Source organism: Anopheles gambiae, chromosome 3 (assembly GCF_943734735.2).
Source record: "Anopheles gambiae chromosome 3, idAnoGambNW_F1_1, whole genome shotgun sequence".
In the NCBI taxonomy this organism is placed as follows: Eukaryota; Metazoa; Arthropoda; class Insecta; order Diptera; family Culicidae; genus Anopheles; species Anopheles gambiae.
Genome location: NC_064602.1, coordinates 74,676,571 through 74,810,839, shown reverse-complemented (window position 1 = coordinate 74,810,839; position 134,269 = coordinate 74,676,571). Strand labels below are relative to the sequence as shown.

The 134,269-nt window shown below is 44.6% G+C and overlaps 2 protein-coding genes across 7 annotated transcripts; both read right to left on the bottom strand.

Moving 5' to 3' along the window:
• Window positions 1-37,134: 37,134 nt before the first annotated feature.
• LOC133393299 (uncharacterized) lies at window positions 37,135-82,564 on the bottom strand. The gene is made up of 4 exons (XM_061657661.1): window positions 82,192-82,564; window positions 78,731-79,780; window positions 39,019-39,899; window positions 37,135-37,307 (listed from the first exon to the last, which is right to left on the bottom strand). Exons 3-4 carry the CDS (start codon window positions 39,611-39,613, stop codon window positions 37,135-37,137), a joined length of 768 nt encoding a protein of 255 aa, XP_061513645.1. The 5' UTR covers window positions 39,614-39,899; window positions 78,731-79,780; window positions 82,192-82,564.
• A 10,475-nt stretch (window positions 82,565-93,039) lies between these two features.
• Window positions 93,040-131,227, bottom strand: LOC1270813 (uncharacterized). 6 transcript variants are annotated; one of them, XM_061657458.1, is made up of 8 exons: window positions 129,774-131,226; window positions 117,366-117,567; window positions 108,260-108,271; window positions 106,503-106,686; window positions 105,406-105,468; window positions 104,659-104,960; window positions 101,388-101,568; window positions 93,040-97,304 (listed from the first exon to the last, which is right to left on the bottom strand). In XM_061657458.1, the coding sequence occupies exons 1-8, from the start codon at window positions 130,208-130,210 to the stop codon at window positions 96,358-96,360; spliced, it is 2,328 nt and encodes a 775-aa protein (XP_061513442.1). In that variant the 5' UTR covers window positions 130,211-131,226; the 3' UTR covers window positions 93,040-96,357. The 6 variants fall into 6 exon arrangements, with proteins under 6 accessions (XP_061513442.1, XP_061513443.1, XP_061513444.1 ...); XM_061657459.1 differs by lacking the exon at window positions 108,260-108,271; XM_061657455.1 differs by lacking the exon at window positions 93,040-97,304 and having other exon boundaries at window positions 99,124-101,568.
• Window positions 131,228-134,269: the final 3,042 nt, after the last annotated feature.

Below are 134,269 nucleotides of genomic sequence, written 5' to 3'. Positions count from 1 at the left end.
ATGTGCTCTCCTTTCCGCTCCTGTCATCCGGGGGCATGCAACCCAGTTTAACCGCTCCTGCAAATGTCGTTCAATCTATAAATTGATGTTCGATGAGTGTGATAGAGCTCCGCTCCGTAGCGTTTTTGCCGTTGCGCTAGGGAAATTAGTTTAAGTGTAAAGTCGATAAGCTAAGCTGCTTTTCGAACACATTCACACACACACACACACACTTCACACTCTCCATGTGCAAGATGAATGTTTTTCGCCAACAAAAAAAAAACCCCCGCATTAGGACAGCCCGGGTGCTGAAGTGCTCATTTTAATCCTAGTGGAAACCAAAAATAAACTTTGCACCAACTCCACTCCATACTTCGGCTCCGGCAATACGATCATCATGGCACATTATACACATGGATCCTTTTACACCACATCACACATCCTTCAGCTTGTGCCACTTCAGAGGGGGAGGTTGTTTTTTTTTGTTGGCCACTACAACCCTCACGAAAGAGTTGAATAAAATATCAACAGTTTTTTTGGGAGGGTGTGAAACGGTGGTATGCCTTTGAGAGACTGTGTGTGTATGTGCGTTCAGCCAATAAAAGTTTCGCTCGTCGTCTTGCTTCCCAACAGGCACTCTCAAGCACCCAACAGGTGTTGGGGTGCGAAATGGGAGATCCCAAAAATCCCCCCTTTTCCGTGGGGAAGTTTCAGCAGCAGGAATGCCTTTTTCCGGCCCTCACACACACACACACATATATACTTATTGAAAGGCGTTTCATTCGGATATCCGATTTCCGAGTCCGCTCGACTCGGGAGAAAGGGAGCGTGCTATAAAAAAAACGTGTTGGCTCGAAATACACACCAGACCGCAGGTGGGTGACGGTACGGAGTTGCTAAAGAACAGGGAGCCTCTAAGCCAAGCCTCAGCCTCGCACTTTTTAGGGTGCGCAAAACAGCAAAACGCGAATGGCTACAAGCCGGACCTTTAGAAAAGCTGCTCAATGTTTGGAGGTTCGATTCTAAGCTTTCTTCCGTGTGAGCCCCTTTTTTATACATTTCACTTTTGTGCCTTTTCACTTCCCTTACTTTCTTTTTTTTTTTTTGGTCTAGTTAGAGTTTTGATTGAGAATTTAAAAATTCATGCAAAAGCCGGAACCCACAAACGAAAAAACCGTTACCGTCGGGTTATGCTACGCTTCATGGAACGGGGGTTTTCCAGCCCCAGTACCTTATAGCTTCAACCGAAGGAAAATAATAAAAACCTTCCAGTGTAGATGCGTGCGGTGTAACAGTTTGTTCAAATGGGAAAACGGAACGAAAATAATAGAAAGCAAGGGAGTGTGCGACAGAGAGAGACAGAGAGAATGAAAGAGAAAGTTTTGCTTCCAAACAGCCGAATTAATTTGTTGACCATGGAGAACGATGCAAATATTTACGATTGTATGGTAATTGGGGAGCATGAAAAAAAAACAAGCCAGCGCTGGGTTGGAATTTGGAGTTATAGAAGAACATAAGTACGAGAAGGAATAAAAATCAAAAATTATGTTCGGCCCAATCGATACCGTGGCAAGCTTTTCATTTGCTGAATGCTGAAAGCCTTTTTTTATAAAATTAAAACAATAATGTATGTTAAATGTAATTGTTAACATAGCTAAGTATTATTTGCACCATGAGCTACTACTATCTAACACGTGCGCCATCACGTGTGCAGTTCACAAGAACAATGAACCCCTTAGCAGCCATTATCGATACGGCACATTGTATTTTATTGCTATCGCACCATTACGCATGAATCGAATTATCCGCAATAGATAAGAAGAAATCGTTACGTATTTCTTGCGATCCCATTCTCGGTGCTACAATGAAGATTTCTTCCCTCCCCTCCGGGTGGGTCGATACATGTAGCACAGTAAAATGTGTACCAGACCCCTCAGGACATTCCAACACACTGATAAAACGTTCACCACCACCACCACGACCACCACTACCGCACAACAGAAAGTACAGACGATTATGCTAACCACCCGTGTTAACCTACATTTCCACTCCTCGTCTTTGTTAACGATGATTCGATTCTGTTTGATTCGTAAGACTCGTTTGCAATCGTCACCACAGTCCCGCTTTGACCTCGGTTTGACGGCAGCAGTCCAAACGGAAACTGCCTGGAACGGGCGTTAACTTACTTCAATAGCCTCGCGCTGGTTGGTAGCTATCTCCTGGTACGATTGAATTGCTACCACCTTTTTCCCCCCATTTACTCGATGAGCGCAAAGAAAAGCGCATTTGTGTTCCCAATGGCCTGGGGGCGGGGGGCAACATCAAGCGAATGCATGCGAATGTTGCTCCCCTTTTCCGGAAAGGAGAAGTTGGAATGATGCACCACCACCACCACCACGGATGCGCGGAGATAAGGCTAGCGGAGTTGCTCGGATTAGCCTAAAGCGTTATTCTTACGCTTCGAATGAAAGGTTGCGGAATCACACGCTGCACTACATCTGCGTACGACAGGAAAAAAGGAAACACACGATTGAGCTAATGTGAATCTTCATAACGCACAGTTCCTGAATGTTATCATAATCATCCTTGCCAGCTTGCTCTATTTCAAGGAGGAGCACACAGCAAGAATCAATACCAAAAATCAAACTCTCTTTTGCGCCGCACGAACGTACGGTAAACACGCGCAAACCCCGACCAGGCTTTTGCTCGCCTGGCGTACAAAAGCACAGCCCGAAGGCAAACACAAACTTTCCACACTGCGGCCACCTTTGTTGAGCATTCCGATCCGATTCGAATACCCGAACCGATACCCCGCTATCTTGGTATCATTTTGGGCCGTCCCTTCGATTTGCCCTCCGGGCGCCGGTAAGCGGTTGTGTGGAGTATTGACATGCCCAGGATGTCCCGGGTTGTTTCGGTTTTCCACTCTCCAAATATGTACCCCGTACCGCTCGAGTGTCTTCTGCTCGTGTTTTTGCCCCTCCGGCCCGTCGGTCTAGGTCGGTCGGTGTATTATCGTTGCCGGCGGAAATCAAACGAACTCATTTCCCGTAAAGCCGCAACACGCGCGAACATCGGTTCTTCGAACGATTTCGGATTGATTTGCTGATTGCTGTGTGTGTGTGTGTTGATGTTGTCCTTTTTTCGTTGAATTTTCTAATCGCAATGGGGAGTTCGTTGAGGCTTTAAAGAACGACTGACCTGCTTAGCTTTACTGTATTTGTATTTCCAGCATTTCAATTTCGCTTTATCCCAAATCGTCTTCTTGCATTCTTGAACAATCTTCCTGTTTCCTCCACAGTCAACCAAACGAATGATCAAAGCGGCAAATGATAACAGTCATAACGTACAACACACATCAAACAACAACAAAAATCAATTGCTCCATTTGCCAAAAATATCCTTCCCAAGCGCCAGTTTGCGCCCAACCCATTGCTGGCCCTTCGTCCCAGAAATTCCGGTTGCGTACGGATGGAGCGTTCCATCATTCCGAATGATATCATGCGCTCCTCGGTACGGGCACGGTGGTTACCGGCATTTTCCGGGCTTACGTATTCCTCGTTGGCCGTGCAGAGAACAAAAAACCAAAAAAAAAACAATGAACCACTCCTGAGGGACTCGTACGAACCGTTCCGACCCCGAAAAAAGCTGCATAAAAAGACGCAGTTCGTTCGGTGAATCTTCTCTCCCCATGCCCACAAACACGTGCCAAAGCCTGTGCTGTATCATTGGCATGTAAAGACCCCTGTAGTCTGGTGTATGTGTGTGTGTGTGTGTCTTTGAGCGTTAAAGCTAGCCGGGAGCAGCAGATCCCTTGCAGGTGCGTCGCAAACGAAGAGATGTAGAACATCGTATAACACAATGCCCGGAATGATACCGCTTCACGTTAGTAGACACACGTAAGTATCCAGTTTAAGCGTTTAATATGTAGATCCATTGAGAAGAATGTTTATGGCGTCCGGGAATAAGGAGTAGGGCACACACACACACACATACACACAAAAACCCTTCGTCTGGAGTAGTCTCTCGGGGGTCCAGGTTCAGGGCTTTTGCAAACCTACTCGAGCACGATTCCAGCCGTAAATCGACTGCAGAAGGAATCGTTCTTTGATCAACATTCAACATTCTCATATTGCTCTTAGTCGTGGTGGTTAGTTGGTGGGTGTAGTATGCTAATCAGCATATCTGCTCCCAAGCGATGCAAATGTCGTCTCGTTTGCCGTCCGTTTCGTTATCCCGAACCCTTTGGAATGCACTTTAGAGGATTATTTACTTTGGAGGGGAAATTGCATTGACGTCACCATCAAGTCGAATCATTTAATGTACGATCGAAGCGCGCAATGTACGATGCATGGCATGAAACTAATCCCCCATTTCCAAACTGTAATTAATACGAAATTAAACATTGCTCTTACGCCTGTAATTTTGCTCTCAGCACAGTTTCAACATCAACATCTTTTGAATTGCTTTAGAAACTTTTGAAATACAACTTCACCTTTGCACCTCGTGGGTGTTTTTTGTTGTGTACGGATAAACCCCGAACGCCTGGTGGGAATGGGCCGTACCCGTTCGTAATGCCGCCCACAATCGCAATCAATCACTCGAGCCAATTGCTTCGCTCCATATGTAAGCAATTTCATTCGCAGACCCGAGAGTTCCCTTTCGAGCAAGGAACGAACAGCACCGCACCGCACCGCACCGGCAGCAACGACAACGGAAGAAGACGTGAGGGTGCCCATAAAATAAAACTGCCACTACCGGGCGACAGTTCATTAATTATTCCCCGCGGCGAAAATTACTTTACCCTTTCGCTTTCGCTCTCTCTCCCACAGAACCCCATTGCACATTGTCATTGTCGCAGTGTCGCAAGACGAGCGTGAGTTGATGGTGGTTGGGTTGTGGTAATAGTTGTAGTTATTTTTGGACATTATGTTTCACAGATGCAGTTTTTGGTTTCGGACCTGGCTGGAGCTGAGGCGTTTGGTGAAACATTCTAGCCAGCTTCAATTGCAGTCTTTCCTCGTAAAGAAAATGGTTTAATAGAAACATTTTCCTTGATGTATTTAGGTACTTAAGTATGTTTCTTAAGCATGCTACGAATTAAATAATATTCATGCCCATTTCTCTGGTAAATACACCTGAAAAAATACTTGAATAATTAAAACCTAAAAGATTATTTAGTGAATGTATACTTTTTAATGTTTTATTATTATGATTGTAAAGAATTTATCAAAAAGTAGTTTATTCTGCATTTCATGTGACCAGGGGTTTTTCAAAACACTTTTCCCTGTAGTAGAACTCCACTCTAATGCGATGGCTGAAACATAATCCTATCACGACGTGTAAACTGTTAAAAATTTTCCAGTACATTTTTAAAAGACACAAAAGGTCTAATATCAATCAAGGAACTCTGCCATTATATTGTAATTAATAATAGTAAAAAATGATTATAATACAATAATATCATATAATAAGTTTATAATGCACAAAACATAACAACATATTCTTCATCCTTTTACCATAAAATTACTTATTTACTTATTACTTATAGCTTCATAAAATTTAATGTTCAAAGCTGATTTAATAGATTTCCAAACTGTTCTGATATGTTTCATACTTCAAATTCTTACACTAATCCTCCATTTCTACTTTTCCACTTCTACAGTAGTCCCCAAACTAAACTTCCCGAAAGTTGTTCAATCACATGTTAAAGTAAATCCTTCACTGCGATCAAGAAAACCAACGCTAGTGGCAAAAAGGAATGTAAGCAGTAAAAAAAAAACATCAGGAAACTCGTTATCGAGCCTCCATCTACACGCGCGTATGTGTGTCCCAGGGTGTGTAGCTTTTCTGCACATCGGCTAGGTGTCCCTCAGTACCTGCTGATGAGGATATTATTGGTCCTTCGAGAGAGTGTGAAAGACAGAGAGAGAGAGAAGGAGAGCGGGGTAATGCTGGCAGTCGTGTGTGAGCGCGCGCGAAGCGAAAGTAATAACATTATTTCTTATTACGTGAGTAATTTAATTAATTATTTAAACGCTGCCACCTAACCGGTAGTTGATTTTTATCACGCACCGCACCACATCTAAAACCCGGACACACCGAAAAGGTGCAAACAAGTGTGCGTGTGTGTTTGTTATCGAATGTTGGGATCGTAAGGAACATTTGGATAGGTTGGCTGAGGGTTTTGCTACCTTTGTCGTTGATCGTCTTTTGCGTACCATTCACAACTGTGCTCGTATGCGCATACAAATGCTCGCAGTTCCAGGCAGCCGTCCCTTGATTTGTATGTATATGTTTGTCTCCAGTACACCAATAAATACAGCACAATGTCTTTTTATAGCAATGTTACCTTTTTTTTTTGGTTTTGTTTGGATGGTTATTCTATTTTTTACCAAACATTCTCTACCGGTGAGTGTGTGTGTGTGTGCCGTCCCGTGTTTGAATAATTTCCTGTCATATAGTTACACCACACCGGGCTGTAAACACTTTGTGCAATAGATCATCGAGGCACGGTCCACGCTCCCCCAGGTAATCGTTTTGTTTACACAACTGTTTGCTTAGCGCAGAGCGCATAAATAATCATCTGCACCCTGCTCTAACGCACACACCCTGCGGGGGGGGGGGGACTTGCGGGAAGAGTCGAGGATTAGAGGCGAGAGAGAGAGAGAGTAGAGAGCTCTCACACGGAGCTTTTCACACCTGACCGGTACAGTTTTCTTCGTTATTTTATTTAGTCACACATACACACACACACACCGGGTTGGATAAACAACCCCCTTCCCCCCTGCCTTGTGTCCCCAACCTCTCTCGCTCAACGGTGCAGCATCCAAATGAGCTAGCTAATGATTTTATGACTAAACTCCGGCCCCGGCATCCTCCGGCATCTTTAAAGAGTGGGAGTTTTCAGTCCCCCTTTTTCTCTCTCACACACACACACACATCCTCCACAGCCACCTTTGCTGTGACCGCTACACCCGCTTTTGGGATGACCCTTTACACCCCATCACTCCTGTCACGGGGGTTTCGTCGTCATGTCCGTCGCTCGGTACTGAAGAAGCGACAGCCGTGCCTTGCCGTGGGAAAACGGTTTCAAAATACGGGAAGATAAATATTTGTCGACTTCGGCTTCGGTAAACAAACCCGGGCTCGTTTCACATCGTACCGTACGGTTGGAATTTCTTTCTCGTTCTTTTTTTTCCACTTCCACTTCCAATTTAGCATATACAGCGCTACTACCAGGGCGAGCTACCTTTTGCCGGTAAAGGATAACCGAGCTTTGCGTGCTCCGCACACCGCGCCGGGCTCCTGTCCTACATCCTGTTGCAAAGTTCGGTTTGGTCAACGCTTTTTGCTGCTTTTGCTGCACCGTTCAAACATTGCGACAGAGAAGCACGATACCACGAGCTACACGATATACAAGAGCTCGACAGACAACATCCTGATGGCAGACATCGTCAACCACTTCACGGTTGACAGGGTGTGTAAAATCGTTCACTCTTTAAGCATCAGGCCCCTGGGCCGCCGACGCTACCGGGCGTCTCCATCTGTGGGTGATGTGTTTTCCCATCCAACCAGCCACCAGACGAACCCTCATTACGGACACTGTTATACACAGAGCCATGCACAGCGCATTACACTCTACTGCTAAAGTTCCGGATGATCTATCGTGGTGCTTGTCTCTCGCTCGCCCTCGCTCGTCCCTTATCTCGATCGTTCCGCATGCGAAATATCGCTTTCAAAAGCTAGTCGCTAAAAATAGCATACCGAGAATTCGGTTTGCACCACAGCACCACCTTCTGAATCCCTCTCTCCCTTTACCAGTGTGTATATGCAAAGTGGATTCAAAGCCATTTGCACTGCATTTTTGCCACCACGGTCGCTGTGGTGGCGGAGAAGCTTCACCGATCTTCACCTGGTGCTGGCGATACACTCCATTTTGCAGTGACAGAGCGATATGGAAGAGAACTGCAATGCAATGAAATGGAACACTGGGGTAGCTTCATTGGGTAGTGGTGGTCGTGGTGAGTGTATGCAATTTGTCAATCGCATGCAGTAGCAGCAGCAAGGTCACCGGGAGCTTTCGTAGCGTGTTAAACATTCGCCCCACATGCGCCATGCAAGATAATGCGACAGGCAGTGGTTGGGAATTGGAAAACCCTCGATCACGGGTTTTTGGATGTTTCCGCAATTGAATGGAAGTAGTTTTATGCTGCAGTTTACCCCCATTTGCGTTTGCTACATTGATTGAACAGCAAGAGAAGGGGAGTAATGCTTAGAATCGTTTCAATCAAGCTGTCTTTAAAATCGCTGCACTGGGTGGGAAAGCAAATGCGTACACGCTGTCTAAAATCCAATCAAATGCATTGTTTCAGCGTGTTGATTCGGTATGGAAAACACGATGGAACTTTTCCTATTCAGTGGTAAAACATTCGAGTGAATGTTACATATTGCATTTTGTTGGTGCTATAAACACCGACCCCTTGTGAAGGGGACTCATGAAACATGAAATTACAACAATTTACACAGACCCCGTTCGCTGCTCGTATACATAAATGAACAACCAACTTTGGGAAACCATTCACCGCACTGCCCTGCTCCATGTGGGACTGCTGCGTTTCAATGTATTTCGTTTTGGATTTAATTATTTTTCAAGCTTTTCTAGCCGTTCGCCATGGCACGCGTGTACTAAGCACACTCGTGCAATGGAATAGAAACAATATTTAACCATACCCAAATACGGCTGCATGTACTTCTACATGGCTCGTTAGATGTGCTTTTTCTAAAGCGTCCGGTTCATTTTGCTGTTGTTTTATTTCACGATGAAGGACAGATGTTTCGGGCCAGCGCCAGGCGGACCAGGGCGGATTAAATGTAAATATTGAATCGGTCACGAAGCGCCGACTGCCATGTTTTCATCCATCACAGGTGCTTTGTTGGGGCCTGTTGCATTATTAAGTAGGTTTAGCCTGGTGATGGTGATGGTGAAGCGAACGGGATTCAGCAAACGGGTATGGCTGCTCCTATGTCCTAAATTACACGCCTTTAAAGACCGTGTTTTCCGTTCGTTCCCGGAAACAATTGCGGCAATGTTTTATTTCATTGCCGTTGTACATTAAACAAAGTGTCCTCGGTAGACTATTTAAAAGATTCTGGATATATTGTACCATCCCGGACGAGATCTATTCCGCAGCTCAACGATTCAGTTGCTCGAATGTGTTGTTCTTAATGTTTCACTAATCGTATCATTCCTAAACTTATTTAAGCAAGATGTAACTAATTTTCCTTGCCACCGAGACACATCTCTCAATTCAAGCCTTTCTGTCAGGGTCTCTTGCGTAACTCTCTCTCTCTCTCTCTCTCTCTCTCTCTTTCTCTCTCTACGTGTCACAAATGGTCGCCGTGGAACTCGCTGTACTACGACTGTGTAATTCAATCCACTGAATAAATCATATTCGCTATCGCGAATTAGAGTCGCCCAATGTCATTTGCTGGCTGGCAAAGTGTGTGTGTGTGCAAGTGTGTTTGCGCGACCCAGTTAGTGCGCTCTGGTGGCCTCCAATTTGGCCTTCAATATTACCATCGGTAATGAGCGAACAGTTTGTTTGCGCAAGGTCGTTCTCTAGGAGTTTGACAGGTGAGGTGAGGTGAGTGTTTCTGAGGGGTTTGCAGAAAGGCAAACACAAGCTTGTCAGTGCACAGTGTCATCTGTTGGCAAACTTTAAACGCTTCCTTGATAAAAACTCCTTACAAAGAGGGGTTCAAAATCAAAAAAGAAAAGAAGTATTACCACGCAGCTCTAAATTCCGCTGTCAATGTTACAGTTTTGAAACAGTTTCGGAAGAAATAAAAACACTCACCCTAATATTTGCTAATTCTAGCTCTTCTTGAGCATGGGCACACACAAACCCACACACTGTTTTGTTATGATAAACTCTGCGGGCCACTCCTTGCCCACGAAACATCGAAATAAGTCACAGCTGTGTGTCGAAAGCCGAACAAAATGCCAAACACCTTTCTCCATCTTCCCTTTTTTTGGGTTCCTCCTTCCCAACGAAAGAGAAATTCATCGAGCGGAAAACAAGACCCCAAACATATCCCGTTCCGTGTACATATATATATATGTGTGTGTGTGTGTGTAAGGGCGCCTTTGTTCGCTCAAAAGAATAGACGATTTCGCGTCCATTTTCCGTTGTACGTCTTGCGGGTCCATGTACTTTTTTCCCCCCATTTTTGCACATTACAACAGCTTTGTAACATTACTCACCCATAGCCATAGGCTTGTGAGGTGGAAAAATCATTTCCTTCGTGCAAGAAAAGTAAGAGAGAGAGAGAGAGAGAGAGAGAGAGAGAGAGAGAGAGAGAGAGAGAGAGAAAAAAAAAAACACAAGTTCCGGAGCTGACCGAGAGTGAAACTGATTCCATTGAAGCGAATGCCAAAGGCTGGCGGCTTCGTTACGGCTCGTAAATTATTTACACATTTTTGCTTCCCGTTCTTCTCGCTACCACCGCCTCCCCGGACGGACAGGGCTGCTACAGGGGTCCGACCAAAGCCAAGTGTTTTCCACGGTGTTTGTGTGCGAGTTTTTGTTTTCCACTTGGACGTCGTTGTTTATTCGGGCGTTAAAACAAAGCGATAGCGAGTGGCGCCTTTTCAAAAACCGAAGTATAACTCGCACGGCCTGTGGTCAGTGGGCAGCGTCACTTTCTAGCTTTCAAAAAAGATTCTCAAACAGGTTACAGCGATGAGTAACAGCGCACACAGTCCCCTTCCCCTTCTTAAACTCGCGCGGCAAGTAATATATTGCTCCCGTTTGATTTGTTAGGTGTTTAAATCGTGCGTAAATTTAGGCCGGAGGCCTTTTGCTGAGTGCCACAGGTGCCGCAGCTGTATGGTGAGTACAGTGTGCTGCCGCGTTTCTTTTCCAGGTGAAAGGTGAAAGGGTTGAGCGTGAGGGAGCAGTGGCGGCAGCAAAGCAGCAGTAGTAAATGTAACGCAAGGGTTAAAGATATTATTTAATACCCCATGTTTCATGTGCTGGCATGTGCTGCAAAACAAAGCAAAGCCGACCGCCGAAGCTGGCTGGAATGCTGGCCCCGGGTATTTATGAAAGGTTAATGATGAGCAGCAGCTTGGTGCGCAGTGGGAAAAGGATTTACTGAATGAGATTTCTAAGAATCGCTGCTTGGTTTGTAGTTCAAAGCGTAACATTTTCCTCAAAGCATCCAATGTCTATGTATTACACTCACTACTATTATTTTCTCATTATCATTTCGCACCGCATTCAATGACGGTTGGTACCGTGGGCAGAAAACGCTCACATTCATAATATCTCTCCCTACCACTCGCCTTTCAGTATAAACAACAACCGTGCCAAACTTCTAACGAACGCTGCTCGCCTTCACCTTTTCACAGTGCTGTATAAAATTACTGCATTAATTTTAATGGCAAAATGACTGTTGATGGATTTGGCTTCGAGTGCTGGCACGCAGCTTAATAGTGCCATAAAATCCTCGTGCCAAGAACAAAATCCTTCAAACAACGGCACCATTTCCAACATGGTTTCAGTGCTCGCCTTTTCTCTCTCTCTCTTTCTCTCTCTCTCTCTCTCTCTCTCACACACACGCACACACTTTCTTTATCTATCTATTTAACGTATAGGGGAACCACAAGACCACTTGCAGCGAAAGAAGGGAACTCGAACTTTCCGGACCTTATTCCTTCATCTCCGGAATTTACGATGAATGTTTTCATGGCTTTCGTTCTCTGCAACAGCCTCCGGATTTGGTTGGAAGCAGTGACACACACACACACAGGCACACACACACACACAGGCACACACACACACACAGGCACACACACACATACACACAATCAAGCAACAGGTGTATTAAGCTGAAGAGGAAGAAGAAGTAAAAGCAAGAGCACATCAAAATGGGACCAACATGGCCTCCTCTTCTCTGCTGCGCTGTGTGAGGGAATGTAAGCGAAGGCGAATCTTTCATCCGGATGTAATTACTTTACTCATCAAGCACTGCACTGGGGGACGTCCCCCCCGCCCCCCATACCCCCTGTGCTGGTGGGAACGGTCTCATTGATATTCTAATGGGACTTTCCCTTCTGCGGCGTACGCAAGCATGCGAGCCCGTCTGTCTGGCCCACGTTTGCCTGTTGTCATTCGCAACTTAAGCAGGGGATTATACGTTTGAGGGCTTTGTTAATACCAGCGGTGTGCTGCAAAAAAATGGAAAAAGGAAAAGGAACATGTGCTGACAATATTCTTCCCTTCTGGCTGGGGGCTGATTTTATTTTTTTGTTATGGTAAACCATCCCGTATGGTAAACAGATACATTTATGTTCGCTTTTAAAATAACAAATCCTGTGCAGAGCGAAGACAGTCACTGTTGCTTTGGGCGCTTGTTTTATTTTTCGCTATGTGTGTGTGTGTGTGTTTTGCAACAAATCTTGCCCCCTCCCTGCAAAGCCAAATAGATGTGCGACTTCTTGCTAATGTAATTATAAATCAAACAAACAACATGCCGTGGACCTAAACCGGTCACCCCATCATTAAATCACGCAGTCCCCACGGCACAGCGTAAACAGTGACTAATTCACGGGAAATAGCAAAAACCTCCCACCCAGTTGCTGCGGTTTCAACGGCGGGGATTGTTCAGTTTAGGTTTTATCTTTCCGTCTTTGCGGTTTGGGAATGGAATGTTTTATTTTTCTCAAGCTGCAAGCTTTATTATCCCGCCAGCGAACGAGCCGTAATTGAAAAACTGGCTGCCATAAAAACCCTTTCTAGGACGTTCGTGTCCGAAATCCCTACCAGAACGATGCAAAACATTAAAGGCGATAGTTAACACTAAATACAGACGCAAACAGCTCAACGGTTTTGCACTGGTTTTGCGCAAGCTATCATGCGTTAAAATGGTTTCCAATGAGCCTTGTCGTGTCGCAACAAATGTTTATAGCCGCGCGCAACACAGCATGCTCTGGTAAACAGCTGTAGTCGGCGGCGAGCTGGCGATTAGAGAAGACCTTAGGAAGCATCGTTTCGTTGACACCAATGGAGGACAACTGATACCTGCGGTGGCTAAAATTGAAGATTTTTGCTCTCCAAATGGGATTTAAAGAGAAAAACATTGTGACTGTACTGTTCAACAGTTCAACACCAAGCTTTTTAATGCTATTATTTCAAGTGAAACATAAAAAATAAACATAAAAATAGCATTCTTTTTTAGATCTATATTTAGTATCTACAACTTTATCCCATCTTCAGAAGCATCCACTCTTTGTAACAGCTACACAAACCTACTTTCGCTTTCTTTCTTTTTGGCCGGTTTTGTCTGCAACCTGTGGCCCGCTGTGCCCAACTCACTCTGCTGCAACAAATCTGATAGGAGATTATGGGATTACGCCTGCTTTATGGGGCAATCCAAAGGGCTTCAGCGCTTGGATACGCTGTGCCAAACACACCCCCTCCGTGCCAGTCTCTACCTCTCTATCTCTCTCCCTCACTCAAAAGTGGGCGCGAATGAGCGCGATACAAAACGCTACAAACAAGCGCCACCGCCACTGCTTGAGCTCAGAAGTTACTTGGTCCAGCAAACGAACAGCTTTGCGAAGCACGGGTCGGCCGGTCGGTCGCGGAAAGAATGCTTCGGTGCTGTGCGTTATCGAGAAGAAGAAATTAAAAACACGCCAATGACATTCCTGGACATCCCGTGGAACACGAGCAGCTACAGCTACTGCTTGAGGTAAAGCATCTTGCTGGCCCGATTGTTGTTTGGACAGAATTGTGAGGAATTTGTTTGTGAAACATTCCCCGGGTTTCCCTTGTTCCAGCCGCGGCCTGATCCACGTACCTGCTCGCCTGTCACGTTCAATGGGCGCGATTAGTTGGGTGATTAAATTTTGCGCTAACGAACCGTAAACCGATACACACCCTCACATCCGCCCCTGCGCGCTGCGCACGCTTTAAATCATGTTTCTCTAATTTATTTGCCGCGTAAACTAACACAGTAGCTAGTTAATGCTTCAGTTCATCCGCTGGACAGCTCCATTATCATATTAATGAAGTTTTCCCCCCACCCCAATCCCGCGGAACGGTTCAGCTTAAACGGCGAAATCGGTGGAGTTGCGTCGCGGTGAGCAACAAAACAAACGATTTCTTTAGTACAAGTTTGTGGTTTTGCTAATTTATATTCTGCGTTTTGGCGAGCTCGAGCTCGCGTGGACAAATTATGTCCCTACCTAAAGGCACGTGCCGTCCAATGGCGCGAGAGACGGCCCGTTAGGAGGGAAAAGCACAGGAGTGGGGGTCCAGTGAGTAAGTTGTTTCGAAATTAATTTTGTCGTTTGTCGCAAACAAAAAAAAGTTCAGCCGGAAGGGAAAGAAACGCGAATCTGCTTACAAACTGATTTATAAGTAGCACAACTCGATTCAGAAATGCTTCACAGCATTTGAAATTGTTTGTTGTTTTGTTAGGTTTTCAACTTCTCTTTCATTTTTCGTTACTTTTTGAAACAAAACAGTCATGTTCTTTATTAAAATGCATTTAATTTGTTGTATGATATACTTATCAATGCATTTCGACCCTCTTAAACTATTCATTTCACGATGTTGTACCATTTTCTGTATTTAAATATCAACTAAAAGCTCCAATTTCAAATAGATGATGGAATACATGAATTTAAACTGTTTTTTCAGCCACAAATTATCACCTCACCGATCATCGCGCCGAGCGGTATCGATATAATAAACATAATTAAATCTCATGGTAGATGAAAATTCAATTTAGATCACTTTCACAACGCCAACGCCAAGAAACAGGCCCACTAAAGACGTGAACCGACAAGCAGTATCTCTATCTCTCTCTCTCTCTCTCTCTCTCTCTCTATGTCGCTCCTAAAAACGTCTTGAAGCTGACAACAACCGTGTGAAGGGGTGTAATTTAAAATTTCAAAGGTGATAAGAACTGCTCCAATGATGAAGTGCACCACCGGCTGCCACTCTCTGTATAAGCTCACCTTAATTTCCACCTAATGCTGAAAAAAAATGGTCTCACTTGTAAACTGGTTCGACATTTTCACCCTCTGCTGCCTATACTGCCATAGTAAACCTGCCAAAGTGCGTTCCTGCTCCGCTGGGCCCCGATAGCAGCCGGGTTCAACCAAAACTTTCCTCAATAAATCAACCGGTAAACAATCAATAATAAACTTTTCCCTCTTTTCTTTTTTCGCTCTCTCATCATTCGTTTGCCCCCTTCGTTTTGCTGTTCATCATCGTCATCGGCAGTCAAGGCAGATGATGACACAGTGAAACACCTGCGCAAGGAGTGTTGATGAGAGCGCGACGAGGGAAAATGGGAATGACGAGAAAGAAGCGAAGACAAAAAAAACCTATCTCTATATATATTGCTTTGATGATTGCTGAAAGGCTCGTGCTCGTGACACCCCGTTTTGCCAGCGGGTACACTCACAATCAAACGCACCACCACCACTCACGCTCGGTGGTACGTAACCGGCGCTCCTCGTCGACACGATGAGGTTGATTGTTGTGGGAAAGCCCGTTCCACCCTTAAAACCTTCCCCGTGCCCGTCCCACAACAGCATAACCGTTCCAGCCAGCCGACCATTAGTTTCCCGGTGTACACAGTGGAGGGAGAGAGGGGGGGAGACAAACTGGACTGGATGATTAACGGGCATCGCGGGGAAGTGTTGGGTAGGGAGATCCGTGGGAAAATTGAACACATGTTGCGCTCGCTCGCCACACATCGCCACCATCACCACGCAACGCACACACAGTCGGTGTCCTCATCGACAACAACGGAAACGACGTTGATGATGACGGCTGAATAGAGGATAGTTTATAGAGGACGCACACTCTCTCTCACACACACACACGCACACATACACATCGATCGGTCTGACATGTTCCATCGGGAGCAAATAGCTGCTTGCTCCTGTGGCCTGCGGCTGAATGCGATCGCTTTGACAATGAACGTGACCCTCCGAGTAGTGGTAGAGAGAAGAACAAGATGACGGTAAAAAGTGACCTCAACTGTGTATCGCATGTATGCGTGTGTGTGTGTGATACTTGTCCTGGAGCTGACGCAAAAAAGCACGCTATCATCGCTGGCAATCCATTAGTTGGCTCAGCTGGTGAAAAACTTCGCTTACGATTTTACAAAACACATCGTGAGTGTATCTGTCTATCTGTCTCCCACCATCAAGGTGGTAGAACGTTGGAATGGGGAAAGGCCCAAGGAAATTAATACGAGTTTTATAGTTTGTGTACAGGTTGTGTGGTTTATTGTTCCTGCCACGGCATAATTGACGCCAACGCGTGGACGGGAGGGGCGGCCGTTGTACTCTCACGCCGCTTTGCTGGTGCGAGGAACGTGTTATAAATAACAAACCCGGAACGGAAACGCGATACAGACGCTGGATTGTAGGATTGTGAGATTGTGGATTTCTGTTTTGCTTTTAATGGTAAAAAGATTAATTGCTGCAATTTAAACAAATTATCTTTTTTTTTAAAGCGATAAAAGAATATCTTGCAAAATGCGTCATTGGAGCGTGATTTATCATTGATCATGTGCATCTATTTGTGAGCATTCCTCGAACACAGCGGCATTACTGGAGAGTAATCGTCGAAGTAACCACAGCAACCTCGTTTGCCGTCTATTGAACACTGAAAGCTCAATGCAAGCTCGTTGTAAACCTTTTGGGAAATGTTGTCCAAATGGTTCACCCATCCCCCATTCCCATTGTTTCTGGACGGCTAGTGTGCTTCCCTTGCCGCATTCAGCAAAACTAGCAAAGTATCGAAAACTGATGTTCCGCAGACAAGCTTGGAGTTTGTGAGGGGTGAAGGGTCCACTGTAACGGTGGGACGGGACCGAGTGATCTGAAAAGTAAGTCATAATAGGTTTATCGAACCAGCAGGACAAAGCTTTCTCATTGGTTTCATTCGGACACACATGGTTTTGGGGCGGGCCGGGCACATATGGGTTTGTATGTTTTCCCCTTGGGAGCGAATGTACTACAACATCAGTTCCGTGTTGGTTACAGCATCATGAACTCTGGATGGTTAGACTCATGTCTAGCATGGAATTTTGGAGTTTCAAAATCGATCTTGAAATTGAAAATAAATCATAAATAATTAATATTTCAATTTAAAACCTTTTTTTCGAAAATGCTTCCTTTTTAAACCCATATTTCTGTATAGCTGTTTCCACTGCTACCGCTCACAATACTCTTATAGCTTGCGACAGCAACGGCTGACCTTATAAACGGTCAACCTCTCTCTCACTCTCTCGGTGCTTTTTTGTGTCAGTCCTGCACTACCTTAATTAAAAGTGACATTATCGATTTTCAGACTTCTTTGCAGTGACCTCCCCCTGCTCTGTCGATTGGCCAGCGTGGTGCACACAACACGGCTTGAGGCTGTCCCTGTCTTGTGACATGTGCTTAAGAGCACGTACGAACGAAACTGTGTTGCAATTCGTTGCAGAAATAAATTAAAAATTCCAGTTTGTTTGTTTATGTTTATGTTTATGTTTATTTGTCTATCGATGGACAATAATGCCCTCTCGAACCATTTTTGCAATGTTTTACAATGAGTTCTTTACAATGGATTACAATAACATAGAACATAAAAATGTGCACTATGGAACCAAGTTTAACACAGAAACACGATCATTAAACTCAGTTGGCGAAATCCTCGGCTCAAAAGCGTCGCTGACTGCGTTGAAAGCACGGCACATGAGTAGGAACGGGTCAGAGGAGCCAAATTGCGTTCTACGGTCGTCGGTCGTTTGCATTCTGTCAAGCCAATGTGACCGTTTTTTTTTTTCAATTGCCATCGTAAACAGGCAGGTTTGTTTACATGCTGCCCGTAATTGAGTTGAATCACGGCAAGCATTTTAAAGCACATCTTTGTTTGCTAAAATCGGGCCCAACAAGCACCACATGTCACATATCACTGGCGCACAGCGATCGGAACGGCCGCCGTAAGCAATCAACTAACTAGGGGGAATGTTTTACATTACAGGCAAGAAAAAGTCATACTTACACACACTCTCACACACACATACACACAACACGCATGAAATTACCGTGTCTTCAAACGACCTCAAAGAAAATGGTACGACAAGCCAGCGACAGGGCAACCCGTGGCTAGACAGGCAGAAGGAATACGGAATTGATTTTCCATTAGTACGCTTGCAGCCCAGGACAGAGGACAAAGGTATGGGGGGGGGGGCGCAAGGAGGAGGAAGAAGCACGAACGGCAGTCTGCTGACAAATGAAACCGGTAACCATAAACGGGGTAACCGGTGTTTGACGTACTACACAACGCCAACCGTCCCGATGGAGGCGCACGGTCGCTCACCGTGCGCCCGGGATTTTCCGGTTAGCAAATCACAACCCTCACTCGGGCTACCGAGTAACGAGCGCGTGCGGAGGGTGTAGACCGTTCACACACACACACACACCCATCAACACTCTTGTCGACGTGGTAGCCAGTGCAAGGTAGGATAAAACCAAAAAAAGAAAGCCACAACACCAAATAAAAGCAAACCTGTGATGTGCCCCTTGCCCGGGGACATTTGCTCTCGCTCGGACAGACCGACCGACCGACCGACCGACTGACTGACTGACTGTCATCGAATGTCGGACGGACGACTCGGAACATAATGGTGCACGAGTGTCACAAGGCCACCAAGGTAGTACGGACCTGGACGGCCGCCACCTGCCCGTGAACGGGTCGATTGAAGTGAATTAGGCAAGACTTTGGACTTGCTGAACCCGACTATCGTCACTACGATCGATCACTCCTTGGGGGAGTGTGGTGAAAAAAGGGGTGGCGACAATGGCGGAACCAATTTGAAGCTTGTCGTCGGATGTCCGACAAACCCATTTGGCTGGGCGGGCTCACCCTTCCTGCCACGATGACGGTTGACTTCTAATTAAAAACCAACGAGCGCACAACAAAAAAAGACCCTCTACAAAGAATGTTGGACGATAAGAGGGAGGTTTTTGTTGTTATTGTTGTTGGAGGAGGGAATTGAGGGAACTTGAAAGAGTGCGATTGACGCAAACACGTGAAAGGCCCGTATGGGACAGGAGTTAGTTTAAAGAGGAACAGTTTCTGTGGAGACGATAAGAAAAGTAGGCTTTTGGTGATGATGTTTTTACGCGTTTTACGGTAGAACGGATTTTAGTCGAACAGTTGCATACTTTCGGGGGCTTGCTGTGTGTCTGTCGTAGCTCGGCGTACGGTCGAACGGCTCGGTAGTTATTATGCTGTGGTTATAAATATTTTGTTTTATATTTTTATGTACATTTAACGAACTACATACTTCAATAATTCAACAAAAAAAAAACATTGTCATAAAACACTTTTTCCATTTAACCGTATTATGTACCAAAACTGGCAAGTCACAAGAAGAAAAAAAACTATTTCCAAATAGACTGTTTTTTCCTACGAGCTGCTCCATCAACCGATGCATAATGGAGGCGAACAAATCTATCCCAAATCTCACTACACACACCCTCTCCAGACACTCCGGAGCTGGGTCCCCGGTCCATCTTATCACACTCAAAACACGTACACTCTGAAAAGCTTCACTGAATAATTGGGCCGTTACTCGGCAGCGCAACGCGTTAACGTTAACTTCCACGTGGTGCTTTCACGGGCCCCGTAGCGAGGAAATGTTTATGTTGCTAGGGGGCAACCAACTGCCTACTTTCCATGTTCCACCGTGGCACTGGTGCGCGAGGTAATGAAGTGAAAGCGTCTAGCCGCGTGTGTTGATCACAACGGTGTGATTTACTGTGTCGGCGCAGGGGATAGATAACATGCTTGTGTTTTGTTCACCACCACCAATACGCAGCACGTGGTGCGCTTGCAGTCGATCGTAAATAATGTTTAAACAAGGTCGCGGTCTCGATTAACATGCTTTGTACCTTGTTACTTCACACTACACGCAGTTATTATGTTTTGTCCGCTGTGATCTACCGAGCCGTTCGATGACCAACGAGGAACAAAAAATGGTGAATGAATCAATCCTGCCCAACAGCTTACCTTATACAATAAATATTACACTCCGGGTGCTACCTTTTTTTTTTTTTTTTTTTGATTGCTCGCTTGCTCTCTATTCAATTGCTACCAGCGCGTTGCGTTACACTGTAAAACTCCCATTTCTTTTCAATACACTCCAATACACTTGCACCAACTAAACCAACAATTTCCGTTTCAACCAACGTTGCAGTGGTCACAAACACGCACACACACACGCATACACTTTTCCTTCCACGGCTACATTATTCAATCGATGACCCTGCAGGGGAAAAAACAGAACCGTTGGTCGGTCGGTCGGTTGAGAATAACCTACAGTTTCGCCAGCGGCCACGGCGCGGTCCAAACTGCATCATATCACGCGCGGTTTTGCATGCGCGTATGTAAGCCATCCAGTAGCTCTTCATTTCGTCGATCGAACATGCTCCGGATGGAGTGGAAAGGAAAAACTATACAACCACACACACACAAGAGCGATCAAGTGTTTTGCCTTCAACCGTGGCGTTTGTGTTCGGTTTGTTTTGCTATTTTCTGTTTCTTTTTCTTCGTGCGGTGATTTTTCTCTGCCAACACTTTTCACTCTCCTTACACTCCAGCTAGCACTGAAACATTTCTGGGCAGGGAAGCTGAAACATTGTCTACAAATTTCCATTTCACTTCTCCCCGTGTGTAGGCGGACATTTGATCACACACTGACAAAGAATAACTTTTACACCGTTCATCGGGAGCTGGGAGTGGGGAGCAAAAAAAAACAGGCTGCACTTATGCATCCATGCCACCAAGCAAACACGTGCATGTTTCCGATTCGTCGAGCAAAATTCAATGCCAGCGAATGACGTACGCGATGGTGCGATCATTTCTCTGGAAAAACACACACACACACAGTTTTCTCGTCATCACCAGTTTTCATTTAATGTTTCCCATTTTCTCCAGTCGAAATGTAGCAAGTGCACGAGTGCAGTGTGCATTCCTCCCGGTTGCAACCAGAGGTTCCAGTCAATCAGCTTTTGTACGTTTGCTCTTGCACTTTGGCACATTGAGCACGAAAAAAAATGCTACGCCTCTCAACTAGGAAAGGTTAAAACAAGTTACCAGTGTTCTGGGAAAAAGCAAACAGTACCGTCAGCCATTGTGCAACAGAGGTTGCTCTTTTACATTTCCTCGGCTCATGATGTTTCGAGTTTCCTTTGTCGACGAGCAGAAATCGTGGAATTTTGATTTTTTTTAATTGAAAAACAAAGGAATTTGGAAAAAAGGAAGGTTTTCCACTAGCCCTAGAAGGACACACTAGCTAACTGATTTGCAGTAACAAAATGTCCTGTGCCGGCTTTACTACACATTACACGGACCTCTTTGTTGATTCCATGTGCTTTGGCTTTATTTACTCTTGTTACACTTGCCACATTTCCTGCGTCTCGTTTCGAGTTCCCCTTGCACTCGCCTCAACTTTTCGACCCGAGTTCACCGAATACGGAAAGCGGAAACGTAACGACCCACACACACACACACACACACACATACATTGAATAAGTATTGATTTCTTACTGTTTCCTCCACAGCCGCAGCGTTTCTTTTCGCCCCCTTTTGTTGTTGAAAGGAACAGGCTAACAAGGTGCGTCCCCTTTTGCGGCACAGGGGAAACGAGGAAGGACGAACACTGGGCAAGGGGGAGGGCGGTCGAGTTTCCCCATCACGTCCCGTCACGCACAATATTTCGTCAACAGGGCAGCACAAGCAGCAGGAAGCCCACCCGATTGAGGGATTGGGAATTGTTGCACACGGAAACCGCGCGGCTCGCCCACAGTCAGCGCCAATCACCGCACGTGTAACACTCTAAAGTAAGCTTTTGCTAAATCGGAAACTACTCGAGCCGCACTTGCTAGTGTGTGTGTGCGTAGTTATGCAAAACTACGCCTCGTTACGGTGTGGCATTTTTCCCGCCGCTTTTCTAGCGTTTTGCAATCACGTTTGGACATGATTTATTTTGGGGGTTTTTTATGTTCCGTACGTTGCGTTTTTGTTTACCCACACAGAAACCGCCGATCGATGGTGATTGGTGACGGTGGAGAATTTTTCGCTAGGACCACTAGGACCACCGCCTCACAAGCCGTAGATAAGTTGACGCGTGCAATGACACTAAAAAGGGGAACAGTGAAGGTGTTAAATTACACCCCTCCTCGACGCAAAAAGTAACCGAACAGCAGCTAAACTGCGACAGCCAAACAGTGACAGCTGCAAAGGGAGAGGATGTTTTTTGGAAGTAAGCGAAGAAGCACTTCACGTTCGACAACGGGCGACACCGCACCGCTTTGCTAAACTCACTCACATTAACAATCTTCGGTGCTTCGGCCTGGGTCAACGAATACACAAAACAAAAGGGACATGTTGCTTTGCTGTGCAACTAACTAACTTATGCTTTATGCCTCTCCCGTTTTGCACACTATTGCTATTGCTCACTTTACACAAAAGTTTTTGTTTGGTGGAACCGAACCACTATTGCACACTGCAGCCAGTCTGGGCAGCAGGGAACGGTGCAGCTCGAATGGTGTCAAACCCGGATCCCGGGATCCGCATCATCGGTGATCGGTGGTTGAATGTTTGCGACCAACTGTTGACGATTGCACGGTGCCCGAGCGGCCCGAACCCGAGCGGCCGATGCCAGGAGGTACTCCCGAGCTTGTGTGAGACACTCATTTTCCCCTGCGTACTGGTTCGGGCGGTCGGCTTTCACTCACGGCCCAATGAAAGAATAATCATTTAAGGTTAAGGGAAAGATGGAGAGAGAGAGAGAGAGGGAAAGAGTGAGTGAGAACGATCGTCACTCGGGGAAAACCGGGTGCAGTTTTAATGGATAAATAATGCAACACACATTAATGCGTTTGTACGTGTGCCCTGTTGCTTCCGGTTTGCTTCGGAGCGCTGTTTCCCAGAATGCTGGGTCGGATTTCAAGAAGTATTATTGCACACTTTCATGCACAATTAGGTTTTTACAGCTAGAAATTGACCTCATTTCTATCCATTCCTTTAACATTCCCTCGCTGGAGTAAGATCCTCGTGTTGCAATCTAAATTCAAAATTCAATCCATCAATCTGAATGCATTTGACTCCCATCACAAAATCATACACACACTCATGCACACCGTTTGACGTCATAAACGTGCACAAACGTTGGCCCATGCCTGACACCTGTAAGAACTCTCTCGCACATCGTTCACTGCGTTCACCCTTGCATCCCGCAACCGATGCATCAGTGGGGCAGAATGAAATGAGTGCCCACCGAACGGGATTGGAACTCACACCAGCTGCTGTGCCCGAGTGTGACTGTGAGTGGTGAGCGGTGCTTCGGGCGGATAGCGGAACACTTTGGATAAAGTGTGAGAAATGAGTGTGCGGGGGGACTTTTCCACCCCTGGTTTTCCCAGACAACCCACTGGCCCAACACTGCTGGTAGCCCCGGTAGACCAATCCATCAAACAAAACTCACTTTCTATACACTCCCATGACCCACTGATGGGGAGGGGTGTTGTTTAATATGTTTATAAATCGAAATTTAAGGATTTTAAGGATCATTTTAACATGAATATTTTCACTGAAAAGCTGGAAAATTGTTAACAATAATTGTTAAATAACACGGATCAGCCTTTCACATTATTGGAATATTTATAAAAACATACTTACGGTATTTTCAAACGAAATTAGTCAGAGTGCATCGGAATTATCCCAATTACCATTACTTACCTGGAAAACAAACAGATAAATGCAGTTAGTGAATCGATAACTATTCAAATATTAACATTAAAATTAAAACAGGAATTTTATTCTCTCAATGTTCAGTAATAATAAATAGCTTCGGAAATTGGTTTGAGCGCTTCATCATAAAAACCAAGCTCTCACTTTGTGGACAACATTATCAATTTCCGGCTAAGCCCGTAAACGTTTTACTCCCCCCCCCCCCCCTCACCAGCGATGCCTGTTAATAGATCCTTCCCCCTCGGCGCTAGAACAATTGTCACCCGAAACCCACCAGTGCTACCATTGATTGGCCAGCCATTGGTGGTAAAGGATCCTTGATACAGCGCGAGAAGCAATAAACTGGAGCCACTTCTACCTACTTCTCGAAATTTCTACGCTCGCCAAGTGTCCGCGGCATCTTATAAATTATAACATTTTATTGCACCTGCAGGACTATCTGCGGTTGCTTGCTGTTTCTGTTTCTGTTCCCTCTACTACCAAACAAAGCACAACCGGAACTGCGGTGCGTGTTACTGCGTTCTTGACATTGCGACAAAGTCCGAAGAACTTACTGCTCTAAAGGGGTTTTCCGATTAGTAAGCACAATCCTACTGAATTCCATTTAGTGTTGGATGGATTCAAACACAAAGCATTTATTGCAGCTTACTAAATGAGGGAAATCGTCTTAAAGTCATCATAAACTTAGCCGATCAATAAATTTCTGATTTGCTTCCCTTTTTTCTTTTGGTTGCTATTAAACTGCAGTTTTATCACCTGATTAGCTTAAGTTGAGCGTGCCACGGAGCAACGTGACGACGTTTGCAATTTAACGGAATTAACCGACGTGAACAGGAAAAAGCAAAACTTCGGAAAGATTGGCCCCCTTTGCCCTACTGCTCGAACTACCTTTGGCTATTCGCGACCATGCTAGCGTTTGTAGTAGTAGTAGTAGTAGTAGTTTATTTGAATTTGAAGCATTAAATGTAATTATGTTTTACAAAATTTCCTTGCGATAATGGGTTCGACTCTTTAGCTTTCCTCATTAATGTTTTCTGTGTAGCAATTGCTGGATTTTTCGATTTTGTTCTGATGTTGAGTAGTAGCGTGGGAAAAATTTACAAAAAAAACCCACAAATTTTGTTTTAGAAACTATCCTATCTAACTATGCTAACTAAACTAACTAACCTAGCTATGCAAACTACACTAACTAACTTTACATTAAATATTACAAATAAGACCATAACCTATAACTAAGCCTAAAATTTAGCTAAATTATATGCTAAGCTACCAATTGATTTAATATGGGAATTTCGCTCGATTCACAACTATCGTGATATTTTCTATAGATTCTTTCAATGTATTCTTTAATTGTAGCCATATTTGTAATCCTATGAAGCTCTCTTGTGTTAAACCATGGATGGACATTAATAATCATTTTAAGGATTTTGTTTTGCTTAATTTGTAACTTTTTATAATGAGACTGAGCAATTCCTTTCCAGGCTGGTGCAGCGTATGTCATTACTGGCTGAAAAAATGCTTTATAAATAAGTAATTTGTTTTTTAAATTCAATTTCGATTTCCGGTTTAAGAAGGGATACATAGTTTTAATCATTTTGTCTAATTTTATAAGGGTATTCTCAGTTTGTGTTTTGAATGTAACACGCTGTTCAAAGTGCATACCAAGGTATTTTATACCCCTTTTCCATGGTATGTTTTCTTGTCTCATCACTAGATCTCTTTGGGGAAGTCTTCTCATACACGTATTCCTTGTGAAAAAGATTGCTTCTGACTTGGTACTATTGGTTTTGAGCTTCCAGTTTATACAATATTTAGCATACGCCTCTAGTGCGATGTTTAAGCGTCTAATGATTGTTTTAGGATTTTTCGCTGAGGACGAGATAGCGAAATCATCAGCATAAAGGAAATTAGAACAATATCTTGTGTTTGGTATATCTGCTATGTAAATATTGAATAACAGAGGAGACAGCACGCTTCCTTGTGGTACACCAGCTACATTATGGTATGGTTTCGATTTGGATTTTCCAATGTGTACAGAGTTTTTCCGGTTATTCAAAAATGATCTTACTATGTTTGTTATGTAAGGAGGAAAATTAAACTTATTAAGTTTGAAAAGTAGTCCCTGGTGCCATATCGAATCAAAAGCCTTTTCATTGTCTAAAAGCACTAAACCAGTAGATTTTTTTAATTCCCTATTTTCAACAATGCTATTTTTTAATCGATGGATCTGATGTGTTGTACATCTAGCAGGCTGAAACCCAAATTGAGATTCAGGTATAATATTATTGTTATCGATATGTTTGCGAATTCTGATAGCAATCAGTTTTTCCAAAAGTTTTCCCAAACAACTTAGAAGACTGATTGGTCTGTAGCTTTCAGGATTCGTATGGTCTTTACCAGGTTTAGGAATAGCAATTATTTTAGCAATTTTCCATTCAGAAGGAAAATATCCTAGTTGTAGACATGCGTTAAAAATAAGAACTAGATAGACTATGGCTTTTCTCGGGAGATGCTTAATGGTTTTGTTGTTGACTCTATCACAACCAGTTGATTTTTTATTTATTAAGTTTTTAATTAATCTCGTAAGCTCGCTTGGTTTAATAAGTTCAAATGAATGTGGTTGTTTTCTCATATTGGAAGTCAAATATTTTTCATTTTTGTTAACTATCCTACTTTCAATGGGACTAACATTATGATGTGTTATATTATGCGCATTTTGAAAATGATTTTTAAGAGCTTCACATTTTTCTTTAGTCGTAAGTAAATAGTGGTTGTGATTTTTGAGTATAGGAATATTTCTTTGTTGGTTTTTTATAGTGCCTACGAGCTTCCAGAAGCGATTCGTGTTATTATGACGGGGATTTATACTTTCTAGGGTATTAGCCCATGCCTTATTCCGTTCCAGGGTTATTAAGTATTCAATTTTCCGTTTAAGAAAATAGTAATTGTTTTGGTATGAAGGATCTAATCTGTGTCTTTGCCATTTTTTTCTTAATTTGTTTCTAAGTTTTATCAAGGTTTTTATACGATCAGGTAGTATAATGTTAAATTTACCTGGAATCACTGTTGGTATGGCTCTGTCATGTGCTCTGGTTATGTTTGAAGTAAATTTTTTAATCATTTCATCGATTTGAGACACATTATGAATATTACATAAATGCGTTGAGGTTAAGTCAATAGATTGATTAACAAGGGATTTAAAATTGTTCCAATCTGCTTTGCTATAGTCAGGGATTTTATACTCAGGGATTATATTTGCTCTAGAATTGTAAATTGTAAAGGAAATCGGTAAATGATCAGAAGTTAGCGCTGTGATTGTTTTTAACTGAGAAAAAAGGTTAAGGTTATTAGTTAAAGCTAGGTCAAGTATTGATGGCTTTCTAGAGGGATCTCTAGGGACGTAAGTTGGTTTATTTGGGTAATAACTAGAAAATTGACCTCTTTGTGATTCCTCAAAAAGGATTTTTCCTGCTTGATTACGAGAAGCACAATTCCACATTTTGTGGCGAGCATTAAGATCACCACAGATGAAAAAATTATCTTTTCTTGACGTTAGTTTTATAATGTCATTTTTGAATGCCTGCATATTAATATTCGAGCCGGGATGATATGCAGTGATAAATGTTAAACTATTTTGCTCCGTGAAAATTTTAACTCCTATTGATTCAATTATTGAAAGGTTTAAGTGTTTTATCAACTGGTGTTTAATTTTTTTACTTACAAGAACCATCACTCCTCCTTTGGGGCCCGATAATCTATCTAGTCTATAGCTATTGTATCCTGGCATGTTAAACACGTGCACCGGTTTTAGGAACGTTTCCACCAACATCATGATGCTGATGTTGTTTTCATTTAAAAATTGGGACACCTCTGTTTTTTTATTGGCAATGCCGTTGGCATTCCAGTATGAAACTCGTACATTACCTTGGATATCCATCACGGAAAACAAAACTTGGCAACCACTTGGAAGATTGCTGTTATCTGGTCTTGTTTGCTTCTGCATTGCTCCAGCTTTATGAATACTTCCTGAACAATGGGAATTATTTGTTCTGCGCTAAACAGCTCCTCATGAGCCTTAAATCTTTCACCCTGACCTATACGCGTTGGTATCGAATTAGATGTGTGTTGTGTAGGTTTGTCTACTCGTGAATTTACTTTCCAACCCGGTATCGGTTTAGGTTGAGGAAGTGTAGGAAAGTCACCTAAGTTCGGTCGATAGCCTTTCGTAGTGTTTGTAATGCGTTTTGCTACGACGGGACGTTTTGGGCAGTCCATATATCCCGCTGTGTGGTTTCCTTCGCAATTGGCACATTTCAGTTTATGTTCTGGTACTTTACCATCACTCGACGATGTCCCCGCGGTAAGAGGACATACCGATGATGCGTGTTCATCGGCGCATTTATTACATCTTTCTACGCGGTTGCAGTTCATTGCTCCGTGACCGTATAGTTGACACCTTTTGCATTGCATGGGTCCGGCTTTTTTAGAATAATATCCCCACTTTACCACACAGTGGTCTAGAGCGGTGATAGTTCGTAGCAGTTGCATAGACACGCTACCCACACTAAAGTGGATTAGGTATACTGCGTGTTCGTCATAGCGTTTTTGTCTTAGTGCAAGCTTTTTTACACTTTTTGGAACTAGGTTTTCCTCTTTTAACAGGTTTTCTACTTCTTCATCTGGTAGTTCATGTAAACCATAAAGAACGATTTTGGTCGTTTTGTCCTCTTCCAGTTGGTATGTGTGAAAAGGGATATTTGTTTTTTTGAAGTGATTTACTACTGATCTAAAATCACTTGTATTGGTGACCTGAACGATCGTGCCGTTATACGTTGCTTTCGTGTTGTAACGTACTACTCCTGCTGCTATTACGGCTTTGTGTACAAAACCCACTGATGAACTTTTAACCACTATTGGTGGTAGTTTACCGGTATCACTGCTTGGTGTATTTGACGTATTAGTGTTGGTCACTGGCTGAGATCTCTTACTCTGCTGATTAGGAGGCTCTTCTTCGTTGTCGCTAAGCAGAGCGAAACTGTTTTCGGACAGATCCGAACGACTGCGCGTATCGGTTTTGTCTATGTGTAGTTGTCTTGGTGGTGCTTTGGGCTTTCTGCCCCTTCTACCTCTTCCTCCCATTGCGAGAGAAGAGTATGTGCGTACCTTCGTATACTTTGTGATTTTGTGTGTTTGTACGTATTAGTTTTGTTATTCGGAGCTATCTGGAAGTACGTCTGTGCTTGACCAGAGCCGATTTGCAACTGCCATGCTAGCGTTTGCCGTTGATTCATAAATATTCATACCACCAGCACCGTGCGCACCACACTAACAGGAGCTTGAGAAACGGGAGCTATCGGGCTAGTTTTCCGATCGACACGAACAACCGGATCAACATATTTTATGCACGATCGGCCACGTAACACTCATTCCTTCTGGGGTTGTGACTGCGGGGAGAAGAAACTGACTTCCCGGGAAAAACTGGGCAAAAAATTTAAACAAAAACACCGCACAGAAAACGACCGAAAACAAAATGGAAATCCATTACTCTCCTTCGCTCTTCTCGTGCGTCTGAGCGAACCGAGTGTCAAGGTACGTCGTTCTGCAGCACAGGACACGAGCCTTTGCCGCCAGCACAGCAAATCCACTTGACCACAAGCACCTCGACGCGATAATCTCATTAAGCTCGGTGGAAGCTTCCAACCTCAACCATCTCAAAGTTGTTACCTCGTGCTTAGTGCCACTACTCGTCCCAGGTGGAAGCCTGAGCCACTTGAAAAGCTCTCCGTCCTGTCTCTTTCTCTTTCTCTCTTGCCCTCTCTCTTTTTGCACCACTGGTTGATTGGTTGGTTTGTTTTCTAGTTGCTCAACAGCACTTACAAAGTTACGTTTCGTCTTAACACCTTCAAGCTGCTTGTTGCTTGATACCTTTGAATTAAAATCGAGTACCATGGAATGGAAAATTGAAGAAAAACGATCCGAGCCGCTAATCGATCCACCCGAACGCCCGATAATGGGGCAGTACTTAATGAGCTAATCCGTTCGATAGTGTGTTCCGTTTGTGAATGGGTTTCTCTAGAGTTTTTACAGTATTTAATTATGCCGGCTTACACCCCGTTTGCCTTACTGCTTTAATTGAGTGAAACAACAAGCGCTTAGCGATCAATCAAAAGTGTAAATATTTTCCGAACACTACCACTGACTGAAAGCAACCCAAAAAAAATCACCCTGTTTGTGTGCCTCTCTCCCCTTAATGCGGTCAGATTGTGGATTTGTGATCCGCTAAATTCATTCACGCAAAACACGACAGCACACGCAATCAAGCGTACTGCTCAGCACGGACTTTAAATGGATTTTTTACGAGCTGTAAATGTTATCATTACATGCGTTTAGGATGGTGCTTTTTGTGCCACAACCGTCAGGTAGTTTGCGTACGAACCCGGAAGAGTGGCATTAATTGAAATAATCCTGCCGTTATCGCAGCGCCCGCTCCAATCCGAATGATTGCAATACGTTGTACACGGATCGTTAAACGTTTACTACAAGCTTTTTGCGGTTTTTGGGCAAAAAACATTTAACGATTTCCTAAAACATGCATTAAAATGGGATTGCGAGGTTTGGGACATTGCTGTGCAGTGATAGAAGGCACTCAGGCTTTACTTAGAATTAGCTATGTTTTAGAGCATTTTTTGTGAATCAAATACTTCAGAAATAATAATGAACAACACATCTAACAGCAGTACCATTTAACGGTGAAAAATCACTTCAAAGTTCTAGTTCTATCGACAGGCCTGTATCCGAACGCTAAAACTAATCAATGTTCCAACAAAGCGCCCGTGGTTATACAAACCCGCATTACAAATTCAACCAAATAGCCAGCGTATTCAGTACCAAATGTACCATCAGCCAGGCTCGCAAAAAAAACACCCATTTCCATTTATCCAACGTAAGTACCGTAACTAGCTCTATCCTTTGAAGCACTTTTCTAACAATGGTGTGTGCGAGACCAAAGCAACAGGATTCAATCACGGCCCGTACGTCACGATTGGAAATGCACTGCAAAACTTTGACTCTAATTAGGCGTAAGTTCGGAAGTGCATCGACGCGGCGTGCATTGCTTTGATCAAACGAGGGAAGTGATGGACGTAATAAGCTATTTTTCGGCATAATTTAACATCATCAGCATGAAACTTTAGGCTTTAGGTGTACAGTGCCTAAATGTATGCAATGTGTTTGTTCAAATGGACTACTTATAACATCGGAGATCGAACTTGTTAATTAGTTTATTATTTGTTTACAGTTACAACTAAGTCATTCAATCAGTAAGTCAGTAAGTATTGATTACTTAAGACTTTTCATGTCAACAACGAATTTAAAAACCTAAAACACATTGCTATAAAACCTTATGTGCATACCTTTAGGCGCTCAACAAGAACAAACGACTTTACTTGTTCAATGCACCGTATTTTCCATTCGAAATTATGTTCTACGTCAAACGACAAAGAGTTCAATAAATCCAGGAAATAATTCGCTATAACAACATATTTTACCATGTTTAATAAAGAGCATTTTCACAGTAATTTCAATTTTTCCCCGCTTATTGAAATGGCTCATGTTGACCAATTCCATGCAATAGATTTGCTCACATTCTCTGCCAAATAACGACCCTGTTTTACAGGAATTGTCAGGCACATGTGTACACACCTCAAACCCGAAAAGCCACCACCGTTTGTTTAACCACGATCATCGACTACGTACACCGCAAACGAACACAAAAGCCGTACCATGACACAACCAAACGCTACAACAGAAACCCTTACTACAAGCCCCCAAAAACCCCACGCCCAGAAACAGCCCTCGTATCATAGACGCATCCCATATACCACTGCTCTACCGAACGTACCACGTCTGCTGTGCCCAATCTGTCGGTGGGAAAATTCGAAATCATCATAAAACAAGGCATTAAACCACTGCAACCAAATAGGCACGGGCCCACCGTAGGCCCATCTCGCCAACCGGGAAGCTACCACCGTGCGCCGTCCGGGCGAGGAGCTCATCATAATAAAATGATGATCGGTAGCACAATTCGAACCCGGGTCGGGATGGCTCGGGTGGTACAAAATACCGATAAAACCACCAGGCCAGAAGGGCCTGTGGCGTACGGAAGCTGCAACCACCGCCAGACGAATCCCTACGGCGAATGGCAACCGCAAAACCAGCAAACGCCAGGCGGCTCCCGGGGTTTCGGGGCCGGAAACTGAACCGGAAGGAATCATATCAACAAAAAGCATTACCAGCACAATGTGCTGACCTTCCGTGAGCTGCCCCTGAGCTGAATTGTGGGAACTGTTTATGGTGGGAGTGGAGGTTGGTGAACACCGTGATTGTCAACGTGATTAGCTTGTAGGGTTAAATTATGTATCGGCGAGGGAAGCGTGAGGGAAGCAGCCACGCAGACAAAGGTACGGTACGGCTTCCGGAAATGAAAGATTGTTTCAACAACTTTGACCATCGTGATGGTGATATGCAAGGCGGGGCTGCATTAATGATGGATCGGTTCGGCGGATATCGCTTAACAAGCGGGTCAATTTGTATCACTGTTTCATACATCTGATATGCAGGCCGATAGCGTTGCTGGAAGGGAAATATGACCCGGCTGCTGATGCGTTCCTTTCATGCCATTGTGTGCATTGTCACTCTCTAATTAGTATCGAATCGGGAAACGGTCGCGTCGAAAAATGAGCAGCTTTCAGTGGGAGAACGTATACGATGGACAGTAGATCGAGCCACAGCTCATTTGAGCTTTGAACGATGTTGTTAAGGACTATTGGGAATGAAATTGAAATGAAATTTTTCGGTAAGTGTAGTCATTTAATTTCAGGAAAATACTAGGCATGATGCTAATTTATTCAGTCCTTTACCAGTTCCTTTTCCCTTTTCCCTTTTCCCTTTTCCCTTTTCCCTTTTCCCTTTTCCCTTTTCTCTTTTCCCTTTTCCCTTTTCCCTTTTCCCTTTTCCCTTTTCCCTTTTCCCTTTTCCCTTTTCCCTTTTCCCTTTTCCCTTTTTCCTTTTCCCTTTTCCCTTTTCCCTTTTCCCTTTTCCCTTTTCCCTTTTCCCTTTTCCCTTTTCCCTTTTCCCTTTTCCCTTTTCCCTTTTCCCTTTTCCCTTTTCCCTTTTCCCTTTTCCCTTTTCCCTTTTCCCTTTTCCCTTTTCCCTTTTCCCTTTTCCCTTTTCCCTTTTCCCTTTTCCCTTTTCCCTTTTCCCTTTTCTGTTTTCACTTTTCTGTTTTCACTTATCTGTTGTATCTTTCCTATTTTCCTTTTTCATTTCTTTTTTGTTGATTTTTTTAAAAATCTTGTTATATTATTTTTATCTTTGTTCTTTTGTTTCTTTTTGTGTTTTTATTCCTTATTATATTTCTATCTTCGATCTTTATCGCTCTGTTTCTTTTCTTTTTAAACTATTGCTGGTTATGATACAACATATTGCTATCGTCGTGTACAACATTAAAAACTTTTTGCAAACCAAAATAAGCCGCTCTCCCGTATCTAATTGGACAGTGCACAACCGTGTGTGCTTCAGCTTATTTACGCATGTCCATTGATAGTGCCACTCTTCTGCCCTGCAAAGCAATTCTTTCGATTTTATGCTTCACCGTTTGTTCAATTGGCTGAAAACACTCGCCAACCGTACACAACTGACAACAAAGCGTGCACCGTAAATCGCGACTAACTGCCACCGATTGGAATTGAGATGCATATGCGCACGTCAGCGAATCGTCATCGTTTCAATCAATCACCACAATCCACTGCTACTCATGCCCGTAATCCGTCCAACGGGGTACGCATTTTCCATTGTAAGCATCCTTGCACGGTGCACTCAGTTCAAAATTACATTACCATCCGGAATGCACTTTAAACCTACGTGCTATCGTGGCCGAGGCCCGATGCTGGCTTCGGGTGTCATTTAATTTTATGTTGAAATTAATTCCACACCGTCCGTGTGCCGGCAAATGGTGCACGTCGGCCTACGTCGGATGTATCTTTTGCGCAACGGTAGTTCGAAGCGTATCCCACCGGTCGCAACGATGCTAAAATATTGACCATTCTTCAAATGACGTTCATTAAGCAACGATTAATTTAATTAATCCAATATTGCACCAGAACGCCAACGCACACACGTACTGGCTCTGGCTGGCTCGCTGGCTGCGTTGGAGAAGGTTAACCCACGGGGCTACCCGGTAAGCCCGGGCCAGTCCGGTTGGTTATGAATAATTTAAATTGCTTTTCACTCGCTGTGCAATGGTATCGAGAGGCATCGAGGTTGCTTTTTGTTTTGTTTTCGCACTCCGCCAAAAGAAAAGCTTTCGCTTCCCTCTCGCTTAACATCATTTTCAGCACACAAAGCCGGGGAGGGGAAATATGTTCCCCGTGACGAAAGGGAAGCATTATTGATCAAACATATAAATCTTGCATGGATAATGAAACAAGGGTAAAGGTGAAGCAATGTAAAAAGCAAACCATAACCATAATCCTGCTGACAATGGCTTAAAATGAGAAATGTGTGTTCACGCGTGCTGCACGGAAAATGGGGATTCATTTGTGGGGCAATGTAAACGTTGTGTTTAAACGCTGTTTGATGTTTGTTACAATGTAGTTGGCTTCTGACTAATGGCCAACTGAACCATTGTAAAAACCTTGAAGACAAACAGCAAGGAAAAATTGCACCAGAATAAAGCAATTAACTGAACCAGATGTTAATTCTAGCTGAAAGTTTACCAACATTCTCCATCCACAGAAATTGAAACAGTTTTTCTTTCTCTCTCTCTCTCTCTCTCTCTCTCTCTCTCTCTCTCTCTCTCTCTCTCTCTCTTTCTCTCTCTTTCTCTCTCATAAATTCTCACCCTAGCACAATGTTTATTCTAATACACAACCCGGTCGAAAAAAAAACTAGTCACCTGCGCGACAAACAAGCGTTGATGTCGTTTGCTGTTTTATGACCACCACACACACACATTACGAGACATCCCATTTCCCGCAGCATAAACCATTCCGCTCGCTAAGCACAAAGACCAGGTGATAAGAAACATGAAACATGAGTGGGAGTGTGGGGTGGCAATCATAAAAAAACGCAAAAAAACAAACGAGAAAGAAAAACCCCGGCGCCAAAAGTTTTTCCTGCCCGCATTTTGGTTGCCATTTCTAGAGCAGCTTTTCTGGAGGGGGTGTGGGTGATGGAGGAGGGGTTTAGGGAAAGGGACCGACGCGTTGGCGTGACAATTATTCATATCCATGTGACCCAATTACTGGGCCACCACCTTTTTCTCCTGCTGTTGTACGTTTCCTTTTTGATAGCTCCAGGACCGTCACGGCAAACACGAACGGGGTCCTGAAACCACCCTCATTTCCCGGCCTCTAAAACAGAGGGAGAGAGAGAGAAAAAAAACAACGCGCCCCGAGTGCCGGAAACCGAAACAGGATACATTTCCGTAGCCGGTGAAAAGCCGGACACGGAATCGTTTGTGTTTTGCTTTTCCGTGATGTGATGTTTTCTGCTTCCCTTCTTTCTTATTCTCTTTCTCTTTCATTTTATCTAGCAGGGGGGAAAAGGATCAAAGAAAACCATATTTCCATGGTTCTGGTGGTGTGATGGAGTAATGCATACAACCACAAGCACACGCACACGTACCCCAAACATAACTCTTATTGAGCAAATGTGGCGATCGAGTACACACCTGTCGTTTTTTTTTTCTTCTTTATTGCATTGTTTGTGGTGGACCGGGTGAACCGTTAATGATTTTCACCTATGCATTCTAATGCGTCATCGAGTCTGAGTGCCGTTGGGAGACGATCATGAATGAGGTCAGGTTTTTGGTTTGGGCAGTAATACGCCAGACAGACCACCGCCAACGTGTCAAGGGTGGTTGTGATTAATGGATTTTCCCTGTTTTATGTTCATTGAGTTTGATGCTTGAAAAGCACATGGCTGATGACAGCATGGTGTGGGGGGGGGGGGGGGGAAGGAAGTTTGTTTTGATTCCTTCTAAGCCACCGGAAAGACATCAGGAAACGTGTGTCATAAAATAATTGTTTATATAAAATCCATTAAATGTAGCAACAATTAAGAGGATATGATATAGGCAATGGTACACTGGAAAATTCAAGCCTTTTCCAAGCACTTCACACTTAAATTGTTGTCGTAAAGCAATAAATATGTCTATAGATTTTTTGGGGAATGATCTTCGAAATAACGCTCAATTTGTGCTGAAACACAACATGTCGTTTGCATTTCTACATGTCGTACGTTGCTTATACTGCAGCATCGACACGATACACTTCGCATCCCCAATTGCCAACCAGTTGCACTTGGCCTTCACCGTGTGCCAATATCGAGGTCATTGGCGTTTGCAAACGTTAGTCTTCCCAGCAAAGCTGGCCAGTAATTAAGCGCAACATGTGCATGTGTAGGTCTGCAATGAAACGCTTGCATTCGGTACTTCGGATTCAACTGGTTGCTCTGCGCTCAGGCACGCTCAGAATGCACCCGAGACCCGATAGTCTGGAACACACAGCAATTACTGCTCCACGATCATGCCGAGCGTACGGTTGGACGCTTTTCCATGAATTGATACGCATACGCATACAATTGACATTCAAATGCACCAGGGGGCATTGAAAGTTTCATCCGTTTTTCCACACAAACACACATCGACGAATCCAGTCAACCGAACCAAAAAGAACCGACTCGATGGAACTGGTTTGATAACTTTTCCTTCTGCTGTCGGTGGTTTATCCCCACACACATGCACACATTTCATACAACAAATGTAGTACGGCTCCATACACCCACCCTTGTGTGATTGTGTGTGTGTGTGTGAGGAGTTGGATTTTCTGTAAATATTTAAATCAATCGATAAAATGCACACCGAACACCGTTTCAGGGGGGCAAAGGACACTCGCTTGCTTGCTCGTTCTCTCCTACAATTACAATTCGTTTTCCCCTATGATCCAGCGGGAAGGGGGGGGGGGGGGGGAAGTGCAATTGAAAACGATACGGGTCCTGTGTAAACCGTTCGCTACCCATAAAGGGAACAAAGCATTAGGGTCCTTTTTTCGATCCGGAGGGTCGAACACATTCGATGCGCGCATGTATGTACATGTACAACATCATCATTCCGTGTGCATTTGTTTTTTGTTACGAAATGAAAATAAAACCTTCTGTCCTTCTGCATCCGTGGTGGTATTGGTCTGTTCGGTGGAATGGGAATGTGTGTGTGTGTGTGTCTTTTTTTTGTTAGTTTGTGAATGTTCGGGCATACTTACACAGAGATGTGATACACAATGCACTTGTAGCCGGCCGGACGCTCGAGGAAGTTGTACACCTGGCCCTGGAAGGTCGCTCGTCCGGCATGACGCCGCTGGGCTTTAACGTAGCTGCGGGTCGCTTCGCCCCACTCCTGCGGTCCACCCCGGTCCACCGATAGTTGCAGCCCTGCCAATCGAACGTTGATGACGTTGATGACGGTGGCGAGACAGGAAGCAACAGGTCCCACAGCGACGACACGATGGCACGAACAATGTAAAAGGTGAAAGAGAGAGAAAAGCGAGAACCACGACGTACGATTAGACAATCCGTACTGCCTTTTGGGACATTGCGTCGACTGTTGCGTTGCCGTTATTTATTAAGAGATATCCAGACTATAAGACTGGTAGGATCGGATGGTATTAAATATTTTACATTGCACTTAGGAGACGGGCGGAGGTTGTGTTGTTGGCTGGAAAGTTTACTGAGCGCTTCATGCTGGGCGAAGATTCATTAAGAAGATGTAACGTTCAGAAATTATTCGTTCAGAATGTACCATTACAACTACATGGTTGGAAGTGTGAGCCATTAACTGCTTCATTGTCTTTTTTTCTTTCAATTCCTAAAGACATCTCCAAACAAAATGAAACAAAATTGTATTGCACTCCCCGTTCCAGCAAAATTGGAACGGAATCTCGCCCAATTTTGTTTGCGTTTCATATTCCGAACTTGTTCGGCAAGCCGTTATCTATTTTTGCTCCATTCCATCTTTTTGTTATGCTAACTTCCAGCTCCAGCTCGGTCAGGGGTTTTGCCGGCTGGCTCGAGTTGGAATAGCCAAAATAAAAATGCCTTTTGATGGGTCGTTCATACACCAGCATCCCGAAGAGGGTGTCGGTGTTTGTTTACTTTCAATTTCAACTTGATAGCGTGACCGGAAAACTTTTGCACCTCTTCCTCCAGTTATTTGGATGCCAGCCTGTCCACAAAGGTTGGAAGAATTGAAAGATTTATTCAAATCGATTGATTTGGCTGCTGCTGCTGCTGCTGCTGCTTGACGTATTTGTACACAGAGAGTCAGACAATTTGAATTATTACTGGATTACTCTCCAAGAGATATTTAACGGAAATAAATAATCAAACATTTCAGCAAAATCAGTACCAAAGAGACTTTAAAATATTTTTAAAAATGATTTCTTTTCAACAACAAGCGAACTGTTTTTAAAAACATTTAATGTTTATAGCGCACCGTAGAGCTTCCCATAAAATTGTTAGTATTTTTATGGATCAGTTATGGGAAACCATTTCACGAGCTTCTTAAACCAAAGTACTTCATTATTTTAGCTTCCTCGTTAAAATGGCACTCCATTTAAAGCGTTCAACAAACTGTGTTATTTAAATCAAATAATCTTTGGCCCTCGTACCTCGCAAGAGCCCCTAAAAGAGAGTCCTCCTGGAAGGCAACGAACAAACTCAGCTCAAACGTACCGAATGCTATGCTTCGGTTCCTGCTTCCTGCGATTGCATCGATTGCATGCTACAGCTAGAATTCCTCTCCACTTTTAGGGACTTTCCAATTTTCGGCTAGTGATTTCCATTCATACACTCGATTGCATTCCACGCTAGACTTTACACCAGCCACTCGCCCTGGTGCAAGGGCCAAACGGTAGCAAACGAACAACACAATCTCTACCTAACGGTTCGTTATTTCGCTCGTTGGCGTTTGCAGGGAGCCGGAAAATTGCCCCACTTTAATACGGTTCGTAATCCCGGGTACTACTACACCTGTTCGTGTGTATGCTACACCGCCCCAAACCACCCGGAGTGAATGGAATTGAGCGGAAATCTCAACACACGCTGACGGGAACACTTCTTCCTCCTGCCCCGATCGCACACTTACCGATCGCATTCAAGGACGTCTGCTCACCCGACGCCACCATCGCGGCAGTTGCCGTCGACTTGCGCTTAAAGTTTTTCTGCCTCAGTGCCGCATGTCCACCGCCGCCCGCCATCTCCAGGATCGTTACCGTCGGCGAGCCCGTTAGCAGCTTACCGCCGACCGCACCGTACATCAGCTGCTCGTTGAAAGGGATGCCGAGCTCCTCCAACCGCTCGCTGCCCTCGCCGTAGCTGCCCACACCCGGACTGATGCCGCCGGCATTCACACCACCGCCCCCGTTGATTGCAGTGGCCGCCGCCACGACGTTACCACCCACCAGCATCCGTCCGCCCGGCGTAAGCGGCCCCGCAAGCGTTCCGCTGGCGTAGCTGCTGCCATAACTGCCGCAGAGCGCGCCACCGCTGCCACTGATCACCTGCACCGAGGCGGTCCGATCGTGCAGCAGATTTTCCGACTCGTCCAGCGCCATCAGCTCCGTGATTTCGCCGCCCTCGCTCATGAACGAGGCCGACTGCGAGTGGGAGGCGAGGTAGCTTAGCCGCGGCGACCGGTTGATGTTTTCTGCCAGCGTCGGGATGCGATGGTGCTTCGCCATCTTCGCCGCCCGGAGGGACTGTGCCTTTGATCTGCCCGGCTCCGAGGCGAGCCTGCGCCTCCGCCCCTCGGCCGTCGCTCCACCGTTAATGGTTGCCGCGGGGAAAGTCGGTGCACCCGACCTCAGACCGAGCCCGATGCAATGGCCGAACCGCAACGACGGACGAACGGGCCACGAACGGACATCGGTGGGACGAGGGTAGCGCCCAACTGTTCTGGTGCGATGTAGTAAAAGCGGCTATGCAGATTGCTTCGCACCGGATTCATTGCCGGACATGAAGGCAACGCTAAAAAAGAGAAGAAGAAAAAGCAAAAAAAAACTGTAATTGATTAAGTAGCATGTACAAAACGATAAGCACTATTGAAATGGCTTTATTCAACTTATCCCACGGTACGGAAGTAAATCCGCTCGCGTACATCCCGCACACTCTCGCAGGCAGCATGTGTCAGCCTTAATTACGCGGAAAATATCAATTATTTGTTCGTGCAGTGCGCCGAACATCGTCCGAAATCGGGACCTCACGTGCAAACAACTTCACAAATTCCGGAAATCGGATGATGAATTATTTAAACCTTCGCTTTGATGTTGATTAATAGCACATCTGATAACTTCCAATAACGCTAATGGGCGGTGAAAGCTTGCGCGTTTTTGATTGCTGCCACGTGTTGCTTATTGCCGGTGGGAAGGAGAAGCCGGTGAGGCTTTAATTCAAGTAGGTCAATTACATCCTCATGGTTGAGTTTTTTTATTGTTGCCATTTTGAGTCAGTAGTTTTTGTGTATAAATAATCATAAATGTTTTATATTATAATGATTATTTCATAAATAAAATTAGATTTGTATATGAAAGAGCAGTGGCACATCGGTTCCGTATTTGCCTGTGTGGTGGTTGAACACTGAAGCGTTTTATAGCATGCTGTTAGTGTCGCTACTGTACAATAGGTGGCGCTAGTAGCGGATGAAGCGTTTCGCCTACCAGAATCAATTTTGTGTGAGGAACTAAAGATGGATTCACGAGGAAATGTTGTTTTTTTGTTTTTTTGTACTGTGTTTGTTACGAAAACTGTCTGAGTAATGTGATTAAATACATGATACCAAAGTCACAAATTGTAAATCGCATGAGTATAGATATTTTTCTTCTTTCTGGACCGACAACCGTTGTCGGTCAAGGCCTGCCTGTACCACTAATGGGCTAGGCTTTCAGTGACTTATTTATTACCACAGCAGGGTAGTCAAGTCCTACGCACGGTCGGGGCTTGAACTTTTGACGGGCATGTTGTTAAGTTGTACGAGGCCTCAAGTATAGAAATTACTTTTGAATTGAAATGACTCCTGCAAAATTCCCCAAAATCCTGAAATGCATCGCCAAACGCAGTTTTATGGAAAATCATATGCAAAGAGAGAATCCTCTTTTCCATGGAATCACCATTGAATCTTACAAAATACCTCAAATAGAACATCGTGCTGCAGAAAAGCACATCGGAAAAACTCAACTGCACTAATGCCCTTCTACCCAATTCCTTCAATTATATGTTCACCAACCCAAAAACGGCGAAAACCCCACCGACTTCACCGAAACTGTAACTGGGAAACGGCAGACAGTTTCTGCACAAAAACCACAAATTATTCCAAAAATTTGCTCCATCGTTGGTTGCTTTTCTTAAGAAAGACGCTTCATAGTCGCCCCTTCATCAGGCGTAATGATGCAGAAGTTGCTTCAAGCTGGGTGCTCTAGGGGTCAAGGACGCAATCAGTCAACACTTAGCCCGGGGTCGGCCAAACCTTTCACGCAGGCTGAAACCTTTCCGGGATTGCGTCGGACCACTTGACCGTTCGTCGTCGTTTGTACCTTCGATTTGGTGCATTCGTTAGGCAGAATGAAAGAGCACAGTAACGTCAATCCAATTTTAACGTTTTCAGTCGTAATTGGAAGCAGACTACGAAAAGTCAATTAAATAGTCATTGTGAAAGGAAAATACACCTTTTTAAAACGAAAGTTTAAGGAACATTGTATGTCAACCGGTTTCAAGATCATTTGGTAAAAAAGTCATCAAATGTTTGCTCCATTTTTTCTTCTTCTTCCAAAGTAATCAATTCACTCTCACTGTGATACATCAGCTGCACAACTTTCGAGAAAGTATCAAATCACCCACAAGAAGGTGTAACGAAGCACATATACTGGTGAAAATGCATCAAACAGTCACCATAAGCAAGCAACGGGCTCGTGCAGCGATCAAGTGAATTAATGTGCTACACCACTACACCAAACGAAAATGTGCAACGACCGGAAGTTTCGTGAGGTTTTTCTCGCTCCTCAGCCCGCCCACTTCTGCTCAAGATCACCATCGAACACTGAAATGGGGCAGAAAATAAATCACTTCAGCTCAACCCGTCATAAGGTTCTGATTCTGCTTCTTTTTTTTGCTTACACGATGCCTTACAGCACCACTCACGGATGCAAATTGCTACACTGATGATGATGATATCTTCATCCACAAACACCTACAAGCTCAAAGGCATATGGTCGTGAAAGCGGGTACAAAAGAGGGAAGCGGAAAAAATAATTTTCACTAAACTTCACATCGGATGTTTGTGCTGTTGCGGCTGAAAAGTTTCATCCTTCCACTCTCTTCCGTGCAGTGAAAGCTCACCGTCACTCTATTGTTTGCTCTTGGGTTTCCGTATATTCCCACTCTAGTTTCCATAGAAATGGATGACAACATTTGCTGATGATCAAACCAATGCGCCGGTTGATGTGAATGATGATGATGATGATGACGGCGGGAGGATGCTGATGAGATTGTTATGGTTCCTGTTAGCTTTAGCCACAAATCGGATGTTTGCATGTATGCACTGTACAGTAAAATCGGGCGGAAAAGGTTCCAAACGCCTCCCACTAGCACTGCTGGCCGGGGAATGGAACTTTAGCTTGAATGAGAGGGAAAAAAACATATGCTACAAAATATTTCCGCACCACAAGCACGAACATTATTTTGCCGGTGTCAAACGAGGTGGATGTAATTTGCCTGATAGTTGTTTTTTGGTGATACCAAAAAAAACTATCATCGTCCTGTCATTTGTGGTTGCTGGGGAGAGAAATAGTTGCGCCATATGGTCTTACAAGCACAGTTAAAGTGCTCATTTAATCATTTTTATTTGAACAATCACCGGATGATATAAATATGTTATAACAATTATAGCAAATTAATTGAAAATTATAGCAATTGAATTAGCTAAGTTACATTTCAGAAACTACCTAAGTAGATTAATTATTTCACGCTGAATTTAAATAAAATTAACCTAATCTACTTCTACCTCTCGCCCACGGTATTGCAATACAAATAATAACAAAGAGCGTGCAACGCCACAAACAATACTTATTTTTTTCATCCCATAAAAACTCGTCCCACGCGCGTGTGTAGCTGACCCAAGATTGGATGGCTTTCTTTTCCTAATTTAATCCTGCCTTTCCTCACCCACGCACCATTTCCCACCTCGACTCTAATCGTTTAGTCGACACTGTTTGCTTTTCCTCTTCTCTTCTCCTTCTAACTCATCGTCCCAACTCCAGCCCGGGCTTAAACTGTTTTATGGTGCTGGTTTCAGGTTTACTAACGCCATTTTTTATCCCACCACTGTCCGACCGTAACCACCCACAGCCACAACCGTCATAAGTACGTGGAACAATTTTTCTTCATTCGCTAGCTTTCACACTTCCCCACGCCGACCGGCTGCCAGCTGATCTACCGGTATTGACAAAGCGAGAATGCCGACGAAGGCAGAGCAAAAAAAAACATAACAGTGTGCCCACTGCACGCCAACCAACATCCACCACAATAATGGTAAGCCTACGGGACGGTGCACCATCAACCGGTTTGACCATGGTAGCAGAATGGAAGAAAAGCCACCTCATACAACTAAAAGCCGTACAATTAATCATCCTCAAGAGTAGAGAAAGAGTGTGCGATACGTTGGCCAAACCCCGTTGGTTTGTCGTTTCGGTTTTCCATCTACCGACCGGGGACGATTACGCTGACTCGCTGTTCGCGTTGGGACCTACCGGCCATGATGCTGTTGCTACCCCACCGTGTACGGCCACGCACGCGTCTCTCAGTAGCGCCGTTCTGCGCGGTGTGAATCGCCCAACGCGCAACATGTGCACCGTTCGTGTTGCCTATTGGTATTGTTAGTTTAGCTTGAGCATTCTTCTACTCCCCGTTCTTTTTGCCTCTATCCTCTCTCCACCATGCCATTTTGCTTAATCATGGGCCGCATATTTATGGCCCAATGTTTATATCTATTGTTTTGCTTTGGCATCGTGGGGTAAGATACTGCAGAGTCTTTCTGACTGCATTGTTGCTGTTCTTTTACTCCCCATCGTCATCATTCTCTATCAGCGTCTTCAGCGTATATCAACAGCTGGTTTGGGTGAAGCTCACCTGTGGACAGAAGCAAATAGCGTACACAAAGACGCAAGGCTAATATTGTCACTAGAATTGTAAATTTCCTCTCCCGGTGGCTGTGGTACGGGTTGCCAATGCAGTATTGCGTAAAAAAAAGGTATATAATCCGCACGATCACATGTAGTGCTAAGGTGAAAAAGCAAAACGTCGCAAAAGCCTTATGCCAACAGAAAGTGATTCGAAAAAAAAAAACCTCAAGTCATGTTCCTTGCGGGGAAGGATATGTAGCATGGTGGGCTAACAATTGCTAATGCACCGGTGAGAAAGTGTTGCTTGGTAAGATTTTCAATGTCATTGCCAAAAACGAACCGACAGTTTTTGTCAGCATATGTACTAAACATTTTATAGCATATTATAGCATCTGGTAAATCATGGTGGAAACTTAGGTGGGTTCTTTTAAACTTTGATAAACTAAATTCGTATAAAATGCACCTTTAAATTCAACCATTACATTCATCTCCAATTACTTAATTAACTCTCTAATTAACATTAACTTGAACTAATAATGAATCCACTCCAATCTCGACAACCGTACCCAAGAGCTTTCCATTTAATTTCATTATCTATTTAGAGTGTGCATAAACAAAAACCCCAAACGTGAAATTAAGACACTGTAAAATGGAACGCACAAAAACGCACTAAATTAAGCTAACGCTGGCCAACGTCGACAGTGTTTGGCCGCACTTTGCCGTAGAATAATTTCTCTCCCGTTCACATCGCAACGTCGCAAAACCATTCCTTGCTGGGTTTTGTTTTACAGCATCCAAGCAAACAAGAACCCTCCCCAATCCCAAGACCAGACTCAGGCCCTGTCCCTGCCCGAGGCTAGCTTGCCGCAGCTCGAGCCAAATGGATTAGGAAAGCGAAGGCGCAACAATATTGCAAGAGCTGTGCTGCTTTCTTGAAGTTGTCGCTCGGGTGAAACGCATAAATCAACAGAACCGACGAAAAAGTGACCTCTGCTGGGCGTAATGAGATTAATAATCATGCCATATCTTTTGCCCCGTTTCTCTACCACCGTCCGGTTTTTTTTTGCTGGCTGGAAACTGTTTGACCTATTTTAAGCAATGGCTTAAGGCAGTTAGGCGACAGAGAAAAGTCACATTAAACACTTTGGACAAGTTTTCCCATAAAATTATGGCATAAATCCTTGGGTAAATATGCTTAGTATTTTTAGAAGGTTTAAAAGCTACAGAGTACTATGTTGTAAATAATAAAAAAAGTATTATTCATTGCAACATTTACAGCCAAACCATGAAGTATTCTTCAAATTCAACAGTACAATAAACTTGATAAAGAACCAATTCCGTCTGAAATAAGACCCACTTCGCCGGGGTTCTAATTTCATTCTCCGCACTCCTTGCAAGAGATCAACGCCTGCAATCTTGCACCCGCTGCAGATGCACCTGCTGTGCAGACAGGCTGCAACAAGATGGTTTTACTTTTATACTTCCGGCTACATCCCTTTTGCATATGCATCTTTTCACTGCCAACCCTTCATCCTTCACGAAAGCACTGCGCACCATTGGAACGATCGAGAAGAAAGGCGAAATTGATTTTCATCGACCTGCTGAGAACCACCCGTCGGTTGGCAGAAGTGTGCATAAATCGCCATTCACCGGCCTGAGAACTGTAAGCATGCAACCCGTTGCCCAGTGCCCCCAGTGCCCGTCCCAGAGCAGCGTTTGTTTGCTTCATTTTCACATCCCAGGCCATCGCTGCCAACGTCGTGCTCGTCGTTTGAGCGGTTGTTACGCGGCAGGAGACATTTGCTGCAAATTAATTAGAACATAATTGGATATCAGATCCATGCGCGGAAGAGACGAGCCCGCACGATCGAACCCGTGTGGTACCGCCCGACCGTGCTGGCATCTCGGTGCTGCCAACGGACACTGCCACCGCCGGCGGCGTAATGTTTGGTTTGGCTGGTATATCGGTTTCATCGAATAACCACAATGCGTCGATACGGGTACGGCTCACACCATACTGGGTATTTACGATAATAACATTGTTGCGATGAAAGCCGGGCGTTTAATCAATGTTTTGACTGAACTATTATTGACAGCTTTATCAGGGTCAATCAGAGAGGATGGAGGATATGAATGTTCATTGCTTTTTTGGATGGCTTTTTGTTCTGTGCTGGAAATGAAGAGAGTGTATTGGATTTGGTAATCAGCAAGAGGTACTTTAGCATTCATTCATTCGATACACAGATGAGTTACTGAACAACAAGTTCAAGGAATAGTTGACAGTGTGTTTATGTCTCAAGGTCTTGGTGATCCCAATTCCCTAATAATATTCTTTCATCCAAACTGAGCCAGAAACATTTTTGATATGATTCAAGCAAGAAATTAAATGATCTTTTCCATCTGCTTCCCATTATTTGCACTGTTGTATTTTGTTTGAGTGCCACTTTCAATCTTACAATAAAAAAACCCGCTGATATGGCAATGTTCCATTCATAAACAAGCTGCATTAAACATGATCCTGTTCTTCAAATTCCCCCCGAAGGGGCACTTCGTTACAAAATACTAATCCCCAAGCGAGAAACTCAAGAAGTCATCACTCAAGAAATTGCTCGCCCGGAAACACCAAAAACACACAAACACACACAAAAAACACAAAAAAATAACATTTCTTCACTTCTGCACACTAATGAGCGGAACAACACAACACATATCATTCGACTCGGGCAGCAGTCCCCCCATTCCCAGCGAAAACAAGGGAAAAACACAATGTTTGCATTTCATTTCCTGCTTTGGCAGTTTCACGTTTTCCACGCGCGTTTTCTGTGTATGTTTGTGACTGACAGCTCGGGTAACTTAATTTTCTTCCTGACTGCGATAACAAGGCCGCGACTGGCATAACATAACACATGTACACTACCTCAACCTCTCCGCAGCCGTAGATAAGCAACTTCATGCTGTCGCGTATCGGGCCAGTTCATCATACGTCGATATGGTCGGTGAGGGAGCAAAATCACACACACACACACACCACAACCACCGATTGGTTTTGTCAAACAGGAGTAAGAAAAAGAAAACCAAACTTCTTAATGGCAACAACAGCATCCAACCAACACACCCGTCATAGTTCCTTAAAAAAGCCACATTTCCTAATAAAGAACACAGCTTCACAGGAGCCGCTCGTTTCGATGCGCAACCATTTGCTTCATCTATAATTCCTTTCCGACTGCCGGCGCCTCGTCGGACGGCGGATGTGTGAAGCAAGATTTACTCACATCACACCCACCGATGGCACCCGAAGCAGGTGAGGCTACCGAGAAACCCAACAATCCCGGCACGCCCACGACACACCGACCCGTGCCCGTGACTGGTTTTTGGAAAGTAATTTGTGTCGTAATAAATATTTATAGCCTTACCTTCTTTACCTCCCTACGGGTCGGCTTGATCCAGCCTGCCGCTCTTCATGCCTGCTTCGTTGGCTTAACCTTTTTCCTCCTGCTTATGCCTGCGCTCCTTCGCACGCACACATACGCGCACACACACACTTTGGCAAGTTGAATTTTTAGTTTCATCGGGTAGCACCCAACAGGGTAACCATTTTCAGCAGCGCAGCAGAAAATTAGCTAGCAGAAATCCCCTTTACCCTCACTGTGACTGTTGGGCTGCTTTGTAGGGAATGCTGGGTGAATGGAGGCGCAAAGTTTAGACCAGGGTGACCCATTAACTAATGGTTTAAATCATAAATTATTCCGCTACCACCCAAGCACTGGGTGAGGTTCCGTATTTTTATGATGGGGTACCAAAAGTTTTGTTTATACATCGTCATCCCTTTTAGCCTTTCCAGGAGGTTTCGGATGATAATACCGGTTACACATTTACAGACTATCATAAGCTTGACAAAGCACAAATTTAAGTTAATCGGATCTAGTTTTTATTGGGCGGAATGGGAAAGGTCTCTCAAAGAAGTCATAATTCCAATCGAGCGATCGTTAATGGTCTAGCATATTTTACAATCTGTATCTTTTTAATAATATCGCTCAATGCCGGTAGAGGGCGTTACGATCGAATTACTAAAACAACGAAAATGAAGAGCTCCGTCTAAGAGATTTCTCAATTTATAAGAAAAATAATAAAAAATAAATAAAAATGAAGGAAAAAATCAGGATACAAAACCAAAACGTAACTGGTAGCATCAACCGTTGCCTCTGCCTGCATCCGACTGCCCAAAACAAACGCGTCAGAGTTATTTTGCACCGGGGAAAACTGATTGCTTTCTTGGGTACTGCACGCAATGCATGCCATTCCCCGCACAAACAACCACCCCACAGGGACCATTTACTTTCAGCCACGGGAGACAGATCAGTTTAATGTGCTAATGTTATTGCTCTGCGCGGGCTGGTTTGGCGGCACGACTGTCAGGGACTTATTGTCCCCCAGACAAAAGGGGAAAGGAAATTAATCAACGTTTAACCACGACGAAAGAATGGGTAAACATTTTGGCCGATGAAGCACTTGCCGCTGTTAGAATGCATTACAAAGAAGCGATGTCTCGCTATAAACAAAGTAAATGTTGAATATTCTATCGCGCAAAATTTAATCAACACTCACTCCAATGGGCCATTTTTGAACCAAACCCAACCTTGCTTCATTTTTTCACCATACAAAATGGCATCCGTTACCAAATATTCCACTCCCTCTACCAACATGCCAATGTCGTACGAAACGGTGGGAAAGGATTACCCAATGCGAGCTCTGGCAAATCCCCTTAAGGTGGATAGCACAACCTATTTCAATATTTGAACCATTTCGTGAATGTCTTCAGCCGTGGTTCAATGAAGCTTTCGAAGGCCCCGCTGGGTGTCTATCGCTGCCAGACAAAAATGCCAACATTTTGTACGTCTGTGTGTGTGTGTGTGCCTATGTCTCAAAGCTTTCGGAGAACAATTTCACACACCATTCCAAGAAAAGGGGATGATCATGCTGATCGCACCCTCGGTAAGCTTGGAGCGGGTTCGTACATAAGTGATGTCATCAAGACATCATGAGCGGCGGCCGCCCGAGTGTGGCCGATTTAATATTCATTAAATGATTAAACTTTCAAACTACTAATTTCCTCACACCGGTCGGGGTGTGTGTGTGTGTGTGGATAGTTTTGGTGAGCTCGGTCGCCGCAAGGCGGTTCCGTTTGGCTTCTAAACACCGCTCAATTCAATGACTTGTCAAGACAACTGGCAGATAGCAGGGGTGCCACAAAAAAACAAGTTCTAAACTTTGAAATTATCCTTTTCCCACTACACTTGGGTGACTCACTTTGGAGACTTATCCACGGGTCAATGGACGGTCTGCGACTAATACAAAGGGTTAACGACGCTTGATGAAGCGCACGTACAGAGGACCGGCGTGCGCTTTATTTGCCCCAAAACAATCATAATCCGTTCAAGCTATCGATGATGATGATGACGATGATGAGACACGGAGACGACGAGATCCATTAACGCGACCTAGCGCAAAACGAGACAAACCCGCACCGGAAGCGGATCGGTTGATTCACACGATGTAAGCCCGGTGGGAGGCCTAGAAAAGGGTACCGGGATCGTGTGGCGCTGGGCTTATAGATTCGTTCAAAAGTGTAAATGGTGCGTTCGAGAGGGCAGCAACGGGTTGCTTAATTAACGCCTTGACGTAGAGAACGGGCTGGTACCGGCGATGATACGACGGATTCGACAGCCGTGATGATGAATATCAATGAGTTTAATTTGGCAGCAAAAAGGATTTAGGTTGCCGCATTAGGCATCTTGGAGGAACTTCGGGAGAGTTAATTTGGCTTTTTTCGAGTGGGTTGAAGTGGGCTTCATCAGAGCTTAAAATAAATGGCTAAATAAAGTCGACAATGGAGACAATGGAGATAATAAACCCAAACTTTACCTCAAATATCCGTTCGTACTAAAAAACAAGCTTTAATTCATGTTTAATCGATTTCTAAAACTGCTTCAGTCATCCTGTAAATCCTGCAGTTTCTTTTACGCTTATACGATTGCAAAACTCAATCGATAGAAAACACTTCAACCCCCAAACTATGGCATTGAATAACAACTTCCCCCCCATATTGATACTAATGATTGATTCGTGCAGCGTGTAACATAATCTGTAACCTTACGCTTTCTGTTTGCTTTCTGTTGCTGTACCGTACCGCAAAAACAACACGCCGGCGGAGCAGTGCAAGCGAGCTAAATTCAATTTCACATCCCCTATTCTCCCAACCGTTCGTGCAAACTCACGAACCGCACGAGCCTGATCCGTGGATCGTTATCGAAACATACGCCACAAGAAGCAAAAGGCACGTCTTAGTATTGGCCAATAATGTTCGGTACTTGTTCGGTTGGCGAAGGGATTTGATGGGGCGAGCGTCGGAAAGCGAAAAGGTAAGCAGATCACCAACCAAAACACCCACCACCCCGTTGTCAGTGATATGGCGAATCCTTCGAGGGGATGTATTTCCGAGATTTGCGGTTTTTCCAGGGCACGTGCTCACCCAGCCTGCACCTGACACATAAAACAGCATCAATATGGTGGAATGGTTCCCGCCTCACTCTATGTTGTCTAGAGATTTTATCTGTCAATTTTATGAATCAATTACAGCACGGAACCATTACATTGCACTGTCCTGCCTGCGGCGAACGAATAAATCTCAGCCATACTTCAGTAAGCACACGGTACACAGTCAATTACATTCACATTTTTGAAGCGATTCCCACGAGCGAGTCTCTCTTAGAAACTGTTCGCAAATGATCCGTTTAAGAGGATTTGTAACAACTTTCCCTGTTAAGCCTGATCGAAATGTTCTTCAGCAAACTTTGTAGACTGTTGTGCGGCTGCTGCTGCTTTGATTTAGTTGGACGAAGCGGTTGTTATTGCACGAGCTCTGACTTATAATTTCAGACCTCCCCCCAGAGGTTTTGGTTCTGAGAATTTCCATTTTTTACTAATTTAAATTGATTGCTTCACTACTGCTCACTCAGACTGTGATAAATTATTCACTAATTAAATTACTTCCATTCCAACTGGCTTGCAAACTGGTTAGTTTCTTTCGCTCCGCTCATTAGCTTAGTCGATTATGTGAGTGCTTTTCCCCTTTCCAATTCCACCACACACACACACACATGCTTCCATATATTTGTACAATATTTCATCATCGATAATGGTGGTGAACCAACCACTTGCCACTTGCTTACGTGTCCGATACCGGCTTTCTACCGGTTCGGTTCTATGCTAGGACACGAAAAAGCGTCTCATTTTTCCAAACCGAACCCCGAACCACTCTCAGTTCGGTTCCGGTCGGTTGCACACCCAACGAAGCGCAATACCGTGTGCCATGCCCTTGACACAGGACAAAAGAACCCCCGAACCCTGCTCTCGCTACCCTACGATGACAACCCTTTCGTTCGGGGGATGGGAAAACAAATCAGAATACAAACCGTCATGCCAAAAGGTAAAAGGAAATCCGAAACGCCCGAAAAGAAAGGGTAGAGCAGAAACCGTATTCACCGTCGCTCGGTCGTGATGTGCTGCTGCTACTGCTGCTGCCGTGTCTACCACACTATTACAGGTGTAGCAAAACTACAGAACACAGTACTGTTTCACAGTGCTTTCAGCAATCATAATCAACAACAGCAACAGCAATGCGAGAAAGTGAACAAAATACGACAAAAAAAAACACTAAAAAGCCCACAGCTACAGAAATAACATATGGACATGGTGAGAATGTCCTACCACTTCATGAACCAGCCTTTGGCAGTATATGCACAATGGCTGCCGGAAAGAAGGGTGCCTTTTGCTGCACGGCAGACCCTACCCACCTACCACTGACGTACATTGTGCACCGAATTTAGGTGCATTTGTCTCCGGAGCCCGGTTGAATGGGGAACACACGGTTGCACAAGAATAAAGCCGCCAAGGCTTAGCGATACAGGGCAAGCTTGTTTACAATTAAAACACAGGAAGGGGAGAGTTTCCGCTGCGTTGTTTGCTGTTTTCCCATTTAGTAATAGGGACCGTTTATTTATTTTGTTTTTAGGTTGTGCTGCTATTTGTTAACATACAATAATTTATAATTGTATTTTTTATTCATTTTTTAGTTTACTTAAAAAGCATTGAAGTACACTTATTAAGAGCAAATTTAAAAGATACAAAGGCCAACCATTTCCAATACCGCTCACGGAGCACAAACCATGCTGAACGCTTACATAAAATGTCCCTCAACAACGCTTGCCGGCACAAAACAAAGCACTACCATCGGAAGCATTGCCATCGGAAATCGAACGTAACCGACAAACATTTTCAATTCCATGCACTTTTCTACGGAACAACTTTCGCTCTGCCGAGTGCAAGTGGGAATAAAAACACGTTTTTTACACAAACCACCAGGCGCCTCCATCAAGCGTCGGGGAGGGGAATATTGAAAAAAAGGTTTACATGGTGTGGGCAGAACAACTTAATTCCAACAATGAACTCGTTCGAATACTACTCGATGGGATTATAGTTAAGGCTTTTTTAAATGAATTCAGCTTCTGATGCATATCAACGATTTACGGGAATTTGAAAATCGGTCACAAATTTATTCCTCCGACAATTCCTTTTACAAACCACTGTGCGTGCCTTAACTGATTCGATCAACACGGGCTTGCCCCGGACCACACGGTGGTGTGGTGGTCACTTCGATAAGCACTAAAATCAATCGCAATTCATAGCTTATCGCAGCGACCGTAGTGGCCATCGGTAGCCTACCGGACGGTTTACCTTACCGGAAGCCGTCTAAAAGGCCACAAGCCGTTAGTAGACTAGCTTTGGTTGTTTTGTACTGTTTCCTTTTATTTCTCTCTCTCTCTCTCTCTCTCTCTCCATTTATTCCACACTTAATCGTGCATGAAAAACCCCCGCCGAGCCGTATACGGAGCACGTCTAAGCCTAGAACTGCTCCGACCTAAAAATAGGGAAATAGAGCGAAACAAGGAAACACAACCACAGAAAAAAAAACCGACACAACACCAGATAACCTTCGCCACTTGTTCGATAAGGTTTGTTTTCTGTCTCTCTTCCTCTCTCCTTATTGCTGTTGTTCAGTCGGTGGTGACAATATCGAAAGTGACTGTGTTTATATTAATGCTTGCAGGTTTGTGTTCTATTGTAGTTCCCCGATGACATTTCCAGGGAGTGTTTTCCCCCAATTTATCCCAACACATTCGTCACTGGGCGCTTCTACCATTCCACCGCGTGTGATTATATGAAAGTAGGTCAATGCAAGCCACAAATCGGTGCGTTTTAGCATTTCGTCGAAGGTTAATGCTAACCTTGGGTGGCCTTGGTGGGAGGGAGGGGGGGGGGTGAAGAACGCTGATGCGCGGTAATAGAAACGGTAAGCATACAACAAATAGCGAAGCCCATTTATTTACTCTTGCCACGTGTAGCGGCAGTCCATAAGGTGTGTGTGTGTCTTTTGCCGTTGAATTGGAGGCCTTTGCTGCCTTCGGGTTAGTTTCATTTTTATAAGTGCCATCACTACCTAGACATTTCTTAATGACTGTGTCTTTGCATTGTACATTACTGTGGAACTGTAATGCTCAACCGAAAGCAAATCGAAACAAGAACTGCATGAATTATGCATAGTTGTCGATTGAAAACTTGTGTTGTTAAGTTAATGACTAAAGTAAATATGTAATCAGAATGTTTTGTTTGCTTTTCTATAAAGTCAATAAAGTAAGTCAATAAAGTATCATGTATGCTTTTCCCCTACAAATGTAACCTTCAGATTATTTGCTTGTGCTATAGACAACGTTTTTAATGCACTAAACCGCTCCATGATAGTTCTCAGTCAAGCTCCACTCGAATTGGAGGGATTTTTTCTCGTATTTTAAAAACACTGTCACATTCAAACACATCCCAAAACCACTCCAATGTACACACATACAATGAACCCAAAAAAAAAACACATTTCTATCCTGATCCGCTTTTCAACTCGGCGTAGTAGCGAAACATAAGCCGTCTGGGGGGAAAATGGCGGTATCATCATCATCATCTCGTTAAAACTGTACGCACGATGGATTGCGTTATCCTCTTTTTGTCTAGTTTCCATCTCTGTGTATGTGTGTGCTTCCGCTTTTTTCCCCTACATTCAAACCACAGCATAATCGATTCCATCTCGCTTAGCTTAACCGAGTGAAAGCACCTCCCGAGTGACTGGGGGATTGTAAGCCAACCGGGCGGCGAACCCTTTTGGGATTTGAGGAATCTCTTTGTCTGTTTGCTACGTTGGCGGGAACACTGCTTCTTGCAGTGTTCCAGTTGCTGTCTCTTTGCGTAGCAGTAAAGCACAATCCACATGTCGTCACATGTCGGATATCATCATTATATTACTACCGTCGTGGTCATAAACTTTCCCTAAAGTTTGCCTCTGTCTGGGAATGTTGAGTAGGTGGGGGAACGGGTGAATTTTGGGAGTGAAAGGGAATGTTGATGCACAGTAAACATGAGCTGTGTGAGTGGTGTTTTATGATTAGCAGGGGATTGGCTAAGGTTGACTAGCGGAGAGAGATTTGGTTTTCCTGCCACAAACATCAGGAGAAATTAAGAATTGCTCGAATTTTAGTGAAATAATACTCGAAATTTTGCACGAACTTGTAAAAGGGATATTCATTTGTCGTTTATAGTAAGTGTATTCAATACTTAAGTATTGGATCTAGTACACTAAATACTTAATACTCATTTCCATATATTATACTGGAAATGGCAATTATTTTTTTTAAATTTCTCCCACAACTCTATCAAGTTTAATGCGTCCTCAATTTCAATTTGATTGTAACTCTTGACTTGATGCACAAATCAATATCGTTCAAGCGTACTGTTCTCCCCTGAACAAACCCACCCGCTTCATAAAGCGAATTAGTTTGCTCACCATTAGCACACACATACGTATTTGCTACCCAGGCTAGCTCAATTCGATTGAATCGAAATGGAGCTGTTTACACTACCGCCAAATTGCGCCCTAAACTATCCGCCATTTAGCTTGCCCCTTTCTCTTTCTCTCAAACACACACAAACACCGCTCAACACTCCCTTCCATCTCCCTCTCTTACTCTCTTACATCGATTAACAGTGTATGGTTAATTAGTGGCGCTATGGATTTCGTACACGAACGGACGTTCGGATACGATATTTCAATATCTTCCATCGCCATCGGTACCTGCTGCCAACTGGCTATTTCCGTTTCCGTTTCACTGGTTCCGACAGCGCCCCTGGTACAGAGGGGAGTGTGATGTGAGAAGTCAGCTGTTTCCCCTCCAACGTGGGGGCAACGTGGGTAAATTATGGAACAATAATTTATCTCTAATTAACTTCAGCAGCTCGAACGCCTTCCAACGGCCTGTTGATGCTGAAGCCAGCTCCATTTGTGAGCGCGTAGTTTGAGCTTTAAGGCGTAAGCAGGCGGCGAAAGCGCTTCGAGCCACAGCTGAAGTATATTTTCTTCTATTTACGGTCAAAGCAGTTACAACAAGGGCAGCCGCAATACGCCGCCTCTCCCAAAAAAAAGAGGTAACAAATACCAAACTTATTTAATTTAAAGTTTAGTATCGGTTTTACAAACGTACGTTCCCGTTTGCCCCCAATTCGTAACCCAAAGGCACGGGCGCTGTATCGGTCAAATTAGGGGGAGGAGGGTTAAAGCGTATTCTTTTTTGAATACCCCGGTACATACTTTCACCCAGTTTAAGTGCCCAGAGAAACGAGAGCTTCCGGAAAAGGATGAAAATAGCAACAGGAAAGCAAGAAAGCAAAATTAAAACAGCAGCTGCCCCCGAAGTGAATTTAACCATTTCAACCCGGTTCGGTTGAACATTTCAATGGACCTGCTGCTCCTGGAGGGGAGGCCACTTTTCGCAGCCACTCTGTGGATGTTCGTTGCCGATTTGCTCTGCATCCTTCTCAGAGTTTCGTGGAAGGTACACCGGAAGCTATGCGCTCGTGTGGCTATGCCTGTCAAACGGCAGCCGAAGCTTTAACGGCAACGAAATGAAATGAATTTAATTTGAAAACTCCTTTCCATTTTCCATCATGTAAAATGCCTGTATAGCATTTGTAAAATTATGCATACATTACAATAAATCTCTTCTGTTCTATGCTCTTCATATCCACTCAGCAATAGCTAACAGATAGATCGTCAATCCCATTCAAGCTTTCCCTTTTATCCCTCTCCAATGCGGCCAACCAACGGGTGAAAACATTTAAATAACTCCTGCTCTATCCTTCAAACCCTGCTCCAGCCGCAGCCGTTTGCAGCCCGCTCAATTGATGCGCTTTTTTCTCCTCTTCTCCACCGACAAAAGCACGGCAAAACAAAAGCCACTGCGTCAATGGTAGACGAGCAAACAGCACACTCCTTTTGCTAGCAGAGACCCTCATCAAACAAAAGCGCACATTCCCGGCGTGCCCGTTTCGACCGGGCGACATCCATTTCGCATTTCGCCACCGTATTCATTATGCAAATTTAATGAAACGAATTCTTTGGCGCGTTTTGTAGCAAAAAAAAAGTGCGTAGATGATGCGCAAAGGGCGCCAGAAAATAACAACAAAAAGGACAAACCGAACAGACACACTTGATGCACAGATATCTCTAATGCCGTTGGTTAATGTGTATAGTAAAAGCACAAAAAAGCTTCAAATCAACAGTGCATAAACCAGTGGAAATGTTCCGGCTCTTCTCGTGCCTTGTCTCTCGTTAACAAATTAGCGTTTTCTCGGTTAAACGCAAAGTCCTATTCACTTCTTCACACTATCTTTCGCTTTCCTTTTCCCTCCTGAACGTGCCATTACATCTCATTTAGCCCCATTCGCCATTCATCGCACTCGCACTTCGTTTCGTTCGTCCATTCATTCCTTACCCATTGATCCGTGCATGCGAGGTGAGGCCGATTTTGTTTTTTCCTCGGTATTATTTAATTAATTATGTCACCACGGGGGGTGGAAGATTTATTCTATCGAATCGTTTTTTTTTGCGCTGCTTTTTGCCTATTTGTTTTCCCATCATCATTCAAAGGAAAAGTGCGTTGGTAAGTAGCATCAGTGCCGTTGTCTTTCGGAAGCGAAAAGACACGCCGCTTCCTGGAACATCCAACGCGCCCGTTTTGCATGTTGTTTGCAGGTTCCTAACAAAGCTTCGTGTGTTGCCGCTTGGGCGATGAGCTTACTTTAGCGTCATTACTGATGAAACACAACACAAAGTAGCACAAAAAAGTTTCTATTGTGATTCTGTGGAATTGTTTTGCTTAGACATTTGTCGCAAAGAAAGGCACAACCGATGTTAACGGCGCGCTGTACAATGTTGAACGAAACTTTAAGCTGGAACATTTAAATAATGTTCCCTCCATCAAACTAATAGCTGTCTCGTTTCCCTCAAATGCTGCAATAAAAAATGCGTACAAAAAATCACACAATATCACGTCAATCTAAGGGCGAGGCTGGCTATCATCCCTCCCCCAGCTGCTAACCTCTGGCACTGAGTCGATAACGATATTATTATTTACATTGAGCTTATTTATTAGCGTCAATAAATTATGCTGCCTTGCCATCAGCCCCATTCCACCACCACCAGGAAGGCTCACACCAAGTTGTGCGTGGTGGCAACTCTTTCTCTCTCTCCTAAACTTGTTGTTCACGTTCCTTTTCCTGCTCTCGTTTAAATCCATCTCAGCTGTGATTCACTTCCGCTCTTTTCCCTCCTTCCTTTTCCCCACACCCTTTTTTCCACTTGTTGTCGAGAAGGGTGGACGACATCGACAGTAGTCGACACATTGCCACCAGCGAGGAGAGAGGGAATTAATTTTATCATTTCTTACTGTGTTGTTTTGAATGGAGTTGGAGGGAGTGAGCTGGGAGACTAGAAGAGAGAGAGGACAAGGAGTGAGTGGTTGAAAACTGTTATCTACTGTTTGGTAAGGCGGATCGAGTGGTGTTGTTTTCCAGTAGCTCGGTTAGTAGCGGTGATCGGTGGGACCCGCTTTGAAGGGCTTTGGATTTGATGGGAGCGCAACGAGCACGAAGTTTCGCTGTGACATTTTCATGCTGTCTAGGGCTCCTACTGCGCTTGCTACGACGATAACAGTGGAAAGAAATGATTAATGTGCAGGGAAGATGCGAAATGTAAAGGGGAGAAGACGAAAAAAACAAAGCAAGCTTTGCCTAACGCGGAAGGACACCAGGAGCAAAGTGCACATGGGCGAAGATTGTGCACGGCTCAGGTCAAGTTCAAACAGTGTGTAAGGTCGGGTTCCAGTGGCTAGCAAAACATCGCAGATTAAGAATAATTTATCGCCAAGACGCTGTTGCGCGGCTGTGCGCAGTTGGGAAGCTTGCTAATAAATTATTTTTAGCCAAGAAGCAGAGGGAGATAAATTGCAGAGAGTTTGGTGAAGAGTGTTTCTCTTCAAACCCGGAAGTTGAAGATTAAAATTTGTTAAGCTTCTAAGCCTTGTAAATACAAACATTTTTGAAAACACATTTTTGTAATCTTCCCCACAAGAAAACAGCTTCCGTATGGCTTCCGTTTCGTGGGATTAATTCCTCGCCTTGATCCTTACATCCCATGTTACACACACATACATGCACAGAAGGTTCCCGTTTCACATTGATTTTCATTTTCCTATCAGCATTTTTCCCGCTTCATTATTCCACTCCGGCTGCACCGACCATAAAGTCAAACCGTTACGATCACTGTATCGGTTCTTGCGCTAAGCTTGTGCTATCGTCTCACCCTCCCACCGGCGAAACACCACACGAAATCCCACGGAATTGACTTTTCCCTACCCCTTCACACCCTTTTCCCCGTGATCACTTTCACCGATATTTATGTTCATTCATCTCCGAGCACCCACCATCCGCCACGAAGCTCCCGATGACGATCCAATCATTTTATCGAGCATGTAATGGAATCTTTCGCCACTGGAGCGAAAACCGGTTCAATAAAACTGACACCGATCCCGAGGTGGACGGCAACAAAGACACACACACACACACATCATTGAATAGTGAAACCTTTAATCGAAAACTAAAACCCGTCTTTTGTGCTGAGCTGAACAGCTCGACCGGTGACCGGTTGGTGAGACACCTTTTCTGGGTTTATTTATTTTATGACCACCTCTGCTCAACAACACTCAACCACCGGGATGAAGTATACTGTTTCGAACCAAGAACTCATCACTCTTAGCTGCTTTGTTTCACTTCCCGGAGATCCCGTCCAGTGGTAAAACGCAAACTAGCCCACAGGTCACAAAGGCAGCACATTGGTTTGTCTGTGTGTGTGTGTGCAAATAATCTATTCCTCCCATGGGTGGCATCGTCCTCAACCCACGGTTTGAATTAGTTATCGTAAATTGTACTGCGGTCGGATAGCGTATTCAAACCCAAATTGAAGTTGTTCAACGTCTTTAACGTTTAGCGTACGGTTTGATCTTAGGAACGTTCTGTCCGCTCCGTGCGTCACGCACGAAGGGTGTGGAATACTGTGTTGCTGTTGGGTTGCTGTGACCACTGGGATGGATGAAAGGATTTACGATAAGATGTTATCGTCATCGATTGCATCATCATTTTATTGAATCATTTCTTGATATGTGCGCCTCGTCAATCGTGTCCTCACAGTGCACAGTCGTAAAAGCGGTTAGGAGTGGAGTTCGAAGGGAAAGTATGATTTTGGAATAAGTTAAATTGTGATGGTAACATGCATTACAACATATTGCATTGCATAAAGAGATATATATGGTAAAAGGGATTCTTTGGAATTGATTTTAGGTAACACTCTATTTTTGAATTTTTGAAGATGAAGGTGTTGTTGAGCTGCTAGCCGCAGTGCTATTCGCAATGAGCAACTTATTTTCGCTTCCTCTGTCGCAACTTGTTACTATAACAGTCATTTTGTAACTAATAATAACATCTTTTGTATCCTTTCTCTCTAGCCAGCTCAGAGTGTGTGTCCAAGACTCAAAACGATACGGTTTAATCTTCCCATAATCACTCCTAAAGCTGTATTTTTTGGCAACGTGTTAAATTGATACATTTTGTTCGTAAGCCGCGCAAATGTTTTTTTCGGGGCAACAGAATTTCGTGTTTTTCCATTCTTTGCACGTGTCGCCGATCACTGCCTTGTTGGGCAACAACAACAACAAAAACTTCGAAAAAAAAACACACCCCGATCGTACTTGAAAGTAAAAGCCTAAAAAGACTGAAATACGATATCATAGCAGCATGAAAAAGGTAAGGGATAAATCCTTTTTCTTCTTCTTCTTCTTCTCCTTTTTGTCGCCCTCAGGGCTGCCGTGCCTGTCCCATCCATAACACGAACAATATGTCTCGCAATGGTTGCTCGTTCGCATGCTTGAAGGGTTCGTTCGCTGCGAGTGCGAAAGGATAGCGAACACTTGTCCGAAAGTGGATCGTAAAACATACCCGAAATACACACTCGCAGACACTTCTCAAAATCGACCGGCAACTGGGTGTGTGTGTGTGTGTGTGTGTGTGTGTGTGTGTGTGTGTGTGTGTCGGATTTTTTAAAAAAAGTAAATCCAATTCACTTCGAAGAAAGCTTTAAGCCGTTGCCGGCATAATTGAGCGCTCAACCGCTTGCCAAACACACACACGCACGAGTATTTCGTAGAACATAATATACGCGTGTGTGTGTGTTTTTTCAACCTCTTTTTCAAGGGCTTGATGGCTCGATGCTTTTCCATCGTCCACCGAGCGACGGCGGGCGGGTTTTCTTTTTGCACTGGCCGCTAAATATTTCAAACCGTAATCCGTCTGGCTTGTTGAAAACATGCACAAGAAGGGGAGGGGGGGGGGAGAGGGAATTGGTAAGCCAAAAGATAAACATAATTCCAACCCTCTCGTGAATTTTGCGCGCCCCCGTCGTTCTATGGTAACATAACACACCATTTATGCTGCGCACCAGGCACACGGTGTACGTGGAAATTGAATTAGAAACACCATTTCTATCCCGCGGATGAGGTGAGCGGGCAATATAGAGAGAAGAGGGGTGACTCCCACAAACATACACAGGCACTGAAACATCACACGCAACAGTTCGCCGGCTCCGACCGACCACAAAGCGCAGCCTACGGGCGCAAGCTTCAGCAAAATCATTTTCGCGCAACCACCACGAAAAGAAAAAACCACCGCCAAAAGAAACCTTTTATCCGCCGAAAGTCGAGTTTGCCGTGAGCGCGGAAAGCTCACAAAATAACAGACACACTCGTACGTTACGGGGAAACTGAAACGTCAACAGAGGGAGAGCAAATCCACAGTGAAAACATCCAAACTCGGTGGAAGAGTTGCTACTGAACAGGAGGCCGTGGTCGTGTCCGCTGCACTTCACGCCACAAGCGACAAGCAGCAGCAGCAGCAACAGCATCAGTAGGAAGAAGATTTACTAAACCCACCCCTCGAAAAAAAATAAAGGAAATTGCTGTTCGGGGCCGTGCAACAAACGACTCTGTGGCGTATGTGTGTGAAAATTTGATGGTGCATGTTTTCCATATTTTGGCACGGTGATGGGTGGTTTTGTCCTTGGTCATCGTTCTTTCTTTCTTTCATTTTTTCCTCATTCTACTATGTCATAACCGCTGCAAAAAAGGTGGTAAAGCAGAAAGGGAAAGGAGGGAAGAAAGGGGAAGTGGAAATAGCGACCGAAATCATTTCTCCAAGCTACGCGAGTGCTACGTCAAACGGCCAAACTGTTGCGCCCGGAAAATAAATAAAACAACACACATACACACATACATATCACCCAACCCTCTCACAAAGCATGATGAAAAACAGCTCCACAAACCCCAGTGGGAGGTTATAAACCGAAATGGAGGGAGGAAAATTGAGACATATGTAACACGGAACGTCCAACCGGTCTGCCAATCCACACGGGCGCGCGCTCGCGCTCGCTTCTAGTTTGTTGTGGGGAGGGCAAAATTTGAATTTCGCTAAATTTTTCATAAATGGTTCAGCTTTTTTTCCGCACTGGCAACGGCATCTGAAACGTGTCCGAAGCCGAAGCTCGTTTGTACAGTGCCCGCAGTTAATGAAACCATTTGTAGACACGCACCCGCCACAAAATTGGACCATATGAAAGGTTAGCCAGGTGAAACGCGTCCGTCCATCTGGTGCGACGGAAGCGTCATCGTTTCATGTGCGGGCGCCCAGTGCGAGTGCGTCCCGGGGAGCGGTAAAAAGGTAAAAAAAGAAGGCTCCGTGTTTCATAAAGCGATAGACGCATTTCCATAAATAGGACACCTGTGATTGTACCTAGCTTATGTGTAATGTTTAGAGATAAGCTACGCGTTTCGTTCGGCCAGCGTGGCTTTGATGTGTTTTCGATGATGCGATTGCGAAGTTTTGGTGAATTGGGTGAAGTAATGAAGTCAATTTCAATGACTAAAACTGTTCCTAAAACCTTAAACTAACGTAATTGGTAGATTGTAGCAATATAATGAAAAATGGAGATGAAAGGTACAAGATAGGTTGAATATCGATTTAACTGAATTGTAACTCCTGCGAACATTGGTATACAGTATCTGCAAATCAACATCAATGCACTAGACAGATTACCGAGATGCTCAAAGGACTCAATAAAAGTAAATCGGATGTATCTTTTATGTTAATAACATTCTTGAAGGTTCTCTTACCGACAGTAAACTTAAACTGAAATTAGTATTAAAACTGTGATGGAGGTAGGCGAATGAGACTGAGTTCCATGATCAGTTAAAAAATAGTATCAGGAAATTAATACAGGGTTTACCGTAAATACTCATTCGGGTGACGTAGACCCTCAATTGGACACTGTCATTTCTATTCGGGTCTTTTCACGAATGAATCGGGCATAATAAATTTAAAACGGGCTATTCTGCATTTTCTTGTTTTTTAGCTGTAAAATTTATTTGCGTGTAGTTTAACTTATCTGTTAAAAAATTTAAATTTTAAATAGCCAAAGATTAACTGAAAAAAACCAATTTTGCAACCAATACTGTTGCGACCAAGATTTTTGCGACCAAGAATTTTGCGACCAAGAATTTTGCGACCATGATTTTTGCGACCAAGTTATTTGCGGCCAAGAATTTTGCGACCAAGAACTTTGCGACCAAGATGTTTGCGACCAAGATGTTTGCGACCAAGAATTTTGCAACCAAGATTTTTGCGACCAAGAATTTTGCGACCAAAAACCCTTTCATGCCGAGACGAAGTTTGAAACTTTAAAAACAAAAACCGTGGATGAAACAAGTCACAGGTACAGTTACCATAATAATAAGGATATCAAGCAGCAGGCATCAACAAAAGATGCCTAAAAAGATCTCGAATGAAACACACGTGCCCTGTTGAATATTTCAGAATTCATGTTAAATGAGGATTTTCGTTTTACTTGATAGCTTAATGCAAAATGACAAACTGACAGACAAGTTAAGGGCGCTTCAGTTCTAGGTACTAACTAAATTCAACAGCTTTTCTTTGTAGCAAAGAAACTGTACTTGTTCGTGGTTATTTTGCATTAATTTTAGTTCAAAGTCTGCAACCTCTGACAAGCTACAAGTCATCCTTTATTTACCGACAACCGTTGTAAAGGTTAAACGATACGACAAGACCCGCATCTCAGCAGTATCAAAGTACCTTTTCTTTATGCAACACGTGTTCTATTTTCTATGCCATTTCCTAGAAGCCAAGCCGCTTTCACTCACTTTTTGGAAGCTGCTGTACTGTGCTTTGGTGCTACGACGAATTCTACCCCGCAATAGCTTCTGCGAACTGTTTGTTCAATTACTCCGTTATTCGTTCCAATGCTCTGAAAGCAAAACACGCCACTTAAATAGTTCATATAATTAGAAAAACAAACAACAGCATGTATCACCAGAATTTAGCTGCGTTATAAAAGTAGAATAATGCGAATATTCCCCCCCAAGCGTTCCAGAATGCAGTCTGTGAATATGTGTTAATTGCAAAATTTTATCATCACCACCATACCCTGCCCAACGAAGCGTTTCACATTAACAATATAATCGTGGGCCCAAAAACACACCCGATGCACAGGATCACAGAAAGGTTAGAATAAAACTACATTCGATGCTTTTATCGATTCCATAAATTCCACCGGCATACGCTACGATGCATGCATGGCTTTGCAAAAATGCAATCATCGGTCGTCGGGTCCTCGTGCCTTTCGGTGCATTCGGCCATCGCTCGGTCGCTTGTGGGTTGCGCTCGTTCGATGCAACCTCCTCGTATTTAGTCTGCTTAATCGAGCGTGTACAAAAATAAAACGACCCATAGCGAGGAATGTGTCATCGTACGGGCATTGGGCTAATCTCGGACCGGAACACACACGAGAGGGGGTAGTATGACCCAATTCGGGGCCCAGTATGTTTTACGTTCATTATGCTGCAGCTACCTGTACTTTCAATGTTCGTGTGGTACGTTTTTTGAGGTTTGTTGGCAGAACTTTAAGCTCCACAATTGAAGCAATTGTTGTAGGAATGGTCGAAGGCGACCAGAAGAGTGTAGTGGCTTATTTTAATAGATGCCAGAAACCGTACTCATAATCCCACCTGTTGTCTAACTTGCACTCTAGAAGCCAGCCTTGTTCTACGTGCTTTACTTCTAAATTAATTTCCTTTCCTACGACTGTTTCTCCCTCCCATAAAGTTGTTCGATTGCACCTGTTAGAACGAGCAGATGGGCCCAGGAACCGAACAGCAAACGGATAGTTTCAATTCAATGGGAAAACTTTTCTGCCACAGAAACACACACAAAAAGAAGAGAGTCTGCACAATATCACGAACAATAGTTTGCAATTGCTTTCAAAAGACACATCCGAACCGATAGCAACTTTGTTCCGAGCAAGATTACGTCGTGCCGTTGTGTTGCTTACACAATCACCCACAAACTTCTTGCACAGCTCGTTGCTGTCGTGTTTTCTTAAACCTTGTTGTGGAACATCTGTCTTGCCAGTGGCCATAAAACAGCGACGATCGTGCCGGCAATAAAAAGCGGGCCTGCTGAAACTGATACCAGTTCCCAGCTGCAAAATTTCCCCCTTCCCAAGCGGATTAATCACCCATCAAAACAAACATTATTTTTAAATCCCAAAATACACCACAGTCGAGCAAAACACACAAATTAACGTATTAATTCCATACCATTACACAAACGACACGGATTGGACGGGTTCACATCTTAATGCTTGCACTGCCATTAGCTTACTGGACGACAGCAAACTCCGGATTCCGATGATGATCCCATCGGTGTATTGAAGAATTGTGATTTAAAATTCCCTCCCAATCTCGAATGCATTTTCCCGGATCCCCTCCCCTCAGGGCTAACATCAAAAACCACTAACCACTTCCAGAGCGCTGGACTATGCCCGGGGTTTGTTGTTTTGCTTTCAAACACATAAAACCGTACAGCGTGTCTGTGTGTGTGCAAGCGGGTTAGTGGTCGCAATTTTGGGCATGGGAAATTTTAAATTCAATTTACCATTCTGTTTTTATTTTTGTCGGCCGCAACAAAAACAAACATACAAACAGGCCACAAAATTTCAGCACACAGACCCAGCCACCCACTACTACCAGGGCATTGTGTAAATAAAATATTCATATGTTTCATGAGCCTTCGTCGCTTCCAAGTAGTGCACTCGGCCGGGCTGATTCGACACACCCCGGGCCGGTCGGTTTGTCGGTCGGTTGGTGGTCTTGCCTGCTGAGCTTTCGCATTTACTGCCATATGTTCCGGACGGACTTCCATTATTGTAGCAGTACCCTTTCCTCTCTTCTCTGGGGCGTTCGTTCGTAACTCGTCAGAAAATTCGGCGAAAAAAAACCCATTCCAACACGTGCCAACGCGCTATGGGTCCTGCACCCAGCGCGGAGTGTTCTTTTGGGGTAAGAGACACAAAATAAAATGTTTAGGATAAATCGGAAAATCGGCTCAAAATTGTTACGATCACCTGCTCCGCGTTCCATTTGTGTTCCTGCTGACGCACACACGCTGACGCCGTGGGGTTAAAGGTTAGCAGGAAATGGAAAATGGCGCCACACAAATGTACAACATACTCATCGGCATTTGTTCTTTTGTTTGCTTGGTTTTTTGTTGCTGCCGAGATTTTGGGACGAAAATGTCATTTCATTAAAAATTTCACACACCATTCCCGGCCGCACGGTCGCACTGAAAGTGCTTCAAACGAAATTGAAACTGGTGGTTGGTGAAGAGAGGCTAATTTAAAATGCAGTTTGTGACGCTCGCTAAAAATAATACTCCTACTCCATTTGTTTCCGTCAGTGATTGAGCTGCATTAAGTATGTATTAGAATGAGTTGTTTTTGTGTGACATTTTACGCTGAGTTCTTTTTCGTGTTGTTTTTGCTGTTCTTGTTTTATTGAAATGTTGTCAATCATGCCATTGATTTGCCCTAATTTAAAGACACTCCCACGATATTGTTGATGGTTTGATGGAGGTGATACAATTTACTGATCTATTGGATTAAATATATTTAAACAACACAAATTTAAGCTTAGAGGATCTGGAGAGCTTAACCCTAGACTTCAACAAGCAATTTTCAAAGTTTAAGAGGAATATTTTTGATTTTAAATAAAATTTACAGTGTTGGTGCAGCTAAAAAAACACATTGTAGCATATCTGCTCTACAGAACATATTATAATACATACTATCAGCTATAGACACTTTGTAACACACTTCGGAAAGCCAAACCACACCATTGTAACACATTCATTGTAACACACTCAGCCAATCAGATCATACCATAACAACGCAACCGGAAGATTTCATAACACACCGTTCATATAAAAACAATTGTGACACACTTATCAGAATCAACCGAAACGAACTGCATAAGCAGGAACAGTTTATGCATTATAACCCAAAGCAGGAACAGTCTAAGCATTAAACCCAATACAGGAACTTTGTGACAAGAACCATTGTTTTTTGTCAACAAAAGACAAACGTAACTAGCTTAGTGAAAACAATAACTTTCCAACATACAACCCGGAAACCAATTGTGCGAAACCCTTAACTTCTTTTGAGTATAAATAAAACTAACGCCGATCACGTCAGATTCGTTCGGACTGTCAGGATAGGACTATGTCCATCCAACATCTACCGACTCATTTCAAAAATTTACTTATGTCTCCCTACCCAAGGTAAGCCCTCTAAACTCCAACGTTTCCGGTAAGGAAAACCTCCTTATGGTTTCAATGATCGCCCGGACGATCAAGTGTCGAAAGTCCGCTTTGAAACAGTATCCACTTCAGTTCGGCTTAATTCGGCAAACGATGATCTTCATACCACATGGCGACCGTGACTATCTCAAAATATACCACAGCATCAAAGCCTTTCATAATACCTAATATTAATTAAAGGATGTTAAGATCTTGCGACGATGACATTCTTATGTTCTTAAGAACCTTCAAAACCTTCATGATGTCATACATTTGCTTCCGTGTCCGTGAAATTATCCATTAATATTTCTTCATTCCCAAAAGGTTTCAAGATTCTACTCCATTTACATAAATTATGATCCACAAAGATTCAACCACAAAGATAATCATCATTCATCTGCCCCTATCCGATCGCCATTCACTGCCACAACAAACGGGCACCATAAACTTGTTACCCAAACGTGTTTAACCTCAAAATAATACCCCTTGTTGGAAAAAGGTCACTAAGCTGTCAAAGCTCGTATCTCGTAGGATTCTTCATCATCGCCCCTCCCCAGCATCCATCTAATCCATTCTCACTTTCACAAAGTTGTTCACCCGGTTGTAACTTATAACCCTATCGCTTCCCTTTTCTCCATTTCCGGTCGAAAGCACCTGCGTAACGGAAACGGTTAATCGCACGATTTCGACCCAATACTCAAAGGACACACGCTTCAGACAGAACCCCAAAAACCGCATGTTGGGTAAACTTTCATCGCTCATACATTGGTGGCGCTGCTCCTCTCGGTTTGAATCAAAGCATCCACGTAACCACAAAGCTGTCCTATATGAAGAACACACTCCAACTTTCCTATCCGACTTTTCACTTCTCATGTGTATGTGTGTGTATGTGATTGCGGGGATCTTTATCTCTTCCTCGCGTACGTGACATAAACTCCTTGGTGAAAAGTTTCTCTCAAGAAGCAACAATTTGCAGTTTGCTGTAACCCCTATATTCGCATCATGTCAACTGGTGGTTGAATGTTTTTTTCCTTGGAGTTCTTCCCCATTCATTCTCGGCGTCGTTGTGCTGCAGGAAGTGGAGATTGCCATTTGCTAGTTCCGTTTATTTCCGTACCCCGCATGGCACGGTTTCAACGAGGATAAGATGCTCGTCCTCCGTAAGAGCACTCACCAACGAGCATATGAGCACACTCACACGACTTCACTGAAGCCGCTCGTTTCCTGCGGTCTCGTGTAGTTGCTTTGCTTTCATAAAACAACTTGTGCCGGATAATATGCTAAAATCCTCCCAGGCACTGTTACAGCTTCCAGGTCACCCAGCCCTATCAACACCTTCTCCCCGGTACTACACCCGGGTGGCGACCAACAATGTACTGCGTGTAAAGCATTGCCCTTTTCGGCCGTGGATACGTCACCACAAAGAACTTACCGCGATCTGTGGGGCAACTGCTTTGTCATCAGTACTGTGTGTGTGCCCTTTCCTCGCTGGCACTTAGCGAACTCGGCAGCGTGAAAAGTGAAAAGATAACCACCACAACCTTTCCATCGCCTTCCAGCCACACCAAAACAAGGTGGGATGTTTGTCCCCGCTGGCGATGATTATCGATTTTACAATTTATGGAGGGTTTTCGTGTAACTGAGCAAAACTTTCCGTGTATCCCGTGTGCAAAAACCGTCTTTCGTGCCCCGCTGAGAGAACCGGCAGCAACGACGGCACAAGTATCAGCGGGTAGCAGCAGCATCGTTGTCATGATCGTGATCGGAGCAAACCGCCACACTTTGCAGTCTTTTGTCGCCCATACCTTCATTTAACACGGGTTTGGTATGTGTTCCGGGCGGTAGCATATGGTGAAAGAACTTAATAGGTAAATGATGTTACCTACGTGCCTTTTTCTCAGAGTGCCCGCAGTTCACAGCACCGATAAATGACAATTACGAGGGAAAGTAGTAATCACTATTAAATTGAATTATTTATACCAAAACACTTCCCTTTCACATTTTTAGTATATGTTTAAGTATAAAGATTAATTGTTAAATACTTTTTTAATGTCATATAATCATGAAGGATGCATTTTAAGCGCATTTTCATCAATTTATGTTCATTTTACCATTAAAAGAAAGATTTAAGCAAGATTTAAGCCCCTAGTGGTCTTATTAGTATTGCCATAATAATTTTATAGCACTTTTATAGCAATAGCTTTTCTGACTCTACAAACAGGAAACAGAGCTTCTCCGGCCGTGTCAAGGTTTAAAGGAATAAATTATTGTACAATGTCCCAAGTTCAGCCCTGCTAACTCTTCCAAATTAAAACTTCACCCGTATTGTCTCGCTAAAGGCGCACACTTTTTTATTCGAAACCGGTGCCAAGGAAAGTTTCCAACCTAAATATATTCCTTTTTTACACTCATGTTTTCACCTTCCAAAACAATGAACAAAAAAACTTTCCCTCCCCGAAAATGCTATGATATCGCTGACAGTGGAAAGTAAATTAAATTTGTACCTCGTTGTACCGGTTGGGGAGAGTCTGAATCGTTGCTAAACTTTCTATCGCCACTGAAGCCATTGTGTACGTGTGAGAGTATGTGTGTGTGTGTGTGTGTGTGTGGTTTTGGTTCGGTTCCAACTTCCAAATTGCCTGGAACGCAACCGGTGGTCTCCAGTAATGGACTGAGCTGCTAACAGATAGCCCCGAATCCCCCCGGCAGGACCCAACACTGGTACGACCGCTTTGCCGATGGGTAACTTCGCACCCGGCCGACACTGAACACACGCGCTGGGTTGGGTTTGAGCTGGGTAAGAATGACTTCCTGCGCAGAGGGGGAAAAGCTTTCGCTTCATTTCTGTCCCCTCTGCTCTCTTACATTTCCTTCGCTTTTTGACACTTTTACCAACTTTTTGCTGCAGATGCCTGTAGCTCCATTCTGTATCTCACATTGTAGTACTAGAATGATCTAATAAAGAAGGAAAAAAACTAAAGGATTTTGGTCTGGCAAAATGGTTAATTTGGAAGAGAATTTTTGAGTTTCATAGCACAAAAGCTTTCATTGTTGCGATATGCGTAGTAGCAAGCAATGGTAATTAGGGAATGGTATTGTCAGCCACAATACACTGTCTACGGGTTGCTAACTATCTGAATCCTCTTCCCACTGAAATAGCCCGCAAAATTGTAACATAATTTTTAACATAATAAAATGTCTGATTTATCGATTTCAATATTCGCTCAGTATTGATTCCTGTCCCGATACAAAAGGGTTAAAGCCATCTCGTCCACTCCCATCAATACTGGAATGAACGTGAATAATGGGCTTAATGGCGCTATTAGCTGGTGGCAACAAAATCACATCCACATGCTCGTTACACCCAGCATTCAGTCTTTGTTGGATTGCTTTCCCCATCCACCCCGCCAATCGATTCGCTCTGTTTCAAGTCCAAGAACACACACCCACTCCTACCTCTAGTGGCGTATACACTCTCTCGCGTACCTCATTACGGCACGTCCAGGGCAGTCAATTTGGAAACGGATTTCCTGCCACAACCACACAAATTGCACTGATCGCTACAATCCTGATCAATGGTGCAAAAGAATAACACCAACTCCCTCACTACTCACACTCTCTCCCTCTCACTTTGTCTACCACTCTTTTTGTGGATTATTTTATTTCTCCCTCATATGATAAATTAATAGACTGGAAATACATCCACAACAATAACGGGGTAGTTGTGGGAAGCGGGGGAAAAAATAAATACCACCAATCTGCACACTGGCGCACGTGGCAGCAAATAAACCATGAATGGACGCTGGAATAAACTGACCAGCGCTTAATCGGTACGCTAATGAAATGTGGAGCAAAGCACAGAGCATTGGCAGCATTTGGGGAAGGCACGCGTGACAGGCGGAAGCCCGCACACTAACGACCAGAAGGACGTACTGCAAATAAATCGTTTGTTTTCGTTTATTTATAAACCAGCGGTCCAGTTTTCCACGTATCTGTGTGCGGGGTATCCTGTTTTTTTATTTACGATTGAAAAATGTGTTCATGTGTTTTTACTGTTTTATTTTAATTCGTTTTGGATTGCATGCACCGACCGCTGGGAGCGGCTGCTAACGATGAAGATGATGACAGGGTGGTTTGTTTTATGACGCAGCAATTTGATCGATTCGGTTCATCAACGCTTGAAACAGTAACGAATACACCAACCACAACGACAACAACAACAAAAACAAAATAAGAACAAAGGGAAGAGATGAACTACAGTGAACGTAAACAGTGTAACACAATGATCGAAATTGATTAATTAACTCGACGGGTTGTTAGTGCATTTAAATTACCAACCCCATATAACAGAAGAATTTTGACTAGAAAAGTTTGACAAAATTAACTGTGCTATAACCTGAAATGTGTATTTTGTTGAATGTAAGCATTCAGCTTCCCATAAAAATTCATATTTACTCCTGAATGTATGCATTCTGGTTTGAAATAATAATCTCATAAGCAAAACGCCCCGGGATCCCATAAAAGATCATATTTACTCCTGAATGTATGCATTCTGGTTTGAAATAATAAACTCATAAGCAAAACGCCCCAGGACGTCCTTTTTTAATAAAATACCGTAACATTTTCGCAATACAATCAATCCTTTTTGATAGCAAACTACAACTTTTTGATTCCTTTTACGCTACTGATTGGAACATTGCAGGATAATAAAAATGGGCTTAACAACAAATAAAATTATTTCGTCCAACACTAGTGCAAATTGATTAACGATATTGCTGCACAAGCAAAATTTCTTCTACAACTAAACTCAATCAAACCATCCCACTCAATCAACGACACAAACTGCCCGCTAGCATGGTAGTAGGTAGATACAATCACCGTGTTGTGCGTGACAGCATCATCTCGACCCTTATCCTGCCTGTCATCCTGGACCAGGAAGCCTGGAGGATGTGTGTCTGAGGGTGCGAATGACATGCCTGACTGACTAAATGTTAAATCAATTACTCACTAGGTGATGCAATTCATTGGCCTTTCCACAGCACTCCTTTTGCTAGGTGCAACACACACACACACACACACACACACACACGAGAGAAAGAGGATGCGAGAAAAGATCAATATTTACCGACCTGATCCGATGCAACACCTAACCAGTGGTGGATTCCACCAGCACGGGAAGCACCGAAGAAAAACTGTTGACTGCACCAAAGTGCAGCAAGCAGCAGCAGCAGCAGTTTCTCGTTCATTGCTAGTAATAGAACTTTATGAGGCTGCGGCTCACGAGACCCAACGACCAACATATGCACTCCGGTCACGTTCAGACGAGAGACAGCCTCCCGTGACTGCTGCAGTCCGTACACAAGCCCATACAGTCACAGGTGTTGCAATGGCAGCTCGAAATGTCATTCGATTCAGTTTCATTATCGTGAGCCCACTCATACACTTTGGCTTAATTGAACAATTCAACAAGAGGGGACCGCTCGCGTGGACGCTCTAGCGCAGGCGGTACTACTGACTATTGAATGCCTATCAGCCCAGCCTATCTCACCCGCTTATAGCTAAGCTCAGCGAGTCGTCCTCGTGGGAAATTCCCGGATTGCAGGTCCTGGTTGATGTCTAACATTCATCCGGTAATGTAATAGAGCTGTTACCATTAATACAGCCTATTCTTAGTCTGTTTGCAATTGTACTTGATTGTACGACCTTGCTGGTTTAATTTTGATGCTTCTGGTACGGTACAATACCAACTGTGCAAAGTGAAGCGGCTTAATGCTTCAGAAAATAATTTCAAATTAGGGACATTTCAGTACATTATTTCATGAGCGTATTCTGTATCAGTCTGCTTGCACCAACCTTATCTGTTTCCCGCACGTACCGAAAACATATGTCCAAAGCTGAATAAATACTCATTATCGCAACCCAAAAAAGAATGATAAGCTTTCCGCTTGCTGCTGACGTGATTAACCTGCACGCTTCTGCAAGAAAGTACATTTATATATGCTTTTCCAATGTTTTTTCCTTTCCTCCGATTCCCGAAATAATTTCCCCTGAAAACCATTTTATGCGTGAGATATTTACCGAGCTTTGCGGTGCGTTTGGAAATCTCCACCCATGGCATGGCACATCTGAATTCTTAAAATCCCACCTGCCTGCCATGGATCATTTGCTAGAGCACTTCTTCTGGTTAAAAATCCTAGGAAATACTTCGAAGCATTTACTGCGTAACATGCTAATTTTCTACAGGCCCAGATTGGTTCCCCAGCTCTGCCAGAGATACGCCACGCCACGGCAAACACATGGTATCGATCCAATTGGGCGAACAATAAAAAAGGCTGAAGTTGTGTCCCGTGACATCCCGAAATTTATGGCGCGGTTCAATTTCACGCATCGTGACGATAATAATTCCCGCCCAACCCGCGAGTGTGTGCGGCCATAGCATAACACAATCGGTTCGTGTTTGTGTGCGCGTGTTGGGAACGCATCGGAGTGATTGAATGTTAATTAATTTATGGAATATTAAAACAAAGCAAAACATATTTTAATGGCATAAAATGACGTGAACAAATAATGGGGTGTTTAACGATTTCAGCTCGTCATTTTGTATGGAGTTTGACAGATGCAGTAGAAATTATGGCAAAACGCTACACTAGCGCACTAATAAGTCACTGAAAGTCAACCCCACAAGTAGTGGTACAAGGCAGGCCTTGACCGACAACGGTTGTTGAGCCAATGAAGAAGAAAGAAGAGCTACACTAGCGCAAATTTCAACTCTTGATTTTTCCTAACAATAATAAAAACAATATGAAGAAATGCTGATTTGTCGTATGCTCGAAAAGACAAGCTCACGTTTGTTTGAAATTTTGTAATTAATCAAAGCCAGGATTTATTTGGTTTAGGTCGTCATGATGAATGAGGTTTTCTGTGGAAATTGGCAGATAGGGAGATATGGTTACAAATGATGCAATTAAGACTTTGTTTGAAGGTTTGAATGGACTTTGACTAAATACTTTAACAACACTCGATGACTGGATATTTCTGTAGAATAATATAAAAAATCCTTTTCGTTTTCTCCTTTCAAACTTCAAGCATCATTAACGACAGACAAATTTAATACAAATTTGAATGATGATTCTTGTTCTACGGAAAGACCAGTAACCCACCGGCCGGACCTGCTGAAATCTAGTGAAAAACACACACAAAGCCGCCACCCATCGCGTGGGCTATGATAATGATATTCTAATTTTTCATTCCACGACAACGAGCTAAACTGTCCACCAGCTGCTGCTGCCAGCAGGTCGTTATCGTTGCTTTTAGCATAACTTGAACTTCCTTTCTCCTCACATACAACCGATGCATCTCGTTACTCGTTACTAAATGACGATACAATTATTCCAATTTGTATAATCGGCCAGCGAAAACTGCAACCAGAAGCACCAGCGCACATTATGCAAACATCAAGTGGGCTCTCCAGAACGGACCAGTTTTGGAACCGAATGGAAGCGAAAAATCAATTATATTTCAACTTTGATGACAAATTGCTGCTTCGGGAGTTGTTCAACAAATCGAAGAACACTCTTATTTAAAGTACTCTGCTGCTCTGTCAACTCTAATTACTATGCATGACTTTGTTTTCATTCACCTTGTTTATGCAAGCTTCACATTCAACACAAACTTCAAAGCTAAAGACACGACACTCAACCGCCATTTCTAATCCATTCGATCAAGTTTTTTGTTTGTGCCAATGGCACCGCAACACTGTATCATTGTAATGAAGCTTCAAGCAACTCCCCACTTTTTTTTTGCTTTGGTGAAAGACCGCCCTACCCAGCGAAACAACGAAATAAAACAAACAAGCGAACAAAAAAACGCCACATACCAACACGTTCGGCAAGCAATAATCATCAATCGTTCGGCTCCTATCCGAAGGCGACAAGCATCGTTTCTCCAGAAGAAGTTGCCTTTTTTATAATCCACTAGCCCGCCTTCCATGCACCCCTTCTCACGCGGGCATTTCTAATGGCACACAAATTAGTGCCTTCTGGTGGTGCACCGCCCACTCTGTCCGGTAGTGGCAATTGCCACACCACTCGAGCTTCGAAATGATGAAAATGAATGACAGCAGTTTTGCCGAAACGGTTCGAAACGCGTTGGCACTTCTGCTCTTGAAGCGGCAGCAACATTAGCAGCAGTCCTGCGACCTGCCAGTCCTCTCAATGGCACTGTACGATGGCAGCCATCCCGCCTCCTGTAATCAATTAATTTACGATTGGCCATCGTGAAAGATCGTGACCATCGCGGTGGTATCGGAAGTGTGTACCAGGTTCATACACACACACGGCTTACAGGAGTTGTACGTGTCTGAAGGAGGAAAACGCCACTGGATACCAAATGGATAAAACTTCACTTAGCACCATTCATCATTACGATGTCGTCGATACTGTCGATGTGTATGGGCTGAGTTTGAGATCCCATAAGCTACTAGGAGCTTTTCTACTATGCAATAGAGTGTTAATCCGTTTGTTGCCAAAATGAGAATCAATAGCATTTTCTGTATCAGGCACATTCAAGTTTTCAATTTTAAAGATACTTTAAATGGAACATAAAAATGGAGCATAAAAATATAATCGATAAATATTAATCGTTATCATTCAATGCTGCTATTACCTGCCATAAAAAAACCATCACTCCATTCATCACTTTTCAATCGATCAATCTTTGCTAAGCTTTGTAAGTAGGTTCGAGAAATTGAACATCATTCATCTGAAACCATAAATAAACGCATTATCTGAAAATTACAAACTCAAATGGTAACTTGCTGGTTTAGGGCTTTCCCCAGCATATAAAAAAAGACATAACAGTGTACCATAAAATATTTATCATTTATGTACGAGAATAATTTAAAGAGAACATCAATAAACGCAACCCCCATGCCCTGTTTATGGACATTATTATGAAACATATTATCAGCGTAAAATCCTGTTACAGTACGCACACACACAAAATGCGCGGCTCGTCAAGCGCTCAACAAAGCAGCTTAATACTAACGAGATCTGAATCAATCGTGTTCAATCATTTTACGATTTTTCATCGAACCAACGATTGATACCCTATTTCCACTTTACACCCACTTTAAAAAAAAAAGATCTTTTCCGCGGGAAAACGGGATGAAAAGCGCAACCAACAACAGCCACGAAAAAAAAAGGTGCGAAAGGTTCTTCCAATCAGCGGAAATTCCAAGCCACCTCTCCGTCAATTCTGCCATAAAATCACACTAAGTAGGATTGATTTTTACGATTATTTCTTCTTTACGACTTTACGATGCGACTGGAGCACCAACAGCTTCACCCTACCCACCCGTCTCGGGTGTTCCAGCGAACTGGGAAGATAAAATTTACATTAAACGTCACCCGCTATTGACTGCTGGATGGCGCGCTGGACAGCAGCTGTGTGGGCCTCTCACCGAGTGGAAGCTATTTTTAGACATCGCACTTTCCATGCAATTTGATTCATTCGTTTTCGTTGACTGAAGGCGAATGGCAGGCGAATCTCTGACATCCATAATTATTCCACTGTTGGAATTTTTAATGTCCCTTAAGGATTACTTTTTCAGCTTTGTTTGGATCCCCTGCACTAGCTAAATATTGGCGCTTTCAAATATTTTGATATTCGATAAACTTCACTCCAATCTAAACATTCACGTGCTTCTGCTTACCGCAAACGCTTCCCTTTGCTATCGGTATCCCCGATAGATGCAGCTGCCACAAATTTCCCATCAAAATTCACAGCAATAGAAAGCGCCGTTGAAAACCACCTTTCGGCAAACAAGAATCGGACGGTATGTGTATGTGTACCGCCGCCCCGCCTGGCGTGCCCCATTCCCCAAGCGTTCTAGGGTTGCATCCAATCATCGTAGAAGTAACACGCTTCGGTTAAGCAAATTGAGCTCATCGGGAATGCTAATGCTCCGACGCAAACTCTTCCAAACAAACTCTTCCCTGCCGCATCAGAAAGCACAAAATGCTATCCGATCTCCGGAGGGATTTTCCTCCCGCTTTTGTGACCTTCGTGATGGTTCTTTGTTCTCTACTGCTGCTGCTGCTGCTACTACTGCTGCTAGGAGAATGCCCATCACAGCAGCCAGCAGGACATGCAATCGGCAAAAGCACATGAAAATGAGCCCTCGGGAAAAAGGGCTGTTGCAAACCAGCTGCAGTGCTGGACCGTATCTAACCTTTCCTGTATCATCATCATCATCATGGGCAGCACCACCACACGGGGGAAAACGTGCACGAAACTCATTATGGACGAAAGTTTTGCCGGAGCTTTGGAAGATTGGAAGTGTAAAACTAAGGTAGTTAGAATTATTCATCGGTTAACGTTGGCGGGTTTCGTTTGTTTTGAACGACATTGTATTGTAGGGCCAATTAGTAGATATTGGATAAGCTGTGCGACTACATAAACACGTTCAGGCGCTTCCTGTTAAGCGTGGATGAAAGGTGTACAGTCAACAGGTATGTGTAACGCAACACGAGTCGTGGGATCAAATCTCAATTCTAGACTCATTGTTTTCAAACTTTCAAGAAGATCTTTTTCACTATTAGCACAACGAGTGGGATGTTAAAATGAAACTAAAATATCCTACAAATGCCACACAGTTTCGTGTGCCTTTTAAAGAGAACTTGAATCATTCTGCATTAATTAATACAACAAATTAATAGCTATTTAATAACTTTATTCCACTTGAAAACAGCCTTCCCCGGCAGAGATTGTGCCTGTATTTAATAGACCCTTTAGATGATTTCAATCCAAGGAATACCATCACACACAGTAAAAGCCTGAGAAAGCGAACAACTTTGCCTCACACGGAAAACAACCAACTGTGTGCTTCGGTACGGCGTGTACGGTACAAGACGCCTTTATCCATATTTTAACAACCATTCGTAATGAAAAGATTTACCCACCGGGGTAGAGCGCTCCTTTGTCGTCACAACTCTTGTACAACTTGTGATCGTGAAGCAAAAAAAAACAACAAAAATAACTACCACGGCAGCACGGAACACTAAACGTGCAACAAAGAACCTTCGCTTGTAGTGTGCCAATCGGTTGCCGTGCGCTTCCGGGGCCGCCGTATTGACTGAACTGCTGCCAAGTAAACTCGATATCTTGACCATGGTTAACGGAAGTCGAAGCCGGCATACAGGTACGCCGATTGAGGGTGGGAGGCCAATAATCAATAATGCCAATCGCGCTGGCAAATGGCCGTCGAACGACACTTTGTTCCACGTTGCCGGAGTCGGCAACGGAAATGGGGGGAAGTCGGCTAAAACTGATTAAACTCTTTACCCCTTTTGCGTCGATTGTTATTTTTCCGTAGGTGAATTGTTAATTAATCCTGTTTACTATCGTGAAGCAAAACTTTTTCCCCTCCCCGACTTGACTTACCGAGCGCTGGTGTGTTTGGTGCCGGGCTCGCACACCGAAACCGTCTCGCTTCGATGTCGATGTTCAAACGTGGGGTTGCCGGCCCGCCGGTTCACTTTATTCGCTACACAATCGGCTATAAATTTCCTTCGGCAACGCAGCCAGACAGCTGGAATCGACAGTCGTCGGACGAAATCGCTTCTTGCTTTTGCTTTTACTTTTTTTTGCCTCCTTGCTGGGTTTCCCCGTTGTATGGTTCACGCAACGTACCGACAACACATCCTGCTCGGATTGGCTATTGTTCTGAGCCACGAATCGATTACTACTACCACTGCTTGCTGCTGCCCTGCTTCACTTTTCCGCTCAAACCAATGCCAATCCACGGGAACTAATCCGACATCCGGTGGAACTGTGGATTCGCGTACTAAGGCAACTGGCGATAGTTGGCGGATTTGCTGTTTCTCTCTTTCTGTTTTCCTCTCAATTAACCTCACCCGGTCTTAAACCTTCTCGCGGACCTTGCCGCAGAACTTCCCCACCTGCTCCTGTAGCAGCATTAGTGCGCTGTGCAAATCTCTTCAAACCATTTGACTGCTTGACACCATCATCAAATCACCATTACCACCGTTCTTCTTCATCCGGGAAACTGCAGGAAAGGATTATCGCTTGCACATGTTCACCAAACCGGGCACTAGTTCCCACGGGTGGGGGGTGGGATTTTTCTCTCTCTTACTACGAGAGCACTCCTTCCGACACACTCACTAATTGCTATAACCGCACGCGCTTGCATTTGACAGTTGCGATCGATCGCACCTGTCACATTTGACATTTATTTATCTCCCGCAAGGCAAGGCAGATTTCATCAGCTACATCACACACGCACCACACAAACTCTTCCACTCCACTTCCATTATTCATCGTGGTGCACACACACACTCTTCACAAACAAATACACTAACACTTTATGCGATTAGTTAGTCACCAAGGTGGTTACAGCTGATCTTCAACCAAACCTCAACCACAAACTCCGACAGGTTAACCTCATCGTGATGAAGGCGACCTCTGTTGGGACTATTGGGAATCCAAAAAACGCACTGTTAGTGTTAGTAGATTAAATTTGATAATTTTGCGCTGTAAAATTTCGCTTACCCCTCCCTCCCCGAATATTTAACAAATAAGGAATGTCTCTCTTTCCCACACTAATTCCCTCAGTGACCTCATTACCTCCTAAAGGGAGGATTAATATTCAAAGCACTTTTACATTACTCAAACTCCTCTCTCGCTTGCTCTTTCACTCTATCTCTTTGCGTACCATCTCGGGCCCCCCTAGGTAGGAACATCAATCAGCACTTTTAAAGCCCGTCGCATATTTCATCATTACCATATTCTGTCCCTTATGGTAGCGGTCGGTTTGGTAGCGGACTTCTCTTTTTTGCACTAGATCTGTTAAAATGTTTACACGCCTCTCCAAGCGCCAAATTAATAACGGAAAAGCTCGGCGCGACACGGGGTAGTAATTACTAAGAAACGGAGGGAACATCTTGCCAGCGGCAGTAGACAGGAAGGACCCGTTTTTTTTGGAACGAGTCACTCATAAGCCGGGATACTGGGCTGGAGCCGATCGCAACAAGCCAAAAAATGAAATACACTCCGTAATTGAGTAGTATTTATGGTCAGTTTTAGTGGACGTTTAATTTGCTTTTATCATCGCGTTTCTTTGCCTCGTTTGTTCCTGCCCTGACTTCCGCAACTGATATTATTGTTTTTTTTTTTTTTTTTGCTGAAGTCCTCTTTTCTTTACAGATGACAAAAATGTAGCCCCTATCACGCTTTGTTGACCATTTTCAATTGCTTTGTCACCAGTGTTGTGGGCATATACTTGCACATCAACTGGTGGAAAGCAAAAACCCGGTACACATAAAAACCGTTTAATGTTTCAGTTCTCGCGGAAGTGGAATGAACTTTTTTCAATTTTCGTCTTCAAATCCGTTTCTATTTTTTTTTTTTGCTTTATTGCTCGCTTCAGCTTCCTTCCGACCTCCCGTGGGAAGTGGCTTCACGGAAGCGAATCGCATCTGGAAGAGCATATTTTACGCCGACATAAATATAGCACAACAAGACACATACACAAGGCACAAAATCGAGCAAAGGAGAGTACACCGAAACCTTGTTTCATTTGCAGTTCAAGCGTTTTTGTTGCTGTTTTTGTTTTTTTCATTCAGTGTCTGTCTGTGTTTTGCCATTTGTCTGCCCCTTTCAGCTCGTTTTTCACCCACACACACACAAAAACGACACTATATAACTTCTCGCAAACACTTTTGCTACTTCCCTGACGGGTGCTGGCGATGCTGTCATAAGCTTCGGAGAAGTAGAGCGCACACCGAAACAAGAAGAAGTGAAGAAAAAAGGCCAAACAACCGGCACACAATTTCCACGCGAACCGGTCGTTGGGAAGGATCACTTCTGCTGGGGCAATAATTTCCGTTCATTTCATCTTCACAGCATTCAGCGCTAAACACACGCGCGCAGCAAACTAACTGTCAGAAGAAGAAAAAAAAACACTAACTCTCCACATAAAAGTGGAAACTGGAACTTCCTGAAGGTGCACGAGATGAACGATCTCCAGACAGTACAGCGGCTGTTGCATGCGTGACCCCTCCAGAAGGGAGAAAGAGGAGTGGCAAAGTACAGCAAACAAAAACTACAGAAATACATTTTCCATTCCACGCAAAACTTAATCAGAACTTCCCAACACATTCCCAGACGCTGCGTCACTTTTCAATGGGAGGAAGGGCAGTTGCTCTTGGCATGTGTTGAAGTTGGGAAGCATGCGTTTGAGATCGTATGGCTCACGCAAACACACACACACACAGAACGCCACCCATTAGTCACTGATATAAATTAGTCACAGTTCACTGGCCCCATGCACGCATGCCGTTGCACAGTTCTACTAAGCCAAACGAAGGCGAAGATCGAACTGTCAAAACGAAACTACGTAGGCAGCGCTCGCACTCACTCGCTCTCTCTCTTCCCCTGAGCTGCTTCATCTGCCCGGTTGCGCTAATGTGTTGAACACATGTGTCGTTGGTACTGAGGGGAATTTAATCGGAAACACCACCACCAGGCACCGCCAACCGCATCGGGTACCACGATTGAACAAACAATTGGTCAGAACCGTTCAGAAGCAGGAAGAAAAACAGTCTGCACTCGAACCTGCTGTTTTGCCACACAGTCTGTTGGCAATGCCTAACAGCTCCATCGGGATCTCGTTAGCGCGGCTGCACACCTCCTCCTTCTCCCCTTGCTCCAAAAAGGGAATTCGAGCAAGTTGTGAAAATCGACCCTCCCCCCTATGTTTGTCCGTTAAGAAAATGGTTGCAAGCAAGTTCATTAGCAGACCAAAATCACAGCGTGAATCCGAAATGTTTTTCCCCTTTATGCCCAGTTCTACACCTGTTTTCTTAGCTCCTTTCAACACTCACAAAATGGCATTAACTTCACATCGATCAGGCATCAACACACAGTGCTGCACCAGTGGAAACTGCCGCAACAGCCAAAGGTGCATTCGCTCATCGTACAACAAGATTAGCTCGCACGAGGTAAGCACTAATCTTTCGCGCGGTCAGCCCTTACTAAAACACTAAACCACCTGCTAAACCTGGCAGTACGTCACACCACACCACACGTCAACCTGTCCAATGCGTTTCGTTCGCTTTCAGTTGGGTTTTCACACGTCGCCAAATGCGCGGACACACAAACACACACACACACAAAACGACCAGCGAGAGCGACCGGGCGACCGGAAACGGGCGCACACCGTGTATATGTACTTCCAGCACCGGGCGAGTTCGTTGCGAAACTGGAACGCTGTGCCGGGTCGCACGCTTTGCAAACCCCCTGTGTTGACACTCCGACACTGTAGAAGGGTGCTGCTGAGCGACTGAGAGACACTCAGCTGGGAGCGAGCTGCCACACAGCCTGCTGACGGCGTTCGGACAGATGGTATTAGGAGGACTCGGTTTGGTAGGCGAAAGTTAGTACAAATTTACGGGAAAGGATCTTCAATGGCAAATGCTTCTAACAGCAAAGGTAAAATAAATAAACTATGACGCTTTTAGCTAAAGGTTCCTTAACATGTTTTTCTTAAATTATTAAATTATTCATAAGATACCAAACTGAAATCAAGAGAATTTTTTAACTTTCCTCTGAGTGTTACTAATATTTAACCAAAATGGTCAAAACTCTAGTCCACTGTGCCGAATATCGTCCCGTGAGTGCCCCGTGAGTGCTCTCTTTCAACAGTAGCAGTAACAGCGAGCACGAAACGTGAAACACCATGCGTTCTCCTTTCGTAGCCGGCTTCGTTGATTCAATGTCAAGCAAAAACGGGATTGCGTGCTGGTGCTGGATGGAGCGCGCCAAAGCGCGCCAACAAACCGTGGTCCCACGGAAACACCCGATGTCACCAGTTACGATGTGGGAAAGGTGGGGTTGGATTTTACGCCACATGAATCGATTCCATTGATTCGAAGCTAAACGCTAGGGGGAAGCCAGATGTTTGACTCCCGTGCTGCATTCACAAAGAGTAAACAGTGCATACGATCGTGTCAAGAGATATCGTACCCACGCACACACACACACACCCGTAGGCACACTTGAACAGATTGTTTTCTCGCTAGAAGATCACAGAGCAAGGAGTTGGTCTGTAAAAATGGTCTGTAATTATACACAGCTTGTTCACAGTTCACTTGTAATGCAACTGTCATTCTACTAGGGTCTGTAGAAGACCCTATATAAAGGCCTCATTGCACCATCATCATCACAGTGAAAGTATTTGCCTTATCAAATATGCATGCAGCAATTGGCCCGATAAATCCATGCCGTCCAATGACGTCGATCCATCGATACTGTATCTGGTGTAGCTTGGTGCAATAAGAAGACCAAAAAAGGAAGAAAAAAAAATCCCTCAAATGGTAAACACATGATCGTCGTAACTCAATTTCGATTTCCAGCGCGCAAAGAGTGCCCGACTCGTACCCACAGCCTACTTGACAAAAGGAGGCACTAGAGCCGCAAGTAATGCACGCGGTTACGTCTGTCCCCCGGCTGCGCGCAATGCAATTTGCGGCGGACGATGAACTACGCTTTTAAAGTTTATGCAATCGTGCTTTGAGGAAAAAAGAACAACAGGCATTTACGTCCGTTGTTGTACTGATTTCACACACAAGCGAAACACACAGCTACTAAAACAATATGAAATAATATCATGGGAAATAATTGCTCATTTACAGTAGCACGTTTTACATATTTAAATATTACAACTCGCTTGGATGTCTCTAGCTCGCCACTCCAGCACGGGGGGGAGGGGGGGGGGGGGCAAGTGTGAGGGACAGCCACCTTCAAAAACTAAATTATTTAAGTTTTGAAAAACCACCTGCTAGCTAGAACAATGTCGACTAGACTTCTTTCCATCTTCACCGCTTGCAAACCCCCCTCTCCCTCCTTCCACGAAACGCGCACTACACATGTAGCGCAAAATTCATTGATTTTTCACCATGCTTCTTCCCCACCCCAGCCCACTTTCCTTTCCGTCATGTGTCTGCGTTTCCACGAAGACACTTTCCACAGCGACAGCGACGACAAAACAGCGCTCGCCTTTATCCTAGCGGGCTCCCAGTTATTCCAGGTCGTTATGCTTTTTTCTTTCTTTCTTTCTTTCTTTCAAGCCAACTCTCCCTTCTGCTGCAAAGAAAAACTACTCCGATTGCTTTCAGTCGCCGCCACAGTGCGCTTCACTCCCATTCCACCCTCGTTTTTTCGTTCCCTGCCTTTTGCGAATGTCAATTGGATTACAACAACCTGCGTCGATTCCATGCGAGGCCTCAAATGTCAGCCAGATGGAAAGGGAAGGCGGGAACGACACGACCCGCTTATCTTTGTCGCTGCAGTCGGCACGGGAAGCCGAAATGACAACGACGTTTGCAGCGAAAGCCGAAGCGAGGAAGCGAGTTTTACACAAAATATGGATATGTTCAACTGGTGTGAAATTTAATCGCCATCGAACAGCGCTTACTTCGTAGCTCGGAGAAATGAAGAACGAATTTGTAAGATGAAATGTTTCCTTGTCGGCACATAGCACGGGCCCGTTGCTTTCTTCAACTACTGAAACGCAACTCGTACTCAAAACTCAGATAATGCATCACCAATTGCATACATTTAGGCGCTTACAGCATGTTGACAGAAGATGTACTAAAACCCTTTGCTTGAGCCAGCTCAATTCACGTAAATCAACAGCAAATTTGCTAAATTTCTTTCTTTAAATTCACAAAACAAAATTCAGGTGAAAGCACTCATTTGGTTGAGCGTCGAATTCATCCTTCCTTTTATCGAAACATTCCATTAGCACCTTAAACAACGTCTAAACGCTGCTCCCACAGCCGTCCAAGAGACAGGTGCTGGCGAGCGGTAGACGACTCCAAGCCTAGAGCCCACCCAATAATCTAATGGAGCCCTGGTGCCCTGGTGCCGAACCGGCCGGCGTCCAAAGAAAACAAGCCACCGGGCGCCGGTCGCCTTGCGCCATGAATAAGGAAAGACCGCCGTCTTGGTTTCAATTTTCCTGTGAGCAACACTAAACAAATATCAAATTACCGGTGTAGAAGGTGCTGGTAGAAGGAACAAAAAACGAACAGTTTAGATCCCTTTAAATATCATGTTCTGTACTAAAACTGGGCTAGGGAAAAAGGGAAAAGAAAGTTAAATCAAAGGGGCTCTGATATGAGCATTGGAACATCACAACGGTAGCTTTCGACAACTCACCTCAAAGGGTTCAATTACTAAAGCAATCTCTTTCCAATGCCTTCTTATCCATTGAATAGAATGCAACTATAATCCTATTACCTGCCAAGTTAAACAAAAAACTTAATCCAATACGAAGACATTCTGCTCACCCAAGCCTGCCAATAACACAAGACGCTCCTTCAAACGTGGAAGATAATAGAGCTTGCTGTGTAAATATTGTGCTACGAAGTTATCAGTGAGTGAAAGGTTTTTCGATACAGCAATCCTTTCCCATGTAATCATGCATACACACACCCATAACACTTTGTTCGCTTGCACGAGCTTTCAATGCAATCAGAACCCATTTAACGCCATCACAAAGCACCCGAGGGAGCCTCTCCTATCTCAGAGGCAGGAGTGGAGATTTAAATGACTATGACATCGAAGTCTGTCTTGTGTTGTTTTGCGTCTATTCACACGATGTTTTGTATTGATATTTTGCTGATTACATAGCTTACCGCACATTCCCCTCAGCTCAGCCTTCTCATCCAACATAATGTATGTATTCTTTTTAAACATTGACCCAATTCTACTTCGCCAACACCTTGCACGAAAGGTGTTATGCTGAGGTTCCCCCTTTAACTGTGTCTACTGAAGGTGTGGCAAACATGGTTTGCAGAAAATAGTAGATCAATCCCACCTTTCTTTTGTGCAAAAGGTTGATGTAAGAAGAAAAACAGCGAGGGAACGTTTGACACTAAGGAACGCCCAAACAATGAACCCAAACAACGAATAAAAACACCTTACACAGTAAACTGAATAATACTGAGAATTCCTCTGATATGGGTATCTAATTCCTGGAAATGCCCCCGATGCCTTAGTTCGCGGAATGGAAAAAGCAGGACAGGGGACGCGCTGAAAAGACTTTGCTCAATTTACTGAGCGAAGAGTTTCAACGCTTTATCTGCTTTGAATGGCGAGAAAAAAGGGCACACCCACATACAAAACAAACCCCCCCCCCTCGTCGCTCCCTTGCTTGCAACAGTAAACCAAGAGGTTAAATAACCAGGTTGTGTATGGGAAAACCAGCATGCAGAACCAAGGGCAGCAAGGGCAGCCTCCCGAAACAAGCACCGAGCTTCCGAAGCACATGATTCAATTCGAACTTTTGCCAGACATCTTTAAAGCGTTCTCGTGCCGGTATGAAAAACCGCCGAGAGGAACCACTCACATCCTCTGCTTCCGCTCGTTCGGTTGCATATTTATTTAAAAAAAAAAAAACAATAGCCAAACCAGGCTTGCAGGGGTTTTGTTTTGCTCTTTTGCCGTTGCTGCAGTTGCTTGAGCCGCTCGTTTTTTCCCATGAAAAGTTGCAACATGCCGGTGTGTAGGTTATGCTATTTTTCTTAACTCTTGGCTCAAAATAGCCACCGCACGAGGCAGAGAGATGCGATCTCTGCGAAGTTTTAGACGGTAGAAGAAAACAAAACAAAACAGAGAAAAAAGGTTAAATCTTGATAGTTCTTTCCCCCTTTCTTCTGTGTAGGTTGTGTCTTTATGGGGGGGATATTTATAGCGAGAGGAATGTGAATTGTTTGAAACTTGTTAAGCCTGCACTGTAAGCGTAGTTTAAATAAGCAAAAAAATGGAACAAAAACACTATTACTTTTCCGTGCACTTTCTGCTAAGAAAAACCTGTAGCAAAGCAAATCGTGCTAAACGCCTAAAGGTAGGCAATTAGAAATGCAAAAGGTTATTTTTAATTTCTACAATGCCTTCGGGAGGGAGGGCGTTGGAAACACTTAAACCGAGTGATGGACAGCGAATAATTGACCTTACACGCTGTGTGCAACTGTCTTATTTAATCTCCTTTTTCCTGCTTAAAATTTAAACAAACGCTTTATCTCTGCTTCATCCAACTCAGCGTAACGCAACGTTCCTGATCTGCGAACGAAATGATCACGCGCTTATGTTGCGTGTGTCTGGTGTTAACACTACCTTACGAGGTAGATTAACACTTCCATCCCTCACGTTTGTAACAACCAAATTAATCATTGCTGCACTTCACACACAAGAGAAAGGTTATATCGTTCGCTCGTAGGAAAAAAGCCACCGTAATACTTCCTGGTGGTAAGCCATCGGTGAAAGCTGTTCCACCGTTTCAGCCCGTACCATGCGATGGTTTATTCATAAAAATCGATGACCCATGCACCCCGATCATCACAAACAAGGCCCAAATCGCCTGAAAGCTCCGTCAATGGGAAATACGTGCTGGAATTGGAATTATTTTCTGCTTAATTATTAATCAAACAACCTTCCGGGCCCTTCTTCGAGTGGCTTTCACGAAAACAAAACCGAAAAACAGTCGGCCATCCTGTCAAGTTCCTGTGAAAGCTGTGTTACATTAAACCATCACGGATTGAATGGACGAGGGAGGGAGGGAGGATTTTCATACAGTCGCCCTTTGATGTGCAATCTTCAACGGTTGAACTTCAATGGTGTTAAAAATAGCGCTTTTCGTTCATTCGATGATGGGTTTAAAATAGATTTGTGGATGGAATTTTACGTGTAAACCCATCACTTGCCAGACTGTTAAAAAAGAAATATACTTCATTACTGCACAGTCGCAAAAAGTGCTTTGTAGACGACCTTTCGAGCGACCACAAATGAGTGGAGCGAGCAACAGAAACGAAATGCACATATTTTATTCTGCGTCTAGCGAGCGAAAGATTCCCGCTTTTTGAAATTGCATACAGACACGCACGTACCGGAACTCCCGGTGTCCCCGTTTTTTTTTTGCCCGCCCTCTCCGTAGCCGTCACCAGGAAAAGGGAGCAACACAACAACAGCACGACCCACCAAGCAGACGAGTCAGGAGTCCTGGATGCATAAATTATGGCCGCAGAGGCTCCGAGGAAAGCTTCACTTTTGCTCGACAAGCACGACAAAAACGACAGCAACGGTGCCACCGACGGTGACCGCCGGTGGGAGAAGATCAACCTAACGCGAGCTTTATAACGACCACGAGTGGACGAGCTAGAGTATGGTAGTAATCTAGCCCTGGCTTGTGCCTGTGCGAGAAGTCAAACACAACCATTAAACGCACCCTTAAAGGCGAGGCGCTGCTCCGTTCGAGGAAGCAGGTTGGAATTAATTTGTGCAGCCAGTTCACTCACACTCCGCCCCGGTCTCGGCGACTCATCAAAGGGATCGTACACCAAGGGCAGGCATCCAAGCAAGGGCCTGTCAAAACGGGAGCGAACATCGATAAATTCCTTTCGACCGTTAATCGGTGATTTAAGTAAATAGTATATCACATCCCCGAGCACCACACCACTTAATGGAGCGATTGCATTCCATTAAATGGCTAAAATGGGTGGTTTTTTTCGTGCTGATGGTAACGGGTTCGGGCTGACTATAGACTATCGACGAGATCAATAGCTGGCTGAGTAGCGAGAATGTGTGCGTGTGTTTCGATTAATGTAAATCGAATGCAGGCTATGATGTGATAATGATTTTACTGCGATACTGTTAAAATCATGGAAGAAAGGGGAAGGACGATTTTCTCATTTGCAGAGCTTAACCTTTGTGAGCTTTTCCATCTCAATGGTTTTATCTTTGCTTTATTGATGGTATATATTGAGTCTTTTTGTCGGATAAATGTGTAAATTAAAACACCGAAAGCTTTCCACCAAAACGATGATATACTAACTTCCCGTTCTTCCCTAGTCAGCGAGTACACAACACACAAATTGTACCCAGAACCGAAAACCATTAATTTCAGGTCCAACAACTAGTCCACAACAGCTATAAAACCTGAAGCCAAATCCATCCATACATCCCAGGAAAAGCACAAGGAAGACGCAACGGAAAGGAAAAAAACTATAAAAGTTTTTCAATTAGACACCATGATTAATAAACCACCAACCAAAAGGTAGGAAAGAAAGAACGAAAATGGACAAGCTTGGTGGCCGACAAACAAACGAGCCCATGCACGAGCTCGTAAGACCTGCGGGAAGGCCAACAAGTGGATTAGAGCGTCAAAAAATGGTTTTAAAACCACGGGCGGATGGATTTGTTTGCGTTGCGTTTCGCAAATCAATAGGAAAGAAACCTTTAAAGCTTGTAATTTAATTTGGTAGGTCAGCTCAACCGTAGTGCACGATTTTTTGGGTTGTTTCTCGCACACCTTTAATCAGTTCGCAAACTCATATTTATAGCCTCAACAAAAAAAAGATACAACATACTATTTTTTGCATCCAATTGGGAAATGCAACCGACACTGACCATTATTCTTCCAGCACATCCAACAGCCTAAATCCACAGCAAGCAAATAGTATGAAAATGAGCTCCATAAAGATGAGCGTACACTTGGGCGGCTTAGTAACTTGGAAGTATAAACTTCGGACGGTAACGAATGGGCGTGAATTATGGTTTGATTAATTTCTTGTGTTTTCTTTGCAATTCTGAACGCTTAACAAACAAAAAACCTAATACATTCCACCTGTGCTCCTGTCCTACAAGTTTCAAATTAAATAAAAAGCTTACCCTCGCAACACCATTGGGTCGTTGGCTTCTTTGGAGTGTTTTGTAACTTCAAATTTTGAAACGTCACACAAGGACGTTTAGAGGTCTGCTTCCCGAATTGCTATGTCACACCAACATGTGCAAATCAAACACACATACGTACACAGCTGGAAGCTTTCGATTAGGTAAACCACTTACCAAGAGACACCTTCGCTGAATTTTTGACCTCCGAAGGGTGAGGATGTAATGTAATAGTGTTTCCAATGTTGGAGTAAATTTTACTTAGACTACGACCCTCCAGGGAGTGTAACGGAAAAGGGATAGTGAAAGTTTACGATGCTTTGCATTGGAGAAGTCACACATTTGAACTGTAAGCTCGATAGTAAACAAGTCAACCGTCGCAAACGACATCCAATAGATTTAACTTCAAATTTAATCAATAAAATAAATTCCAAGACTGGGTAGGACATATCCAGCCAGCTTGAAGGGTTCCACATTCGCTTCCAGCCGTATGGAAAGAAGGAATCGGCGACCTGTTTGTGGAGGCATAAGAAAACTCGCCTACAGCAACCATTCTACTCTGTGTCCCACAAATTTGTACACACATTGTACAATCACACACACACAACAGTACGAACCATCCTAGGGCCGCTCGGAAATCGAAAATCGGTTCGTTGCTCCATGCACTCCTTTCTATGCAGCCCTCCAAACGCTGCTTGACAAACGATTGCAGCGGCTGAAATTGATCACTGACTGACAGCCGTCAGTTTAGCTTGATGCGAAAGGCTTATTGCTAAACGAGTTCTGTGCTTATGTATCTGTGTGGGGGTTCGGCAAATTTGTTGCAATACGTTAAACCATCACTTGGGAAGCTCCAAGGGTGAGTGTGAGCAAATTTGTTGAAACCACACTCACTTAACGCTTTTGTCAGCTTTATCGTCGACTAATAAACTACGAGGAGTTCTTTTAACGAACTTGATGTATTTATTAAAGGGTTTAGGTCATCAAACGACCCAAAATTATGTGCTTTAATCGCTGGGGAGATTTGTTTATTTCCCAATCCATTGGATTACATTCTATCGTGCCTTTTAATAGTGTAATTATTCTTCTTTAATTTTTTGCAAAAGCTTCTCATAAATGTCTCAACTGTGAGGATTTACAGTCTGAAGCTACATCTGGAAAACAAAACCGCTTATGTTTTCCTTGTATTAAGAGGCAGCCGAATGGTTTAACAGTAGAGGCACAGGCTCTTGTAAAGCAGCACAGAAGTTCGATTCCCATTCAAACTCTCGACTTTTCACTTCATTGTAGTGCAAAATAGTGACCAACCAATTTCGTGGAAAAAAGAAATCGAAGTAAGTCTTGTGTTTATTAAAGAAAGATCCCGCGTTGCAGCATATGGCCTGGTCTACGTAGATAGCAGACATTTAAAAAGATTACAAAATATGTCCTCAAAATCCGCTAATCATAAAAGGAGAGATGATTGATTGACGGAAAAAGAACGTGGCTATTCTCGTATTTTTAGAAACTAGAAGAAGCATTCCACAAAACAAAATAGAGAGGTACTTTAGAGAGAAGATCTAAGTTATTTTTGACATCCACTTATAAAGAACATCATACCCAAAACTAATGAAACAAACTTACCAAAACCCTAGCCCTAGTGGGGGCATGTTCACTCCTCTTTTTATATCACATAAATCAGCAACAAAGCTCACTTGATGCTTAATCCCGGTTGTAATAAAGAAAGAACAAAAAAAGACACCAAAACCACACACCTAAAAGGGGGGCAGGCAATAGTAGTAGCAGCTACGTGTGATGTTCCAACCTTTTAAGCCGATCAAACCCAGCGGTGGTACAGTACAACGGCGCAATGAAAAGGTTGCCAACCGTCCAAAGATGGAGAGGATTTAAGTTTGTGTGATATCCTTTTTTGTTATTGTCCGAAGGTCAAGTGTTAGTTAATCTGCTAAACAGGAAGCATCGCTACTTAATTCTAACCACATCATTGCTCATTCTTTCGCTTCATCCTTTCAACGTAGCCCACGCACACAAACGCAGGACATGCACGGAACATTACACACACGGGAGTGTTGAAAGCGTAGTTATCTGGTCTGGACTTACCTTGTTTCCAACCCCAGGGATTCCAGCGTGCTTCACACAAATTCAATTCAGTCACACTAAGCAAAAACCGCAAACAACGACCGACCATTCTTCTCCATAACGACGGTACATCTGTCTTGGTGAGTTAAACACTCCGGCGGCCGGTTGGATCCGTTTTTATTCACCTCCATCAAAGGATGGACCTGCGGGCAGACCGTACCGACACCAAAACAAAACACACCAGCACAGCACATTTTTGGGGGCAATTTTATTTCTCACCAGCGCATACACACAAACAGGCCGTTTCTTTTGTCAACGCGACAGTTCGCTCTCCACAGCCTACCCAGGACGCCACGTGGAATGAAAATATGTTGCCAATGATTGTTTTGTTGTATTGTTCTACCGCAACAACGTGCGCAAGCATAAAATGTTGACCGGACATGGGGGGGGGATGATAAAGCAATGAGTGTCGCGGCGCACCGTGGCAGTGGCGATGACCGTTCGCATGTGAACGGATTAGATGAGATACGATTTCACGCGCTTCCCATTGTTATTTGTTTGCTTTTATTTTTAACCGTTTTTGTTGCTTTATTTTGCCATCGTGCGATCCAGATCCCGTTGGTGTCAGCACAAAGCTGATGTCCTTGTGGTGACATCCTCCCGGCTGACAATCTCGTTAATGCGCTCGATTCAATTGAGCCAACCGGTGACGGGCGAGTTTCGTGAAAGGTTTCCCTGGTAGTACGTGACGTGAAACTGTTTAACTAATAAAAAGAGAGCTAACTTACGCATAGATACAAAAAAAAAACCGCAAACAATGAACAACACTTAAGGCTGTACTTCTGATGAGGTTAACATCACTCAAAGCGCATCACTGTCATCAATCAATACACACGCACACACAAACAAAGAGCCACACACCATTTCATTTTCCATACATTTTTTTCAGTCTTAGATTAATAAACTGGGTTCGATATACGGTTGTTGTTTATTACTTTTTTGTGACGATTCGTAAAGGGTTTTTAAAATTTATTTTGTGTATTTTTCTTCTCCATCTGTCTCCGCCGTTTCATCGCTCCGCTCTTTTAGTACTGCTTCTTCCGTAATTATCCTGTAGATGTTTGTTTTTTCTTCCCTCCACTTTCTTCAACCACCTCAACGCTCGACGATGATTGCTTCCTTTCGACATTTGCAACAGCTTCATCACCAGCGCTTGTGATAAAGCATTGGTTTGCTTTCATTTTTCTGTGTGTGTCTGTGTCTCTGTGCATTGTATTGAACGCGATTGCAAAAGATTCAAAGTAATTATGAATATTTATCGCATTTAAACACACATAAACACTTTTGTTTTGCCACGATTTTCCATTCAGTTTGTGCTACGTGTTAGTACATTGAACACATCGTCTCTCGTTCGGATTTGTCGCGCTCGACATACGCGATCGCGGAGTAAAAGTAAACCTAAGCGTGAATTTCTGAACACAGCATGACGACAGTGTAAACGTGTAAGGAAAGATTGATCATTACGTTTTGTTCTTCTTTTTGTAGAGTTGTGCGTTGTCGGTCCCCTTTTGGGCTCAACTTCGATCGCTATAGGCGTAAGCGCATTACCCCCGCCGTGCGTGGTTTGTATAGACGTTGTGATGGATCTGATTGCCATAAATAGTGTAAACAATTGATACAAAATATGCATTAGTTGAGTGGCCGCATAAAACATTCCAATTGCTTAAGAACCAGAGATCTAACTATTCTTTCAATTGTGAGGACACGCTGCACGCTCTGTTATGCACGAACCTTCGAAATAATTTCCATTTCTCGCTAGCTCACCACCAAAAAAACAGAGGCCAGAAAATAGCTTCTTGTTTCTATAACAATTGCTCTATCTCGATTCGTGTCCACAGAGTTCAATATTGCATCACATTTATCAAACTGATCGATTGTTTCGTGTGCTTCCCTCCTTACTGAAAAGTTCGTTTTGTGTTTTTGTTTGTTTTGGTATCGTTTGTCGCTTACAATATCATAAGAAGACTGGTTAAAGTAATACGCAAATAGGTTGCACAGCAGCGAACGCGAATCGTGGTCCTTCTAAAATACGTAACATTTCGCAGTTTTGGCCGAAAATGTACTACCAACATACTGTTTAAGATTTTACAAACATATAAAGGCTTTACGGCTGTACCTGTTAATAAATATAGTAGTAATATGCTTCCTGAAAAATGTGTCTTTTATCTGTGCTTGTTTTTTTAACCTCAAAAATTTGTTCGCTCTGTTTGGCTACATTTATTGGTTTAGAATTTATCCAAAATTACTTTAAAAGACTGTACGGTAAATTCATGATTTTAATAGTTTGGTAATAAGCATATTGCCAGTAAGTAAAAAACATAATTTTGTAATACATTTCATTTGAATTTATCCCAGACACAAACCCCAATCCAGATTCAAGCGTTTCGATATCAGTTTACCGTTTTATTCCGCTAGATGGCGCTGGTGCTGCTCTTCTTCAGGGTTGAGTGTGATGTTAGTGCCACCGGAATATACATTGGATTGCAAATCTTTTCTACTCTCTGTCAGCTTATGGCTACACAAAATTTCCTCTTTTATTATTCAGTTATCCTGCTCAAGATATCGATGTTTAAAATAAAAAAAGTAGCAAAAGTAGACATGTAGAGAGCCTTTTTTCCTTCGTTTAGTTAGATCTTTGGGCGTAAATGTTTGTGCAATTAGCTCCTAATCCATTTTAGACCTTCCAGCAATTACGGAAAACGTAGTCATAGCTGTATAAAAATTCAATCAAAATCAATTGACAGCAAACAGCTATATAAGCAATGGTAATTTAATGCTTTCCGTAACCGTTTCACCCTAGCGCATGTAGATATTTGTAGCTTGGATTTGTCGTCGTTACAAATATCAAAGAGGAGACACTGGTTTTAGTCACGCGATGCCATTGAGCAATGTATCTTCATCACGCCGTCACGATTATTTCATATATGCGATCTCCGCGTTTGGATAAGTCAATGAGAAAAGTTTGTTTGTTTTGTTTTGTTTTTCTTAAGTATAAAACACCGAACGCACCGACACGTGTTCACGACCTGCTGCTGCTACTTCTGCTGGCTTGTGTTCGTTCGTATGCTTTGCTGTTACTTCCGCCACAGCTTCTCTTTCGTCTAGGAATGTACCATGCATAGTTTTACTGTTTTGTTATCAAATAAATAATATACTTTTTCGACGCACCGTTTTCTTAAGTTTAAAACGAACAAATATACGTGTACCTTAACGGTAGAATTAATCCTAGCATTCGTCATGTAAACGATTGTGACGCTTTGCGCGGCTGCGTTGTACCGATATGCCGGTCAGCAGAAATACAGGGAACTAACGAGCTTAAATGATACCCGATGCAGGAAAAAGCATTGCACCCAATGGGCTACAGCAAAACGCATTAAATTGGCTTTCCACTGTGCTGGTTTTCTAGTGGATACGAATTTACTCCTACCAATAGACGTGCGGGTACGAGAAGAATGCACTGTTTGCTTTTGCCTTTTCCTGCAATACGACAGACGAAAGCGTCAATCCTTCAAAAAAAAACACTCCGTCTCCGAGTTCCGATTTTGATCTTCTGATCCTCTACTCTACAATAATACTTTTGCCACGATACATGCGCGGGATAGACGTCCCCCTTTGAACCGTGTTCACTGCTACTACGGTGCTTTCGGTCAATAAATTTGCAAACAGTCTGCAGTTTTTTAAACGATTTTGTCACACGCATTACTTCTTCGTTATTTGGCATGTTTGGCTTTTCGAGGCTTCGAGAAGAGGGGCGGCGATGAGAAATGAACATAATTTCGTTTGTCATAAGATTCTTCTCCAACAAGCCGCGTGAAGATGCTGCGCGGCTACCGAAAGTCTCAACCCGATGTCACACCCATATTCGATGTTGCTAATTCTATCGCATCGGATTCTTAGTACAATTCTTAACTAAAACGTAGCCTAGCTCTCGGCGTCGCTCGTATAGCTCCCTTTTCAAATCCTAAATTAGTTTTACGCAATAGAAAATTTACATAGTCTTGGCTAACTAAAGCAACATTCACGTAAACGATGGATGATCTTTTCCCTTTTTTGCTGTAGGTTCGTTCGATTGCTTTCGAATGTCGTTCCCCGTTGCTTACACGCTTTGAAAACAAAATCGAATACTCTTCATTAAATAGCAACATGTTACTTCAAACGTGGTGAAAATGACCTGCTTAGAATCATATTCGTGGCGGTTTAAAGTGATGCAGTAACGAGCTCATGGTGGTGCTTGCCGGTGCCGTTGTCGTTGCCGGTGTCCCTGCATTGCCACTGCTCGCCGAATGATGATGATGATGATGAAGGTGGTGGTGATGATGATGATGATGATGCAGTTGTTGAGCATGAAGCTGTCCAGCAGCAGCAGCACCCGTGCCCGACTGACTTTGGTCCACCATTGGCCAGTCATCGTCACTGTCCGGCAGCTGCCTATCGTTCACACACACCGACACGATGCTGCGCCGACCGACCGGGAGGCCGCCATCTACGCCCGCATCCGCGCCACCATCGCCCGGCACATTGTTCTGCTTGGTGAGCAGCTTCTTTTCGTCCAGCGACTTCGACGCGTACTCGTGCCAGACGACACCGCCACCGCGGGGACCGACCTGACCACCCGCCTGATGGTTCAGGCTGCACCCGGTGACGGAACAGTTCATGCCGGCCGCTCCGCCCGATACCGAGCTCGAGGTGGTCATCGTACCGGCGGTCGTCGTGGACGTCTGTTCGAACGAAACTGCGCGCTGCTTTCGCGCCCGCCCGGACCCGCTCACAAGCGGACCGCCAGCCGTCGTCATCGAGCCCGTTGAACCGCCAGTGCCACTGCCGGCATTACTGTTGCCCGTCTGGACCACCGTCAGGCTGTGGTTGTTGATGATGGTGTCGCCCGTGCCGTGCTGGTTGTTGTTGTTGTTGTTGTTGGTGGTGGTGGATGGGTTCGCATTAGCCGCCCCCTTGCCGGCACCGTTCGCCTTGTTGCGGAAGCTGTTTGAGCGCGAGGAACCGTTCTCCTTGTTGCGCCGGGACGACGACCGATGCAGATGGCCGTGCCGGGAGCCGCCCCGACGGCTGGACCGCTTGGCCGACGACTGATGGACCGACTCGGCCGATGCACTCAAACCGACGTTTCCCACTGCGTGTTTTAAGAAGGGGCGCGCGCGGGTGTGGATCGATTCAGAGAGAGAGGGAGAATGAAATAATGGTTTGGCACAGCAAGTAAAGTAAACGAGCGCCAAGATAAAAACAAAAATCACACGCAAAATGCACACATTGGATGCAACACAAGGATACGGCAAACCCCGGCGGGATATGGGGGCCGTCATATTTTGGGGGAATTTTGGAATTTTGAGCGACATAGCACACAGGGTAGAAGCGGAACAGGCCGGAGAGAAAGATAGAAAAAAGAGAAAAGTTATGTTTTAGAATGATATTTGTACACAAGCCAAGGTACAGAGGCTGGCGTGAGAGACGCTGCGCAAAGAACCAAGTAGCAGGATTCTCACGCAGCTTTTACACATAAACAAAAGAAAAACATTGTTCAAACCACTTTCTGAATTGTCTTGTGGGGATGAAATCAATTTACTATAGATGAGTAGATGTTTGTAATGACATAATGTTATACAATGAGAGAAGAAAACACGCAAGTGAATTATGATGAAATGATTGATTGTAAAATACAAAAGAAAAATACAAACACTCATCAAAAAATCAAATAAACAAAAATAGCAAAACATTTCTTAATTGGCTAATACAAACTATCAGTTCACAAAAAAAGTACACAAGTTAATTTAAAACATGTTTCAATTAAAAACAACAACGAAAAAGAAGAACATAGTACATAAAATAAAGAACCGGAGAATATGTACAACTTGTATCACAAAAAATTAAAGTATAAAACAAAACAAACATTAGAGCCATTTTTAGGCAAAAATAAAAGTAAAAAAAAACACTTAACAATAACAAAGAAAAACTAAAATGTGCCCTTACAAACAATGATCTATCGAAAAATAAAGGCACCAATATACAAAAAATAATGATTTAGTATTTCCAATTTCCAAAACCACTCCTATTATTGCACACATTATCGAATCACACACACACACACAGAACACAAAACACCCAAACAAACAAATAAATCACAGAACAGTGTTGGCCATTCGGAACTATCTTAGTACTTGTATTATTATTCGCACGAGACAGTACGGTGCGACGATGTGAAGCACAATAATGACGAGCAGCAGCATCGCGATACTTAAAACTGATGTAAGTTCAACACATAATCGACCAAACAATCAACATCAGTAGAATGAGTAGAAGAAGAAGAAGAAGTGGATGCAATCAAATCAATTCGAAGAAAACGAAACCATTGTAAGAGTAAGAAAAGAAGAAAAGGAAAAAAAGAGAAAGAGAAAACACACGCCCGTTAATAGCCATTCCTTTTTGAGGGGGGCCGATCCACCCCCACCCCAAAAAAAGGTGGAAGTGGCGAGGCCCCCTTTTTTGTTTGTCCAAAACGTCCGTCAAACATAATGCAAGTTTGGGTCCTTTTGGTTAATTCTTGTGTAGAATAGGTCTTTTTGCTTTTGCTTCGAAGCGAATGCTCCAGAGACTTTTGTGAGAGAAAAGCATTAGTAAAAACCGAAAACATTGGAGGACACATTTGCTATTCACACACGCATGAGTATTAATGTGGGGAAGCAGGTTTGGATAGTAGTGTTTTGGTACAACAACAAAAACCGCGTGTGATGTATTAGATTTTGGTTTGTTTGTCATTATGTTTGAGGATATTTAGACGCTATTATTGCTGCGGGGGAGGGTGGAAGGGACACGTGTGTTTGCGATAAGTATATATTAAAAACGTTAAACGAAAGCAAAGGGGAAGAATCAAGTATCGATCGCACTCAAACGACGTACACAAAATAGAACGAAAAAACAAAACACAGTAAACAAAATTATATTATAAATAAAAGTAGGAACTTCCTTTCGTTTATTGTCCACCGCGTATTACTGTCTTCGTGAGCCGGTCTCTGTCTGCTTATCCTGTTTGTTCCTCTCCTACCTCCCTACCATCTTCTACGTCATGTGTAAAAACTGAACCATTGCTCCCGGTCAGTAATAATTGATGATACAAAATTATTAAAAAAAAACCATTATTTTGTGCTTCAAACTATATACAAAGCAGCATAATCAAACACTGTGCGTAATGAGCAAAATAAAAAAGTTGATAATGAAAGCAGCAAACGGCCCTAGTGGGGGCGCCCTAACGCGCTCTTGGAATGTGCGGTAGTAATCACAAAGTCTTATAAAAACGGCGGCTAAGACGGGTGTTTTCCAAGATCGGTCTTTTCAAAGACAGTGGTAACTCCCTGACATAGCACACTTTTTAGAGAGAGAGAGCTAAAAAATGATTGCATCCAATACAGGAAGAGCATTTTGAGAAGGATAGCAAAAAAACGGTGCTTCTATAACAAACCAAAAATACTCTCCTATTTCGTCTCACTTTCTCGCCTATTTGTCATGTTGTGCTCATATACTTTCGTAGTGATGATGATCGTGTTTAGAGAAATCAATTTAATCGTAATTTTAATGACTTTGTGTACACTAAAACCAATAAATAATAAACTTTTGTCGGCAGGCATTGCTTGCTGGCCCTGTGCTGTCTTGTACAATGAGTAGTGAAATCATACGTTTGGTTAAAACCAATTATCACCTCCAAAAACTATCCTTTGTTTTGCCTGCCCTATCACGCACGCGCGCACTATCGTTCGTCTTAAGTGACTATGTTAAAAAATTAATAAAACATTCCCTACAATAAAAAAATAAAACAATACCACACACACACATTCACACGACCGCACATGGGGAATGGTAGATACAGATTTCTTTAACGTGCGATTAGCATAAAAACCAACAGAAATAAAGCAACCCAAAACACTCGCCGCCATCAACCATTCACATCCACACACTGCTGGGGATGCTTGGTAGTGTGAAAAAGTCATTGTCGCGCCTTCGCTTCCTCTCCTGTCCACTCTCGCTCCATGTAGCAACACTCTCTCACACACACACCTCGATCGTGGTGGTAACGTTCAGAACAAAAAGTCCAGCACGGAAAACACTATCATCGACAGATTGCTTTGGCGCGAAAGCGTTGTAGTGCTTCCGTTTCCGATCGAGATCGAGTGGCTGACGTTACTGGAACGCCGGCTCGTGTGGTGGTGGTGGTGGTGTTGTGCTTTGCGGCCACCGTGAAGCGTACTACTGTTGTCGTGCTGTCTAGCTGCGGTCAACGAACGTCGGGAGGATGTCGGGATGGGAGGAGCAGAGTTGCTGCTGCTGCTGTTACTGAGCGAAGTAGAGGCGGTAGTAACAGCGGTGTTAGGATTAGTCATGGCATGCTGGTGGGAAGAGGAGGTGGAGGGTTGCGGGTTGGTTGGTGTTGGTGTGGGTCGATTCTTCTTTTGCTCCCCCGCGGCAGGAGCCGACTCGGGCCGACGACGTCCCGCCAGGCCGGAACTACCCGCCCGATCACCGACGGATTTTGCCGCCCCATCGGCAGACGACGCTACGATCCGATCGTACGAGTTGTTCCGGCGCAACAGTGCGCGCCGCCGCCGACGACGACGATTTTCCGCACGCATGTCAAAGTGGTGACTCTGGGAGATGGCAAAGTCACCCTCATCACCATCCAGCTCGTCATGCGGCACGATCGTAAGATCGTCGTCGTCGTCCTCGTCGTCGAAGTTGTTATCCTCATCGGAGTATGGTTCAATCTTTTCGATGTCTCGGTATCTGTGATCGCACGTCGGCTGCCTGCGATGGGGCAGCAGTTGCTCCTGCACGGGGGAGAGGGTAGTAGAATCACCCCGCGAGGTCGGACAAGGATGGTGACGCTCATTTGGCAAGCAGACTGGACCGGTGTTACTAGTAGCGTTACGCGATGTTGAGGTGTGCTCATTATTGCTAGCGATGCGAGGGAGGCGAGGCGAATGAGCAGCAGCTGACTTTTGCACGTCCACAGCCGTTGTGATGTGGTTCTGGTGATGATGATGAGGAGCATGTTCGTGCGTGTTACGATGAGAAGGATGATGCGGATTATGGTGTTGATGGTGATGGTGATGGTGGGACTGTTTATCGTGGTAGTGGTGTTGGTGGTTCGCTTGGTCTTGGTGGTTAACAACATCGACATCGTACAAATGCTCTATACTATCATAGGTACCGATTATTCCGTGCGCATGATGGTGGCCGTGCCCGATCGCTCCCGGGATCGGCGTCGAGGTGACGATCTGCGGATGTATCAGCGAGCCGGGCCCGTCGTGGCACAGCTCCAGCGAGCTGCCCCGCGCCCCGAGGAACCATTCCGAGCGGGTTCGCATCCTTGCCGCCTGCCGCTCGTGCACCTGTGGCATCGAGCGCATCGAAATCGCAACATGGGGTACAGGGTGGTAGGGCGAGAGATTAAATCAGTGTTTAGAAATCGTTTGTTCACATCACATAAAGAGCCCGCAGTATCGGTGGGGATGATCGGAGGGAGATCAGACCAGGAGGACGCAGACGATCAGGAAAAGGGAGAGAGAGAGAGAGAGCGAGAAAGAGAGAAGAAAAATGGGACAAAGATTATATTAATTCTTATTACTTCACGAGTACACTACACCACATTTTATATATTTGGTTGCATTTTTTTTAAATTCAACTCAACTGTACGCTTACGTGATCAGTAGAGTGCAGAGTGTGTACTAAACGATCTATATTGTAACCAGCCACATGCCGAGCTCTACTCTACTGCGAAGGCACTAAAAAACGGGTGTTTTTTAATTGTTTGCTAGACAGTGTCTGTGTCTGTCAGTATGGGGGGGGTAGGCGGATTAGTTAAACTATACAAAACCAGGGAAAGGAAAACAAAACCAGAAAAAAGGAAAAAAAACGAAATCAGCGACAAGAGCGACAAGAAAAGGTTACGTTTGTTATCACGAACAGATGAAACTTATAGCATAATTAATTGAATGAGCAGAACAACGGATTACAGATGTTTACAATTGCTTTCGACAGCGAATGAGACACAATTGTGAACTGCCTGATGAGGAGACACAAATGATGGACGTTCTTCGAATAAAACACAAACCCACCGTTTTTTTTCGGTTTTGTTTTTGAAACACTGTCCAAAATGAAAAGCATACTGTTTAATGATGGCAAAATTAAGTGAGCAATATCCCTAGTATTCTGGAAATAACATCTTTCTATTCAAATTTCACATAAACGTTCTGTTTGTTTTCGTTTCAATATTTGTCCAATCAATCACTCTTCACAAGAGCATCGTTATTGCCAAAATATCATATCGAACTTCTTTAGTTCTCAAAACGATACAGTGTAGTGGTGGGGAGCTCGGAATCCGACCTACCCGATTCCAATTCCGCGTTCGGAATCAATTCCGGAGCCGATCCAGAACCTGGAATCGATTCCAATTTCGGATCCTATTCCAGAGTTGACTCCAGAGTTGACTACGGAGTCAATTCCGGAGCCGATTCCGGAGTTGACTCCGGAGTCGATTCTGGAGCAGATTCCGAAGTCGACACAGGATTCGAATCGGAATACCGAATCGATTCCGGAATCGGCTACGGATTCAGAATCAACCTGGGAATCTGGTTCCGGCTTCCGGAATTTGCTATGGAAACGGCATCAGATTTGACACCAGAATTGGTATTCGTTCCGGAATGAGAATCAGTGGACCCCAACGCCTATTCTTATGGAGATGCCGAAACTGACTCTGATTTCGAAGCCGATTCCAATTCCAGAGCCGATTTTGGAGTCGATTCCGGAGCCGATTCTGATTCCGGACCTACTATGCAGAATCGATTCCAAACTTTTTTGAAGCTATCCAGAATTGTTTCCGACGAAAACTTCATTCTTCCCATCACTAATACAATGATCGTAACAAAACCGTTTATGAAGTTGTCATTACGTGTTTACAAATACCAATACAAATAGGCCACCAGGACGACGACGCGACACTAAAACAAAAAGTGCAGTATGGTTGTTTTGTTTTTTTGGTTTGTGGTTTTGTTAGTATTACAGAATACAGATTTGGTGTTACATTGTGTGTGTGTGTGTTACGTTACATTTATTACTTGCTTTGGGGGTAAGAGTTTACCGTGTACCTCCTTCCTTTCGCTTCCTACCACACGTCCCACCACTATTCAATCCACACCATTCTAGAATATTTTTATCCATTCTTGCCGATGCAAACACAAACGCTTCACACGTCAACAGATCCAACCACGTTCGCAGCTCGATGGTTCGATTTACAGGAAAGTTAGCATTCATCAGCACGTCAAAAAGGGATAAAAATGAGAGTTCAATTACTACGGCGTTTTTAGATTAGCCCGCTACAGCAACTTACAGTGATATATGCCTGTACCGCGCGCTCGCCCTTATACAACTAAATAATTCCGCAAAGTGGTTATCCATACCTAGGCAAATGATACTGATAATTTACTGGTTCATCAGTACACGTACTTCTTCTGCTACCCTCAAAACTCAAGCTACAATATACGCATACTTGTGTGTACATTTCGAGAATAACGTGCTGCTGTGTTCGAGGTTCGGGTTCGATTGTGATTAGATCGCTCGCAAATGATCAATTCTATATCAAAAGATGTGAGTAAGCTGATGATGCACTCATCACACGAGTACACTCTCGTGTAGCAAACATAGTAAACCTTCTTTCTAGTGCTAATGGGCTAAATATGCCCTCTCGCTCTTCTAACTGCTCTAAACTGCAATAAGATTCAAATTCTACCGCTAGTGTGTATTATTAATAATGCCGCTATTTACATGAAGATTCACCAAATTACAAAAAAAAAAAAACATAATGCCAAGCAGGTGTGATCCCAGCAGGAATGATACGCTTTTAGTAGCAAATGTAGTTGGGGGACTCCCCCCGGTTTTCCATCACACCCAACAGAGGGCGCGCGCGCGTGGATGAAGGCGCAGCAGAATAAGCAATCGAGCAATGATTATTAGAGCTGTTTATGCTATTAAGTGTTGAGTAGTTGAGAGTTGAGTAGGAAAATCATTCGTCCTGCTACCGGGGTTGTTGTTATAATATGATAAATCAAACCAAAGCGGTGTAGTAGTGTTTCTGCTTGTGTTTTGTGTGGTGGTGTTGTGCTTTGTATTATTTAGCTCGTGTAGTTGCATTTAATTTCTATTTGAAATTCTTGTAAGTGTGTGTGTATCTAGTAGCATAGCAGTGAGAGCAGTTTATGTTTTTGTTTTTGTTTTTGCACATCCTCGAGCATTACAAACAACACAACAGAGCGTTAAAAGTAATGAAATTGGCATATGCTACACTAAACAACACACACACATAGGCGCGCACACACCGCACACACACACACACACATTTCCGGTCTCTGATCCGGCCATCCTTCGAGACCACGGCGGGGCCCGCACGCACGCACACACTACATGATAAAAAGTTCGTCCCTCACCTGCGGCAGGTAGGAAAGGCTCTTGGTACTTTCCGCGTACCGATTAACGGCCCGCAGTTCGTCCAGCGTCATGTGATGCTGCGATCCCGACCGCGTGTTGGACGACGACGAATGGGACGACGAGGAGCAGCTGGACTTTTGCACATTGAATATCCCCGGGCCTTCAAGCGACACAGAAAGCCGAGCGCATGATTCAAGCAATGAGTGCTCTGGAATGATGCCGAGAGATACAGCCGAGTTACCTACGTTCGGACCGCCCGTGGTCAACAGGGCCGGCGTTGAGTGCGACTCTTCCTGGGCGACTGTAGTTGGTGTGGTGTGTGGCAGATTGTCCGATTGAAGCACCAATCCCAGCAGGTAGGCACGGTGCCGCACGATGTTTCCGCCACAGGAGCGATGAGCAAGGATCCGTAAAAGTACAGGTTGGCACGGGGGAAGGAAAAAAACGATCGTTAGTGAAGGGTGTACAAACACACAGCTGCAAACGATAGACACATTTGTACGTAAAGAGAGAGAGAGAGCACCAAACGAAAACGGAGAAACGAAACATTGTAAAGGAGAGTAAACTTTCAAATTCAACCTCTTCCTACACTACCAATATGTTTAAGGTTTACGGATGTAAGTAATATTAATAAATCATAGGACATAGGTTTTGTCTCACTGCAGTTACCGAAAGATATGCTCAATTACTTAAGATGTTAGCCAACAAAGCACATTTAAGGAGTAGAAAAACAACAAAAAACATACTTAGACCCCATCGTTCGCATTCACATTGCAGCCAGGTTTTTTCGGTCTCTAAAGCTAGTTTTACTGTTGCGATGATCGACGGTCCACACATCACGATCATCATCGGGAAAAGTGTTCGGCAGGATGGGGGATGGTGGTGGTGGTGGTTGTTGGTGTGTCGTCCGTCCAGTAGTACGAGGGTTTCCAGAGTTTTTTTTTATTATTATTTTGTTTTGGTTTGTTTGGTTGTGCCCATCGGTTTTTTTGGTGATGATTGATTCCAACGTTGAAGGTCAGTACGGATAAGGTAGTGAAAACATGGGCGCATACATTATACACACATAAAGACACACACACACGCACACAAATCGCCAATGTAGAAAAAAGATAAGTTTGTGGCACGAGATTTTTGCGAGAAGTTGTGAAGAGAAGAGTTGTGTGTGTGTTCGAAACATAAAATGCAAAGGTTTGCAGGTATTGGTATTGTAGAAAGTGTGAGTTTAGAGCATTGGAAGAAATAATTAAACGAAAAGATGATAAAATTAACAAAACCAGTGCGCACAAAGGTAAACAAAAGCCAAATTATGGAAAATCATGGAACAACATTAAGCGTATGTGGAAATAGGAAGTAGGGATGAAAAGAAACAAAAGAGAGAAAAAAGAAGGTAAAATAAAAGAAAAACTCAATTAACGATGTAATACGATGTATAAAATGGTAAACAAAAACCAAACGGGACAGAAGTGTGTAGCGAGTGTTTAAGAGAGTAGAAAATAAATGATAAAAATAAATCTTTCTTTGCTTAAAAATGTCAACCCAAAATCATTGAACGAAATCACACGTGCAAAAACACAAGATAAAAAAAAATAAAAAGGGTGACATTTGTAGACTCAGCTTCAAATAGTTAAAATCACTTAAACAAAACGAAAACAAAAACACAATCTACTATCTCTTATTTCACACATGCAAAAACACTCGCACACATTCCGTTTCAAAAATCCGCACATCGGCATTCGGATCGGCCGGTCCGAGGAGATCGCACAACCCGACAACCCGGCCGGGCCAATCCGAGAACCACTCGATTGTATGTAGCGTCACGGTCGTGGCCAACAATACTTACATGCATAGTGCTGTTGTGCCGTTTTGCCCCGGGGCGGTGGTGGATAGCGGAACGAGCATATCCATTCGTCTTGGACGCGCAGGACACGCCCGGTCACTCGTGCATAATACTCGTAGTTGACGCGCCCGAACAGATCACAGGCAGTGAATTGTTCTATCATCTGTTTCATGATTTTGGTCGCCACCTGCAAACGGTACACGTTTATGGAAGAAAAAAACAACAGGAAAAACGGTTAGGTTGAAGGTTGTGTCACAAGAGGAAGGCACAAACAGAGGATTGGAAGAACGCAAAACAATAACGACTTTAACGGATTACACTATTACTAATCATAAGGATAAAACGATTTCCTTATTCGACATAGAATATTTGGTGAAATAACCACTAAGAAGAAGGTGTTTCGAAATTGGTACATGGATAGAGCTTACACAATACCTAAGAAAGTGTGGAAGAAAGATCAAACAAGAAGGTGTGTAATAGTTACGTGAGCGAACCAACAGCGAAAAGACAGAAGGATAAAGCAGTAGAAGGTGAGTGACAGACAGATGGTGGTAACGATGGTTCACATCATCACGTTAGAGCAGTGAGAAGAGACCCATCGGGTAAAGGCTGGAAAGTACAGAACACAGCACAGGATAGACACTACCGAGAGAAACAAACTACAGAGAGATGGAAAGACAATGACCAGACGGACGGACAGATACACTAAATAACAAAGACGAATGTAACAGAGGACGACTGCGAGTGAGCACAACTTTGTACAGAGTTTATAAATGGTGACAGGCCAAAGAAATTGTCTCAACAGGACAATGCACACACACACACAATGCATCTGCTTTTTTGAACTCAGACAAACATTTATAAACCCTGCATGTTGGACAATGGCTCCAACTATTGATGTCTGTGACGCGCTACAGCTGCGTTAACCCAAACCAAAACAAACATCCCAAAACATGGCATGAGAGCGGGCCTTTGCAGATTGAGGTTTAGAGAAATTAGTAGCAGAGTAACATCGATAGTAAATACACAGGAATAGACAGAAGAAGGACAGATATCACAGTACGTACAAAACATATGACAAACAATACAATATAAACTGAACTGTTGTGACTCGCTTTGTGGATAGGCAACAATGAAACACATTCAGTCAGGCAAAGGTATCGCGAGAGGCCTAGGGCTTTCAAAGCTACACGAAAGATGGTTAGGTAGACAAACAACCAACGATCAGATCGGCCCAGGGCCAAGCAGTCATGCAGCAGTAGTAATAGATTTGATGTTGAGAGAGTAAAAATGTCTGAACATTGTAGCGTTTTATTTTGCAATAAAGTTGGCAGTGTTCGGGATATTGTGGATGTAATGACATACAAGACAAACGTGTTTTGACGTGTGTATCTTATCAACTCTTACTTTGATAATGGATGAATGTGATGGATAGAAATGCAACTCAGACGATGATGGATGTAATTCGTGAATGAATAAACTGTTTTAAAATAATTATATAAACTACTCGGGTTACCAGTAACAAAAAGTAAGGTGAGGGAAAAGTGATCAACTACAACTGCATTCCAATTCGACAGCGAAAAGTAAAGCAAATCTTGCCAATATAAAGAAATGAAAAACCAACTAGCCAAAAACATGTTTTTTTTTTTTGTTTCTATTTCCATGAACCAACCAAATTAAAATCGGAAAGGAAAATTATTCAATCCAGAGTATCTCCCCCATTCCTCTGAGTTTTGTTGTACGTTTTACCACCAACTTACGTGAACTTCCGCCTGGTTTATGTGATGTAGGGGGTAGTTTTGGATAGGTGGATGATTGTTGGTGAAGAGTGGTTTGGTGTGGTGGTTGTGGAAGCGCGTTAAGGTAAAAATTTCAATTTTGGAGCGCAATTTGTAGTGATGAATTGTTTTTTATTGTGGCCATCATTGTCGTTTCACACGGCGCCGCGTCGTTTGCGAAACAATTTGCAACAATTTGCAATGTCGTAAGTGAGTTGTTTACACCATTTTACACCACACCACCAAACGAGGTGCACGCACAGTGTTGTGACAGAAGATGAAGAAGAGCGTATGTGTGTGAAATGTGTTTTGTATGTTTCCGTTTGCCCCAGAGTTTGGTAAGAGCATAAGCATCGTTATTATTCCCATCAGTTTTGTTACACGGGATAAACGATCGTCGAAATTGAGTAAGAGGCACACACACACACATAGACGAGTCAAGAGTTGACGGTTGATAGAGTTGAGCACGCGAAGATTAGTAGGTTTCGGAAGTGATGCAGTAGTATGTTCAAGCCGAGAAGAGAAAAGGAAAGGAGAGCAAATACAGAGACGTTAAGCTTTAGAGCAAACGCTGAGAACCCTTTTGCAAAGATGATGCAAAGAATGGAATTTGGCTTAAATGCAATGAACTGTAGAAAAACATCATTCCTGTTGTGAATATATATGTCCATTGGAGAAAAGAAAAGTTTGGAATCGAAAAAAAACACATCAAGACCTGCTGCATGTTTGGATTGCAGTAACAGAATAGTTTGAAGAAACCTGAAAGCTAATGATAAAAAGCGGTGCACACATTCATTTTTGCACACCCTAAAAATAGTTCCACCCTGAAACAAACACACAAACACACACGAACACAGTGAAACAAGGTGCAACAACCAACGGCACCATTGCAAATTTACTTTCGCCTCGCGTAACCCAAATTTACCCTTCCGTGACGATACCCGCGATCTACACGAAGTCGGCGGCGCAGTATAGTTGTAGTTAACAAGCTAATAACAATGCAACAACAGCTACAAAAATGACAAAATTCTTGCACCATTCCTCCGTACGGGGGGAATGCAAGAAAGTCAAAAAACACAAGCGTGTGTGCAAACGATAAACTATCTGCAATTGTTAAATTGATACATCCACCGCACGGTTTACCACACACATAATGTACAGTACTGTAACATAAAACGCAATACAGTTTGGTCCATCATCGTCAGTCAGCAAGTTCCGTTTTTTCTTCGTCTTTGCGCTCATTAATTAACGGCATTCTGTGGCGTCTTTGTTTTGCTTCATTTTTATTCCAAACCGCGTTTCGTGCGAAAATGTATTCAAAACTAGGCCCTCTGCCACATATCGAAACGATCGGTGACTTCTGTGACTAACGGACAGGAGGACCACTTCAGCCACCTAACAACAAGGGGGTAGTGCCCTGTGGGGGAAAGCTTCATGCACCGAACCGTGGCACAATGTGTAATGATCGAGCCAGCAGCAGCAGCAGCAGCAGGTGGCCGTTCGCGGCATAGATAGACCGGAGAGTTGCAATTCTAACCTCCCCCAACACTATTCCCTTGGGTACTTTGGGTTGCGAAAATGGAAAGAGAGGGAGAAAGACAAAAATGCATTAAAACCGGTGGCATTGTGCGCGGGCGCGTCCGACGTGCCCATGAGCGGAGCCGCCGATTTAAAAAAAAACAATAGATTGTACGCGACCCACTAGCGAACCGGACATGGACATGGACACAAAGTGGAGAAGCAGCGGGTGACGATTTAGCACAACTTTGATATTTTGGCCGTTCCGGTAGCTGCACGAGCAAACATTAAAAACCAACTCCCATGACCCCCATTATAGTAGGGGCTCCCTCTACCCGTCTAGAAAGTGCACAGAATGGGCGAATGGGAAAGTTTTGCAAACGACGTGCGACAAAGAAATATGTGGTTATGACTTGTGCACGAACTAGTGGGTGAGTAGAGTGGTCCTACGCTCCATCGCAGTGATGTGCTGTCTGGAGCGAACCCACTTCTCCGATCCGACTCCAACTATTGTTAGTCCGATTCCGATTCCGGAAAACGGGGAACCACTACAGACGACTTCGGACGATTTCGGACGACTTCGGACGACTCCGAACGACTCCGAACGACTCCGGACGATTCTGGACGACTTCGAACGAATCTGGACGACTTCGGACGACTCCGGATTACTCGGACCCAATCCGAACCACTCCAACCCGGACGATTCTGAGCGACTATAGACGACTCCGGATGACTCCAGATGACTCCAGATGACTACAGATGAATCCGCATGACTTCAGATGACTTCGAATGACTCTAGGCGACTCCGGACGACTCCGAACGACTCCGGACGACTCTGACCCGGATGACTACAACTCCAGATGACTACAACTCCGGCTACGACTACGACTCCGGACAACTCCGGACGACTCTAGACGACTCCGACTTCGGGTGACTCAGGACTGCTCCAAAGGACTTCGGACGACTCCGAACGACTCTGGACAACTACGAACGACTACGAACGACTCTGGACGATTCCGGACGACTCCAGATTACTCTGAACCACTCCGACCCGGACGACTACGACTGCGGACGATTCTGGGCGACTAGGGACGACTACGACTACGGACGACTCTGTACGAATATGGACGACTACGGAAACTCCGGTTGACTCCGGACGACTCAGGACGACTCCTGACGACTCTGGACGGCACCGGACGACTTCGCAAGTCTCCGGACGACTCTGGACCAATATGGCCCGGACGACTACAACTCTTGACGACTACGACTCCGGACGAGTATGACTCCGGACGACTATAACTCTTAACTCCTCTTAACGACTCCGACTTCGGGTGACTCCGGACTACTGCAAACGACTTCGGGTGACTCCGGACTACTGCAAACGACTTCGGACGACTCCGGATGACTCTGGACGACTCCGGACGACTCCGAACCACCCCTACCCGGACGACTACGACTGTGGACGATTCCAAACAACTCCTGACGACTCTTGACGACTACGGACGACTCCGGATGACTTCGGATGACTCCGGATGACTCCGGACGATTTCGGGCGACTCCGAAAATAATGCCTTCCGGAGTTGGTTTTGAAACTGTCCGAGACGGATCGGAGTCGACTCCGGGTTTTTGCCAACTTTTCCCATCACTAGTCCATGGTGCTAGGAAAGGGAGGTCGCTTTCATGACCCATACATAGGAATAGGAAAAAGTAGGAACCATAAACGCCGATTGCCGGCGACACGATTGCAGCCCAACTACCTAACACTTATCAACCCCCCTCTGGTGAGCAGCATTATGCGCTCATTATGTGCCTACACACACACACACTTTGAATGGAGGCCCGAAATAGGATTTGTGATTGTTTAAGCACTACTGCAGCCTTCAAAAAACACATAATCGCTACTACAAGCGTACAATAATCCCCTGGGCTTCGTAATTTTCCAAACCCCAAAAAGGTATTAAACTCGAAATGAAAGTGAAATAATGCTACGGTTTGGTGCGCGCCCATCGGGTTAGAGATGCCGGTATGGACGGCCCGTAATAATGCGCACCCCGCCACGACAGTGGACACCACCCACATGATTTAAGGGTGAGTAGTCATAAATTATACCTGACTTTCACTTCCGACTTTGTTCGTCCCCAATGCGATAAGGAAGCGAGCACCGGCAGCAGCTTTGAAGCATAAACTGAACGTTTAGCTGGAGAGAGGGTCGTTATTTTTTTAACTGGTTCGTGCCAGTGTCCACTCTCCCCCATTTGCGGCAATTAATTGCCCTGGCGTTGGCGTTGGTCACGATTTTTGGTTGTCTGAGCAGCCATATTTTGAGCTCCAATCCAGTCAAAACGAAGAAAATCGAGCGGTTGTGTTTTGCAATCTGGCCGAGATTGGATCGACCAAATCTGCGCTTTAAGATACTACCCTCAGCATGCGCGCGATGCCTACGATACCATCTCGTGATCGTGACCCAAAACAGACCATACAGCCATGACGTAACATGTAAATACTACATACACACACAAGCACACAGTCGTAACATCAGCCAGGATTGCCCACTTCTCACGTGCAGTGCACGAAACTGCAAGTGCGCTTCTGTCGAGAAAAAAAAACACGCGATCCGAAATACTAAACAGTTCTGCCTCCACACGAATTTCAAGCCAGAGTGGTGGGAGGAGGGGGGGGGGGTTTGGCCAAAAACTGGCAACCACAGGCGAATGATAGTCAGGTAAGTTTCTACCTCCTTCTGCTGCAATCCCACACGCGAGACGAACAGTAAAATACACAGGCTCCAACTCACTCCAAGGGAGGTCCTACAACCCCCAAAAACCCCCCCTTAGACCAGTCGAAAAGTCATTCCGACATGCTTGCATACGCCCCTCACCCCGCTCGTAGTTAAGCAGAGGGGAAGGGGGAGAGGAGAGAGCTAAACAAACAAACAAATGGTCGAACAAATTGCGGCGCCAGCACGATTACGCCGCCCCACGGTTTGACGTCAACGCGCAAAAACCGTCACCAAATGTGCCCCCGCCAGTCCCGTCTTCTCTTGCGTAAAAAAAGGGACGCCCTTTCCTTCCTCCCTGGGGGCGAGAACAGGAAAACGGGACGAGCTGCAGCTCCCATATATTGCACACGAAGACGCGAAACATTGCACGCGCGCTGCACACACGCGTGCACTCTGCCTCTCTCTCTCGCCGGGAGACGAAGGTGCCGCCGCCGGGCAGTAGTGTGTATGCACTATTTCTCACCTCGGATGCGTCTCCCCCCTCCCTTCCGCTTCCACGTTCGCGATCGACAATCAAACAAACAACCTTGTCACTTTAGGGCAGACATCATCGCCGCGTGAGCTCGAATGCTGCGCACGCGGGCGCTTGAATCATCGTCGTCGCGTCAATCGAGAAGCTCCTCCACGCGGGGTGCGTTTGCGTCCCCGACACTTTTGCCACACGCCGGCTGCCGCTTTACCGGTGACATTTCCCTGAGCTGCAGCAATTGCAGTACACAATTAAACACACTCGAATCGAGGAGTACATCGGGGAGAGAACACGACAAGTCCTGCCGCCGACATTCCGATTCCTAACACAGAGTGCAGCAATGCTACCGACACACGATCAGTTTTGCCCTTCTTTACCTAAACAGAGGGGGGTGGGGGGGGGGGGGTTTGTTAGTTTTGCATCCAATATATTTGAGTTGTCCCGTGACACAGTGCTCCCCCAAAGCACACTCAGCGCTGGTCCGCACCGATGCAGCACACGCAAGTGCAAGTGAAAAATGCAACGCCATAAATCAGCGATATTGTGCGCACTTTTTTTCTGGAGAGTGCGAGAGGACGGCGTGCGTTATGGTGCGCTGCTCTTTGAAGTGTTTGTTTACAGAAAATAAATAAAAGAAACACAACACATCGACGCCTCGACCGGTGAAGCCGAACAACGTGTCTCGTCGTCGTAACGATTGTTGTGTAATTTCGAGCGCAAATATCTATTTCCACAATGCTCGGCGAGGCGTGTCTCGCGTGTAAGCTGATCATATCTTGTAAATAGCAGCCAGCAACAACAACACGACTTTATAATATTCCAATCACACACACACACACACACACATGCACACTAATGAAGATTCATTCCAATAATAGTTTGCAACCCCAGAGCTGCTGCTGCAACAAGAGTTTCCAAAATTTTGCACAAAATAAAAAGAAACAAACGAACATCAGCAGCAGCAGCATCAACGCCGCCACTTGAGAAACCGTGTTTCCGATTGCGCGTTTTATGCTAGGTAACGTACAACCGAAAGAAAAAAGAATTCATCAAGTGGTCGACAAGCAACGAGGACGAAAAATGGCAGAACATTGACTGCCCCACACAGGGGATGAAAAGAAGCGAGCTACAATCCTGGGAGCTGCTGGGCGGTGGCAGAGAGCAAATTGTGAAAACAAACAGATGGCATTCGGAAGAAACGGCAAACGGCGACGGATTGTTTTCCATTTAATGATGGGCAGCGGAAAAGGTCTCACCTCCACGCGCTTCATCTCTGACACTGATAAAACTGGAAGCAAAAATAAAAGACGGAACGAAAAATTGCCTACCAAATCGGCATATCGACACAGATGCGGTACAAGGCAAGCGAGGCACAGAAGCAGCACAGAAATGAGGGCGCGCGCGTTTCCAATCTGGGCAAATTTGATTTAAAAGCATCAACGGAGGCCCGTGGGCCCCTTCGATGCGCTGCTGTGCTCTAGTTTCAACGAGCGACAAAGAAAGCGATAAAAAAGGCACAGCACAGCACACACCACAAATAGAGATGGATTAATGATGGTCCTAGAACCGAGCGGGGAAAGTGTGACCCGCAAAGTGGCCTGAATTTTATTGAAAGCTTTTGCTCTTTCCAGAGTGGTTTCCATTTCTGATAATCGGCTGAAGAAGGAAAAATCATCGCAGAAGCGGCGAGTGCAATATAAAAAAAAGTAAACTCTGCACTATTTCACCTATTGATAAACATCATAGGAAAACTACTTACAGAATAGAAAACAATCGACATACGGCTCTTTCACCAGATCAATTATTTTCCTTTGTGACTGCTGTGCTAATTATTTATTGGAAATTACAGCCCCATCAAAGCGAGGGCGTTCGTAGCGTCGTGTCAAGCTCTTGGCGTGATACACCGCATGTCGTACGTTCAAGTCCTAATCTAACCACAACACATGAGTCAAAAATCACAATACTTTCAACGTTAAAACGCGACCTATACCCACAAAAAATGACCCTATTACAAGCGAGAAAAACGTATTCCCAGTGCCGCACACACACACACTCTATAAACCCGGTAAAAGCCCTGCCTTTTTATGTAACCTAATCGTTTACAACTCCTCCTCCGTGAAAAAAGAAAACAAATTACCCTCTTATGCATCCAACAAAAAAAACACAAATCGCTTTGCAAATGCCGGATAATGCTTTGTGTCGAATTGCTCTGCAACCGGTATAATGCACATTAAGAGCGTTTTAGTGCGCTGAAACCAGTTCGAGAGGGGCTTATGCCTCCTCATTCATTACAACACACAGCACCAAACCCCATTTCCGCCACACACTCAAAACAAATACGGCAAAATATCACAGCCGCTCATGAGAAAATGTAATTTTATGTTTCCAGTTCACCAGCTTCGATGTCGTTCATTTGCGCACGCCATTTCAATAAAGGATAATTACCAATCGAATCGTGAAAATGACATGTAAAATGGCCACAGTTACGCTGTCCCGCCAGAGCAGAGCTGCAGCAGCAAAATGCATCATTTTCCGAAACCAACAAGACACAAAAAAGCAACCACCAAAAACGTAATACACCATCATCGCCGCAAATGCACACACGATCGCGGTGTTGGCGGGCGCGCACGATTTCGGATCTAATGAACTTTCCCCGCGCGCGCGCCCACTCGTCTTACACAAACATGGAAAACCGGCGTGCTTTGCGCCGAAAACGATTAAAAATTGGTTCCAGCAGTCGTCGTCGGCACAGTCACACACATTTCACGCAGTTCCATCATCATCTCAATCGGCCCCGGGGGTGATGGTCGTGTGGTGAAAGCCGGGCGACCGCGCACAAACGAAATTCGGGAAGCTAATTCGATTCATGCGTTTTTGTGTGTGCGAGATTCGATAATGTGCTCGCAGCGCTTGGATCTATTTGGGCTTTTGAGTGGGTGAGATGATGCCGCTGCCGCTACCGCCGGCACCAGTGTGCACCGATCCCGATCACGAATCGACCACGGAAAATTGCCCAGGGAGTGTGTGTGTGTGTGTGGTGAAGGATTATCGCATCCCATCTTTACCAAACCCCATGTATTGCATCATGATACTTCCTCTCTCTTTTCCACTATCTTCGTACAACACGAGGCGAGTTTTATGCTTCTCGATTTTTGTGTTTTTTTTTTTTTTTTGTTCACACACAAACCAACCGATCGCCCCATTTCATCTTCGTTCCAATGTAGCAGAGAGCAAAGCAGCCGGTAGCCACCGTGACGACAACGCTATCTCCTGCACGCAACGCAAAGATGATGATGGTGATGGCCGAAAAGCGGGTTTAAAAAAATGGTGCTAACGTGAAACGATTGACGGCGAAGGCAAGGGCAAAGGTATCCGAAAGAGAGAGAATGAACACACCCCAATCCAACCGGATCGAAGCCGGGTAATATGGTTGCGCAGAGAAAGAGAGATGTCGCGGTCCACACAGCAGCGCGCACCCATTTCTTTTCTTTTTTGGGGGCTATCTTTTCTTCGGCCAGCACAGGCAACGCTGTCTGTACAGGCGCGGATCTGTGTTAGGTAACATCGACACGAAACAATCGCAAATGCACAGCAAAAGCGCAGCCACCATCATACACACATTTACAACGCCGCCACGGTTCGTCGTTGGAGAAAGAGCGCCAAAAGACACCCACACCCAGGCGTCTTGGGAAGTGCCGAAATTCGATAACCATCGTTGCGGGTCGTAACAGTCCGTGTACTGACCAACATACACGTTATAATTTTATTGGAAGGCGCGCCTCTGAACGAGCAGGCCCAACTTTTTTTTTTACCATAGAAGCATACAAAGTGTCAAAAATGACGCAGATTTGAGAGATCGTTGGTGCATCAAGAAGCGATAATGTTTTGATGATGAATGCCTTTACGTTTAGTTACATAAATAAACGAACCCGGCTTAATTTTTTGCTGCTGCTGTTTTTTTTTTCTCCAATTCCAAACAACCGCCGAGCGGGCTTTGAAGAGACGCACGCTTTGCGTGATGCCTGAAATTTTTGAAAGTTGTGTTTCCTCCTCTTTAATATGAGCAAACGTGACAGTTTTACAAAATCCATCGTGTTGTCACGTTTTTTGTGTGCCTAAACTTAACACGGTGAAAACAGTTCCACAAAAAATGCAATAAATCCCGCTCGTCTAAACTGAATTGTGTACGTCTTGTTTCACACTATAAACATAGGAGCTTGGTGATAGAGAGATGAATAGTCTTCGTATAGTTTTACAGCATAGAAAACCCGTTGCTTTTGGTTGTATTAAACCCCCGAAACAAAATTCCCCTATTTACTCACCTTAAACCGTAGGACATCCTTCATCCGTGCCGTCTTGCCGTCGCTGACGCAGGACTGGAAGAAGCTGGGCGCCACCGAGACTCCCAGCGCTTCGCTCGTCATGCCGGTGTCGGCGCGCTCGGAGTTGCTGGCGATCACGCGGAATGTACCGAACAGCAGCACCAGCAAACGCTGTGTGTGGCCTGGCAGTGACATAAGTAGTCTGTGTGTGTGTGTGTAGGGAGCAAAAAGAAAAGTTGGGAAAAAGTTAATGAAACGTTGGCGTTGTTGCTGGGAAGTTTAAACAAAAACAGTAGTTTCAGTTGAATTCGATTGCTGTTTGAAAAGGAAATCATTTTTTGAACGTTCGCTTTGTGTATCTAAAACTGGAGCAAAACTACAATAATCTACCCGCAATCAGCATTTTTCTCTGATCAACCCACACGCAAAAGAACGCTCCACAACGTAAACAACGTCACACTGTCTAGCACGGCGAACACAGTGGCCAAACCTTCGATGTGTAATGTCCAACCGTTTCCGGTTTATCACGGCCAGTGTCCCTCATCAGTGTCGTGTCTGTGTGCTCTCTGTAGATGCCGGCGGAGGGTCCAACTCGATGAAACATCGGCCGCAGATTTAGAGTATCATTCGCTGTGGGATATGAGAGACGCAGAGTGTCGATCGTTTACATTTTTACCGCCCCAGTTCGATTGGTTTGCGTAGGTGTCGCTGTGTGTCCGCGCCTACACATCGCATGTACACATCGGTATGAATGTTTGAAAATTCCCAACCATCTCACAAAACCTCCCCGTAACGATTATAACACATCACTTCGAAGACTTGCCAAGTATCGCCGTCCATTACAGAGCGTTGAAGAAGTTGATAAACACTATGCAGCGCGTAACAGAAGAAAGAATAACCTCATAAATCGTGCCCCAATCAACCCAACTTCAAGATAAATAAATAATCCGCAAGCCATTGTTGGGAGCCAAACTGCTGGAACCATTTAATTGTGGAGTCATCAAATATATCCTAAATAAAACGTGTACAATGTGTCTCAAGGTTTTCAATAATCGTTTTTAGAAATCAACTTTAAGACCGAAACCGCTGAGCGAAGTTCAAGAAACGATCAAACTAAGCTCACTCACTCAATCGACAGGCTCTCGCTTGGCACTTGCGTGATCCATTGCAATCCAATCTGCCGCAAAAACCCGCGATAAGCATATTACACGCTAAGCGATGACAATCCCTTAAATGCCCTCCTATCCGATAGGGTCCGACACATGGGGAGTTCGCATTTCCTTAGTGCGGCACACGACCGAAACGCAACACACCACACACAACACGTCGGCAAATCGGAAGCCAAAGCAAGCAAAACAACGGCACAACAACACACTGCTGGACAGTACACATTACCGGTTTCGACAAGCCCTCCAAGCGTACCCTACCACCCCCTCTCTTGAAGCTTGAAGTTTGTTCCGACGACACACAGAGCACCCGTGAGGGACGATCGTGAGAAAAGAGAAAAAAAAAGAGCAAACCAGACCTTTGAAGAAGTACCTTTTGCTGTTCTCAACACGAGGACCCTCTCTTGTTGCAATTTACTATCGAATGGTTCTCGTTTTTTTGCGCAAGATAAGATTAGATAAGGAGACCCATTCAAGGGTGTGAGCGCCGCACAGACAGCGACGACGTCCGGGACGTCGTACGTCTTGTTTATGTCTGTTGGCGCATGTCTCTTGGAGCGCTTTTGTTCTTGTTTCTTCAATCAAAGCTTCCGATAATGTTGGAGCTTAGTTTTGTGTCGTTTTATCGAAACCAACTACTCCTTTTTAGCGAAGGATTACATGAGTTGAAGACATAAACATTATCCATGGAAATGCAAGAAGAAAGCGATTTTTTTTTAATGCCTGTATCTTTGCCGGTTCCGGATCACAAACTTTCCAACTCTATCAATAACTCCAAAGGCACAAAGAAAGCTGCACCACTCCAACAAAAAGGGTACATGGATTCCGAATTCCACGGAACCACACCACTCTGTCATTAATTTCGAAATTATGGCCCTCGTGCATACATGATGATACATTCACAGTCCCACCTCACGTCCGAGGACGACCTCGGACAGTGAAAACAATAATACCCTGTCGCTCAAAAGACTACACTGCTGCCGCACTTCAATCAAGTCAGTTAAAATTTACGAAGGACGGGGGCCTTCCCTAAAGGTTTCGTTCCGCGTGTGTGTCTCCATTACTTTTTGTGTGTATGGCTAATTGTGGAATGGGATTCACTTTCACCTCACGCAACAACACACATTAGGGAGGGGGAAATCTGAGACACTGGGAAATCAATCGCAATTAGTTGGAATCTTCGCAGCCCGCGGAGCAGCAGCTAGAATTTGCACATCAACTGCAGCAAGGCCCTGGTGTGCGTTCACAAACGAAGTGCAACGTTCACTTTCACTCTCTAACGCACCCGCTAGTCATATCCTCTTGATCTTGGTTCTAAGAATTTCAAGAAGTAGCTCCGGGAGTAGTTTCACCAGCAGCGGCAGTGTGGAGAGCGCGGTTAGCGCGTTATAATTAGATCTATAATGGTCAATCACTTAATGGCAATTCCAATGCCGTTGCAGACGGGACGGGCGAACCGCAGCAAAGCACCGGGCCCGCTCATTGATGATTACCCTCAGCAATAATAACGCGACCGTTATACCGACGCTAGACTGACTGGCGACTTCTCGAGCGGTGCGCTGGTCGAGAAGGTTTAGAAACACGGCTACGCGACATCCTGGAATGAAGGCAACACACTATTATTCGGTGACATAGAATGTATTTAGTGAGAGAGCTCCAGACATGGATTCTACAGGGTGCTGCTGCTTAATCAGGACATATAAGTAGCGGTACAATTGGTTTCGCTAATGCCACGCTACATCATCCCCCGAAATCCGAGCCGAACGAGCCGTGGCGTATCGTTCGCATTGGCACTGCCAGTGCGTAGAGCTGCCGACAGACAGGTTGCCACCAGTTGATCCTCAGCATGACGACGCGAAAACGTCAACATCCGTCCATCATCGTCATCGTCACGGGCTGTTGTGAGTCGGTCGGTCGATCCGCAAGAAGCGAGCGCGACGAACGAACCGCGGGAGAAAAATCTAAACCCGCCGGCGGCACACCACGGTGAGAACGATTTTCCTCTCGGTGCGAATGGAGAGTGGAAAAAGAAGAAAAGCTGTAACAATCCCCGGGAGTGGGGTTGATATCCCCGGGGGAAATCGATAGCTGTCGGCCTGCTGTCGACGGTCGTTGTTGTTGTTGCTGCTGGGGTTGAACGGGCGATGGCGAATGATGCGAGCCAATCGTGCGACAAGGTGATGGCAGAGCACAGGCAAACCGGCAAACGCAAGAAAGCAAGCAGACACACACACACCGGACCTAGATGGCAGTTTCCCTTTTTTCTTCACATACACACCCCAACAGATCTTCTCCGGAGCATATAGACGATGCTCTCATTTTTGACAGTTTGTTGCGAGTCTTCTTCTGAGCCACTTCTGAGCCAGTGGTAAGGAAAAACTCTTCTCGCGTATCGTGATTCTCCCACTTGGAAGCTTTCCCAGGTATTCTTAGATAGATGAAGAACTATATTCTTAACATTGTTGAAGTCAAGATCTCAAATTGTTAAGATCAAGATATTCTTCAAAACATACTTAAAACATCCTTCCCGTTTCCAAAACTTAATACTTTGAATAAAAAAAATAAAAAAATCGTCCCTCCAATTCTCCGATGGTTGATCTGGTCATAAAAAACCAAACGCATGCTCGTAGTTTGTCGATGAAAAAATAGAGAATAACACAGCTCTATAAACGGAGGAAAAATTAACCTCTTAATTAAGTTCAATTTTACTACCCCATCTGTGTCCGCATTCATTCTCACGTGTGCCAGTGTCTGTGTGTGTGTGTTTGCGGGCCATCCATTGCATCCGTTCAAACCGCCTCAACACACGGAAGACTCCCATCCACACCATAACTGGTGGTTTCTGACACCCCCTAGCGTGTGTGTGTGTGTGTGTGTGTGTGACTCCATTTCGCTCTTCCCTTTGCACGCTGTGTGTATCCCCCCAAATGATGATGTGCCCCGGGACACACCTCAATTTCCACACACATTGAAGTACCACATAAATCGCACATCAGCATCACTCACTTACTCCACCACACACGCTTGCCCCCAAGACCAGTGTATGGCGATGTCGAAAACTAATCGAATATGGTAACACTACCACCAACACGCAACAACACCGTTAATGTGTGTAATTGTGTCTTCCGCTTAGTGTGCTGGAGGACAGGAGCAAACGAAATTAAAGGCAAGGTTGGCATGTTGGCCATAAGCATATAAGCTGGCCACGTTTGCGAACCATTCACACTAAAGAAGCAGACGGAATGAATTATGTTCCGCAGAAAAAATTGATAGTGTTTATCAGGTACTGGATTGAAGCTTTTATTGCTTATTTAACGACAATACGATCAGATGACCGCATGGCGTAGTTGATAAGTACAACAATTTACTGCAGATACAGCTTGCGTTCAAGTCCCGATTAGACGAAAACTCTGATCTTCGCACAGAGATCAATCCATCAAACCAACCAACAGCAGTAACAGGTCGTCGAAACGATTGGTTAACAAGCGCCCATACCATATAAGGAAGGAAGTAGTTGGATTGGTGATTGTGTATATATATTAGGCAAGATACTAATTTTTCTTCATACTGTACAGTACTGCATAGCTCTAATCCAATTTAGAAAGACATTCGTGTTCACAGACAGCGAGAGACATAGCTCGAACTCCAAAGCACAAACATCAACAAGAAGCCCGAAGCGCCACAAAAGCAAAACTCCATTTTGCCATATTTTTGGAGCGAAACGATTAACGTTTTCTAGCCTTATCAAATCCACACACACACGTACCAAAACACGATCGATGTGAGATTGCTCCAAACGTTCGCACTCCTTAGCATTTAATTTTGTAACGCAACAGTAGTAGCGCTCAACCGGGCGCCTAGTACACGTCGTCCGCTGACCGAGTAACCGACCGAAAACCCGGCACCAGACCAATCGAACGAACGACTACTATGGAAATATGGACCGACAAGCGCATGTTGGCACACCACTTATCACACTTGTCGTGACAAATGGATGCAATGTCCACTAATGGACACAGAGATCGAGCATCACCAACAACCTCCCTGTGCTCACACAACCATCATCATCGTCGTCATGCAGACAACCCATTTTGTCTGTTGGTCGTGGTCGCCCAGTCGCACCTTCTCTTTGGGATGAACACCGCCTGGGTCATGCTCTTTGGTTTCATGCCGCGAGAGTAGAGTACACAGCCGAGAAGTGGAAGAGTTGGAAGTACACCACCAACAGAAAATATCATTGCCGTCATGTTAGGTGCAAAAACATGGGATCAAATTCGTCGGCCTCAGCACAATTTTTCGATCGAAAAAATTCGATAGGCGCTCACGTAAAACTGACAGTATAACTATTTCTTTTATACCCCTACATGAAGTTGGCCCCCCAGGTAAACAATTTTTAAAATAATTTTTTGTCACCCAAAATATTGAAAAAGAACCAACACATTTACTAACTTGATTTTACACGACGTTTTTCAAAAACATCATCCTTGATTTATGGCATTTTTCTGATATTCGATAATTTCCGCAGCTCAATGCGTCGCGGATTTTTCCCCATACAAAGCGGAACGATCGAATTTTTGTAGCATAGTTCATTTTGCTCGTGAGTGTCATGGTATACCAGTTTTCAAAAAGACCAGTAAAATGAACACCTTGGCGGCGAAATGAGTGTCAAATGACACCAAAATGACAGCCGGATCGATCGAATTTTTTCGATCGAAAAATTGTGCTGAGGCCGCGTGTGTGCCTTTTGACGAGGAGGGTTGCAGCAAAGCGCATTTGGATATCTCTGCTTGGTTGTCGTCAAATTCGGCGCACCCGCGGCTTGGTTGTAGGGTTTTCGTAAAAACCCGTCCCAACCCAAAACACTGCGCAGAAAGGGGGTAGAGCGACACAGAGTGCTGGCACTTGGTGGCGAGTTGGTTGAATTAGAAACTAAACGGGCGTATCAAGGGATCAGGCGGCACTGCGGCTCTGCTAACGGCCGAACCAGGTGCATCCAACGAAAGGGTGTAAGTGCGGCGACAGCAGACACACCGTGCACGACCGTCCCCTGTTTGGCAGGGGGGCCTCGGCCGGCCGACACCAGGCAGCAGTGGAAACTATTTCAACAATTTACAACCGCGCACCGCACACACCACACCAAATGCGGCGACACCACCGTCTGTGTCACATGCCGCAATCTGAGGCACGCGGACCAACAGTAACCCTACACACATCGTCAAGATTGGAGGGCATAGCGGAGGGTGGGGTTCTAGTAACATGTTAAGCTCTGTCCAATGCTGCACACGAACGATCTTCCCGCGCGCATGTGTTACGGACGATCGACAGGAGGCGAAGGAATGAAATCCTTAGGCACGCGCGCGCGCGACACGCACTTGTGTGCTCGTCAAGATGCAACAGCAAATTATGACGCCAGCAGCAAACAGCACGGAGACACCTCTATAATCTCCGTGCCTGTGCCTTAATCTGCCCTAAATGATCTGTGCGACGTTTGGTGCGACAAGAATAGAGCAAGAGTTTAGCCAAACGTGAAGGCGGGCACTCCGACTTCGAGATTTCTCAGCGGTCTTCCTATTGTAGGATGTATTTTTAAGCTGGCGTTGTCTCGTATTCCGTATTTCCGCATACCGCCACACACACACACAATCAGTGATTCTTATCAGCGATGAAGTCCCCTTTTTGGGATCGTAAATACATTCGCTCTATTTTTAAAAGCATGCCGTCATCCGTCATCCATCCCTCATCAGTCATAAATCGGGCCGGCGCCCTGCGGGGTTTAGCTAAGCACACACAACCACGTACTACGCATCAAACCAAGACCTCACAATGTCCACACAACGACACGCCGTCCATGCACAATGCTAACCCATTGTGCATTGTTAGCTTTGGTAAAGCAGTCGCCCGCCGAGTTGTCGCCCAAAATTGGCACACAATCGCTTAACCAAATAGGGACTCTTTCACTGCTAAAGTCGTGCGCTGCTACCGGTTAGGGCTTCTGCAAAATTGATTCCAACTTTTGAGCCGTTCTCAAATATCCAACACGATCGACTGGTATCGGTCTGCGGTGTATCAAACAGAAGGCGTCAAATTATTCAACAGTTTATGTACATCGCCGTAATCTTCAGAGTAGTACTTGGAATGCAGCTGACTGTTACAATTCTGGATATTACTGTTGACCTAACTAAAAGCTGGCCAGAAATTATCAACCGATTATTTGCTGTGCAGACTCCTACGAGCTGTGTCAGTTGCGACGAGTTGTCAATTAGAAGCTAACCGTAACCTTCTACGCAGTTTAGAGGAGGTTTCTCAGCACCCAACTGCCTACCTTCACACGGGCGAGCTCTACCTACGCTCATTAACGGTTTGGCATATCTCTGTGATACCAACCATCTCCCACACACACACACACCTGTACCTACGTAACACTACCTTTGCTTGCCTCGTTTGCAACACATCGTGTCTCTGGGCGCGCCGCCGCCCAAGTTGCTGCAGTTTGATGCAGCAACTGGGCAGAAAACCACAAAAACAAGGCTGCACACAGCAAGAATCGAAAATCTAGTCACTGGGCGCGCATTGTATCCAACATTTCTTGCCCAACAAATGCTCGGACCAGATCAGTGTATTGGAGCGCGACTTGACTTTGGAGGGCGGATTTTGATAGACTATTTAACACATCATTCCATCGTTTCTGTGTGTTGCAGCAGACAGTATGGCTGGGTAAACATCTAGGTGGATTGATGCAATAGAATCCAGTCACTAATAAGTAGTCGCACAGCACAGCGCACATCAAACACGTAGAACAGCGAGCGCGCGCTCGCGCTTCTCTGATGCAAACCCTCCAAAGCCTCAATTCCAAGAGCGGCATTGCGACATCGAGCGGCGAAGGTCAGTGCGACGTTCTTCTCCGCCGAGTGGATCAGATCGGATCCTCTTTGCTCAGTTATCAAATTAAAATCAAATAACAAAGTCATTGCTCCACCGCTTTTGGATGTGCACAGCAGGCCGACATCCCCCCTCTCTCTCACGGTCGACCGCAAAACGAGGGCAAACAATAATCGGACCGCTTCTGCCTTGGGAAATATCGTGACGGGCCTCTCCTTCCACCCATAAATTGGGATGACCCCAGCGGTAGACCGAGCCTAATAAGGCAATCTAATACACAGCACGGGAACAATAACACGGTTGCTGGTTGATGTAGGAATAGATGTTCTTTGTCTGCTACCGTACATCTTTCGACATCTCTAGCTCCAAAATGTGTCTTCTGTATGACTCAGAAAATTGCAAACAGCTTGGAGCATAACAAATGGTGGCATCTCTCTCAAGAGATTTCCGCACGTTTGTTCCGGACACAATGCCGATATCCATATGTCATGTCCTGAAAGGTTAGGGAATCCTTCCAGAGTCATTAAAATGCATTGCATGCTGTCTTCGGACAATTTGAGGTAACTGCAACCGTTCTCAAGATTCGCGTTCCACATCCACGATTATTCGCCGGCAGAGGTTACAAGGGGCGACGACGGCCCATTACCCGATGACTAATCGAGTTAGAAGCAAATGCATCGAGATGTATGCGCTCTTCCAATCCAACGACTGCCCCTCTATCCGGAGTTATGATTTTGAGCCCATCTCACCACGGACGAAGGCGAAGCGATGTTGAAGCAGTTGCGCTTGTAAAATACCAAGACCCCTCACGCCTGTGGGTGCAATAAAATCGTACACACACACACACAGTTGCGCTCCCCGCAGCCAAAGAACGGGTTAGAAAGGGATTGCATACACACACACACACACACACACACAACACACATATGGGCAATGTTGCCGTTTTCTATTCTTACCCCAACGACTGCAACGACTTCCCACATTCTCATACACGCGCGTTAAAGTGAGAAATATTTCTAGTGCCCCTAGAGCAACATCGCGAGAAGGGTGAGGGGGGAGGGGGGGATTGCATATACATACAACCCTCGGGTGCATTGGCCTCCAACACCAACCAACCAAACCAACTAGGTCAGTATCCATGCAGCGCGGTGTGCGCGAGCGGGCGCCTGGTTCGGGGCGTACACACCAAATGTCGATATTGTGTAAGCAAACACAGGGTGGGTACATGTTTCGTCGTCTCGTCGTCGCAATCTCTTTCTAAACTGAACGAAAAAAAGTCCGAACTAAGGCGTGCAACAGCAGCCGAAGCAGCCTGCTTTTGCTGCCGCCTTCGTTTTGCACCCCCCCAAAACCTCTTTTATGCCTCACATCTGTTATCGCATTGCTTCGGTTCGACGTTTCGTTCCAGGTTCCGGGACCACAATCCGCCCGGTTATTAAGAACATTGCGTGATGACTTCAACCTACATGTACGAACATTGTTTTTTGTGATTCTAAGGGACAGTTCCTCACCCGTTGCTTGCAACGAGACAAATTTCCGCTCATAAAACGCTCATTTTAAACGGTTCAAACGACCAAAACGACTGGTGCCTGGTCTTGCAATGCGCATTGTAAAATGGGTCAGTATTTGCAGCAATGCGACCGTGGTGATGTGTGCGGGGACGAGCATAACGGAATAACGGGCAACAACACAAAGATCCTATTTTTATCAGTTTTGAGACAAATGCATTCGCAAAACGCATGTGATTTGTAGTGGAACGATGAGATGCTTCTGCCAGTCTCGGGGTCGCGTCGTGCAGCACCACACAACAAGCATATGCGTTCTTCTATTCGTTTCATAGTCACTGAAACGGTCAACTCTACACAGCCTAAGTGATAAGACCTCGGGCGGACACTCTACAGGCGCTTGATGTCTCGGTGCGAGGAGGAGCGAAATTAAATTAAAGCCCTACTTTAAACGCCCCTTCTTCTCTGTAAACTGTTGGGGGGGGGGGGGGGGGGGGGAGAGAGAGAGAGAGAGAGAGAGAGAGAGAGAGACATGAAGACGCAGGACGCATAATTCTGGAAACCATTAACCGGCTGGAATGCGACCATATTACCCTTCGCTCTGCGTTCGTTCTTGGACAACCCCTCGCCAGAACGCACATATAAAAGCGTCATTATACTGGTGGGGAGCGCACCAGTAGTTGATTGATATTATTAGACGTTTGGCTTGAATTGAGATTCCTCCTCCAGTGGTCGTGAGTGTGTTGGTGGGAGTTCTTGATTGGAACTCCAGCCGTTTGCTGCTCGAGAGGGTTCCAGCTGCCGTACAAGCTGCCCGAAACCTGGGACATTGGTTGTGAGTGGGCTTTATGCTAAGTAGCTACACAGACAGGCCAGTCCATGCAAACCCCTTTTCATCATCTCTTGCCAGTGTGTCTCTGAGCGCGAACTCTGGGCGACTAACAAAGTGGATGTAGATTTTTTTGTGTGTTCCCTCTCGATCAATTCGCCCCCGGGGGAGAGTTAGGTATGTACTAAGCCACTTCTTGCCGCTTGCGAACCATTAGCAAGCGTAATGCAACAGGTGTGCGGCCCCCACAATGCCACACGTCTTCTCGAGAGTAGCTGGCGTGCTGAGGGCGTAACCTCGTTACAGTGTTTTCCAAACCACCGTGTGCATTGAATATCTCTTTGATGTCTGAAAAATACGAAACAATCATAAACCATATATTCCACATTGAAACGTTCAGAAGAAAAAAACTTACACAATTTCATAAGCCATTCCTCCCCCAAAGGGGCTCAAATTACAACCGGAAGTAAGGCCCCGATTACGATACCCACACATCGGTTCCGATTCGCTGGGTTCTCCACCCTCCCCCATGAGTGCGTTCAACTTTGGTGGCACTGAAAGTCGATGAAACGGGCGGACAAGGCTCGTCCATAAAGACACATATCATGTTTTGCGAAGCAACAACAAAAAAAAACACTCAAACCTCAAACAACAACGGAACCTACAGTGAACGGTTCGAAAAGCTTTCACATGGGGTGACTGTCAGCGCCTAACTGTCCTTCGTAAAACACACAACATCAAGCAAGCTGTGCGGGATGGTTTCAAGAGAAGCGACTGTTAAACTGCAGACATTAGCGCAAGACCTTGAGCGGGCTTTTCTTTATCTTGCCACCGGGTGGTAATGATCACGTTTAACTCCAACGCCGCAAGAACAATCGCGGTGAGCGCGTGCTTGATGGAGCGCCGTTAGCCTTCATCAAAATAAAACCCAACAAAAGAGATACTGCGATCTTGATTGTTTCAGTAAAGTAAAGGGGTGTGGAAAAAGTTGCTAGTTATTGGTGAGAAACTAATCATGTTACGGCTGCGTAGAGTTCGCTTGCCAAACTCCAGCATGTGCAATCGAAACCATTGATGTCTTGCGCGATCTTACTGCACTACCTCTGGTACTTCAACTCATGGATTTTTCAAGTATGCTCTTCATCAAACAATTCTTCGCCAAAAATCTTCAGAAGTACATTCCAACAATTTTAATCAAAAACCTCATCACCGGCAACACGCAGGAATGAGTTTAAACTGTGACGCAAAAACGCAACTGGAACGAGAGTGCGCAAAAACCTCCAAGTAATGAAGATGAGTCACGGCCGCAAAGACATGTATGTACCATTCGGGCTAACCTGCTGCCTGCCACACGGGAACGTGCGGTTGGATGGCACTGGCCTCCGATTGGATGCAATAAAACCGTTGCCACGCTTCCGACACCACACTCACACACTGGGCCGCGCGCGTCTCAACATGACACATAACTAGCTTGTTTATCACAAACCGTGACATCCTGTTTATCACTTCCTAATACACACAGTCACACACCATATGTGTGCCCTGGGATGACGGGAAGACAAGAAGCATGTCCCCGGCCTGTGTGGTCTCTCCTCATACGTCCCCCCTTTCTTCCTGGATGACTGACGCTTCTTCTGGGCGTTTTTTGGGTATTACGTCTTCCCACCGTTTCAATTAACAAGACAACTCCGGCGGAGAACTTGAGAATGAGGTTCTGCAGCTCGCAGGTGTTGAAGAGCTACAAAATAAGTAAAAAATGATTAGGTCAATTGTCTTATGCTTCGCAGGCTCTTTCTGGTACACATTTCTCACGCTTTACCATCACCTCAGTGGACCTAACCTACAAATTTATCCCGATTTCCACATGCATCATCCTTCCATAACCTTCAAATCAATCCCGCTCATCAAATGTCAAATCAAAACTGCAGTGACAGTCCACCGCCGCCATTACTGCGTATCGCACGCAACGGAAAATAAAATGGCAACCAGCCCCCCCCCCCCCCCCCCCCCCCCCTTTCCAACCCCTTACCTGTGAATCTTCTCCTGCTGCTGTGCCTCGTCGTCCAGATCGACGATCTGGAACAGCTCCGCCTCGCCATCGCGCCCAAACACGCCGCCCGGGATCTTGCGCAGGAACTTCTTCAGCACGCTCGCGATCGTGTACACCGAGTAGTTGTCCACGTTCACCAGCCGGCCCTGCTGCAGGAAGTGGATCAGCTTCTTCATCGCGCCCTGATTGCCGGGCGCCCGGAACACATCCTTCCGGCACGGGGCCTCCTTGTTCAGCTTCAGGATCAGCACCAGCAGCGGCCCGGGGATATCATTCTTGCACACCTCCTCCAGCGGCACGCCAAACTTTACCTTCTCCAGCCGGTGCGGGTACGGCGTGCCGGGATGGCCGCAGGACGTCACCACGCTGCCGAACGTTGCCGCCCGGCGGTGCATCCGCTGGGCCCAGCTGGACATGATGTTGGGGCCGTTTTTGGCGTTTCGGATTTTTTTTTTTTGGCGTGCGGCGGTTTCGTTACTGCCACACAAACAGGCAGGAACGTTTTTTTTTCTTATCGGTCAAAGCTGGCGAGATTCTTCAAGTTTCAAGATTTATGGACTATTCTGGCCCATACACTCGACAAGGAATCTGTGCGTACTTGGATTGCTTTTCACATTAATAGAAGAAAAAAACCATGAGAACACAGAGGCGGTTGACGCACACACACACACGCGCGCGCGCACGCACACTCTCACTCTCTTGCTGCTTTGTGCCGCTCAGTGCGCCGCTCTCTGCTTGCAGGAACAAACAACAAAAAAACGCGTGCAACTCGACGAACCTCACACCACGCACAATGCGTGAGCGACGCCTTTTCTCACAGACACACTCACGCACAGAACACAATCGAGAGCACCGCAGGGAGGGGGGCGGGGGTTGTTTCACACGCTTTTCATTCCTTTTTCTGCACTTTCCTCGTTGCGATGGGCAGCGTAAAGCACCGGCAGCCGTACGGGAATCAACACTTTCGGTACCATTTTCTACCGCACACAATCACAGCTACACACACACACGCACTGGCACGCGCGAGGGAGCGTGTAAGCATAAACCTTCTTTTCACTATCTCGCTCGGTTTTTTTTTTTATTCAAAACGCTGTAAACCGGCCAGCGACCGATCATCGGTGTGTGTTGGAGGAGCTCGTTTGCTTGTTAGAAAAGCACAATACACACACACACACACGCACGTTCGCACACACAGACTGCGACTGACTGACCACACACTGACAGCGGATGTCGTCGCCGTTTGTTCTTTTTCTTTCTTTCAGATTTACGATTTTCGATCTGCCACTATTGCGGACTGTCCTCTAGCGATTCGATTCATTTTCTTCATCCAGGAAGAAAATCCAGTGAGAGAGGGAATGAGAGAGAGCGTGTGTGTATGAAGCACTCACACTCTTGCTTGTTGTACGCGATTTGTGGAAATCAGAAAATTTGACAGCAAAATAAGCAAAATTATTCAGAACAGGATTTGGAGCAAAAATGTGTCCTTTTTTGCAACTTTTTTCACAATTTACACAGCACAATTTGCAACCGTGTGTTCCCGAGGCACTGGTGGTTGGTGGTGGTTGCGGCACACTTTTCCCATCAATGAAAACGCAACCATACGCTTGTGTGTCATTTCACGAACGGCTGAGATCATTGCGTGCGTGCGCGAGAGAAAGAGAGAGAGAGATGTGGTGTATGGGAAAATGATTGAGTGTTTAATTAAAGTCCGACACACGCGAGAGCGAAAGAGAGAGAGAGAGCCGGAGATAGAGAGCGAAAAGAATGGGAGAGAGCGCAGCAGCACTAGAAGCGAAAGGATGCCCCAGCACAGCGGCAGATCATCTATGGGAACGTGGGGCAAAAGGGCTCATTGTGAAGGATGATTTGTTGTTTATTACTAGCAGGATTAACCATAGGATTACTTCAGATTTCGTTGGCCAGAAACTCATCAATCTAAGACATCGAGCAGTCTGACAGCAGGTAAGAAATGCAGAAACTAACTCGAATTTTCATTCAATATTTTCACAGTTTTCAGAAAAGAACTTTACCAGTTCTTAACCGAGATTAGACGTCTCGTTGCTAATTCGTCGTTCGATCTTTTTCAGTGTCGATTTGGTTTCAACAATGTATGTAAATGTTATTTGGTTCATCTCGTACGACTTTACTTAACACAATATGTATCGTCATGCGCTCAAGCTTCAGATGAACCCGCAGAAAGGATTAACTATCCGGCTGCGTGGTTCTGAATAAAGTCCCAGAAGCCTGGATGACCACGTAGGTAGTTACACCAAGAAAAAGAAGAAGAAGAAGAAGAAGAAGAATGTAAAGATATTCCACATACTGCCTGTTATGCTTAAACCAAAGGTTTACAAAAACACCACAATTCGGCGTCTAACACTCGATGAAGTGTGGCCCCTTTTGAAGGGATAAATCATTTAGATGAGCAAAAAGGTCCACTAGCCTTGTTTTTGCTACATACAAAAAATGGAAAAAATGATCAATTACAGTGCTGTTAAAGGCATAAGAATAAGAGTCTAAAATAATTAATAGTAACTGTACCTAAACCATACATTCGAGCTATATTTTGAATTGCGAGCAATCTTTGGTAGACCCCAACTTGTGGAAAAGATGAGCAATATTGTACATATTTAATTCATCATTATCTTGGCTTCATATACTTCTGATACTGAAAAAATGGTCAAATTTATGCTGTAAATTCCATGTTTTTCATTGAGTGAACATTAAATCTATTGACCAAGGCAATGAAAACAATGACCGTTTGGCCGCAAAAAGGATAAAGCTGTTGGAATAAAAAAAATAATAACGGATTTATTCCTGCGCGTCTGTTGGCACGTGGCCAAACGTATCTTTACTGTTTAGTATGACTCTACACAGTTCACTCAATTACTAATGAAAACAACCGCTAAACTATATATTTATCATAACTTTGATAACCGATTGCTGCTGATTTCAAAATTCCAATGTCGAACATCACATTTTCCACATGCCGGTAGAACGCAGCGCAGTCCATATTGCACCGTGTTCCCTTTAACACGCACACACACACAGACACAGCACACACGCACGGTTCGTTCCACGCTTGACAGTGGAAGATTTTTCCAAAAATGCCCCCGGAGACTGACCCCGCTCACACACAAAAGATAGGCAAAAAAGAGCACACATTTGCTCGAGCAGCAAACAACAAAAAAAGGTGAGCACACACACACACACCATACATGGGACATCGTTTTCAATTGCACACACGCATATCAAAATTCCCTTTCTGGACCGCATCCTTATAACTCGCTCGCACACGCACACACACATTCAATCGCGCAAAAAGGACTACCTTTACTGTTTGTCCCATTTCACAAAACCGGATTCTCAGTTGGCGTGTGTGTTGGCTGTGTATCGCCCGCCCGCCTGCTGATTATTTGCAGAATCTTCGCACCTACCACAGAAGAGGGAAAGCTGCTAACAACACACACTCACACACACGCACACACACAACACTGCACACGGCCCAAGTAACAAAATTCCTGCACGCAGAAAAATTCCCTCCCTAATCCACACAGGGCAGTCGAAGCGTCCGGCGTTCCGGTAAATCAACGTTTGCCATGCTTTTCCACGACACAAAACCCAAATGATGAACGGGTCTCTGGCTCGAGCTGACACTGCTCTGTTCAGTGTACACGCACCACAATGAAACAAAACTAGCAGTTTGGGCTATTTTTCACTCTCGCTTTTCGTCGGCGGAAACCCTTCGCGCTCTTGGCCACCCGAGCGAGAAGAGAGAGAGAGAGAGTGCGAACGAGTGAAAGAGAGGCCCGATGCACGGTGGTTCTTCTTCTCGCTTACGCTCGCCACAATTTTCCCACCCTTCAACTTTGTTTCATCGCCGCCCTGGGTGGTGGGAGTTGCTGCTGTCCGTCCGAGGTAGGCAGCAGCGCCCCGAAAATCTCAATTTTCGTGGTTCATACACCGACTGGACCCACCTTATGGAGCAAATGTTGGAAGTGCATCTGTTTGATGGAACGCCACCAGTGAACATTTTAGCGGCAGAGGCAAAACGCAGCAGTCTGACGATACTCGGCAGTATCTCCCAAAGCAGCAAAACTCCGGAGAGAGAACCACCAACCATCAAACCAAGAAAGAGTGTCACGGAGCTCCAAACTTTTACGGGGGAGGCAGAAACACCACGGTCCAAGAGCGGACAGTCCGCGGGGGCTGACAGCTTTCCCTCGGCCACCAGGCCACTAGGCGGACAAGAATACTTTCCTTTCCATTCCCAAACATCAATCGTTTGGGTGGGAGGTTTTTTCTCAAGAAAACTGCACACGACCCGGAAACAGACACTCCCACCCTTCCCCCAGAAAGACTGTAATTTTGCTTCAAACACACACACACACACGGCGACGACTTCGTGTTTTAGGGCCAATTTCCCGGTACATTACATTTTAACACCGTTTGCGGAATACAGGCACCACACTCAG

Coding starts and splice junctions, on each gene's coding strand:
- LOC1270813 (XM_061657455.1), bottom strand. CDS start 130,210: ATGTCCAGCTGGGCCCAGCGGATGCACCGCCGGGCGGCAACGTTCGGC. Junction 105,469..106,502: donor GGCACAACAGCACTATGCAT/GTAAGTATTGTT, acceptor TCATCGCAACAG/TAAAACTAGCTTTAGAGACC. Junction 104,961..105,405: donor ATGCGAACGATGGGGTCTAA/GTATGTTTTTTG, acceptor CACCAACTACAG/TCGCCCAGGAAGAGTCGCAC.
- LOC133393299 (XM_061657661.1), bottom strand. CDS start 39,613: ATGGCGAAGCACCATCGCATCCCGACGCTGGCAGAAAACATCAACCGG. Junction 37,308..39,018: donor GACGTCCTTGAATGCGATCG/GTAAGTGTGCGA, acceptor TTCGATTGGCAG/GGCTGCAACTATCGGTGGAC.